This window comes from Rhyacophila brunnea, unplaced genomic scaffold, assembly GCF_057557595.1.
Source record: "Rhyacophila brunnea isolate RB1 unplaced genomic scaffold, BYU_Rbru_1.0 scaffold_5, whole genome shotgun sequence".
NCBI classification, from domain to species: Eukaryota; Metazoa; Arthropoda; class Insecta; order Trichoptera; family Rhyacophilidae; genus Rhyacophila; species Rhyacophila brunnea.
In genome coordinates this window covers 8,944,402-9,088,580 of record NW_028233170.1, presented here as the reverse complement: position 1 = coordinate 9,088,580, position 144,179 = coordinate 8,944,402, and the positions used below count along the sequence as shown (strand labels likewise).

Sequence of the window (144,179 nt, the reverse complement as noted above, 5' to 3'; positions counted from 1 at the left end):
CTTCGGCATCATCAGGCCGCGTGACCCCGGTGTAATTCGGTGCGGTCGCCTCGTCTTTCGCACGATCCAGCAGTAAACACTAAACGTCTCCCTTCTTTTGGAGTTGCCCGTACAAAAAAAAAAAAAAAACCTCCCCTTCTGGCCAACTCTTATTAAATACATTCGTCTCCGTAGCTCTCTGGCCAGTAGCGTTGACATAAATTGTGCAGGGGTTAAAATGCAGACGAGAACTGGGTGATATATTAACTTACATTAATATTTTTTTTTATAAATTGAATTCAATAAAATACTACCGTCGCCAAATTGGTGGTCCGCGAGAAAATTTCTTTGGTCCCCAAAAAAATGTGGATATTATTAATCCACAGCACACCAATCTCGAAAAATAAGTAACTTGCACGAACGAATAATGCAAAATTAATGAAATTATCTTAATCTTGTAAGACGTGTAGCTAGAAATGTATAATGCTAAAAGTTTAATATAATTAAACCAGTTTTTAATTGTTTTACTTTAACAATTTTTGTTTTATTAATAAAGCTTTTATAATTCGGTTACAAGTAATAGTTTTATTTTATTAACTAGGTGCATTTTCTTTCTGGGCTAGGTATTTGAACACTTTTTTTAATTATATTTAACACTTTTCAAAATCCCATGAGTGGTCCGCGGGATTTAAAATTATCAATTTAGTGGTCCGTGAGGTCCTAAAGTTTGGCGACCGCTGCAGTCTTGAGAATTTCATCTGTATAGTGTTGGTTTCCTATGAAGCATATGAGGCAGCCGCTTTTCATTTTGACGCACCATTATGGCGCCTGTACACGCGCATGGATTTACTGGCACCATGACTCCTAGGTCAGGATCTTTGGCGGGGCTCCCTACATATCGCTAAGGTTAAAGACAGTCTGTCGCTGTACAGTGTTCGAGGTCAAATAAAATTTAGTGTATTTTTAGCGATTTTTTAACATATCTAATTAATGAGTTATCGAATATCAACACACAATAACAAAAAATTGCATCGCACAACCATATATTTTAAAATTGTAATAACCCCCGAAGTAAAATAGCGCCGCAGGTGACTTTTTTACTATTAGGACAAATTTTGGTAAGATGTGGGTTTATCTCATTTATCTGGTCAACCCACCACGCCCCCCCCCCCTGAGCCAGGGCCCCTAGGCTAGAGCCCTGTCAGCTCCCCCCCCCCCCCCCTCCCCCATGACTGGCACCAATAGTATATAAATTCAACTATATATAATTTCTCTATATATCTATAAACTGTTTACACGTAAAAATTTGGGATCACAGAGATTATCAATATATTTTTTTATCGTGAATATTTTACAAAAATTATCTCGTAATAAATTATACTAATGGTTTTATAAATGCGTTTAAAAATTAATAAACGTAAAAAATCTTAACACCACTGCACAGTTATGTACCGAAATATGACTATATTCTAAAACATTAGAGCGAGAGGTTTAAAAGAATACTATTTTATGTAACAAAAATACTTTATGCAGTCATCAAATGTTTAAAATAACTATAAAGGATAATAAGGCTTATATGAATAGATTATCTACAACGTTTAAGAAGAGTCCAGGATCATGGTTTGAAAATACAATAAAAACTCAATTTTGACCTTCGACGAGCATGTCCCCCCTTAACGGTACTACTTGACAGGCCGTGAAAATCGGTTAACCTCAAAACGTAAAATCGTAAATCCATGCAATAATTATACAGGCGCTATTATATTGGTGTGACAATACGTTTTCGCGTTTACGGTAAACTTTACTTTACTTGTACGTCTCTCTCGCTCAGTTGTGAGCCGATTAATTATATATTATTACTACTTAATTATAGCAATAATCCACGAAAATAATTTACACCTATTCAATTGAATAACAATAAAGGCTTGGGTAATCTCTACTGTCTGTATCCTCTCGGCCCTGCCTCTGAGTACAACACTGCCTCTACGCATCACAATTTCCGTAGCGGGTCTACGCCGGTCGTGATCTAAGCATTTCGAAGGCGTAGGTGCGAAGGCGCGGATCGTAGGCCCATCGTCACGCGCCCAAAGTGGCCGTAAAATGCCGAGCAGGGTGCAGGATTCCATGGACAGAATATATTCCATAGTCCGAATATATATCACGTTAAATAACACATTGTACATTACGGGGATGTAATATATTATTATAGTAATAGTCCGAGAAAAGGCAATCTTTGAAAGATGTATTTTAATAGTGTTAATTTTAATTAATTTTTGTCGAATAGACATTTTTTTTAATTACAATAAAAAACAATATATATTACAAATTAAACATATTTAAAAAAAAAACATCATAACATATTTCATTCGATTAACAAGTTATTCTCATTAATCTCTAAAATACATTCTTACGTCCAGTTTAAAGAATATAACAATTATTTAATAAACTATTTTCTTAAGGGGGGACATGCTCAGCGTAGCAATAAAATGCCGAATTCTTATCAAATTTGGGATCACAGAGATTATCAATATAATTTTTTATCGTAAATATTTCACTATAATAATGTCGACATAAATTATACTGATGGTTTTATAAATGCGTTTCAAAATTAATAAATGTAAAAAATCCTAACCGCACTGCACATGTATGCACTGTAATATGACTATATTCTAAAACATTAGATGGAGAGGTTTAAAAGAATACTATGTTATGTAATAAAAATACTTTATGCAGTCATCAAATGTTTAAAATAAATATAAAGGATAATAAGGCTTCAAAATTATACACATAGATTATCTACAACGTTTAAGGAATGTCCATGATCATGCTTTGAAAATAGAAAAAAAGCTCCATTTTGACCCACGCTGAGCACGTCCGCCCTTAACTAATGTAAAATTCTTTACATTATTTAACATACACAATTTGGAAACGACTCAGAAACATATATATTAGAAACAATTATTCACTCTCTACTTGACAATGTCCCTCTGAAGCGGATGAAACCGGTCCAAAATATTTAAAAAGTGGAATAAGTAGTATAATATTGTGTTTTATTTTAGTTACGATAGTGCATTATTTCTACTATGAATAAAATTTACAGTTAATACCATAAAACATATTTATGAAAATCTAAAAAAAGTCTTTGTTCAAAAATAATTCAATTAAATTTACTTATATATAGGTATATTATTATACCTAAGCTTAAAATAGTACATATTTAACGTATGAAGAGGTTCTATTTAGAGCATGGTGGTTATTCTTTATTAATACTTTTATTGACATGAATTTATTAATAAATTTTATTTTTGCACTTATCAAACACCGAAATAAGTTTAATGGTGTTTGCACAATTTTAATGACAATACAGAATTATATACCTGTGGGTCTATTCTATACTTATCGAACACTAAAGTGATAAATAGTATCAAACTTAGGGTAGGTTTGTATCAAAATATTAGCACTTATTGTAACAATTACACGAAGCTGGTTTTTATTGTTGCAATAAGTGCTATATTTTAACAGCACCTGTCTTGCTGCTGTTAAAATATCGCACTTATTGCAACAATAAAAACCAGCTTCGTGTAATTGTTACAATAAGTGCTAATATTTTGATACAAACCTACCCTAAGTTTGATAATATTTATCACTTTATCACTTTAGCGGTCGATAAGTATAGAATAGACCCACTGGTGATGTTACATGTAAATTGTTCATTTTATTAAAATTCACCGTAGCGCAGTTCATCGTAAGAAAGAGTTGACCGTATAGCATAAATGACGCGTTATTTTTGGAGTATTGCAGACAGTAATATTCTAATTTGTTAGATTCAATAAGAACATTAATTTCATATTGATTGATATGAAATATCTAATATTAACTCTTTCATTATTATCAGAAATTTGATAGGTAGATACCTACTACTTGATGCTTACGCTCACCTACCAGAATTTCTTATAAATATATTATACTATTATGATATGACTAATTTACTTACCTGCTTATTTCGTTATATATTTCCCTTGTAGTATTTTATTATGTATATTTAATTGTATTATTTAGACATAAATTACTGTATATCAACACTTACGATCATGGCCCCCGCAAGGGGTACTGACAGGGCTCTAGCCTAGTGTCTAGGCTCAGAGGGGGTGGCGTGGCGGGTCGACCAGATAAATGAGATAAAGACACATCTTAAATTTTCTCTAATAGTGAAAAAAGTCGCCAGCTGTGCTACGTTACTTTGGGGTTATTACCATTTTTAAATATATGGTTGTGCGATGCAATTTTTGGCAGTCTTGTGTTGATACTCGACAACTCCATAATTCCATGTGTTAAAAAATCGCTAAAAATACATTGAATTTTATTTGGCCTCGAACATCACTTAGAAAACGCCACTGTAAAGCGTCAGACTGCATTTAACCTTAGCAATTTAGGGGTCCTCCAAAGATCCTGGCTTTAAGACCCGCTTCAGGATATGGGGGCCATGCTCAAGATGATATTATGGCCAACTGTATAGGTACAAATTTGCTACAAATGACATATAAAGTATATTTCTTTCTATATAATCTCGTTGATGATTCCATATACATTGTTATACGTGTATATTATCAATTAGGTGCTCATCCAAAATCAAATGGATAACACCTTCATTTCGATTCATAAGTAATGTAGGCTTACCTAGTTATGAAGTCATTTGAAATCTCTAACCATACAGTAATAAATTAGACGGGTACTCTCGTACTCAGATTCCTACATCAAAACGACGCTCAACGATAAGAATAGTCTCATTAAACGACCATATTTTTTGTACATATTATATATATTTTTTTGTGATTTTACCGAGGCTTTGCCTGCGACTCGCTGTCATATCGCCTCTTCTCATCTAGGAGAGGATCCACCGATCAGGTCCTCACTACAATTATGTTAAAAAACTTTACAATTTTGCACTGCTATATGTGCAATGTCCTCTACAACAGTGCTCCGCAACCTTTTCTCACCCATGGTACACTAAAGGTCTTCCCAGAATTCCGCGGCACACCACACGTAAAACAATTTATACACCAAAATATGGACCCCAGGCCAGAATCTTCGGCGTCCCTCTACCTATCGCAAATGTTAAAGAGAGTATGATACACTAAAAAATAGCGTTTTCCTAAAGGTGTTCGAGGTAAAATTAATCGTATTGGTTCTATGTTTAGTGATTTTTTGTATGTATTAATACATCCACTTGAATTATGGTTAATTGTCGGGTTAACATTAATTATTTGTTGAGTATTGACACAATAATAATAAATTGTATCCCACAATCGTATGTGTACTTTTTTTGCTATTAGAGCAAATTTGTAATTTCTGTTTATCTCGCTTATCTGCTTGATATACTTCTTCTGCTTCTTTTATTCTGCTTGGTATGAAAGTAATGATGAAATTTCTTTTGAAGCAAAGTTAAATGTTTTTGAGACGGATCTAAAATTAATTGCGTGTTTTCATTGGTGGTCTGGTAGGTCCTTTGGTACATTTGTAGAGACTAATTTATTAGATCACGACAATATATTTTCATTCTGACCTTCCATTGTTTTATTAAGTTCATAGTGGTGCTCAAATGTATTACCAAACATGTACGCAAATTTCGCTATTAAGTAAGTATTGTAAAATATTATATAAAATTATTTGTGTTTTTTTTTTTTGAAGCAATGCACCGCGGCACACCTAGCATCGTCTCGGCACGCGGCACACCGGTTGCGGAGCACTGCTCTACAACATCACATTCATCGCAGAGCTGCGAGCCGCTTCTTCCCATGAGGACATCAAATCTTTTACCCATTGTGTGCCCTGTTCTTAGCCTCAGTATTAGCTTAAGCTCGTTCCTCTTCAAAGGAGACTCTACAAACCAGGACACCAACCGTGGTGATAGTATAATAGACTTACTCCATTTCCGTTTTTCTAATGATGCCTTTTTGTACATATTTATAGCATCTGCATTTTAACCCATTATCTTTTTCTTATTTCCACGGTGTAGTGTCAGAGTGCTTGTAGCTGATGCCGTGGATATAATATTATGTAATATCTCGCCTGGAAAATACATGTTTTTAATGTGCTTAACCCATAACAGGAACTCAATGAATTGGGTACAGAGGACACTTCATGTCATTAAAGATAAATGACGGCAAAGCAAGTCAAGATTCTTTTTATTTTATAAAATTCTTTCTTTAAGCACTAAGGCGCATGGTTGCTACATCAGTCCCGTACAGCATCGTTTCGGGACAATGAAGTGTGGCACTAAATTCTTTTCATTCTGACACGTTTATAGCGTCATGGAAGGCGGCCGTGCACAAACCACCGCTGCACAAACCGCGGCTGCATATACATGGCGGGTGGAGATGGGGAAACTCAAATCATGATCGAATAGCTATACACATTATAATGTCAAATAACACGCACTAATATTTAAAAAAAAAAAAAAAAAATGTTAATATTTCATATTTTAATATTTATCGTTTGTACAGTTATTGTTTCATAAGTATAAATAGATATTTCGTTCAGTGATGCAACGAACACCACCTGATCCTGGGCCAAGCACTAGTTCGGCTCGAAAGGTGGTTGGGAGTATGGAGAGCGTACCTTCAGAACTTCCCAAAAAGAAGATTCTACGTCCCAGGAAACCTGGGACTGATGAAGAGACTCCAGCAGACTCTGATGTTCTAGTCCCATCAACACGAAGCGCTTCAACCACTATCCTAGATTGCATCACCCCCCTACCAGGTCAGACAGGCGAAAATAATTCCGCATTAACCCATTTAAAGGCCATTCAAGAGGCGCTCAAATTAAAGGCTGCTCCTAAATTAATGTACGAGCAAGTATACCAAGCAACACTAGCCTTGGCACTGGCTCTTGGAGACATGAATATGAGCCTTTTAAAAGCAGAACACTTAGCAGCCTCCCGAGAAATGGAACTAGAAAACCTGAGCCTTCGGATGGCATTAATGCAGGATTTGCTCACAGAAAAATCCAAAACAATTACAGCCTCGCGTGCGGAGATCGAAGTCCTCAAGACTTCAAATCTTCACACAAAGCACCAGTTGACGCCTGAAATAACCATCCCGACATGGTCAACGGTAGTCAGCCGACGTTCAATGCCTCCTTTAGCTCCACCACCACCTAGCCAACACCAAGCGCGTCCGGGTGTCCTATTCTTCCCTACGACGGAGGGCAATAAAACTTCAATATAGACTAAGACCATTCTAAAATCTACTGTTGCCCCCTTAGCTCTAGGCGTTCAAATCACAGGGATCCGTAAAATTCGAAATGGAGGAATTATTGTCCATCCCCGGACAGAAGATGAGGCAAAACGCCTACTCACTGCCCCTGGTATTGCCGAGGCTGGCCTGCGCGCTGAAATCGCCGGACGCAAGAAACCCCGAGTAATTATATTCAACTTGCCGGCGACAACAACCGAAAAAGAGCTCCAGGAAGCGATTTTCAAGTCCACAAAGGACAAATCGGGCCTTCCTGAAGCAGACTGCGTTGAGGCAATCAGCCTCAGCCATAAGGCAGGTCCAAAGGGCACGGCACCATTTTATTGCATTTGTCCCACCCATTGTAAGGCATGCCTTGATTGCTGATGATCGTCTCTTCATGGGATGGGAATCTTACCCAGTCCAAGATTTTCTGGGGGTTATAAAATGTTCTAATTGCCACTTGTACGGACATATGGCAAAATTGTGCTCCGCCAAGGTTCCAACGTGTTCTCACTGTACTAAGGTAGGTCACGATCGCGCAGACTGTCCCGGAAAGGAGATCGCTCCAAAATGTGTTGCCTGCCACCGCCATAAACGTCAAAATGATCATCCGACTCACAGTACTTCTTGCCCAGCCCGTCTGTATGCGGAGGAACGAGAACGGGCTATGACAGACTATGAATTAAAATGATTTTCTTTGCTCAACTAAACGTGGGCAAGGGAAAGGTCAGTACACTGGAGTTGGAGACCTTGATGCTCAAGAAGGGCATGGATGTAGCGCTTGTGCAAGAACCATATCGCTGGTGCTCTAAAATGGGGTTTAGTTCCGGTCGTGTCGTCAGTGCCTCCCCTTCGTCCAAAGCCTGTATATTTGTTGCTGACCCTCAGTTAGGGGTACTCTACCTCTCTCACCTTTCAAATGAATATATTGCGTGTGCTGAAATCACCACCCCTGGAGGGAGTGCAGTTATAGCAATCTCAATGTATTTCAACTAAATGAGTCCGACGGAAGAAATGGCCATGCTGCTAGATGCAATACTCCGCGATATCAGCGACAGAGACGTCGTCATTGGAACCGACGCTAACTCGCAGTCTCCACCTTGGGTACCTGTTGACCATCCCACGGGTGGCGGCGAATATATTGAAAAACTGATAGCAAAGCGCGATCTCTCGATCATCAACAACGCTAACAGCCCGCCTACTTTCGTAACGAGGCGAGGGAGTTCTCATATTGACATTACGCTGGTGTCTGGCCGAACCCTCAGTCGAGTTAGTGACTGGCGGGTGGAAGAAGACTCCTCCATTAGCGATCACAGATTGTTAACATTTACGCTTGCTATGTCCTCCACACCACTTGGTGTATCTGTCGTCTTGCTTATGTGGCGAATTGCAGGATGCCGATCACATCCTCTGGGAGTGTCCCCATATGACGGTTGAAAGGGAAGAGCTTCTCAAGTCGGTCCGACCCTCAGTTGGACTGGTCGGCCATTGCGACTTGGTATCTACGAGGGAAAATTTCTCAGCTTTTAAAAAGTTTGCGGCATTATACGGCGAGCGAGAAGGTCTTTTCTCATCGAGAATTTACCGTAATACATTATATGGAAGTAGGGATCACGCACACTCTAGTGCACGCCAACCAAGGTCTTGGGAAGTTGCTCCTGGGATACTTTCGGCACAAATTTGAACAGCGCCTATCGTTCGTTACGCCACGGTATACGCCTGCATAACGGGTGTGGAGACGTGGCGGGTGGTGGAGGGAAAAGCAAGCTATACACATATCAGTCATCACATTATCGTGAAACTCGATATGTTTGCTGTAAGTGCAGTCGAGCAATATCAATAACATTAATCATATTTACCTGCCTAATTACTGCGCACTAGTCGAAATCGTATCTGCGCATTTTCAAGGTTAAATTGTTTCACTATAACAACCATTTTTTTCTAAAAATGTATTAATCTAGAATACACTCACCTCTAAAAATTGTAACGCAGGGTTTTCACTTAAACGTTCCATACAAAATTTTAGTCAACATCTTTACAGAATATATAAAAAATGGTCTGATCGCGTGGTCGAAACAGTGCTCACAGAACGCTTGTCTCACTGGGGTAGCGCTAACTTTGGCCACTGGTGTAATTAGATACCGCGGAAAAAAATATTTGCACTAACACGGACGTAAACCAAAATATCTATAATAATAAAATTAAACACGCATTTTACTTATGATATTTTCGTGAAACTATAGTTTTATGTAAAGCAGACTTGTTTGATCTCAGCACTACATCCCTGCTCAGAGAAGCAACATAAAACAAGTGAAGCTGATGATCATGGCCGTGAACATTTTTTCAAATAACACATGGCAAAATAGCATTGAGACTGAATGACACGTTCTTTATCCATAATTTCACCGAACGTAATTTGTAGTTTTAATTTTAAATTATTAAAAACTAATAAACACATGTTATATAAATATCGGAAGAATTCTGAATGTTTCAAGAGTAGGTGAATAAGTACGTATGTTTTTGCAAGTACCTGAATTATCAAAATTATATTTGAAACGAATCAATTTCAAATGGTTTACTCCAATCTAATTGGAACATTACTGTCTACAAATAAGCGTCGCATCTCAAACGGCCAGAATATCAGTTCTATGCGACATTTCTTTTACCACAGGAAAAACTCGGCTATAAATCACAGTTCTCAGTTCCCAATGAATACGACGAAAATATTCATCAGAATCACCACCGCCTTGCGCTACAAAGAATTTTCCAGTGTTTTTGCAAGGTGGTTTCATAATAGGCTCTGACCGAATTCAAATTACCAATACCCGATGCGAGTAGACGAGTGGTCTTCAATAAGGCATATTTCTCAGCCGGCACAAGTTTCATTTGACTAGCATCAAGTAGAGTAGTTTGCTTGCCGAATTCCTTAAAGAAACCTCGATAGTAAATGCAAGGTATCCATAAAGGCATCTAGAACAAAAAAATCTCAAACGGCAGATGGTGAAAAGGTCACCTAGTCTAAAACTTTTGTTTTGTCTTTTACTTATCATTTATTTGTCGATCCCTGCGCAATATGCCCAACATACATCCTTCAAAACCACGTTAGATAGTCATACATACATACGTTACTAATTAAAAAATCTTTGACCACGTAATTTCGTATTTTGTACATTCGTGCGGCGTTGGATTTCTAGTCTCAAAACTGAGATCGCCCGCCAAGTCGAAATAGGAGACATCTCTCAGCGCCGTGGCAAAACTTTAGCATTGTTGTGTGAAATATTTCATGAAAAGGGAGCAAAATTGCGTTATGCAATTAAAGGCCTTTGTTCCACATAATAACTGGTGTTTAATTCAGTCCGCAGCATGGGCTCCATTGTGGAAGTAATAACCGCGTCACGTCCACATTATTCCGCTCGATTGTGGAACTCTTGTGCTCCGTGGAAGCTTGCTACGGCGACAAAAATACACCTACCACCGCTGTAACTTGCCAAGGGTACTAATGAATTGAATATTACATTAATCAATTTCGATATCGACGTCGACGTAGGCAGATTGAACGTCGCTTAGGAGCGGCAGTTACTCGAAGGGCGGCAAATCGAAGAGAATCATTTGGATCATAGAGAAATAGTAATAACGAAAATATCTTTCGATTAAAAAATTCAACTCAATAGTTGGAAATAAAATGACGTATTAATTAACATAAAAGGTTTAACAAGACTGCATTTTTTGTCGGGTTCGCGACGTCTAGTTTACATCCGTCGCCTTTCGACGTCCATTGTGAACATAAACGACACGAATGATAAAAAACATTCGGCATTTTATCTAGGGACGCCACTGATAATAGGTAGGTAGGTGGTACTAGAAACACCTAGTAACAGAATTACGATACATGCATTTAAAAATGTTTTAGTTAATTAATCAATCATATTATTATATAATATGGGGATAAACAACTCAATCCGCATCAGCATATTGATCGGCAATATTAAATATCTGACCGAATTTATAAATTCTTTAATATCCATTTCCCGTAGTGTCCAATTATGATAAATAGCGTACTGCAATTATAATTTTCGCAATATCCATTTTTCCACATAGTCAGCCATATCCAATGACGTAAACTCTATATAGAGCTGACTCAATTATAATAATTATTTCCTAAATATTATTTTCAAGATATTATTTTGATTGTGAATACGTTAATAAATAGCGGATCATAATTCATTGAAGATGTCACTCGAATATAAGTTCCCGGTCTGTTAGTATCTCAGTCTCCGTATCGCTCCGCACATCTAATTCTACCGAGTCTCGGAGCTCGGAACAGTATTGTAAGTATTATAACATAACTACTGTAACATACTCTTGTACCGACTGTTTAGGCTGAAAATAAAACTCGCTCCTCCGTACATCGGAGCAATCACCAAATCCCGACTTCCTCGTCCACAACACCATGACAACCCACATATGAAAACAATAATAATCATTGCTTTACCTAAAAGATAAACTCGTTTATAATAAATATTAGAGAGTATTATAAAAATACAAAATGAACTTTCGTTTAGTTAACGGTCTAGATTTTAATACAGGAACCTCGTTCATCGCGATCCCGAGGAGTGTGAATTCGTTATTTTGAATAATATTTTCTTGCCCTGCACTTATTTTGACATGTGCCACGTGCTATAAATCGTCATAACGACTGAAAATACGCTAATATGACAGATCGGCAATGTTTATGTAATAACTCAAGACAGGTCATGCAGAGTAAACTAACTAGATTCTTTTTTGAAACGTGGAAAAAAATAATGTCTTTTTTTCAATTTATTGTAAAATTAATAGAGGCATTAGTTTTATTTTATGTCTAACGTAAATTTTGTTATTTCATATTTTTTTCTTAGTTTTAATTAATATAAGTAAGTAAAGTTTTTCATATTTTAAATTGTTTTGCTTTTCAAATCCCTCGTCGATCCTATTCTTAGTTTGTCTTTAACAAATCAAAACTTCAGAAAAACTTTTTGAATTACATACTTTAAAAAATATATATTATATCGATTTCAAACACTAACCACAAACAGCAACATATTATTGTAAGTCATAAAACTAAAAATATATTTTCATGTTTATATCGAATGATAATAAATGACAAGTACTAAATTAAAAGTCCTACATTTTTTATTTATTTATTTGATCCCCACAAGTTACCATGCCTTCAGCATCTGAAAAAATAATATAACGATGAAAAAATATTTTTTATGTGGAATGAAAGTGTTAATATTTAAATATTTTTTTGTGTTACAGTTGTTTAGTACTGTTATTGAAATCGTGAATGGATTTTCGAGGCTGTTGCATTATTGATATATTGCATTCTGCCAATTGAGAAAATCAATAGCAGTCAGTTTTTAAAAACAAAAACTATATATATTCTGTCAAATAAACAATGATAATATTATTGTCTTCCTTAATCCATATTACAGTCAAAGCTAAACCTATTATTAAGCGCCTTCTCTTTGAGAAAAAGAACGAAAGGGATGTTTTATTTATTGAATGCTCGCCCAGAAAGGCCGTTTAAACACACGCGATCTTCTCTAAGACTAAATAAACCTCTGTTGTTTTCATAAAGCTGACCCATATATTGATATACCCGTGCCTAGTTAGCCTCCATCGACTTATCAAAATTGTCTATTGTTTTCTCGGGTTTGGCAATTCTCCAAAAGAAGTGGCGTTCTTTTTTAGCGACTATCTACGTAGTAACGTCTCACCAATCCCGAATTCCCAACGGATGTGGTCATCCTATAGTCGGCCATAACTGTTTCTGACCGCATGAATGATTTGGTTAATTAACAAGATAACGATTTACGAGTTTTTGCGTCGCGATACAAAAACCATTAAAAGAAATAATGGCTAAATAATCATAGTTTAATCTTATCTATGGATTCAGCGATTGTTTTTCGGTAATACATTTTTTTCTCCTCAACGCTACGCCTCAGGATGGAATTTGACCTTTCCTATTGTTCAAGGACTCCTGCTCTTCTCAAGCAGTGGCGGTTCTTCGTGAAGTAAATGAACCAACTGCTTCATCAGAAAGTATAAAAATCATTTTGAAAATGCATATTTTTCTCTGTATAAAACTCAATCAAAACAGAACAATCAAAATTTAAATAAATTCTAGCATTGCTGGAATTGCTGACAATTTTTTTTTATTTGAAAGAATGAATCAAACCCTGTAAGTGCCTCCAGTATCCACTAACATAAACCTGCAACTACTTGAAAGCATTGTATAATTCCCCGGCCATTCGATATTATTATATAATATAATAATATAGTCGTTCTGAGAGTCTTGATCTAATAATTAGCCATGATAAAAACAAATTAAAATATATTCTCAATATTTTGAAGAAAAAAACAAATGGCTATATACATAGGTATTACATCTTTTGGATGTACTCGTAGGTAAACGATGTTTAGAGTGATTATTGTTCAACTATATAGCTGCAGTGGATAGTAATGTATTCAATAATATACAGCAGTGTTGCCAACCTATTACTGTAATTATGGTATAAAACTATTTTTTTCTTTTATTGTGTTATCTGTCAATTCATGGTGAAATTGCTTGTATTATTTATTTAATTTAATAAAACATAAAAAATAGTACTTATTCCACTTTTAACAGTTGAGGTGAACGATACCACGGTACTAAAAAAATGTGTTTTATTAAATAAATCAATGATAGTATAATACTATAATTATTTTGATTTCACGAAAAAGTTAAAATAGGTAGTAAGTAATACCATAATTTTGAAGGATTCGATATGAAAGAATCATTTTTTTGAAATTCCTAATATATTATTTTTCACACTTTTGCAGTATAATCAACATATTAGGTATATAAAGATGACAAACCTGATAATATATATTATCTAATATGAAAATTTCAGAATAAATTGAATATTCTCAGTTTGTTTTAAATATATTTTTGTATAAACACTTCTGAATCTTTTGACCATGTTCGATCCTAAGAAGATCATGTGGGCCTCCACAAGGTGGAGGTTTGAATTACAGATGTTTGTTTTTTTTACGAGAAATGAATGTTAGCCACTTGCTCAACCTACTCTTAGTACATACTCTGACTCCAAACACACATTGAAAAACAATATGTGTATTTTCCAGACCCAGGATTCGAACCCGACGACATTCTAAGTGGGCGCACAAATTATAACAGCTACAATATTGATACTTATTCATTTTCAGATACGATATAATATCACACTTACAAATCCAGATTAGCAGTTAAGCACTTCATTTTAATTAGATTCGGTCTATATTGTGAACAAAGCAACACACGTGTGAGGGTTTTTTTTATGACGGGGCAAGAGATGACATCTGGCTCTTGGGGTAAATTAAAAATAATTGCTTACATGCCGGAGTCGTAAAGAAAATTGTTGTGCAACATTAGGAAATTTCGGCATGGCTATGATATTTTCATTGCTTTTTCGAAAGGAAATCTTTATAAACCGTAGTAATATTTTCCATCATTCGTCATACGAGATTTATACAATAATTACACATAAAATGAATGTGAGTGGAAAACACACTCGACATAAGAGATTTTTTTATATTTTGCCCTTCATTCACGTACACAATAGATTATTACTACCATCCATAGAAAATCGCGTATATTTTTTCTACTAGTTTCATACAATTTTGTTCGAAAATATTATTATTTAAAATTGAAATATCTACTGCGACATAATATTAAACTTTCAAACAAATATAATAACAATTTTATATTGCCATCTGTTAAATAAACCAAAAACTAATACTTTTAAAATTCGATAATTTATTTGTCGAGTCTTAAAAATAATAGACCATTTTTATCGTAGACCGCAACCAATAAATTTAATAATTATCACAATATGGCGCAAATTATTTTCATTATTGGCATGAAAATCTTGTACATCGGACACATTTATAAAAGTCTGGACTTACAAAAAGTAGTAGTAGTAGTTTCTCAAACTTTTTCATACTACGGCCCCCGAAATCATAAAATAGTCTTTAGTGACCAACAGTACTTTATCTACCATTAATTATTATTATAGGTACATCTTTATTAAAAAATAATAGAACATTTAATTTACTTACTTGTAAAGCAAATTTAAAAAAATAACAAACAAAAATTTAGTTCAAATTTATTACAGCTACAGCCTACATAAACAATTTAATTGAGAGGGGTGTGATTTCATTTTTTTTACATAATAAATCAATATCCAGTACAATGTTTGAAATGCTAATTTGCAGGGTTTGCTCCAAAATATCTGTTGAAAGACACGACATTGTGTTTATTTTTTATTACCAATAATGATGACAATACTGTTTCGCATAGAATGTCGTAAAAGGAATTATGACTAACAATGCGGCTTTTGCGATTGGGTGATTATTCGACCCAAAAAAAAGTATTATTAAAAAAATATATATATAAACCGTGATATATGTTTTATATTGATTTATTTTGAGTTCCCGGTATGCTTTAATTTATAAATAAGGTAAATACAATGTTATGTTGACGTCAACAGAACTATAATTTGAAGCATCTAATTACAAAAAGCGACAAGTCCACTATTCAATATTTTCGGGAAACAACGTTTTTATGTTTCAAGCTTCAATTATTTGTTTTAATGTGAGATTATTTTTTCCGTTGTATTCTATGTCTAAATTAGAACCAAATGGCAATTTTTTTCAGCCAATAAACTCTTAAATGTAATAAATATAGGCAAAATAAAATTGTAGCGCTACTTGTACCTCACTTTTTAATTTATTCCGCATAAGGCACATATTATTTCCGTGGCACTGTCATGATTTTACCAGATGCTACAATATAGGAGACACCCTTTTCAATATTGAACGTTCCCTTATTGGTTGACTTAAGCACGCGCGAAATCAACCAAGCTTCAAATAATATGAAACACGGACTTGGCGCTTTTTGTAATAAACCGAGACTTAAAATATTTTTTTCGTAGTGTTATTTCGCGTTTTGGAATTTATAGATCAATACATATTGTGTAAAATTATACAAAGAATACGTGCGTATTTTATTCTCGATTTTGACCAAATGTGGATTTTCGCTTTTTGGAATTGACGCCTCATTTGTAATATTCCCAATATCGTTAAAAGTGAAAATCCAATCTAAAAGATATCTAAAGCTATGAAAATTTTACTCTAATTATTCATTATAATTATTTAAGACGTATTCTTATAATAGTCTCACGTTTAATAAATCAATTAGATACGTATTTAAAAAGTCTACAACAGAATATAAACAAACTAGTCTGTAAGCTTCGAGAATTATATTTAAAGCAATAAATCTCTCTGGTTGATGTATTATTATTTATTATTATAATTCTAAAGAAAATACGCCGGCTAATTGATTATGAAAAATGATAACTTGACAAGACTTCAGTATTTAATCCCACATTATTCAATTCACGATAGAAGTAGAAGTGTCATTATGGAACCATTAATCATTGCTAGAATTACGTCCTTCGTCTAATATGGCTGGAGAAAAGGGATTTGGAATACGGTGATTATCGTAAAAAGACGAATTACTTCTAACTATTCTGACTACATAACATGTCATGAAAATTTGTATAGAACTAAATTTTTATTATTGGACTTAAAAATATTGTAATGTATTATCATGCTTGTATAATAGGAAATGTAACAAAGACGAAAGTCATGTTCAACTGCTTTGCAGGCCAAAAAGAGATCCTCATCAATGGCACTCAGCTCGAACAGGTGAAAAGCTACATCTATCTGGGACAACAAGTGTCTATAGATGGATGTATATTTGATGAAATTGTTCGCAGAGTAAAGCTAGGCTGGAGTGCTTTTGCCTAAAGCGCAAAGTGTTCAACCAGCGTGTGCTTCCCGTGATCACATATGCGTGTGAAACATGGACCCTAAGTAAAAGAGAGATCCAGAAACTTAGAGTAGCACAACGTGGTATGGAGTGAAATAGGAATGAATGGATAAGGAAGCAGACAAGGGTTTGCGATGTAATAGAGTTTATTAAAAGCCTTAAATGGAGATGGGCTGGACACATAGCTCGAAGAAGAGACAATCGTTGGACAAATCTAGTCATCCAGTGGTATCCAAGAAGTACAAAACGTCCGCAAGGTAGACCTAGAGGCCGCTGGATCGATGAAATGATAAAGTTCTGCGGAAGTACGTGGCAACGCAATTCACAGGACCGAGAGAAGTGGAAGCAGCTTGAAGAGGCCTTCATCCAGCAGTGGATAGATTCAGGCTGATGATGATGATAATAGGAAGATTACTAGCACACAGTGGTGAAGGGTGGAGGTTGGATGTTAAGATCCGCCATAAATAGTGCACACTAAGCTTTGTCAGTCGTACGTATTTTGTTTTCATTGAAATAAGACTACAATTTACAGACGGTGTTGGTTAGTTTTTAAAATTCAATTAAACCCTGCGAAAAACAAGCCATAATATATAATAGTAAAAAAAAGTCTCATCTATCCATGACATATCTAAAATTATGTAATTAAATCATACTTAACTATAACTAAAAATATTATTCTATAGATAGAATAATATTTTTTATCTATTATAGTTTGGCTTAGGCAGGGCTTAATGAATTAAAAAAAAATAACCCACAATGTAATAAATGTAATGTGTGTAATATGTGTTCTTAATCCAACTAAAACAAATAAGTATGAATGAAAAAATGTGCACAATTTTGTCTAATCACTCAAAGTACACCAAAACTATGATGGTTTGGTTTAGGCAGGGTTTATTTGATATTTAAAAACTAACTAACACCATAATATATGTAAATAATTGTAGCATTAGTTCAATAAAAACAAATACGTATGACCTACAAAGTTTAGTGTGCACTATTTATGGCGGATCTTAACAGCCTACCTCCACCCTTCACTACCGCTAGCACATACTAGCAGAGGAGGAATTCAAATGTGGTCAACTCAAAAGAATTCAAGATAAGTTTTTTTAATCTAAGATAAGTAAATTTTTGATTGAACATACATAACTTGATAACGCCTCATATACCTACCTACTAGAAAAAATCACATTTGAAAAAAATACGATGCTTGACGGAATTTGAGCCCGTATATTCACTGGTATCGCGCGAATATGCTTTAAGCTACGATCCTCCCACCTAATTGCGTATATGGAATGCGGTATATATCTTCAATTTGTGTATGTTCAATATATGGAATGTTACATTCTCAAATCTTGTGAATTATTCGTTGAATAAAATAAATGGTTTATTAAAAAATTTTGATTGTTGATAAATCCAGCAGACATATTTTCAAACAACGTCAAATCGATTTGAACCAACTACGCCATCACGCAAGACAAGCGTGAAATTGGTGAATACCATACATTATGAAGGTGATCAGATATTCACAACAAATTCACATCGACATATTCGACGTGTTGCAGTCGTGATGATTTTAGATGTGCGTCGTGGCTTACGGTCATCTGCTTCTCTAAGAGTATACCGAATAATAACGTCAGTGTGTATGATCCTTTACTTACTCACTCCAGCATTTTGACCATAATTCTCTGCTTCGCCTTTCCTGAAGTCACTAAGTCTACGATCCATAACAACCAAAATCTGTCAACACCACATTTCAAAGGCAACATTCAGACAATAACGGTTGTTTCTTGTAGTAGGTAAGTTTGCTAGTCATTTCGCTCACATTCTTATTTTGAATGGTATTTCAGGTAAAAGGGACTCCATAATATAAATGTACAAAATTAATACAGTAGAGTTTTGAATGCCTACTACCTTAAACAATTGCGTCTCAAGACAAATGTGTCAAAATTACCCGTAAACATAGTAATCTGACTAACTATAAATCTGCCAAGCACCCTCCGCAGTCGAGTGGCATAACGTCCGCCGTGCCACGGGTTTCAAACCCCTGTCTGGAAAATTTGCTTACTATTTTGCCAATGCGTGTTTGTCCAGAACATCGACCATAATATAAGCAAACTTTTTCTTTAAAAAAAACTGTTACGAAACCTTTTTGAGAGGTGGTCATTACACTGTACTTTTTTTTAAATCAGCAATTATATTTAGTTGTTATGATTCAACATAACCATTATTTTTTGGTCGACGAATATAAATTTGATAAAAATGTCGTTACGGTGAATTATATCGGACAATGTGATGTGAAATATTATTCAGTATGACTTATTGTGGTTTAATTTATTCGTTGCATTTTTATACGCCTCCTTGCACAATAGAGTTTTTTACTCATGCATTTACCTCGAAAAACCTGAATTATTCAGCATTGTTTGGCAGTATAAACATCAACCTAATTAACAAAAACTCCATCCGAATAAATTAATTCAAATAAAAATTCCAATATGCATTATAATTATTAGGGTTGTCAAATATGTTCAACCTACTCCGAGAATCAACAGTTTTTTTTTTTTTTTTTTTTAATTATATTTTTTGTGATGTTTCGTTTGTCGTGTATCAGATAATAATTGTTCCCTTGTCAATTTTACATCTTATTAATTTTCTTTAAATATACAATAAAGATATAATTATGTTTTTAAAGTTTCTATCGTTATATTGATATTGTTTTAACCCTTACAGACCCAAGCCTAAAATTGAATACTTTTAACGGTTTTCTCTTTAAAACATATCTAAAATGGGTTTGAAGAAATCAAAAATATTTTTTTTTTTTTTACTTTCTTCGTTATTTAGAAAAAGCGACCCTCACATTTGTGATGGTCGGGTCTCAAACACTACAATAATAGGAATGGAAAGTTGAAATGTAAAATGTAAAGAACTGTTTTTTACGATTTTGAGACATTTTTTTATTTTTAATATGGGGCACAATGAACAATTATAACAATATATATTAAATACAATATTAATTAGTTAGAAATTACTAATAAAATTGATGTACAAGAATAAAACCTATGGTTGTAGTGGATGATTGTGGTGCTACATCTGAGTTCGACAAATTACCATCGGTGTCAAAATTCGAATCTGATGAGTCATCTTTGTCGATAGTTGGCGGAATGTAATCAAAATCATTCTCATCATCGTCTTTTTACTCAACATCGGAATTATCTCCATTTCCTATTAAATTATTTATCAGCTTCAATATTTTCCATTTTGAAATCTAAAATAAATATAATAAATATAAACAACATGTATAACAACATAAATCAATATAATTAAGTTCTTTAATCTTCAAATAATATGAAATTCCTAATGAGTAAAAAGATGAAAATTGGTAATTTAGTGACTGTTGAGACCTGGCACTCACAAACGTGAGTCACAAGATTGAACATGTCAAAAACATAATAAATTAATAGTTATGACTTCAAAAACTAGTTAAATATGTTGCAGGATATGTTTATTACATTATTCATCCCAAAAATATCATTGGGAACAATTTTTTGGTAATAAAATCAATAAAGTACTCACACAGAATGCTCCTTACACAGTGCTGTCAAAATGTCACTTTGCAATGTTCCAGTGTCGCCAACCGACGCACATGTAGAATTAAGGATGACTGTTTTCACTCTGCCAACTACACTCACTTTCATGTGAGCCAGGGCCAAACCACATACACTACCAAAATAATTATTTATTCCATACTAAAGTGACCCTCACAAGAGTGAGTGCAGGGTCTGTAAGGGTTAAGTGTGTGATACATTTAATCAACATATTATAGAACAAGATTTTAGCTAAATTTCCATAGGTTTACGCGTACATATTGTACACAGTTTGTAAGGCAATCTGAGCCGTGCATTAGTCGACCTTTAAGCGATATGCAAGCTAACGATGTATCGGTTGATTAGAATAAAGCGGCTGTCGACCAACGAGATTTTATGTCACTATAATGACGATGAGCCCAAACTGAAAGTATACCCATTGGTTCACCAATGAGGCTTTGTTTTTTCGCTGCGCTCATGGAAACATTATTACGAACAAAAATCGTACATTACACACTTTCAGTTTAGGAAAATCAACATACTAATCAGACGATATTTCATTGGCTGCATGCCGTTTAATACCAATACGCCGACCAATGAATGGCTTCGTATTAGAATGTGTATGTATCAAATCGATGTGAATTTAGCTAAAGGCCTATCCTATATTATAGGAAATCAATGCTCCGAACGATTTTCGTTTTTTAGCGACGCTTCATGAGCGTTGCGAAAAAAACGTCAATGATATGGTACTATGGTCAGTGATGGGATCTTACTTTTAGTATAGCGATACGATCAATTTGCTACTCGAGATGTTTATAAACTCATATTAAATGCAAGGGCGAATCTGTCTCCAATTAGCTCAATTCACATGTAGCATGATCATAATAATATATGGTTATTATTTTTTAAATTATGTAGGAAGGATTGAAGACCAATACAAAGAGTATGATGATATTAGTCGGTGCATTTCTCTAGCATTCCAGGACACCGCATCGTAGATATTATGATTTAACCGCGATCATGGATCCATTTAGGGGTAGTCCCGACTGTTTTTATATAGTGGCAACCCTAATTACAATGCAAAATATCTTATTTAAAATGAAACCATACCAATGACTTCCGTTTCATCAAACCTTGCAGTGCAGTTATGTATTTTAATAAAATTACCTTGAAAATAGTAATTGTTTTACTTATGCAAGAGAAATACATAATTATATTATAGCGTCTCTGTCCTCTTTTGTCCTTGTCCGTTTTACAGTATGTATTATATTTGATTTTTAATGGCGGATACATTATGTAAACAATCATTGAGCATACTTGCAGAAACGCGCTAATTTTGTATCACAAGGTAATGGCGAAAACTCAGTACTAGTCAATTATTGTTTATATTATTTATAATAAAAATAATGTTATTAATAATAACAATATATTATAATATATTACATTAATATATATCAGTAACATACGTAATATAGTGTAATATTTATCGCAATATATACATATACATACTGATGCGCTACGGTCTATATTTTCCAATAATACTCGTGCGTTCAAAAGCAGTAATATTTTTTGTGTAGAATGTCGTGACATATACCGGAAAATTGCATTTAGTTTTAGGCCTTCAAGCAAACAAATAAACATTAGATAATTTCAAAAAAAATCTACCTCAATAAGTACTTACTTAAATCATATTTTATTTTAAACATTTTTAAAAATAAAATAGAAATTTTATCTGTTATTGTTTTTTGATTAGGATGTTTTAACACCATATATTTATTTTATATGCGATATTATGATACGTTGTCATTAATGTGTACCTACCTGTCCATCAGTAGCCTATCACGCCGTGGGTCCCAGGTTTGAATCCTGGGTCTGGCAAGTACACAAGGTGTTTTTCAATTTGTGTGAAGTCAGTGTATGGACCTAGCAAGTGGCTGACATCCATTTCTCATAAAAAACAAAAATCTGTTAATACAAACCTCTACTCTGTGAAGGCCCTTATGATCCTATTAAGATCGGACATGGTCGGAAAAAAATATCATAGTACCTATAGTAAGTATGACTGACAAGTGTGCACTATTTTTTCCAGATAATTATTATCTTTTTAAGTCACGTAAGTATGACTGACAAGTACCTACCTATACAGAATATATCGTCGGTGTTTTGTAAAAAGGGCGAATTAACCAAAATGCTACTTTACAAAAGGAGGATTTTTAACTTTTGACATTTTTTTGTTTTTTACCTGTAGGTGATTATAAATATCTAACAAGTTTATAATAAAGCTTAGAAAGAATACTGTCATTATAATAGGTACTATTATATAATATTTTAATAGGCCTAATATGTCACATTTGCTTTTTATTTCGTAATTTTAATTAATTTAGTTTTAGTCGATTATCGTTTTTAAGTACTTTCCTATGGAGATAAAAATTCGCCGTTTTTACACAACAAAGCTATTGGGGTACATATTGTATTTTCATTAAAATCTCGATTTCGCCAAAATGGTTGATTTGCCCTTTTTACAAAACACCGACGATATACTATGCCCTCCATAGCCTTCCTACTTCCAAAAGTCACTCTGCGCCACTGCTATAAATAAGGTAAACGGTTATTAATTCGCTGTGTACATAATATTAACATAATTGACTTTTTTAACTTTATGGCTCCCATAAAAATCACAACGAATCGATGAGTTAAGTATTGCAATTATTTTGAAAATTGATTTATATTAAGTAGATAGCCGGGCATCCGTCGAGCTGTTTTCCGGTTGATCTACCAAGAAGAAGTTTATTGCCGAAAATAAAGTATAAACAGAGAAATTTCATTGCAAATTATGAAAAGCATAATCGCGAAACGGCGTAGAAATTTAAAACCTTATCACAATTTATTAGGGGCATAAAGCCCGCGAAAGGGCCGATAAATCGTAAACAGCCGAGCACACTGTTGCCCGCGATAAAAGGGCCAATGAAAAAAATTACCCCCGTCACGTAAAGCAATTGGGCAATTTCCCGTACAAGTGCATTTGTTTACATTTTACAAGCATTCGCCCGCTCGCCTAGCCTATTTTATTTCGCTGCCCAGATTGTTAATTCTTCAATTTAGCAATGCAAAATTAGTATTTACGACAAAGCAACTAGTATAAAGGAAGCTTAATATTATTAATACATACAGAAAATACGAGTTAATAATCATTGTATATACAAAAAGAGGAATGAGTGGATAAAGAAGCAGACAAGGGTTTGCGATGTAATAGAGTTCATTAACAGCCTCAAATGGAGATTGGCTGGACACGTAGCTCGAAGACGAGACAATCGTTGGACAAATTTTGTCATCTAGTGGTATCCAACAGGTACAAAACGTCCGCAAGGTAGACCTAGACCGCTGGTTCGAAGAAATTATAAAGTTCTGCGGAAGTACGTGGCAACGCAACGCACAGGACCGAGAGAAGTGGAAGCAGCTTGAAGAGGCCTTCATCCAGCAGTGGATAGATTCCGGCTGATGATGATGATGATACGGTGACCATGTTTTCATAGAAAAAATAAATGACAATTTTTAATGTAAAATTTACTGAATATAATAGTAAACTTATAATGTTTTTAATTATAACGTGCAATTTCCACGATAAACATTTTGAATTATAAAAAATATATATTTAAAAGAATTTGAACCATTAAGGTTCGATTAATATATTATTATGATCACGTTATGTGCAGTCACGTGATCTCACAGTAAGCTGCCGCTACGGGAAAAAAGTGTTTCATGTAATTTTTCTTGGTGTTTAAAATTTTATCAGACTGATGCTCCCATCCCGTAGCACATGTTGAACCTTTAAACGATTATTTTCAGTTAGCAAAATCTGCCGAAATCGCCTGAACAATAATGAGGTCACCTCACGCGTACCGCACTGCATCGATACCCGCATGGCTCAATGAACGTTTTTTATCATTTTCTACATGTCTACACATTTTCTTTTGGCACTATGTATGTTCTATAAGAATGTTGTCTAGTATCTGCAGGTTCGGTTATGTTCAAAAATAATAAAAGAATAAAGATTCTAGATACCAATACATTAGAGTTGGCACTCTCCATCATTGAATTTATAGATATAGTAATCGTTCAAAATATTCTGCGGAATGACGAAGCCATAGACAAATTTGTCGCCGTGACAACATGACAATACGTGCACTATAATGTGTTTGAATCTTTAATTTCTTTTTGTATCACGAGAAACAAACTGAAGTGGTAAATGATATAAAACTAGCCATCAAATAATATCATTATTTCAATAGTTTTGATTGATCTATTGGAAGAGTTCAGTAAAGCAGCTGTATACATGCCTGCAACGGTCTTAAATCCAGGTCCCACACATCACCACAAGTCGCCACAACCACAACCACAAGTCGGACAATACTTAGGCAACCTGTCCAACTAAAATTTAGTTTAGTTGAAAAATAAGTCATACTGATTTATAGAACATAGGTAATATTAATGTAAAAACAAAAAAATAGCTGGGAAATTATGAAAGTCTTGTAATAAATATGTCTGTCAATTTTTCGTCAGCTGAATACAGAACTATTAATTCTAACTCACATTTGAAATATTTCAGAAGGGAGTTCTTTGAAACAACCTACTTCAATATTTTATTATGTTTATAGATAAGTGTATACATAATATTTTAGTAGGACTATTGATGAAAATAATGATGCATAAATGAGTCTATATAAATAATAAATGAATTAATAAATATTACGATGATTCAAAGAACACTGAGAAAGAAGCTGGGTGATAAATGGATTGTACTGCATATTTTATTAGGTATACCTACATAGTAGGGTTTGCAATTCCGAGATCCTACTAGGTTTGAATCCCGGGTTTTTTATTGGAAAAAAAACACCGTATTTTCATACACTAACAGCGTATTCGTCATATTGTAATATAATAGACTTTATGAGACATATTATGAATATGGTTACATGTATCTTTGTTTATTTTTCTTTGGCATGTTGTAAACATCTTGAATATAATATTTTCTTGAACACTTGTTTTATCCTTCTAAATAATAAATAAAACACTTTTAAGAATTACTATCCTTACAAAATTTTATTGCTTCATACTAATTCATTAATATAATAAAACATCGCATTTTAAATTACAATTTCACAGCGTTGAAACTAAATATCTATCTCATCTTGATAAAACGAATTCAGAATTGTGGATTTTCAAGTCGTAAGTTTATTATTTTAAATGCAATTACACTTATTGCTGAAACAGAGGCCATGTTCATATCCTCGGTCCTTGCAGTAATGGACGCATGCATCAGAAATATTTTCAACAGCTTCGGTGCAAAGACTCTTCGCCAGGAAAAATCCAGGAACTGCAAAAAAGGAGAAAACAATAATTTAAAAACAGGCGAAAATATGTCTTACTTTTTATCAGGAATTCGATGCATGTACATTCTGTTATTTTAAAGTAAACACTCAAAAAGTTAGAAATGGGCGACAAAATAAACAAATACATGGTTATAACCAAAGAACAGGGAAATCTACTACAGGTGGGATATTTAAAATACTAGTTATGGTCGCTAACTGTCATGGCGTGATGATGTGTGACATGGGATTGTCCCGTAATAGAAGTAATTGTCGTAATTGTCGTTAACGTAATTATTGAAGGATCCCGGTTGGAGCTAACCCGCAACGTACAATGTCCCGGAATTCCAGAAAAACAAAATTTTCCGAAATATCGAGAATTATATATCTAAAGAAAACATCATCGTCGAGAATTCGAGATATTGTTGCTAAGCAAAATAACAAAGGGAAGATGAACGGAAAAACAAAGTTGCCGGTTGCCGGTCACAACCGGAATTTTAATAATAATTACAAGATAAAAATAACTTTTTATATACTTACAACGGTTTTACAACAATTATTATGCTCAATATGCTCAAACTTCTACTTGATATGAAGTAAATAAAAAACAAACAAACAAATATAGAATACTGAAATGTCATTTTGATTTCCATAGTAACGCACGTATATATTAATAATTTAGTTGCTAGGACCACCCACTTAGCAACCAATAATAGTGGATTGGATTACGGATTTCTTCCGAAATAACTTTTCATACAAAACAGAATTAACTGAAAATGAATTCAATTCTACTTAAAGATCGCTAAAAGTATTAAAAAAATGCATTGGCACCGTGTTCCGATATATTCTAAAAGTTTCAAATGTCTAGCTAGTCGGGAAGTTAGTTCAAAATCGATTTCAAGATTTGTACTGGATAAACAACCACCGGATAAATAAGAATACGAGCTAATAAAAACGTTGTAAAAAAAATCGCCGACAGAACTAAAAAAAATCTTGATAAATCAACAAACCTATCTCGAATTCTCGAGAGAACAGATATTCTTGAATCTTGAGAAATAAAGCCGAGAAATCACAAACTCTACGACTGATGGGTTAGCATTTACTATGTGAGTTTATCACTGTACTTACCTAGTCACCACATTATGTGGCAATAAGTATCAACTAAATTTGTGGTTATAATAAAATGATAAGAACACGAACAATAATATGTGGTAAGTACATTTCAGATAACAACCTTATTTCGAAGTCATTTAAAAAGAAAATTTTAATTCGGTCTTAGTATATGATAGATTCAATGTTTTATTGTTTCGTTTATTGGCAATAACACCAATAAATCAAAATGTATAATAAATGTAATATATAATAATTAAAAGATAAAAAGAACTTTTTATATACAACGTTTTTAAATTCTGTTGAACCATATAAACTTGACTTGACTAGCTTAAACGATCAACAAAAAATTGTACTTGACATGTCATATTGATTTCCATAGTAACGCACGTATATATTAATAATTTAGTTGCTAGGAGCCCAGACCCCTAGCAACCAATAATGGTGTCGAAATAACTTTTCATACAAAACAGAATTAACTGAAAATGAATTCAATTCTACTTAAAGATGGCTAAAGGTATTTAAAAAAATGCATTGGCATCGTTCTCTGATATGTTCTAAAAGTTTCAAATGTCTAGCTAGTCGGGAAGTTAGTTAAAAATCAATTGCAAGATTTGTACCGAACAAATAACCACCGGACAAATAAGAATACGAGCTAAGAAAAACGTTGTAAAATATTCTATATTTAAATAATAGCATGCATCTCGACAAGTGTGTTTCTAGACTAATACCGCCTTAACACGTGCATGGATTTACTACTGACAGTACGTATTATCGCGACCATAACAAGAAAATGCACATGTAAACACGGTTTATCGTTGCAAGATTGCATGCATGGATCAAAAATAATTATCGGCTTCTGAATTTTTACTCGAGAGTTGCAACTTGCATGACGTATACGCAACCGCAGTAAAACTATAATGGCGAACCTACGGACTACACTGCGCAAAGCATTTTTATGATTACAAATTTTCACAACCAGCCAAATAGCACCATGAAATGACAACAACGCGTTTCGTTTACGCTTGAAGAATGAAATTGGCGAGACAGTCAGCACTTTTACGTGTAAACAGTTATTATCGCGATAATTGAATTTACACACTATCGTTGCCAGTAAATCCATGCACGTGTACTCCGGTACTATACGTTTTACGGTACAGTACTAAACAATTATTGATACTTCTAATGGATTCAAGCTCTGTACTATTCCATTTAAGTCGTTTTTTGCGACCCGGGTTTCGCCTTTCGGCATCTTTCGCCTGCAGATGCCGAAAGGCGAAACACGGGTCGCAAAAAACGACCTAAATGGAATAGTACAGAGCTTGAATCCATTAGAATTTAAATTCAAATTCCATCAAGTACCTTCGGTCGAAAGTATTAATATTAAAATTATTGATACTTTATAAAAAACAGTTTTTACCGACCTAAGTAGGTTTGGATATCTTTTTTTATTGTTGTTAACTATAAACTGCTGAATAAACTGTATCATTATAACCCAATTCGATTAATATTTCAAGTAACAACCACTAGTTAAAATCGTCGTAATTAAGTAGGATGCCCGTAGTTTAAATGGGAAAGCACACTGGCGGGAATCCGGCGGATACAGGTTCACCGTCGGATGTTGTATTTTTTTTCTACAAAAAGATTTTTTTTAGTGTGTACCTAATATGCATGAGTTGTTTTCAAATTATGTATGTTCAATTAAGTGTTTGGGTTCAGTTTATATTAAGCACACATAACTACTAATTTACTACGTGTTTCGGTCACATAGTCAGCTTTAGCAAATCTATAATATTATTATAATAATTACAGACATCAATTATTTTGATGTCGATGCTTTCGGGTGGGGTTAGAATAGCTGACAAAATTTTCAAGATAGAATTGGAAACGGAATTGGGGTGGAATTCTATAATGGGAAAATCGTGATGAGTAAGGTAAAATTTTATTTAAAACGTGTCATCAAAAAATAATCTTTATAATATGTGGTAGATAATAGATAACATTATTGTAAACTGTAAACTGATTTGTGTTATATTAAAGTTTTTTTAAATTAAATACTTTATATTATTAACATAACTCAAAACAGAGATATTAATATCTAAATTATAATTTAATTAATATACGTTGCGGTTATTAATTTTGCCACAATTGGCATGCATAATCCTTAGCTTAACTTCGATAAAATTTGCATACAATAGGTAGGTACGTTTCGCAATAATTGTATTATTATATACGTTCACATTCGTCATTATTATTTATAATGTATGTATTGCAATAGAATTAACGTGGATTAAAATATTGTTGTTCGCAATATATTAATTGGGATTCTGCGCATCTATTCTATACACAAGGCTGTTATCGGCGGATATCGATGGTAGTTTATCATATTTATGTATTGAGTTATTATAATTATTACGATAAGTTAGCAGTCTAAACGAAATGCTGAGGATGCTTCTACCAAAGGCAGGCACACATATTTTGTTCTTTCCGAATATAAAATGGCGATTGGAGATAACCAAATTGACTCCTAACACTACTCCAGTCAGTTTTTGACAGGCCATGGTGGATTCGCTGCGAAGCTCTACGAGCTTGGACTTGTTACGCGGCCAAGATGCCCATATGCCGTAGAACTACATTATGCAAACCACATCCTCTGGGAATGTCCGAAATTGTGCTCCGAGAGAGAAGAGATGCTTAAGTCAGTACAACCAGCTGTTCGGCCCATCGGGCCGTTTGACCTGGTCGCCACGAAGGCCAATTATATTGCATTAAAAAAAAAATGTGGCGTCTTATTACGGACGTGAAGATCTCTTCACATAGTTTTGTTTGTCCATATTGTTTTAGCTTTGTTTTTTGTATCTTATATAATTATATATCATTAAATTCATTTATTTCTATTAAGTTTCTCTCCCATGGTACTTTTCATTAAATTACGTCTTTCAGTAAACACAGTCAAAGCACATTCATGACTTGGGCAACTGCTCCTGAGACATTCCCAGGCGTAAACAACTCCTGATGCTTCACAATCAAACGTAGCGTCTCGTGATACGCTCGATTAAGACTGGGTGTGGTGCGGGGCGGGTTGGTTTGGAAGGGTTCATGTGTGTTTTGTCAAATCTGTGTAGCACGCATAATTAAAACGATACTTACTGATAATGTATGAAAAACAAAGAACACGCTTGAACCTTTTGACATTACAAAATCATTGTCAAATTTTAAACAAATCAAAGATGACCTAGGCGAATCCTGTATAAAACAAATTGTATAGAATCGTAAGTATTCTAACTTTGAAACATTCACAATGTAATTAATACAATATCTACCTATATACTATTTGACGGTATGACATAGGTGAGACGTATAGGAATGTAGAGGAATGTAACACGAATAAAATACTCGCGACTAATATATCGACCTGCGGAAACATTCGCGGGTTCGAACATGGACAGAATAAAATATCATTTGTCGCGGATATAACAATTCTTTGAACACTCACGTCAAGTTTTAATAAAACTGCTGGATGGTATAATAACAAACGATTTGGATACCGATAAAGATGTACAACGCAGAATTGAAATAGCTCGAGCTGTCTTTAATAAAATGAGACGTTTTTCTGAAGTGTTAATCGTACTCTCAAACCACGAGAAAGAACGGCCGAATCATATTATATCTGGTATTTTTAACTTCATGTCGTTTAAATATGGGCTTTAAAAGTAAATACAATGAACCAGTATGAGGCATACTGCTATAAATGTCCTGGACAGAGAGTGTCGCCAACCGTACAGTATGCAAAGAATTGCTCACGAACATCAAATTCGCCAAAACAAATACGAAATATTACAATTGAAGCAAGATTGACAGGCGCTAATATAAGGAAAAAGAAATATTGTCGCTAAAAAAACGTCAAACTTCATCATTTAACCGGAAGACCGGGAAGCTGGGGAGATATCTCAGACAGCCCAACACTAAGATGAGTTCTCAATATACGAAACATTAAAATGTATTCTTAAGAGAAGAAATTAATCTGGAACTTAGTAAAAGTATTAGACTAGCAAAAACTTTAAATAAAAGTAAATTAAGCTGAACAAAACCCGCATCAGACATTAGATGAAGCCGGATATAGTAATTGAAAGTGAGTTTATAAGAAGAAGAGGGTTCAACCACGAACTATACGTGATTTACAGTGAATGTAAAATGGGGACTATGGTGGTTGGATTATGTAGAAAACATTCGTAGGGCTAAAAGAGTGGAGGGAGTTTGCGGCAGACTGAGGGTAGTGAAGACGTTTCTAGAAATGTCTAAGACCTATATTGTATGGTCAGCACGATGATGAATGATAATAAGAATAAGAAATCATTCCGGTTTTCAGTGTTATTAATTCTTTCAACGACGCTCTTTAGTGAACCGTAATAATATAATATTTTCGAAAGGCAAAGATGGTAAGCGTAAATTTCGTGAGGGTGCGTACTTTGTAAGACTACTAAGCCGGCATACCGCATTTTAAACGCTAGATTTTCCCTTAAGACAGCGGCAATCTCAAAACTCACCCACCGGGAGATAATATTTACTTATTCACGTCACGAAAATCAGAAAACCCTTTCGGCGCCATTCAAAGACCTACCAAATAACAATAACCCTCGTGCGTATTTTTCAATGTAACCAGCCCACCTCCGGGGGGGGTTAGAGGTGCGCTTTATCAAAATTCACAACGTTTTCGGCTCGTAACTTATATTTATGTTTGCCATATGAAAGCCGCATCTTGGTTTTCTTTATCTGCGGCCTGGACCTCCTTATCCCGCAGTTATTTGGATAGCTTTAACGCCACTTTGGTTTCCCAACCGGATGCGTGTAATACTATATTCTGTACTCTCCACAAAACTCTTTGGTCCACACTTAACGAAATATTGCGTAAAATTCAACTTAACTATTCACTGTGCAAGGTGAATGTATTTCTTTTAGTCACTTTTCAAAACGGTGAGGTGTTACCATTTTTTACTGGCAATAATTGTTAATTATTTGCTTGCTTGGCTTATAAGTTTCATGACATGGCTCCAAACACCCACTGAAAACCTCCGGCTTCAAAGATGTCCGTGGCGAAGAGTGGAGGTAGGCTGTTAAGATCCTCCATAAATTAAACTTTGTCAGTCATACGTATTTGTTTTCATTGAAATAAGACAATTAACAGATGGTGTTGGTCAGTTTTTAAAATTCAATTGAAACCTACTACAATCAAGCCATTATAGTTTTGGTATATTTTGAGCGATACGACAAAATTGTGCACACTTTTTCATGCATACTTATTTGTTTTCGTTGAATTATAAATACATATTACACGTGTTGTTGGTTCATTTGTTGTTGAATTCGTATTGAATTGTATTGTTGTTGAATTCATTAAGCCCTAGGGGTGGCAGGTTATGTGAATGTATGGTGAAGCAGGCTGGTATGGTGAAAAAGTATGGTGAGGCGGGCTGGTAATAAAGTTGCGGCAAAATTTCCACGTTTACATTATATTATATGTGTACGTTATGATGACCAAAGCAAATCCTCCGTAATGCCCTGATTTTTTTTTATCGCGTCGCCATTTCTCGTAAGTTGTAGAATATCCAAAATAATGAGTTTTTTTTAATATTATTTATTATGGTTTGGTTTTCACATGGTTTAATTGAATTTTAAAAACTAACCAGCCTCGTCAGCTTTAAAATGTAGTCAGTTCAATGAAAATAAATACGTATGACTGACAAAGTTAAGTGTGCACTATTTATGGCGTATCTTAATAGCGTGCCTCCACTATTCGTCACTGTTATATCGAGTGGAAGTGTGGACACTCATGTAAACAACGCTCAGGAAACTTGAATCTTTCGAAATATGGGTGTATAAACGCATTTTCCGTATCAGTTGGAAAGTCAAATTTACGAATATTGAGGTGATATCAAGGATGAAAACGACCAAAGAAATATAAATAAGAAAGCATACTTTAGCAATATCATACGGCATCTCACGAGATATCAACTTGTGCATTTTATCATTTGAGAGAAGATTTCCAATAAGCGAGACCCTGGTAGAAGAAGAACTTCCTGGCTCAACAATCTCGGAGACTGGTTTGAGCTCAGCACTTCATCCCTATTGAGAGCAACTACAGGCAGGGAGAAAATGGCCAAACTCACCTAGTCCTATAACGGATATGTCACAAAAAGAAGAAGAAATTTTAAGATTTTGGCATCAAAGAATCTTCTTCAACAATTCTTCAGTCACATTGTTAGAAGACTTCCAACAAAGATGAAAGTAAAGTGAAAACGAAGGTGATTACTGGTGGCGTTGACGGAAGCAGTTCGCTAGGATGCCCTCATAGACAAGGATATAATGATTTGGATATTTTCTCAATTTATAAAAAATATTTTCCCAAGTAGACGCAAATTATTTTCTGTGAGATATTTGCCAAGCAAAAATCGCCGACGTTGTGTGCAAAGGTTTTTCGGAGGAAAAGCAGAAATGCATTGCGCTGTACAGAGCATTCCAGAAATAAAGAGCAGTAAAATATCATGCTACACGACATCTAATAGTCTTGCACACTATCTGGCGGGAATTTATACGCTTTTCGAAAGCACTTTGTTGCACTAGACCAGAAAAATAATACTGTTGACGTTACAATATGGCATACGCTTAAGACTAGGGATTCCAATCCCGGGATCCCGAGCTTATTTTCGATACCTATGAATCCCGGGATTGGTAAACATAATTCCAAAACTTTCGGGATTGATTTTTTTATCAATTTTTATGGAAATTAAAATAAAAACGAAAATATAACAGAAACAATACTTTTAATTAACAAACAACTACATTAGAAATAAACTGAGATACTGAAATAAAGTTTGATTTATTACCCATGTGTAAGTTGCCAAGTCATTTTATTTTTTCACGTAAATTAATAAAAATGAGGAAGATTGGAAATAAACAATGGTTCGCACTTTTAACAAGGTAATTCCACCATGATCTCATACGTTTTACGGCAGTTTCATATTTGGCTGACTAATTAGATTTATGAAGCGGAAAGGCCATACACCATGATTTACTTGACTATTTGAAATCTTGCTAACCCATTCATTAAGTCTTTACTGTCAGAAACAGCAATCTCATATAATATAATTATTATGTAAACACTAAACACAATATTGATTTAACGAAATTGTATAAATGAAAATAGTTTAACATAAATTAAAAATTCCACATAATATGTACGCTGCAGGTAACATCCGTAAAGTGAATTTGAGAGATATAATAAATAAATCAAGAAACATTTAGTTGGACGTTTCGGCCATTTACACCTAAGCTGTCTTCTTTTGTAGAAAATAAAGCTGGAGATTACTTCGGGCATATTATTCAGAATAATGTTTTAATTACTTAAATCTTTAATTTTTTTCAACACAATTGTATGTTATTTTTTATTTTAATTGGAATTGTATTTTATTTGCTATCTTTTCATAAATAAATAAAACTGTTTGACTTTCACATTATTATTTATATTACAATATTATTTACTCCATTAAACCTATGTATTTCCAAGATGGAACGTATAAAATATTAACAATAAATGTCTTAAATAGTTTAAATTACACTAGATTTATTTGTGTCCGGTGTTATCAATGTTATTTGTAAATATAAAAAATTTATATTAACTATGGAAAAAATGCCAATCCCGGGACCAGGGATTGTAATCCTGAAATCCCGGGATCAAAATTTTGGCTCGGGATTGGATTCCCTACTTAAGACGACATCCGAGTATAATATCTCATGGCGCGGATCATAGCGTGACCTCTGACCGTAATATAACGAAACATCGTTTGATTGATGCAATGTCATCGATCATTGACAACAAAATATGAAGAAAATATCAAACGATTCGTGTTGTTGCTATTTTAGATGGTTACTCGGGCGTGACGCGAATTTGTGAAGACCTGCACACGGGAGGCGAATTCGAGAGACGAACGTAACCGTTTCTCATTATATACAAATACGATATAACGTATTGGGCTTGGGTCGTCATATCGAAAGAATAAGTATCGATCAAAAAGTATCAATAACAAAATATCGAAGTATTGATTCTTCAAAGTATCGATTTATTTTGACGGCCGTAATTGAGCACAGCTTTGCCAACTAAGTTTTTTTAATGCCAGAGCATCTATTATATAAACAAGACTGCTATCAGCAGCTATGGAGGGTGGTTTTTAATATTTTTGTATTGAAGTATTAACACTTAGTGTAACAATTATAATAAGTTAGTTGTAATTGTTACGATAAGTGCTATATTTCAACGGCATCTCTCTTGGCTGTGATAAATTTTAAAATGAGATATACAGTTTTGACTGTTTTGGTGGCTAACTTATTGTAACAATTATAATACTTCAATACAAACATATAATAAACTACCCTCGTTAACAGCCGATAGTAGTCTTGTGTATAGAATAGGTTCGCAGATCTAGCAATATTTCATAGATAGCTAGCTTGCAAAATACGTATCTGGCATATAACGTAAAATTTAGCGTTTTTAGACACTGTAAACAGGTAACTTTAAATTTCTGGCAAAAAAAATCGAATATTATATGTTGCTTATCGTCAATCACTCGGTACAACATTCCTTGCGTCAAATTTTACGTTTTTTTGTGAAAGAGATTTTCATACATTTTTGTGATTTACCACTGATTTTTCACTAATACAGCAAAAAGGACTCGCACCTAAATGCTACAATCGGACTCTGAATTTGCTAGGACAAAAGGAATCAATCATGTTAGTATTCGATCATTTTTAAAAGCCATACTTTTATTTTGCTGAACTGTATTAACTCAGTCATTTTTGATAGCGTGTCAACATGATAAAAGTTGCTTCCTGCGATGTTTTTCTGGATTGACACAATATATTTAGGCATAAAAAATTTCTGGTAATTCCGTTGATTCAAACGCGCACATTGCTCAACGATGGCCTTATTATATCATTATATTAAATTTAGTAGTCATGTGCCCCATAAGGGCGGTTGTTTAATGATCGAGGAATTATCATGTTTTATTTAATATTATGTACTAAGCTAGTTCAGAAACTAACCACGACAGACTAAAAGGCCGGTTCCGATTAGTCGAGTGGCGAGTGATTTAGTTACCACTAAATGATTCAGTAACTGAAAAGTGTCCAAACACAATACATTAGTGAGTGACATGTCAAAATAAACAAAGCACAACGTAACAAAGCAAAAATAAATAATTAAGTATTTTTTTTATTCAACGAATGATTCACAAGAATTAAGAATGTGACATTCGTTTTATTGAACATACATAATTTAAAAAAATACTTCTGAAAAATATATAACCAATAGAAAAAAAAAATCTATTGGTTATATATTCCCCAGCATTCCCCTATACCCAGCAGGTTCGAACATGCATAATGAAACCATGATTCGAATTGTTTTCAACTAATGTATATTCAAAAAATATATAAGTCAAGAACTTCATTTATAATGCCTATATTAGAAGAATTGGAGGAAGAAATTCTACGACAACTAATGACTTGACTAAAGATAACGTATTCAGACTAACTCTTGGCCTGTTTAGTATTTAGTGAGAGGTGGTGGAAGTCGATACTCGACCAAAAAATAGAACAAAATGGATTGACTCGACTAAATGATTTTACTAAAGTACTCTACAAAATTTGTGTGTTCATACATGATTAGTTAGGTACTAAATTACTCGCCACTCGACTAAATTACTCGACTAATCCGAATCAGCCTTATTAATAATAAATTATAGGTAAGTAAATAAGAAGGTAGGTACCAACTGCCAGAAAGTACTCAAGTTAATTGATGATATTATTAGTTCATGTGTGTAAAATGTTTTAAGCACTGCTATAGTAGGTAATGCATGATTGCTTACATAATTTACATTTCAGACTCACCTGTATCAATATGATAAATAATTAACTAAGATGCATGATTGCAAGAATGTTCAATATTTTTTAAGTGTCTCCGATATCCCATGTTGTTAGTGATGGATATATCGATTGATTCAGTACATATGTACTTAATTAATAGTGTAGCACTGATAGTAAAGTTGATGACCAATGCGCCACATACAGTAGTATTAATTAGAAAACAGATAGTAGAAAAAATAATGGGTAACTATAAAACAATGTTCATTTACACCTATGTACGTGTAGGTATACGTACTTATGTACCTTTTGTCTACACATACGCATTGGTAATTATATAAAAGTTAATAGTATCCGTCTAGGAAACTCTTTGTGAATAAAATCAATTACACTGAACTCACTTTTTACACGGTTTATTTACACGATTTCGAAATAACACGGTGCAAAGCCATCAACTCTGAATGCATGTTGGAAACCAATTTGGCCAGAATGTGTTAAAACATAGTGAATAATTTTTGTTACCTTTAATTTTTAGTATTTTAGTGTATACTTTTTTACACGTTTTTTTTAACACGGTATCGCGTGGAACGTATCTACATGTAAATGGGGAGTTCAGTGTATATACTTACGTGGGTACCTACTATAATAATAGTATATTATTGTAATTGTACGTGACTGTTCCAATGTGCCAAGTTCATTGTATTTAATCTATATTAGGCGTGCAAAGCGGTTTGGAGTTAACTTGATTTGAATTACCCCATAATATACCCGCCATATATAATATTATTATGTAGCCGCGATTTGTGCACGGTTGCCTCACATGACGCTATAAACGTCGCAATGTAAAAAGATTTTAGTGCCACACCTCCTCGTCCTGAAACGACGCTGCACGGGACTGATGTAGCAATCATGTACCTTGGTGTATGGGTATTGAAAGGGTTAAAGAATGGGTATATAGAATAAAAAACAAATCTTGACTTGCTCTGCCGTCGTTCATCTTTAGTGACTTGAAGTGTCATCATCTGTACCCGTGTACTGAAACTCTGCAGAAGCAGGAGTCAGGAGTTGAAAGTGATGAATCTAACGAGGGATTGGAATTATTCCGTCCTCCATAATATGACACAGCAAACTATTCAAATGATAAATTGTAAATAAATCTCCAATCCTCTTGAATTTCAGCTAATATAATCATTAGATGAAAGCCAATAGGATTAATAGAAGAGGGATTCTTTGATTTAAAATATTTTTTTACATATTTAATAATATAAAGCGAGATTTATGAATTACATAATATTATAATATGACCAAGATGGCTGAACGACTTAAGGCCATGCATTAGTTGAGGCACGGTCTAAAAAGATCGTTGCTAGGCGATGCGCGGACTGCGGGTCGCGGGTGCAAATGACACCTGTCAAACGTAATATTATTTTTCATATAAATCAAACATACGTTCATTTTATGGTATATTTATTCATGGCAACTTCGCCGCCAGACTCCACGAGTTTGGCTTGATAGTAGATGGGCCGGGTTGTACCTGCGGGCATGACCACCAAGATGTTGAACACATCCTCTGGGATTGCCCGCTTATGGAATTCGAACGAGCGGAGCTGTTTGCCAGGGTCCGTCCTCACACGGGCCCAATTGGTCATGGAGATCTGGTAGCAACCGAGGCCAACTTTGCGGCATTTGAGAAATTTGCAGCGTCGTATGGGGAGCGGGATAGTCCCGACTCTTCTGTAGACTCATCCATTTCAATTCGTGACACTCAGTATGCGGGTACACAAAGCGCTTAACGTCAGCGGACAGCAGAGCCAGTCCAAAAACAAACATTTTCTTTCTTAACTTTCTTCTTTCAGCACTACGGTGCATGGTTGCAGCATCAGTCCCGTGCGGCTCCGTCTCGGGACGGAATGAGCACTTAAAATCACTTCTTTCAGACACGTTTAAAGCGTCATAGAAAGCGGCCGTGCATATCCACGGTTGTGCATATATGACGGGTGGTGGTGGGCACTTTAACGTATGTTCTATTAGTAACAATAATAATATATTCATTGACATGTTTTCTTTTTAAAGTAAATGGGTAACGTTTTTAGTCATCTTTACACGATTTTAGAATTAATTGACCCGTCGCCATCACGCAGCAAAGTGACGTGCTTCTGGCTCGAGATTCTCTCAGTGAATGGCAGCGAGTCCAAAATTTCGTCGCGCCTACAGTTGGAAATTATTTGGCGTTTCACTGATGCGTCACCTTAAGCGTAGGCCTATAATGTCGTGGGTCCCAGTTTCGAATACTGGGTCTGCAAATACACATATTGTTTTTCAATTTGCGTTTGGACTCAAACTAGGTATGGACCTTATAGGTTGAGCAAGTGTAAAAGTGTCTTGTAAAAAATAAATCTGTTAATACAACCTCCATTCTGTGGAGGTCCATATGATCTTCTAAGGATCGAACATGGTGAAGGACTAGTAGTAGTATAATACGAGTATGTTGAACAGAGAAATGAGAAGATAAAAATATTACCTATCCGAGAAGCGCATTTGGAGGTATTATTATAGTTTATAGTAACAGGTCAAAAGGCACAATGAAAATAGTGTATTTAGTAATAGAAGTGAAACAATCACAAACACCCAGGTTTTGAGAAAAATCACATAAATATATTGTGACTAGGGATTCCAATCCCGGGATCCCGGGATCCCGAGCTATTTTCGATACCTATGAATCCCGGGATTGATAAACATAATCCCGGGATTTCGGGATTGATTTTTTTTATCAATTTTTATGGAAAATAAAATAAAAGCATATATAACAGAAAAAATACTTTTAATAAAAAATAACTACATTAGAAATAAACTGAGTTTGAATGAAGTTTGATTTATACCCATGTGTAGGTAGCCGAATCATTTTATTTTTTCACATAAATTATTAAAAATGAGAAAGATTGTAAAAAACAATACTTCGCACTTTTAACAAAGTAATTCCACCATGATATCATACGTTTTACGGCAGTTTCATATTTGGCTGACTAATTAGATTTATGAAGCGGAAAGGCCATAAGTACTCCATGATTATTTGCTTTTCTATTTTAAATCTCGCTAATCCATTCATTATGTCTTTACTATCAGAAACAGCAATCTCATTAAATTTACATTATTATTTATATTACAATATTATTTACTCCATTAAACTTGTGTATTTCCAAGATTGAACGTATACAATATTAACAATAAATGTCTTAAATACGAGTAGTATAAATTATACTAGATTTATTTTTGACCGATTTTATCAATGTTATTTGTAAATATGAAAATTTTATATTAACAATGGAAAAAAATGCCAATCCCGGGACCAGTCCCGGGATCCCGGGATTGTCAAATTGTAATCCCGAAATCCCGGGATCAGAATTTTGGCTCGGGATTGGATTCCCTAAATGTGACCTCATCGGAACGAACCCGGAGCTCCCGGATGAAAGGCCAGCGCCTTACGCACTGCACCACGAGAGCCCCATATTATGCTGATGCACAGAAAACTGGAAAGTTGGCGGAGAGGTAGCAAAAGATACTAAATAAACAGATACGCGTTAGGTACCTACCTACAAATACACTTAAAAAAGAAGAAATTCTCTGCGATACCATGTCAGTCCTGCGAGGCGACTTGTCAATATACCAAAGTGAACGTGTCCTTTCGGCCTTTGCATTTTATTCGCCTTTTATTAGCGATCAGAGGCATCGTAAATTTTGATGGGTAATCTCGCAACAGGAACAATGTCTTTCTTGCAGCCTTGTTTATTAGCTATTCGAGAGCAGATGTGTTCTGTGTCCCTCGTCAAAACGCCACATATAACGTTGGAGATGAATCACTTTACCGGGGGGGGGACATTAAATGGAAGCCTCTACGAAGCAAATGAATTGTAATTGAAAACGTATATTGATTCCCTGCTGAATTACATATAATACGATACCCATTATTATATTATTACTATTATCACAACCTACGATAATAATCCTTTAATGTACGTGTATTGTAGATTTCAAGCTTCCGTGTTTCTGTGATTTCATCTTATATAGTTTCGGTCTTATGAGCGTTATAATTAATTCTTATTTATTAAAAATAAACATTGTGAACATAACAAATAAAAAATTTAGGATGTCCACAACATGAGACTTTGGTACATTAAAGCAAATAGGTATTACAGTGTACACAGAGAAAAAGAAAAAATGAAAAACAAACAATTTTATACAGTAAAATAAAATTTCAAAAACAAAATACATAGCACATCACTGAAAATGTATTTAGGGAGCGAAATGACTAGTCTTGCACCCCTCGCTAATGGTGCCTGATAGGCTTGATACGAGGAAACGGTTCCAACCCAGAATAAGTCATGGCTGCAACCAAGTAAATAATTGACAGGCGCATATAAATTCAAATTCTTTAGGACGCCAGGATTGGAAAATGTCTCAACAGTAGAAGTGACCTAAGAGATTCAAGAGAGTGAAAAGTAAACATGCCTTGTAAAAGGGTAGTCAAAAAATAATCGTTTGACGAATTTCACCATTGTGAAGAGAGTGACATTCGTGTTATGTGGCCCACGACCGGCAATTATTCGCTGTAATAAAAGTTGAGGCGATCACAGATACGAAAGATTGTGTGAATTGGTGAATTTTTGAATAATACAGTATTCATTTACAGGCTGTTCCTTTTTTGATTAGTTTGTTTTTTTTCCTAAATCGAAACAAAGAATCTCCTTTTTTAAAAGTCTATTTAAAAATTTGAAACACCCTATTTGTAAACAATGCGTCTGTGTGAGTATTCTGATCACCTCAACTCTGGTTGTGCTACCTATGCGTGTGTTCGTAATAACACGATAATTACTTTTAAATTTTGAATACTGAGTTGTATATTTAATATACCTATTACTATTATGGAGAATGATTACAATTTTTTAGGTTATATTTATTTAGCATGCATTAAGTTATGCATAAACACATAAAGTTATCCAATGTTTTATAGACGCAGCTGTATTGTATCTAATTTCCTATACACTAAAGCTCTGAAGCCATTATATGTTTCACCTCTGCCAACCACCCTTTCACATCGGGAAAATAGTGTAAAAGCAATACACTTCGTAACGATGTGCGTGGCTGAGAAACATATAAAAAAGATCGCGATATCTCCATCCTGCTCACGAAAATCATATATAATACTGTAAGAGAGAGACGGGTGTGGGAAAAGCATAGAGAACTGTTTTAAATCGCACGCGAAAGTGCCTAAGTACCCACTTCATCCGTTGGCGGCGCTACTGGTCTTTCTCAAGGGCAAACAACTTTCAGTGCTTATCTGTTCTCTGTGAAAATTGGAAATTTCTCGCTGAATATCATTACGATTTATGAAGTTTGTTTTTCTTGCGGCATCAAAGGTTTTTTCGTTATTAATATCCGTTGAAGAATATGATTTTTCTCGCGCGATCGTTCCACAGGTTTTTGCTGGTGTAAACATTTAAATAACGCCGTTCATTCGCATTCGAGAATCTTCTTAACAAAGTTGCACTCACTCGTGTGTTGAATATTTTCAATTTATTTTGCGAAAAAAACCTTTGCAAAATAAGTTAAAGCATTTTTTTCTCAACAAATTTTAACAAGATAAAGGATGTCTTTTAGGTCTGATACAGCGCTCGAATTGGAAAATTTCACGAACCGGAGCGCTCGATAATTTTACGAACATATTAACATAGTTATCAAATTGTAAGTGTATTTTATATAATTACAAGATAAAAAGTACTTTTTTATATACTACGTTTTTTAACTTTCTCTTGGATCATATAAACTTGACAATTCTATGTATTAATAAATACTTTTTTTGTACTTGATAGAAATACTGAATAAATATAGAATACTGAAATGTCATTTTGACATTTCATATTGATTTCTATAGTAACGCACGTATATATTAATAATTTAGTTGCTAGAACTGGACACACAAGAAAAGTTTATACTAGACAAACAAGAATACGAGCTAATAAAAACGTGGTAAAAAATAAGTGCGTTCGATTTTTATAATATAGCTCAGACGGTCAAATTAATAATATGTTCAAGAGATAAAGCGATAATCTTGAGGATTTTATGAACCGGAACGGATCTCCGGTGCGCTCCGTTCAGTTTCGAGCCCTGGTCTGATTGAACTTTAAATTGTAAAAATAACACAAAAAAATACGTTCGATCAAAAAAGAATATTCGAAAGAACATGACATAAACATTTGAAAATGATTTCGGACATAATTATTATGGCCACAGCCACTTTCTGACAAATCGCATTCTGGACGTCAAATTTTGAGCAATTTTGTCGAGCATTTTATAATAATACCTATATTGATATTTTACTGAAAAAATGCAGGTTTGATAAAAACACGATAAAGCATGGTTGGAAACATTTTTTTATTGAAGCTGAACGCAATTTTCGCATTGATGCTCAAAATTCGATACCTTTATACAAGCAGTGGATCTGATAAGGCCATATGGCGGATTACCCCAGTACAACGGGGCAGCGGGAGAAATTCCAAATGCGAATATTTTTGCTAAATATACTATTACATAATAACATATCATAAACAGCGCATTTTGTTGATTAAAGAGTTCATAATCTATTACAGAAATTTGAAACTGTTGAATGAGAGACAACACCTTGACGTGTTTGTATGTATTACATTTTAATTGTGATTGACAATGATTATGGTAGATCCTCATCTTGGAAAAACATCTCCATTACAGACCTACAAACTTATCTGTAGTATGGCCAAAAATGGAACTACCAACTACCATAAGACGCCATTTTGAAAATTTCATTCGAATGTCAGATTCTGTCCAGTTACGAGTCTTGATTGGGTGGTTTTCGACAATGGATCTCCCATCCCATTCTTCAGATAAGTTTATAGGTCTGTACTATGGTAACGTTTTTTTTTAACTGTATTTAGTGGCTTTCCACATCCAGTCGGTCGCATTTATTGTTAGCTGCCCACTATCTAACCATTGCGTAACATGAAGAAAACTCCACCAATGTCTACAACATCGTTAGTTAACTCATTCACTGCGGACCTGTTAATTACTATTTAATTAACATGCTAATAGTATCTAATTGCCAACTAATTGGCAACGAGTTATGAATTACGGAATGAGTTAATACGAAAAAATATATAAACTACGAAGCGCTGCCAAATCATATCCATTTTCCCATAAGCACCCAATATACTAAATTCAAACAGCTGTCAAAAGTGAACAATGATTCCAAATTTTGTCAGATGTTGCCAACAGCAATAAATAAGTTCAAGGTTCAAGTTACCAATAATAATTAAAAATTGGATTAAATATGATTAGTTGATCAGTATGACATAATACTGTTTGTAATGTTTTATATAGGTACCTACATATTGTAATAATGTAAGCATAGCATTATCTTCAGTTTTTAAGATTTGTGAATATGTATTTCATAGTCCTGCTACCCGAGAGTTTTTAAAATATTCTCCCACATTCAAATATACTGCTATACGTGCGTACTGAAAGACGCGTGAGCCCTTCCATACATCGCACGTGTGATAAACATAACACAATGCCCCGAACCGTCGCCCCTTTTGATTTCTCAAAAAAATGGGTAGAAATTTTTCTTCATTTAATTCGCGAGCAGCTATCACGTTACTTCGCCCAAACTTAATGCTACATAAATCTCGCGGGCGTTCGCTAAAATTATTCTCCATTATATTTGAATGTGCCCATTTTAGGCTTCGGAGCGTGGACATGAAAATTGCCTTTGAGAAGATGTTCCGCCCCTAACAACGGAATAATACGCGGGGAAACCAAGCCGAATTAACGACTAGAATTATAATACGACTTGCAACATTCGAATTAAATTATGATATAGTACCGATTCAAAATAATACTGGTAACACAGACTAGCTTCTTACTTCCTTTATTACGCCAAGCTTAGCGCAGGTGCTTGCTCAACGAAGGTAAACGACTCTTCATTGAAAATTACAGTAAGTAGGTAAACACTTAAAACACGTAAATATATATTATGGTAATATTGTAACAAACAAACTATATTTTTTACTTTCAAACATACAATGTTTTGGGTTCTGAATCTATTACATTACTGATATTCCTATAAAATCGGTGACTGTTTGAAAATATACATAAAACCAATGGCGGCTCGTCCATCTGCAGTGCGGTACTGCAACACCCCCAAGCAAATTGAGACAAATGTAATATTATATAAAAATATCAATATTACTAAGCGTGTAATCAGCTCGCCCGCGCATCGATACATCCAATGTCCAATAATATTAGCATACATTGCGGTAGGTACTTGATTTTGCACAGTATCGATTTCAATAGAATATTCTCGAATGGGCGAAGGAGGGCGCAGGCAGCGGTGCTCGCAAATGGAAGCCTAATCGGTACTACGGATCAGACAGTCCGATTTCAGTATTTCTCCGTTTAATATAGCTATAATGATTTATTAACATTGTTAAAATTTATTTCTGCAAGAAATTTATGCAAAGTTCTTTATTTTAATTATTAATATAATTAATTATTTATATTTAATTTTGATGTTAATAGTAAAATATAATCCAAATAAATATTTATTTTTATTTTTAATCAACCGCAGCACCCCCCAAATATCTTATCGACGAGCCGCCACTGCATAAAACTAAATTCAGCCAATTATTTCATAATATTATGGTTTAGGGTGCTAAAAAGTAGTAAAGACAATAATTGGAATGAGAATTTATGATCCAACTCAGGTCGACGGACTATGATGTATTAGTGCAATAACGATCATGACACGAATTAAAGTACCACACATCTTATCTCGATTGAATTACTTCGGTGGGCAGAACACGTACAGTAAAAACGAAACAATAATGCGGTCGGTCGATAGTGTGCGTGCGTATGGGGAGCCGTCATAAATGCCTGGCAGCCGATCACCGCGTATTCGTACGTATACGTACATATACAATCGACGAACCGCATCATTGTTTCGTTTTTACTGTACATCGCTCGTATAAGCGGGTGTTTTACGAAAGTCATGAAGACTAAAGATCTGTTGGACGTCACAGTGTGATTATATCATAATTTATAACATTGAAGACTTATAAAAACTCTCATTAGACGATGCAAAAAGAAACTCACAGTTATTAAAATCGTTAAAGGGTGATCCTATAATACAAAATTAAGAAGGGGCTTTTAATGAATATCCTTTTTTATGATTTTACCGAGGCTTTGACTGCGACTCGCTGTCATATCGCCTATTCTCATCTAGAGAGGATCACTCCAATTCTGTTAAAGAACTTTACAATTCTGCCAATCTCTTCCGTCCGACCCACCGCCAGGGCACCTTTCAATTCGGCGACATTCTCAGAGATATCCGCAATTCGCAGCTGTACTCTGTAACATTCATATTTAGGGGATTGTACTGCTTTATGTACAATGTCCTACAAAACATCACATTCATCGCAGAGCTGCGAATCGCTTCTTCCCATGGGGACATGACATCTTTTACCCATTGTATGTCCTGTTCTTAGCCTCAGCATCAGTTAAGCTCATTTCTCTTCAAAGGAGACTCTACAAACCAGGACACCGAACGTGGGAAGAATGGACTTACTCCATTTCCCCTTTTCTAGGAATTCCCTGTTGTGAAAATCTATCCACATGCTTTGGCAAATTTTTTTATGGCCTCATTCCAGTCCAGGTATTCTGGTACCTACTAATATGGCATCCTTGATTGGCCAGCTTTCTTTGCCAGATCATCCACCTAATGAATATGTTAGAAACATTGATTTCATTTCAATTATTCAAATGTTGTATATTAAATTTCCAAATAGCCATTATAATGTATTTTTCCCGGGAAATGGCCTAGGCTCAATGTAGAATTAAAAAGTTTAGTTTAGTTAACATTCGTTTATCGCAATTATTCTTCATAAAGTAATTGATAATGTTTTAAATAATTTCTGTTGATTGTAATTTAATATACTTTTTCAACAATATCAATTGTTTACTTATTCGTAATATTTCTATCTTGTTTTGTTTGCTTAAACAAGCCACAACAGATAAAAGACCTTCAACCTACACACACTTCTCTCTAAGTTACGCAAAACAAAAACTAAACGAAGACAAAATATAGCTATGGAACCACAGATACACAACATCCGCCACAGGATCAATAATGCAGAAATTTATTCCAAACATAAACTGTGCCATCACTCTTGCCTGGAACATAAAAATATCACACGGACTCACACAGATCCTAACAGGCCACGGAGCGGTGCGAACCTATCTAAAAAGATTTAAATTGAGGAATGATGACTGTTGTCCATGTGACGGCAACACATCTCTAACTGTGTGACATGTCATCAACGACTGCCCTATACTAGAAAGGGAGCGATGGACTCTCAGGACTCTGTGTAGACAGCATAATCATGATATTGACCTCCAAAAACAACACAAGAACACTACACAAAATATTTAATTCTGGCCATAAAGAAAATTAAAAATATAAATAATGGAGGAACATAATTAGCCACACACCAATGCAACTAACCCGCCCAACCACCTTGTACGAAAAAGCTAGGGTATGGTTATTTATATTTTTAAAAAAATCTATCTACTTGATAAATATCAAACGTTATCTGAATTATTGCAATTATGTGTGATGAATCAGCTTAGCCTTTCTTGGTTACTTAGAGTGTAACCCAAATCTACTGTTGCCTAATAGTCGTGATCTTCCGCTCCACGGAAAACTCGGCAGTTTGGAGTTCAGCAGGGAGTATGTCCACGAAATTTTATGATAAGAAGATTTGGTCTCGGGCACACAATAACGATGACCGTTTTTGTTTACGGCATTCTAACTGTTAATACGATCGTATAATTTTGCGATACGATATGCCTGAAGATTATCTCGACACCAGTGTTACTCACTATGCTTAGTATAATATTACTTTATTAGTAACGTTCTTAAAATTGAAGATCAAATTCTTTATTATTTTCGAAGTATTCTCATTTTTCGTCATTTACTGATAAATATGTGCACTTAGCTAAATGTCTTCATGTCAAATTCATTTCGAAGCGAACAGTAAGTAATACTAAAATATACCAATTGTATCCTTTTTTGCAGTGAATTTTGGAATAAAGTTTGTTAATAACTAGTTGACTGAAAAGTTTAAATATTTTTACCACTCCTTGAAGAATTTTAATAGTTCCATTTATATCGCAATAATTTGATCATGGTCTATTTTACATCCAAACTACTTAAAAATAGTACCCTACTTATATACTGTGAATATATTTTTATTTTGTTAAATAATGTGGCCCTCTTAATTTTATTGTTATACATAAGTTTATACACACGCTTTTGTCGTCAGTCAAAAATAATAAACTCATGTAGGTAGTTCGGGTGATTCTATTAATAAATCGTGTTACCAAGTCAATAAAATATTAATGAGATACCTACTCAATTAGCAAACGGATATTGGACAATTTCACTACTCTAAGGGCTTGCGCAGACAGAGAGCGGTCGGAGTTCTGCGTTCAACCGACCGTTGACCGCTAGCGTTCAGGGACAGCAGACAGGTGGCGGTCAACAATATGAGTTCCATTTGTATGCAAACGTTGTAGTGACACAGGCGTTGCATAATGCGAGACCGCTATATTCCGACTGCGAGTGGAAGTGAGAAAGCACCGCTGTTGCGTACTCACTCCCCCGTGTGGTTTCGCTCTATGTTGTTTGACTGCTCAAATTCCATTCAAATTTTTATTTACTTTCGCATGTCAATACAAAGCTTCGATGAATGGTATATAATTTGATTACATTTGACATTAACTTGAAAACTAAATATAATCTAGGTACTAAAATTACTGCTGTAATCAATGCATTTTATCAAACCGGATATTTAAAAATTTAATATCGATGATTTTAAACGAAGTGACATATAAACTTATTTGTTTGTGTACCTACCTCTATCTATAATATTTGACATTTCGATTCTAACCTTTTAATTTTACCCATAACCTCACATGTCAAATTTATTCTATTATTGAACTATGAAAACTATAAATCTCGCCAAATTATCAAGTATTTATGCACGTAAATCAATCAAGTGATGATTTAAAAACAATATGTTAGTATTAAAAACGATTTATATAATATGCGTCACTTAAATCAAGTATCAATCTTCTCTATATCGATTCATTTTTCTGATCCAGACATTACAACGGTTGAGAGGTACGGAGTTCTTTGTAATTGCGGGAATAGAACTCTAGAACGCTAGCGTTCCAATTGACCGGCGCGGTCTGACCGCCGGCTGTGTGCCCATACAGTATGAAGTCCGTACAGTACAAAGAACGCCGAACTCCGAACGCGGAACGCAGACCGCCTGACCGCTCTCTATCTGCGCAAGCCCTTGTATTAGATGCAATTATTTACGCATTTTATAATTGTATAATGACTAGCAATGCATTTTGTCGGTAATGTTGCATGCCCCAGTTCGGATCGTCTAAAAACATCAAATTTGAAGGGTTTGTGAGCTTATTAGTAACATTTATCATATTGCATTGTAATATTATATAATAATTGGTCGATATCAAACCTTTCAATCAAGGGTTGACCTATTAATCTCTCAATTGAATAGTCGTTACACGCCTACTGTGTTTGCCCGAAAATGACGTAAAACTATTAAATACTAAATGCATGTATATAACTAAATTAATATTATCTAAATAATACACCCTCAAAATATAATATAATATACAAGTGCATAATATCATGTAATATTAAAATATATATGAAACAATAAACAAACATTAAAATAGTTCTGCGTTTATTAATCAAATATATTGTATCTATATAAAATTAAACATAGTAGTTGGACATCATCACTATTATATAGTGTACCTACTTCATATTTTTAAACTGTATCAATACCTACATATGTTTTAAAAAGCCGAGAAAAAATTTTGTACTGAGTAGAAATTATACTCATTTTTCTAATATGTATATTTCTTCTGCTTTTATGAATTTTAAATAAAGAATACCATCACATATTATAGTCGTAAATGTCTTAAATATTCAGTCTTGGACGATATACATTATAGTACTTAATATATATTTTTGTTAAGATGATATTTGCAACAGTGGACGGTAATCTATAATAATGTAGCCATATTATAACTAAATAGTTTTATCTGAAGAATAAAATTATATTTACATTTTAAACGTTAACATAGTAACACTATACAATCACATTACTTTTTATTGTAGAAATATAAAAAGATTCCGAACAGTTGTAAATCCATTTCCTGCAACTGCCGATAGCGTGGAATAACCAATGAAATGATGAATCGTAAAAATTGTGCTGTCGGGAAATCAATTTTCTATCTGGCGACATTTTACGGCCAGTAAAAACTTTTTTTAAGATTTTGCGGTGCATCAATTTTTTTATGTCATTCCATTTCCTATTTCTTTCGCGCGCTACATATATTACATCTGTTGCAGTTAGAGAATAAATTTCTCCGATTCAAAATAGATTTAGTCTTAAAAATATATTAAACTGCATCAAAGAGGGTTAGACAGTGTCTTTAATTTGTTTATTCTGCAATCTTCATCCTACTATATTGTAGTTATATTTATATTAGGCATATAAAATACAAAGTTTGTGTGTTCAAATTACCTTTCTGCCAATTCCAATTTTAAATTTTCACGACAGATCAAGATACAGTTAGCATATTTTAGATTCGATTTTAATTTTATGTGTTTTATGTCAGAAATATTTTCATTTTAACATATTATTGTATACAGATACATGTATTTTTATATTGAAGAATGTAATTATTATTGTTTTGTTAAATAGGATAAAATGTATATCGATCAATAAAGCGACCTCGTTCGTAATCGGGTACTTCAGTTAGTATTCTATAAAATATAGGATAAACCTCAATTTAATAGAGATTCATCGGTAGTAAGTACTTCAAGAATTTCTAGAGTGACCACCTGAAGTGGACTTTTTCAACGCAATATGAATCTAAAAAATCATAGTGAAGATTCTAATAATCACTTTTGGAATTTAATGGATGAAGAAAAGCGTACCCGGACAATTTAACAAAATTCACAAGACGTCTGTTGAATTCAGTCAATATATTTTCCTTTTCTCAGCACATAACTTATAGACTTAATTTAATAGGCAATTAAGTTAACTTTTATATACCACGTTTTTAAATTTTCTGTTGAATCATATAAACTTGACAATTCTATGTATTAATAAACACTTTTTTTGTACTTACTAAATACTGAATAAATATAGAATACTGAAATGTCATTTTGACATTTTATATTGATTTCCATAGTAACGCACGTATATATTAATAATTTAGTTTCTAGGACCCCCTTAGCAACAATTAATAGTGAGTAGTAAATATTACTTTTAAGGATTTTTTTCCGAAACATACAAAACAGAATTAACTGAAAATGAATTCAATTCTGCTTAAAGATGGCCAAAAGTATTTAAAGAATGCATTGTCGTCGTGTTCTGATATATTCTAAAAGTTTCAAATGTCTAGCTAGTCGGGAAGTTAGTTAAAAATCTTCAATTGTCCAATACAAATCTTGGACAAACGAGAAAAAATCTGTACTGTACACACAAGGAAAAATCTGTACCGGACAAACAAGAATACGAGCTAATAAAAACGTGGTAAAATACTGATGTTTTGCATTTTTAAATCCGTTATTGCGGTATGAATAAATACCGGTATTGCAATCCTAGACTCCATACTAATGACAGTATTATATGGTACCTAAGAATTCATATTTTATCAAATATAAAATTCTTCCTTGATTGAAGAAAATTCAAACCCTTGAAATAAATGCCTAATACATTATTTTCTGTGTTTTTTTTTTTCAAAACTTGGGTAGCATCCAACGTGATATAATATATTACATGATCAGCGTGTTTTTATTAAGGTCAAAGTACAAGCGGTCACGGCTCTACAGCGATGTTAGGCAGTGTAAAAGTTTCTACAGTGAGGACTCCCTGATCCTCTCGGGATCATCACCGCTGCAGTTGGGCCAGACGAAAGTTGCCAAGTCGGCCCGATTGAGATTACGCCCTGTGGGACCATTCATCATAGATACAAACTGCCTACATCCTACTGCCTGGAAACTGGAAGATATATAAGATATCTATTATTATTATTATTACACTTGGTGGTAAACGATTCCATACCAAAGGAAACGAAAAAACATTATCATAACATACATTTTTAATTATTATGGATTAATTTCAAATGAAAAACGATTGTAGATTGATATTGTAATGCCATCTGGCATCTTGATTCGACAATGTTAGAATATCCACCATAGACAAAAAAAACGAATGCATTATAAATAATATGTTAAAACAACCGAACCGATTTTTTTTTAAACGGTACAGTTCAAACACGCGCGTTAACATAATTTTACTCCCTATTTCAATTTTAGTTTGTCAATTTATGGCTACGGCCGTATGTTGTAGCTTAACCACTGGGGAATGCCAAAAGAAATGGCGTATTTCAAAAAAACACTACCTTATTCTTAGGTAAATAATTATTATAAAGCAATCATTATTCGTAGGATGTTTATCACACTTGAATGGTCAAAGACATAGCTTATAATAAGTTTCTTTAGAATTATCTTCAAATGTGTTAATCTTGCCCATTTTTTGAATAATAAAATGCCCAATTCTTGTCAAATTTGGGATCACAGAGATTATCAATATAATTTTTTATCGTAAATATTTCACTATAATAATGACGATATAAATTATACTGATGGTTTTATAAATGCGTTTAAAAATTAATAAATGTAAAAAATCTTAACACCACTGCACATTTATGTACTGAAATATGACTATATTCTAAAACATTAAGAGCGAGAGGTTTAAAAGAATACTATTTTATGTAATAAAAATACTTTATGCAGTCATCACATGTTTAAAATAAATATAAAGGATAATAAGGCTTCAAAATTATATAAATAGATTATCTACAACGTTTAAGGTATATCCAGGATCATGCTTTGAAAATAGAACAAAAGCTCCATTTTGACCTACGCTGAGCATGTCCTCCCTTAATCGACCTACTACTACCTGCAAAGGATCCGCGATACTACATGCATTGGTACCAAATATGTATTAACTTATTTATTTAAGATAACAAAACATTGTGGACATAACAAATCAATATTCAGGACGTTCACAACATGAGATTTACATTATAACAAATATTACTCTCACGAGAGAGAAGAAGAAAATATTAATAATAAAGAACATAAACAATTGTACACAAAAAAATTAAGTTTCAAAAACAAAATGCGAAGTACATACATCATTGAAAATGTCTATGTCTTTAGGGAGCGTATTTACTAGTCTTGCACCCCTCGCTAATGGTGCCTGCACCGAACAGATAAGTTCTGAGTGCCTGATAGGCTTGACCCGAGGAAACAGCAATATATATTATGTTACAATATGAAAAACAAACGTTAAATTATGTTGTATATTTTAATATTGAAGAATATAATTATTTTTTAAGTACGATAATATATCGATCAATGAAGCCACATCGTCCGAAACCGGGTACTTCAACTAAATTTCTATAAGATTAAGAGTGTCAAAACACAATTTTTTTATTCGTTCATTACTATAAAATCATGTCATATTACTTACTATACAGCAGGGGTTCACAAAGTGTGTCCCGCGGGCCAATTATGTCCTGCGTGACTTTTTATGTGTCCTGCGAGATTTATGTAAAATCTGTTTATGTTTTATTCTTCATATCGGACATTAAACAATGACACTTTACGTTTACTTTACTCTAACGGAAAATTTTACAATTAAATATCTTCTGGCAAGAATGAATGGTCAGACACTTCACCGTAAAATGTTGTATCGTAAATATATGGCCGTATGTCATATAAGTATTTGGGTCATATAGTACTTACTGTCTACGGTTCTTGTCGGTTTACACTTTACAGGTAGCCGGCAGCAAACAAATTTGAAAATAGCCGATATACCTACTTGATTATTTGTTAGGTTAGGTTCGGTTAGGTTAGGTTAGGTTAAAATTGAATTAGAATTGGATTAAAATTAGAGACCGTATAGTACACGGTCATCTCTTTCCGATAGAAAGTTCACGGCGAACTGTGCCACGGTGAAATGTTTTACGTACAATGTACATGTAACCCATTTTCATACGTTTTCTCTCATACAGATAATTCAAGACTAAAACTTATCTTCAAATTTTATCAAGTGCCCACTGTCGATAGAATTATATTATAAATAAATACAAAGTACTATAACAATGAAGTACATTTTATTCAATGTGTAATTGTGAAATTTTCTTATCAATCGTAATAATATAAAATATAAGTATGCCCAATTGTAAATTTTGTGGATTACAAGCGTTTTAGTCACACATATTATTTGCTATAATAATCTTCTAATATGTTGTTCCACTTAAGTCTGAAATAAATGCTTATCGCAAAATTTACTACTTATTGGAAATATTTATAATAAAATAATACTAATATTATTATATCGATAACAAAATATAATAACAATAACTGACACTAAAAGCATGAATCTGATAACATAACTGGTAAGTTATGCTTTTATAATTATGAAGAAGGTAATTACAATAATATTTAACTTACAATCAAGGCCTAAACAAAAACCAAACAATAAATTCGAGTGAGTGAGCATTCGGAACGCTTATATTATATCCGCTATATGCATTAGAGTAAGATAGAATTTCTACGGCTGAATTAAATATTTTTTGTAAACATAGCCGGTAAAAATAGATTTGACTGATTACATTTATTTAAAAACTGCAAGCACGTGTTGCTGAAATTTATTGTTTTTGTGTTAAATATAAAGTTAATAGTAATTATTTTTAAATATTTTAGTAGAACATGTTAACTATATTGTGTTTAAATTCGGTAGCCGTACTGAGAAGCAGCATGATGGTATAAAGTAAAGTTGATAATAATAAAATCTAGGTTATACTGTGCAATATACGCAAGAAACACGGGTTCATTTTGCCGAAAAATAGGCTCTCTCTATATATCATTGCTCTGAGCTTACAATAGTGTAGTATGATATATATAATAGCTATGTCCAACATAATATCGGGTAGGCAACTTCATCGATAGACACACATTTTCAACATTAAAAGGTATTATGTGTCCGAATCATTCAACAAAAAGAAACAAGTGAATCTTGTATATCAATTAATGGGTTTCAATTTAAGAGTATTTTTTTCGGTTTCGTCTGAAAGGTAAGGATAATGGGATTGAAAGATATACTAAGGCAGGGTTAGCGAACCTTTTTACGTACGCGTGCCAAAATTTCCCAAATATTATTTTTGACTGTCTTGACGTGCCGACCAGTTTTTCATGGGGGAAAATAGTTTTTAAAAATCCCATTAGCACAGATATTATGGCTATCACTTTTTTAAATCACGCCATACATGTCGATCCAACAGTTTTGAAACTGTCTGCCAGATTTACTACTTAGCTAGTACTTATTTTATTTTTATAATTTTTGTTAATGTATTAATTAATTTGGTTCTTTAGGAACAAATTGACACCAGAATTGCTCCGATCGGGTGAGGCATTCTGTCGTTAAAGTGGTCTCAAGCATTGTAAATCGATCAAATTTAGAGGTTCGTGGCGCGGCGTCCCCCGCCGCCTGATGAGATGAGGTGAAGCTAGGTTAGGTTACATGTAACGCATAAAGCCTAAGGACCGACCTCTGCAATTATATATTTACATTAAACGTAATGCTTATTAAATGAGTAGGTATAATAAACTATTTCTTTTATTCAACGAATAATTCACGTTCAAGAACAATTCACGAACAAGATTTGAGACTATATTGAACATACTTATTACATACATTGTAACGCAATTTGATAACAATTTCATGCAATAATTATTACTAGTTAAATTCGTCATATTAGGTATTTCAAAACCGGTATTCTCGTATTTATCAATACCGAAATACCGGTTTTAAAAATCCAAAATACCGGAATTTTCGGTATTAAGAAAGCACACTCGTTTACGTTTTTGAAAATGAATAAGTTATTTGTTGCTAAAATTCAAATAATATATTGAGTGAATCCAACAGAGGTGAAAAAATAATAAAACAAATTTCATCAAATATATTTATATAAGTAGGTACTTAATTGTCGCCATGAATTATCATAATATATTATTTCGAAATAGAAAACATCCGTGATAAAAATGTTCAATTATTCTATAATTATTATTGATGACTGTATAAGCGTTGAATTTAAGAAATTTTCTGCATCCGGACTTATTTGCACTTGATGAACTTTTGAGGGCTTTAGATAAAATTATCAATATATTCAAATTATTTGTAAAAAAATCACTAGTTCTACAATTATTATGATCAATGCATATTTTTAAATGTCAGCATAATAAATGTAGGTATGTAGGGGGGTTCGGACCTAAAATCCCCCCCGCCCCCAGCGCGCCTGCTACTATCGGTGTGAAGATGATCAAACCAATCAGACAGTAAAATAATGAATTACGCTTAACTAGAAATATCGGACCCTTAGCAAAAATCGTGCAAAATCGTGTCTTTCCTTCCAATTTTATTTTCATTCGATAGAATTTCATTCTAAAAAAATTACCAGATTTCCGTGCAATTTATCAGCTCTGGTCTACATTTTTATATGACAGTATAATTTATTATAAAAAAACCATTACTGGGGAATGGGGATGGGGATTTAGAACACCTTGTCCTGACTGTGACCCAATGGTATGCATACTCTTGCGACGAGGTAGTTTATACATACGCCACTGACGTATTGATATAATTCAAAACAAAACAAAGCGAATAGGTATCTGCCTGTTTTTTGTCATAACAGGTAGAATCGAGTAGAATGTTTACCTCCGAATATTAATAAATTGCGAATGTTTGTTTACGTTCATCTAAAAACAAAAAGGTTAATCGCCGTATTGTAATATTAACCCAAAGCCTTGAATTTTCTTCAAAAGAATTCATTTTAAAGGATAAAAACATCAATGACTGACTTCTCTTTTTATTTTTTTTGAAAAGTAAATAATGTACATTTTTTTTATTCAAAAAGGCCTCGGGGATTATAAAATATGCTAAATTAGTCAACCTTAAAACAGTATCTATCTATCAAAGAATCTTCTAAGAACAAAACGGATTAAAAAATAATTAAGAAAGCGGAAAATTATTGGAGTTTTTTTGTTCAAAACTTTGAGCAAAGTTGTTATTAGCGTAATCCCTTCATACTTGGTTAGACTTTTGCCCTAAAAACAAATTAATCATTCACTCAAATACCTACGTAGGTACATTAAATATTATTTTTTGAATCCAAATTCAAATTATTATATTATTTACCAAAGACGTCTTAAGAACGAAACCGGATGAAATTTAAAAAAAAATGTTATTTGTCAATAATTACCATGGTCTTTCCATAAAGAAATAACCGTCAAAAATATTTAAATGATTCGAACTTTGATGTTGTGACTGTATCGAATTTCGATTCGATATGAATCAAAAGGATTTCAAGCTATATACACATTTTTCTAGATAAATCGTTGTTTTTATTTTATTTAAGCATTCGAAAGAACGTCTTGAATTACATTTTCGTGACAAAATAAGGATAAAGTAATATGTAATAATAAGATACATTTTTATTCTTCGAAACCTCATTTTATATTAGTATTTTTTTGTTTAATACTTGTAAGTAAGTTTATTTTTGAATTTAAAAAGTCTTTTTCATATTTTTAGATATATTACGATTAGATAATACCTAATTGATTATTTAAATTGAAAATTATTTCTTACTAAAATGTATTAAATTGCAATTTTTGATAGAGACATTACTTTCACCCTTAAAGTATATTACCGTGATCGTTCCTAAGCGGAAAATAGATTTTAAAAATATTTAATAAAAGATGCATGATTCCGAAACCAACTAGGAGCATGGCGGAGAACCATGAAGAGAAAGTAAAATTCTCCGAAGACTACAAAAGAAACGTCAAGATACTGAGTGTGACCGACTGGAGATAGAGCTCAGGATAGAGCCTGGAGGAATGTTGTGCAATCGATAATAGAACTAAATTGCCTGTAGCTTAAACTCACGTCAGTATAGTTAATTAAAACATCGCTCCGTTTACTTTAAGTTTCAAAATGTATGCCTTATGAGTTTCCTGTGAATATGTGATTAATAGCTAGGTACAGTAAAAACGAAACAATGATGCGGTTCGTCGATTGTATATGTACGTATACGTACGAATACGCTGTCATCGGCTGCCAGGCATTTATCACGGCTCCCCATACGCACGCACACTATCGACCGACCGCATTATTGTTTCGTTTTTACTGTACCTGCTTTATCATCATTTGCTACATGTATGTAACAGCTTTGTTTATGGCAATGAAATCAATAGCTGTTAATAACTATGTACATATTGAATATTATTCTGTAGTTAATATTGTGAATAGCGTGTTTACCTGTAGCAATAATTAAATTCAATGGAACTACGTGCATACGTGTCATTCATGGTGTAATGATGACTGTACCTACACAGTAATGCAATCAGATTTGAGATGACTCACAACTAAATTGTCACAATAAGTATTGTTAGTCATTGTGTTGTGTTGACTAAACGTAAAAAATATATTGTTTACACAAGCACACAATAAAAATTACGAGCGTTTCCGACGTGACTATGGTCTATGACAGTACGGTCAGATTTTACAGGTAGGACAATCTCAATATTAATATCTGCTAATGACTGTACTCAGTACCTAATGCATGAGTGTACACGTGTGAATATAAAAATTTGCACGTTTTCGAGACACTCGTTTTCATAACAAACAATAATAATAAATTGTATTATGATTTCTTCGAAAGATAGATATGTTTATCTGAATGTTAAGTAGGTATATGTTTATCTATCAAATTTTATAACCCAATGCACACATAACTTCAAAACTTTGCGGTGAAATATCAAAGAAATAATCGACTATAACTATATCGTAATAAAATCTATTTTATAATTAACTATTTTTTTATTCAAACGAATAATTCACAAGATTTAAGAATATATCATTCTGATTATTGAACATTATATAATTTAGAAAAACACTTTCTAAGAGAGTATCTTATAACCAATAGAAAAAATCTTTTTTGAAAAACGAAGAACGCTAATGAGTAGGTATTCAAGTGACCAATAGTTTAAATTTGTCGCTATTAGTATGTCACACCGTAGCATATTGGATAAAATGCGCCGGTTGGGGCGTTTACCCGTAGGAGATGCAGGATGCGATTCCCGGCCGGGTGGCTTACTTTTTTCAAAAAAGATTTTTTCTATTGGTTATAAGATACTCTCTCAGAAAGTGTTTTTCCAAATTATATAATGTTCAAAATCTATTTTGTTTTTCGATTAGATCGCTAAAACATAAATTATTGCATTATACCACTCGCGGGATAGTAATTTCACAACACCCAATTACTAAAATATTGCTTTAAGACTTTCCATGGAAAATAAATCATATCAATTTTTTAACATTTAGACCAAGCACGAAAATAATAATAGTAAAGTAAACCATAATACGTCTGTATTCAGCCAACAAAAAATCAAGATTTAAGAAATCATTAATATTGTGTATTTTTACATCTATTTGCATCGCCTGATCACTCTGTGGCTAATATACCTACAGCCTAATTAATTTGTTACGATACACTTTATGATACGAATAACTCTATGTAGTTACTTACTGAAAAATACACACAATTAATATTACATTAGAATAAAAAAATACTAATTATTTAGGTTGCGATGGTTTCCAATCGGTGTCCTAATGAATTTAAATTTACATGCGCCTGTCAATACCTACGTGGTCGCAGCCATGATTTATTTTGAATCGGAACCGTTTCCTCGTGTCAAGCCCATCAGGCACCATTAGCGGGTGTTGCAAGACTAGTCAATGCGCTCCCAAAGACATAGATATTTTCGGTGACGTGCTATGTATTTTGTATTCGAAATTTTATTTTTCTGTATAAAATTGTAATTAAGTATGTTTTGATTGTATTTTTTTTTTGTTGTTATTATTATTATTTTCTATATTCTCTCCTTCTCTCTTGTGAGGGTAATATTTGTTATAATGTAAATCTCATGTTGTGTACGTCTTGAATTTAGATTTGTTACGTCCACAATGTTTTGTTTTCTTAAATAAATAAATAAATAAAGAAGTAAAACGACGTCCTACTCATTATTATTATAACGTTTTATAACAAAATTATTTTTACATTTGTGGGTCATTGACAATATTTATATTAGGTATGTTATGCAGGGCTGCATTTACCATAAATTAAATTTAAATAAAATTGATTAGACCGCCGGTTTTTTTTCCGCGAACATTTCCAAGTGTTCAAATCGCTTAAGGCTTAAAGTAATGAGCGACGATTTTGACGGGGGAAAATGCGTAATGAACTAAAAAACAACAGCTCCTCGTCTTCAATTCTGGGCGGAAGAAAGGGTAAACAATTCCCACTCCCTCCATTCATTTTACACGGAAACTTTTTATATCTGGTAGAAAAGACAGCACTGAAAAAAATAGGCGCCGAGAACGAATTTTTACGAATAATTTGAAACGCTTGAAAACCACTGGGTTAATTAGAGAGTTTAATGTATTCCAATTGCATATGGCAAATGGTCATTTCCCATATTGTCAATTATCTAATTGATATTGGTTAATAATAATACGAATTTCTACAGGGTATTTATTAGCTAATAAATATATTATTATAATTATACTTTACGTTCCTAGTTCCTGCATGAAAATCATTCCATAATAATTACAAGATAAAAAGAACTTTTTATATACCTACCACGTTTTTAAATTTTCTGTTGAATCATATAAACTTTATTATAACAATGCTATGTATTAATAAAATATAGAATACTGAAATGACATTTTGACATTTCATATTGATTTCCATAGTAACGCACGTATATATTAATAATTTAGTTGCTAGGACCCACTTAGCAACCAATAATAGTGAGTAGTAAATATTACTTTTAACGATTTTTTTCCGAAACATACAAAACAGAATTAACTGAAAATGAATTCAATTCTGCTTAAATATGGCCAAAAGCATTAAAAGAATGCATTGTCGTGTTCTGATATATTCTAAAAGTTTCAAATCTCTAGCTAGTCGGGAAGTTAGTTAAAAATCTTGGACAAACAAGAAAAAAATTGTACTGTACGAGAAAAGATCTGTACCGGACAAACAAGAATACGAGCTAATAAAAACGTGGTAAAAATACGAATTTTCTACGTAATGCCGCATTCGAAATATAAAATGCAACGAACAGGAGCGTTCGATAATTTTCCAAGTATATTAAAGTGTGCTCCTTTTCTATTATAAAACCTACATTATCCTAGACGACGGACAAATAATAATGCATTAAAAGTCTTTAAGCATCTGATATGCATACCTACGGAAAATTTGGGCAGGTAAAGATAAGGGTTTTCAACGCCACAATAGAATATTGTCAAAAATTGTATTATCCTTTCTTTCATGATCTGCCGCGTATAAAATAGTGCATGGTTAATTTACGCGCACTCAGTGACGTCCCGTGGGGGTGGCAGATTGAGCGTCGCTTGGGGGCGGCAGTTACTCGAAGGGCGGCAAATCGAAAAGAATCATTAGTATAAATATATAGAAATAGGTACCTAAACTTATATCTTTCAATTAAAAAGTTCAGCTCACTGGTTGGAAACAAAATGTATATTAACATAAAAGGTTTAACAGGCTGTAATTTTTTTTGTTCGGGGTCGCGATATCTAGTTTACTTCCGTTGCCCTTCGACGTCATTGATGACCAGAAAGGACACGAGCACGGATGATAAAAATATTGTACCTATAAAAAATGGGGCGGCATTATGGCACTGCCCAGCGTCGGCATTTTTGTCTAGGGACGTCATTGTAACCAATGCATAATCAACGACGTCCCTAGACAAAATGCCGCCGCTAAGCAGCGCCAAATTTCCGCCCCATTTTTATACAGTAATTTTTATTAGCCTTTCATGACGCCAATATATAAAAAATACATACCCCAAAAATATACAATTAAATTTATCAATATTTTTTAAATGTGGGGATTTTTTTGACGTTGGTAATATAGTGGCTTCTTGCATGTAATTTTGGCGATACATTCATTTTCGATGGATTCATTTGTTCTGTTTTGAGTAATTAACTTCCATGCGCATTGGTTAATAAGTCACACTGTAATTATCGGACGTTGAAAGACAACGGAAGTAAACTAAACATCGCGAACCCGACAAAAAATTACAGTTCTGTTAAAATTCTTGTGTTAATTAATACATTTTGTCGTGAACTGAATTTTTTAATAGAAAGATATTTTCGTTGTCACCAAGATTAAGTAGCTATTTCTATATATACCAAATGATTCTCTTCGGTTTGCCGCCCTTCGAGTAACTGCCGCCTCCAAGCGACGCTCAATCTGCGTACCCCCACGGGACGTCACTGTGCATTATAATATTATTATACTAGGTCTCGCAAACATTAAATTTAAACTATAATATACCTACATAATATTATTATATTCACTGAAACTTGTAATGTCAGAATAATCGTCAATGATCTGATAAATTCATTTGCATTAATTATGATCGCTGTTTATTCGCCGTTCTTGAGACTTCCGACCACCCCACGCAATTCGCAAAACCCACTACTAATTATTGTGAAATGACAATCGCAATGTTCAACATAAGACAATTTAGAGAACAAACGGCAAATGACTATAATTAATGAGTCAACGTTATTTGACAGTATGCGAAAGTCACTAATTTATTTACCTGGCAACTGCTGTTTGCCTACACATTCACCATTTGTGTAAAATCGTCGAAATAATAATTATTTTAATCAGAATATTATTAGTTATGTATGGAAATTGGAAATCGACATTGAAATAATTGGTACCTGCTGACGCCTGAACGAAATATAATATACTTACTTTTAATAAATCCATGCAACACATAAGTCATAATTTAATATTTTTCACAACAAATAGATATATATATATATATATATCAGCTACAGATTAATGTATGCAATTAAAAATACGTCGTGGAAAAGGGTCTAGGACGATTCGGCGCCGGGACAACTGGGCGCCACGCAATCGAATAAAATTCGAAAATACATAGACGTTCGTGAATCATAGGTACTTTTAAATTATACATTTAATATTATCGATTATATTAAATTGAGTATATTAAAATTATTATTTAATACTCGGTGATAATGATTTAATAATTGTGCATTGAGATGAGAGTTCTTTTATTCTTATAATATAAAACCTCTATGATAATTCTCAATCCGCAATAAAAAAAATATGTCAGACATTATGTTAAGAGCAAAATAAATTAAAACTACTAAGGAATAGATAGAAATTGATTAAAAATTCCTCGTAGATATATTATGTATGATTCGACAGTGCGGCGCCCAATTGTCCGGGCGCCCAGTTGTGTATCTATACTGTGTATAGTTTCACTTTTTGGTTATAACGAGTATCCTACCATTTGAATAAAAATGAAACAGAAAGATCGTAGACATTGGAATGATGTGGGTATATTATAATAGTTTCTTTTATAACTGTTTTTTTACTCATTATTTACCCATATTTTTATACCACTTTACCCATATTTATAATAAATATATTTCAATTATTAATATAGTATTACAATATTGCTAAGCTATTCAGATATCAAAGAGTTGGTATCATGTTTGTTAATAAAAAAAAATGTCATTTACCTGGCGAAGGTGTTAATCTTTGAACAGCAACATTCTTCTCAAAAACTGTGTCTGGGACAGGGACTGATTGAACACACACAAAAACAGCAAACGCGACAACAAATAATTTCACAACAGACATTTTGTGTCTAAATAAAATACTTTCTTTGAGGTTAATGTTTTGTAAACTGACTGCTATCGTCAGAAACGGCCGCAGTTTTTCAAATAATAATAAATTGTTTGCGAGTTCAGTGTTTACTTCGTTGAATTCGACAGCATTGTTTCGTTTATAGCGAACCTGTCTATTATATACTGAAATACTATTCAAAACTCCTTTGCGTGAAAATGCTAGATGTCGGTAGCTATGAAATTCATAATAATGTAATACGCAGTAGGTACTTTAAAAAAATTAAATAAGCGCCAAAATATTATGATTACCATGAATAATTACATTAATAATTATTTAATACAGAATTTATTATTATGAATACCAAAAATTATTAAATGTATTATTATTTTTATTAATACAATCTTTAGTTAAATAATGTGTCATTTAATTATATATAATGTATATACCAAAGAGATTGTATATACCAAAGAGATTGGAAGACTATACATATTTTATAGCCTTAATATCTTTTTGAACTGCATACCTACCTAGGTACTATTATTTTTTTGATTAAATTATAGGTATTTCATGATATAAAGGTTTTTTATAATATTACTTTTCAAAATTATTATTGTATTCTGTATACAACATTTCCACCTTCTGTCTGTCAAAATAATTCCGGTTTCAAGTTCATATATTTCAAGTTCGAGTTTTCGTTTTAAATCGTTTATATTATTCTCCATCACAACGTTCGTATCATTGGCCGATCTTTTAATTAGCTTTTCGGTCCGAAATCATTTTATTGATAGAATCCGAACTGTTACGTTAATCCATCGTCATACTGAATCAAATGCGTAGTTCTTCCTGAGCCCTGACCGTCATTTTTCATTCAACCTAGTTGTCTTATTATTTGATTATTAAATCGATATAAAATGTTTCGTTGTGTTAAATTTATTGTGCCACGGATCAACCACAATTCTCTGGTTACCCCAGTACACAATGTGGAAAATTCTTCAAAACTGTTACTTTCAACGGGTAGACGATTCGCAAGTTCCGGTAAGCATTTCGTCTTTCAGGTTATGTTGTGATTAAGATTATTCGCTTCGTTATCATTGAACCACTTGTTTCATTTTCTTACTTATAGAAACTGTCAACAAATTCAATATACAATCGGAACTTGAAGGAAGGCCGCTTTATTTGGATGCGCAAGCCACCACACCGATGGTAAGTTATTTTTCTGCTGTCAACATCGTAATATATGTCTTTAACCAAATAGGTAATGTATGTTAAATATAAATGTAGAGGTCGTCCCTAGGGCCGGCTTTAACCAGTCAGAGACCTCACTCCAGCACCAATTTGGGTCCTCCATAAATAAATACATAATTTGGAAAACCTCAGAAACATGCCTAATAGGAAAGTCTAAGAAAAAATATTGACCCAGTGAGATTTAAACTGATCTAACTCAAGATTTACAAGACGAGTTGGCATATTAAAATCTCAGAATTGACAATTTTCTAGCTATCAACCTAAATCAATACAGCATAATAGCGGCTGTACACATGCATGGATTTTCTGGCAGCAATAGTGTGTATTTTAAACTGTCGTAACAATAACTGTTTACACGTAAAAGGGGTATAATATCCCGTTAATGATGCTTCTGAATTTTCATGCGACAGCTGGGATTTTTTTGATCTGCGCCTGCGCACTAGAACGATAGTGGCGAACCTGCCGGCAAAAAAATGAACTACTCTGCAGAGAGACTCGTTTGGAGGTTAACTGATTTATACGACCTGTCAAATAGTACCATAAAATGACAACTTCGCGTCTCGCTTACTCTTGAAGAATGAGATTGGAGAGACAGTCAGCACTTTTACGTGTAAACAGGTATTCTCACGATAGTTTAAAATACGCACTATTGCTGCCAGTAAATCCATGCACATGTACAGGCGCTATAATATGAACCATACAAACTGCAGTCAGACCTTAATGGCAAGCATAATTCATTCTGGATATATTATGTTAGAAATCCAAACAGTGGCGCACCCAGGATTTATTATTGGGGGGGGCCCAAAGAGGAGAATATAAATTAGTCCCATAGGCTCTTTTTCTTCTTCATATAAATATTTTTACATATTTTCACAATACACGGCGATATATTTGTACAGTTACTCCTAGTTTTTATTAAATTGGAGGCATAGTGGCGGTAACCGTTGAGCGTGTCATCAGCGACTGGCGGATTGGAAGTGAACAGCGACCATGCTGGACATGTGTACCTAGTATGCTAAAAGATTACTTAAATAATATCGGCTGTGCTACCCGCTTGGTCTAGAGCAGTGTTTCCCAAAGTGTGGTACGCGTACCCCCTGCGGTACGGGAAGAGTTTGGTGGGGGTATGCGCTGCACCGGGTTATGGCTACGCCTGGTGCAACAAGCATTAATACAATATCCATGCTAGAAGGTTTATCGCATGCGGAAGAAGAGCAATTGTTGGAATTATTAGCTTCAGACGGATTCTTGCAAAATAAATATAAGGAGTGTACTTAAACATCATTTAGGTTGCAAATGCAACATGTGTATCCAGTTTTAACAGAGACATTCCTGAAATACATCTTGCCTTTTCCAACTTCATATCTATGTGAAGTTGCTTTTTCAGCATTTGTAGACAATACGTAAAAAAAAGGCACAGCCTTTTGGGTGTGGAACTGCACCTCAGATTAAAATTAATAACCAATGAATGTTATTTTTTATAATATAACTTTTATTTATATTTTATTATGAATGAATTTTATTTTTCGTTTATTATTATTTTGTTTATGTACTACAAAAGGAATATATAAATATATTTTGATTGTTATTAAAGTACTTATATGCATTTTTCTTTGACGAGGAGTACTCAGTGTGACGAAAATTATAGAAAGGGTACACAGATGTCGAAAGTTTGGGGAACACTGGTCTAGAGAGCTACAATATTTATGCCGAATTCCACCGAAAAAAATGTTCTTTTGATTTACACCACCACCGTAGTGGGTGTATTCGTTCTTTTCGCCGAATGTTTATCGTAGATTTTTGGTTTTTCAATATTAAGGTTCCAACATATTAATCGAAAATGGACAAAAAAGTATTATTGCATTTAAATTATACACAACCTACTCAATACAACACAGCCTAATATCTCGTTTATCGGTCTTTTGTCTATTGCACTCGGTGTACCTACACCATGGCCCCCACATCCTGAAATGGGCCCTCAGGCTAGGGCAGTGGTCGGCAAACTGCGGCTCTTTGGCCCCTTGAGTGCGACTCTGCCACAGATGCTCTCTGCCATATTTGACATGGCTACAAAGAAGAAGCAAAGAAAATGCAAGAGGATAACCGCAAATGTAATGTTGAAAAGACCGAGACTTCGCGTTTATTCAAAACTTAAATGGCTTACCGACCTGTATTTATGTGTCGGGAAAAATTGGCGCATTGAAATTTAGAAAGATACAACTAAAAACTCGTAATTTTGCGCTAAATATTCTGTCGATGATGCAAGGAAGAAAGCAGCTGAGGAGAAGAGTCAATAAAAATAATGTCCTGTATTTAATTAGGTACTGAATAAAATCTGTCAACAATGTTAATATTGCAAGTTTTGTGGTTAGTAAAAAGATTTCCAAGAGAGGAAATCAAGAGTAAATTAAGAAATTGATTTATTGATGAGAACCTGGAATCGTGCTTAAAATTAAATCAACAACATACGAACCTGACTTACCCAAACTTTACAAGGAGATGCAAGGCCATTATTCACATTGAGTTTGTCAGTCATTGTCATGATTCAATTTTATGGATACCTAACATACAATTTAATTTTTATTAATAAATAAGATCATTATTACGTATGATATTCAGTTTTATTCAATTAATTATAATTTAATTAGGACTTAAAACTTTAACTAAAGTTTATTAAGTAAATTAGCAGTGTACCTACTTACTACCTACGTATATAATTTAAGTTTAAGAAATTTGGCTCTCAAAAGAAATCTCAATCGTTGTACTGTTGATATTTGGCTCTATTGACTAATGAGTTTGCCGACCACTGGGCTAGGGTATTTGACGGGCCCCCTATCCACCGCTTAGATTAAAGGCAGTGTGGAATACTACATTAACGTTTTTCAAATTGTGTTTTAGTTCAAATTGAGGGTACTTATACAGTGAATTATTGGCGATTTTCAATACATCTACTTTAATAATAAAGCTGTCGAGTATTGACACATAATAATCAGAAAATTTATTGGAAAATTATATAAATTAAAATGTTCATAGTCATGAAGTATAATAGCGCCGCAGGTGACTTTTTTTACTATTAAAGCTAATTTATGATGTGTGTTTATCTCACTTATCTGGTCAACCCGACACGCCAGACCCCCCACAGCCCGGGCCCCCAGGTTAGATCCCTGTCAACCCTCCCCAGCCATGACCTATACCACTCCGGAATTCGGGTGGACACCGAGAATTTCATTAGGGAACGGGTTTCTAAAAAAACCTGACATTAGTGTTTCGAAATTTTTGTGTTAGAAATTAAAATCTAAGAAATTTTACTAAAAAGTGTGCTGGAGAATTACAAATCATTTTTTGCCGTGTTGTTTGTCTAAGCCCAAGGTTTAGTTTATTGGCTTTCGATTTCAATGTGTAAAATCATTCTGATGATTTTCATATTTTGGGGGGGGCCAAGGCCCCCTGCCCCCCCCCCCTGGGTGCGCCACTGAATCCAAAGCATTCATATAGTATCAAAGTGAAAAAAAAGTATCAAAAATATTCAAATAAAAATGATTAATACAAAATACCTTTTTTATATTTTCATTATTTAAATTAAGTAAATATAAAATAAATGAATTTATTAATTTTGTATAGAACGACTTTCACTATCACTAACGAAATGACTGCTATCTGTTGGCTAACTAGAATCTTTTTCTTTTAATTCGGAATCTATCTAATGACACTTGCCTTTGCCTCTTTTTGAGGAGTGAGAAAAGAACCATCGGTCAGTTGTCATCACGTGATCCTCGGCAGACAAATCATAATATAATAAAATATGTACTACCCGTTTATCAAATTAAAATTTTTGCTCGTCTTGCAAAACTCTCGCAAAACTAGTTACTAGCAATCCAAGGTTTTACTGTACTCCTGTAAACAAAACCACGTATGAAACATACTGCGGAAGAACAATAATAATATTAGTATTACGTGAAAACAATCGTAAGTTTTTTTCCTGAATATTTTTGATAATGGTTCATCCGCGGTATTGCACCAATGATATTAATAGTCAAAATAAATTATTGTAGAAAGTCATCTAACCATTGCTTTTCTTGGTACCTTGTTCACATAATATTCCGTTCTTTTAGGATCCACGTGTACTAGATGCAATGCTCCCGTACATGACCAACTTTTACGGCAATCCACATTCCAGGACGCACGCATACGGATGGGAGAGCGAGGCTGCCGTGGAAAAAGCACGCGCTCAGATCGCTAGCTTAATCAAAGCGGAACCAAAAGAGATTATATTCACGTCTGGTGCTACAGAATCCAATAATATATCGGTGAAAGGTGTTGCCAGATTTTACGGAGAGAAAAGAAAGCATATCATTACAACACAAATCGTAAGATATTATATATTATTCTGTCATTAACCATCGTCAGAATGAATCTATTAACTTACTACATTACCAGTAATATTCAATAATTTGGACAAGAGACAAGAGTTAACGAAAGGGGCACCAAGGTGAGACAATATATGCAATCTAAACAGAATCAGCGATAGAAACTATAGGCAATAAACACAGTATCCCCAACGTTCCCTCTAATTTTTCTATTGTGTGTGCGGATCATCAACGCATCTGAGCAGTGGCGTAACTAGGGTTGGTGTTAACTGTCAGTGACGGACTGTCACCCGGTGCGGTAAATTTAAACCACCACCCCCCCCACAAACACTGAATTTATATAATAATAATAACACTATGTAACAATGATAATTTTTGAAGTAAATAAAAAAATGGAAATAAAGGGAAAAAAAGTATTCGTTCATGAAATATCGTCTCTGTTCTGGCAGAACACACTAACTGGAGAATACTAGTTTCGAGAAATTTAACTTTGAAGTTTTTATAATGTTTGAAATGGTCTATCATGTGAGTTTATTAAGTAATCGTAAAAATGATGACTTTAAAATAAAGACTGTTTATTTATTAAGGTTAAAGTAAAAAATAAAGTAAAATTTTCTTTTTTTATGTTTATTTTCGTATTTGTTTATAAAAAAACGAATTAGTGTTTTTTGCCAGAACACATTTTATCTTTTTCAGCGGTACTGATTACACTAATTGTTATTTAGTGTTTTCTGCCAGGAGAAAAATGCAGAATATTCTAAAGCCATTGTCATAGTTTTAGGGAAAAATTTTAGTATGTAAAATTATCTAGATATTTTTATTAAAAAAAAATGAGACAGATACGTACTGCAATAGTATATTCTTATAGAGCGTAGAGATTATAAGTAGGTACATGTGTAAATAATGACAAGTAGAAGACATATTGATAAAGGGAATTTCAGAGTAACTATCATTGGTGGAAAAGTAGCATCGTCAAGTAATCATCGTAAAGTTTGAAATAGGGAACATTTTGGTATAACTAACTCAATATGTCATTTTTTCAAATTAGTGTCTTCTGCCAGAACAGTGACGATATATTAAATACTAAACTTGCAGAATGCTTCAACATAGCTGCTACTCCATTCTTTTTTCCAAGCATTGCTGAAGCTACGTCTGATGTAAACATAACCATATTCTGTAAATTTATTTTATTGTCACTATAAAAGTTTTTTACGGCTGAAAAAATGCTATTGGTATTACAAGAACACAATTTTATTATTCCTCCAAAAATGAGTATGTAATTCATCCCATATCGATATTTGATGCATTTGAGACAATCATCTGTTTCCGAATAAACAAAATCTGGCAAAGGAAAGTCTCTTTTACAAACTGCGGGACTGTGCGGGGGATGAAAACATGTGTGCGGACACATTTTGGTACATTTTATTTTTACAGGGAACATTGATTAGCCCTACTTACTTTCTATGCAAGCAATCCCATTATAGATATAGTTAATCGTATAATATGTTAATCCATTGACAACAGATTCAATTGTGATCGTGATCCAGATGATTTGGTTATCGAATAGCATTCTCAATGGGTTGGCCTTTTCATCTCGACATTCTACGACACTCTAGGCCTGCGTCAGTGGAACACCCGTGGCACTCATATATTGGTGCAACCATCTGAAACATCCAATGTTAGCTTTAATATTCTAGTACGGTGTGTCTAAAAGACAAGCCACAAACGGACAGCAATGATCCTAAAAACTATGATTCTTAGGCCACGCGCATTTCACAACCACTTGTAGATGAGACAGGTTGCAATAACTGATAGTTACAACTGTAGTTCAAGTCTTCTTGACACATGGTAATTTATAGTTTACCATTTATTATGACCCATCACATCAGCACCCGTTGTATTCAATGGATCTTTAATCAATTCATTGTCTCATATTTTTTTCTTACAGGAGCACAAATGTGTGTTAGATTCATGCCGAGCTCTGGAAGGTGAGGGATTTAGAGTTACATATTTACCTGTCGGAGAAAATGGAATTATAAGAATGAACGAATTGGAAGCTGCCATGACACCTGATACGTCACTTGTGTCAATAATGACTGTGAATAACGAAATCGGTGAGAAATACTATTATTATTATGTTACTATGCAGCTCAACACTATGTAGGTATATAACATTAATGCTTTTAAAACTCGCCAATTATTTCAAAATCTATTAACTGTGATAAAACTTGATTTCAATTCATTCCAGGCATGTTTAGTTGTCCATCGCAACATATCGATTCTTTCGGCCACCTTTACATGCTCATAACGCAGTGTACGGGCTAATTATATTGTTATAAAATGTAATTCTACCAAATAAATCGCACAGAACAGTTTATTATTATTTTTTATTTGACCATGTCCGATCCTAATAAGATCATATGGGCTTTTATCAGATTTTGTTTTTACAAGAAATGGATGTCAGCCACTTGCTCAACCTTTTGGGTCTATACCCTGACTCAAACACAAATTGAAAAACAATATGAGTATTTGCCAGACCCAAAATTCAAACCTGGGACCCACGACGTTATAGGCTAACACTTAAGCCGCGCGGCCATCGACCAACGGATTAATAAGATAAAAATGTGAAAGCCAGTTGCCATGGACCATGACTTTGAAGCCAGTTTTAGTTTATGTCAGGCCATAAAATGCAAAAAATACAAAGTGCGCTGAATGTCCTCAAATATTACTGATATTTAATGTGCGTTTCATTTACATAACAAACTTTAATGCATAATTATATGCATTTATAGAAAAACACAAAGTGTGCTGAATGTCCTCAAATATTTCTTCTTCTTTTTCTTTCGACCATGTCCGATCCTAATAGGATCATATGGGCCTCCACAGAGTGGAGGTTTGTATTGACAGATTTTTGTTTTTACGAGAAATGGATGTCAGCCACTTGCTCAACCTATTAGGTCCATACTCTGACTCATACACAAATTGAAAAACAATATGTTTACTTGCCAGACCCAGGATTCGAACCTGGGACCCTCGACTCTATAGGCCGGCATTTAAGCCACTCGGCCAGCGTGGGTGTCTCAAATATTAGTGATATTTAATGTGCGTTTCATTTACATAATAATCTTTAACACGTATTTAAATTTATCCCACATTTCTACTTCTTCCAGCCACACCCAAAAGGTAGTCCACTTCCCATATTTTTGTTTTCCCTTTGATATCTCAATTGAGTGTAGCATTGAGCACTCTTTTAATTTATTTCAAAACCACGGGTTCTGCGTTAGCTTAGTAACATTAATTGAAATGGCATTTAAGTACTTGGTGGAATTCCATTTTACATTTAATTAATAATGGTGTGATAACCGAAATAGCTATCAACTATAAAAACTATTTTGTGAAATTGAATAATAATTAATATATTATATTGTTATAACTTGGTTATAATTACTTGCGGTTCCTTTAATTGATTTTTAAATAGCTTTGTTTTTTACCAGTCGTCTTGTATCAAGGCTTTGAAGCCAGATATAGTTTATTACTTTATGACTGTCAAGTTGTAAATCTCAAGAAATACATAACCCACCTGAATCTTCTCAAATATCACCAATATTGAATACGCATTTTGTTTATGTGACAAACTTTAATGCATGCTATGATACAGATGAAAATAACATATTCTTTAACACATGTCTTAAGTTTATCCCATATTTCTTAACACTCAAAAATTATACCATGTCACGGCCTCACCCAGAAAGCAACCCACTTCCCAATTTTTTTGTGTTCTCTGATTGCGACTTATGTTTCATCATCATAGCAGTTATCATCAATTATGATACCTACCTACTTAATGAAATAATTTCAAATCTGGTATGAACATTCATTTTTCAGGTGTGTTGCAACCTATTGCCGAAATCGGTGCTCTATGCAAATCAAAGAAAATATTCTTCCATACGGATGCAGCTCAGGCAGTTGGTAAAATACCGATGGATGTTAACAAGATGAACATTGATTTGATGTCAATATCTGGGCACAAATTATATGGACCGAAAGGAGTCGGTGCTCTCTACATTAGGAGGCGACCCCGTGTTCGAGTGGAGGCTCTTCAGAGTGGCGGAGGACAGGAAAGAGGGATGCGTAGTGGAACTGTGCCCACCCCCCTAACAGTTGGAATGGGTATGTTGATGATTCATCAATATTTTTCTTCAATAAAAAACCTTCTTTGTTCTGTTTACATGTTCCTCACCGTTCCTTGCGGACTCATTTTTAAATATCTCCAGCGATTGCTGCATTCTGTTGTCCACGTAGCTGAAGGTATTGAACGACACGTAGCATTATTCACTTTGTTAGACCATCAAGTGCGATCAGACCGCGAGAAAATCTCAATAATTTCCCTGGGGATATATTTTAGAGAGACAGTCTCAGTTTTAACTCTCTCTTCCACAGCGGACATTCAATGAATTCACTGATGGTATCTATCCCCTGTGCTAAAAGTTATGCGATGAACTACAATTTGTTCTTAAAGATATAGCAGTAGTTATGTTACCAGGATCTTATTTATTCTTTCATTAATTTTTTCCACTCAACATGCACATAAAGCACAAAGAAATTAGCACCATGCCTGATTTTAGAGGGCATGTCAAACTTTCAAATTGCAATCACTGCACAACATGATTTCGAGACTTACCAAATTTTGGCAGTAACCCCACGAATTTTCGATTCGATTAGTGATTGTATGCCTAATCTTTATTTCACTTTTTAATTTAGTCCTGTTCGTAAGCTTGAAAGTTTTCCGTTGAATATCAAATGTACTACTTACTACCTTCTGCTTTTGACAAATAAATACAGTCAAAGATATCACATTCTATAATTCAAATTCAATGTTCTACCTGCATGTTAAAAAATACAATGTGGAGTTTGACGAAAATGCTTCCTGGTTTCCATTCGTTTTGATGTAGATAGAACAAATTGTAATAATAATTCATGATTATTCTTCTTTCTTTCTTTTCTTCTTTTTTTCTTTCTTTCTTCTATAAAATCTTTTTTTATAAAAACTCTTGAACCAATATCTTTTTGCAGGCGCTGCTTGTGAGATCTGCGAACACGAAATGGCCTATGACCATGCGTGGATGGAGAAACTGTCAAAGCGATTGATGGAGAGAATATATTCAAAACTATCAAAAGTCATACGAAACGGAGATCCGGTGGCAACGTATCCTGGCTGCATTAACTTGTCATTTGCGTATGTTGAAGGTATACGATATACTCAATTCCGTATTCTTTTCTATGAAGATGACACAGGAAGATTTACTTCGATGTAGGTCATGGCCCCCACAAGGGGGGGCTGACAGGGCTCTAGTCTAGGGACCCGGCAAGGCGAGTCGGCCAGATAAGTGAGATAAACACATCACAAGTTTGCTTTAATAGAAAAGCTTTTTTTGCTTCACTTTTATATTATATTTATCTATATGGAAGATTTTCTTCAAAGTCTTTTGTTAATATTTTTAACTTAAAACTGTCATTTATTGACATTTGCCTGAATGGTGTCAATATCATGAAAATTATATTATTGTAAATAACAACTCCATACTGTATATTGAAATCTTAAATATACTGAAATTATTGAAGAAAATCTTCAAGAGACCGACAACTATAACTTGAGGTGAGGTGGTTCGAAGAAGTAATTACACACATACACTGACAATACTCTTATTGTGACACTAGCGTAACGTGTCAAGTTATAGTTATTGGTCAATATAAGGTTATCTGTAGTTCAATCCAATTGTAATTTTTTATTTAATCCTGCCGTTCGATTTACCAGGTGAATCTTTACTCATGGCTTTAAAGGACGTAGCTTTATCAAGCGGGTCTGCTTGTACATCAGCTTCTCTTGAGCCGTCTTATGTGTTGAGAGCCATCGGTGCTGATGAAGACCTAGCGCACAGCTCCATCAGGTAATTATTGACAACTTTTGACTTAATTTACGATACATATTATAGAATTAGATTGGCAATATCGACGAGGTAAGGTTTTCATGTTGCGTCCCTTTAAATGGCGGATCAAATTCATTAATTGTATATTCAATCAATATCTGTATGTCGATCCAAAACTACACGGAGATCTATATTGTCGCCCGGAAAGCAAAAGGGCACTTGTGCAAAAATATAGTCTTGAGAAAAACGCGTTTAAAACTTTTTTTGTGTGAAAAAAAATAATATTCTTATATATTGAAATTAAATTCAAAGCACAGGTAACTTATTACTCAAAGATTGAAATGTAATTTTTTTTTTCATATATTGTAAAGATTCTTGTCATAAGGGCCCTTCTTTGTACAAAGCCTTTACACATTTTAAAATAATTGCACATAGTATGTACCTTTTTATTATATTATTTTTGTAACCACTGCACATAGACTGGCAAAATCGTGTACATATTACGTGTTTGTTATACGTTAATTGAAGATTAGTTTACAAATACACAAGTGACCTTTATTTTCTTTCGTAGATTGTTATTTCATGGATTTAGCTCCACAAATGCCATTTTGCCTATAATTTAGAGAAAAACATTACGAACAAAACTACATTCATAACTCAAAACCGTCAAAATGTCACAAGTGCCCTTTTGCTTTTGGGGCAACGAATGTTCCGTCTTAGAATGATAATATTGATATTTACCTTTCTTTTTTCCACCCTTCTCTTTCTGTTCGAATACATAATAAATTTAATAGTTAACATTGCAAATTACAAGTTTAAGGCGTTCACAAAAAGACATGAAAAATATTAAGTGAAAAAAGCATGTATGTAATATAGCAGTGAGCAGGCGCGCACACAAAGGGGGGTTTTTCGATCCGGACCCCCCTGAGGAGTGAATAAAATACAAATTCTTTAGGTGAATGTAATATTACTTCTAATTCTTCGTCAGGACCTCATGACTGAGGATCTTGACCCGGATGATTTGGTTGTTAAACAGTCTTCTCAACGGGTTGGCCCCACTCCCCCTGTCATTCTACAACACGCAAGACCTATTGCCACTGAAATACATGTGACAATCATAAATTGGTGCAACTATCTGTGGCATCCAATGTTTGCTTCAATATTCAGATACGGCATATCTAAAAAACTAGATAGCTCGGACGACACAAATGAACACTAAAGGCCAAATAATTATGACTGTTCAGCCACGCGTATTCAATAACCACTTGTGGATGGAACAGTTCGCAATAACTCATAGGCGAACACCCTTAGTTATACCTGCAGGCCAAGTGTTTTATCGCTAGACTCAAAGTGTAGTGTGTTTGGGTATAAGAAATGTACCTGGAAAAGTGTGATCAGTGGCACTTGCTAGATTTTGTTAACCCTGCTCCCTCCCGCCGTCTTCAAAATTTATAAGAAAATATGGATACCTTTTCGAAATGGACTCCTCTCCCAAGCCATTTTTTTGTGTACACACGTAGCGGTGAGACAATAAATAGTAAATTCCCTGTCACTTCTTAATGGTTGTAAACAATACAAAATCGATGATTTTTTTACCTTTATTTTTAATTGTTATACAGTAAACTCCTGATTATCCGTGTGTGGATTATCCGTGCATGAATTTAATTTTAAAAAAATCGCTCGATTTCATAAACATGAACCTCGCTTAGGAAAATTTTAACTGATATTAAAATCCTGCAAACAAACCAAAATCACAGATTTTCTTAATAAATAATGAGTATTAAACATGTTAAAATAATTGTCTGCTTAAGGTTATACCTCAGTTGAGGCACGGTCTGAAAAGATCGTAGCTAGGCGATGCGCGGATTGCGGGTCACGGGTGCAAATGACGCATGTCAAACGAAATATAATTTGTTATATAAATCCAACATGTGTCCATTTAATATTCTTTTTATTGTTCTATCAGTAACAATAATAATATATTCATTGACTTGTTTTCTTTTTAAAGTAAATGGGTAACGTTTTTAGTCATCTTTATACGATTTAAGAATTAAACACCCGTCGCCATCACGAAAGAAATTGACATGCTTCCAACTCGACGTTCTCTCTCCGAATGGCAGTGAGTCCAAAATTTCTTCGCGCCTATAGTTGAAAATTACTTGCCGTTTCACTGATGTATCACCTTAAGAAAAAACCATAGTTCGGATTATCCGTGTCTTTCGTTTATCCGTCCCGTCTCTCCCCACCATTAGCCCGGATAATCGGAAGTCTACTGGACATCTGTATATTTTGGATATTTTTTAATTCTATATCAAATACTTTTTTTTTTATTAGATTCGGGATTGGCCGATTTACGACTATGGAAGAAGTGGATTATACAGCTGATAAATGCATAAAACATGTTGAACGTTTAAGGGAAATGAGTCCATTATGGGAAATGGTACAAGAAGGAGTGGACATTAAATCAATCCAATGGTCACAACATTAAAGATCTGTTCCTATTACATGTTATATTACAATAGTCATAAGTCTAAATATCCAGATTATAATGTATATTTGTTAGGTAATAAGATAAGAACTATCATTTTAATGAAATTATTCCAATCATTTGATGTCATCATCGAATAGAACATTCTCTGTCACCTATTCCTAAATTGTATTTGATCAAATTTACAATTTTTATGTTCATATTGTACATAATAATATTATGAAAATGATTTTATTTATTTTTTCTCAATGTTGTTTTATTTATTATACTTTATCCTGTGTCTGGAAACTTGTACGTATGCTCGCCGTTTCACCATGAAATGTTGTATCGGAAATATATGGCCGTATATTAAAGACCGTCCAACTTTGATTCGTATAGTACTGACATAAAATTCATGTGTAAATAAAACACAATTCTCGTCAGTTTACACTTTACAGGAAGCCAGCAGCACACAAATTTGGAAATAGCCGATATACTAGATTATTTATTAGGTTAGTGACGCGAACACAATTCGCAGGCCTTGAGTAGGTGCCCCCCTGGTAGAGTAGTTGGAGACCCAACCATTTTGGTCTGACCTCCATAGCCAAATCGACCACTGGATATACGATAGACGCCCCTCGATAAAGCCAAACATGGCCGAAACATGAAATGAGTCCCACAGTTTAACTTGTCAGGTCCCACCACCTCTCAAGGTGAGCTGTGGAGGAGATAAGTCGGTCACAGACCATGTACATATAGGTAATATGGTAAAAGGGATAAATTTTAATTAAATATATGTTTAGGTAAAGGGTTAATTAAGGTAGAATAAATGTAAAATATGATTTGGCTTGTAAGGTAATTGGTAATATAAAATTGTAATATAATGGTTAATGTAATGGAATATGCAATGGGTTAGTTAAATAATAAAGCAAGACGTATGGACGGGCGTTAATAGTATATGGTAATTAAGGTAATATTAATATTAATCATATTATGTACATCGATAACACTATATGTTTGGTTGATAGACTGACATCCGTCAACCTTATATAAACGTGTAGCATATGGCGGTATCGGTGTGAATAGGTATAAGGGTAGAAAAGATCGAGCGTCGGAAAAAGAAATGCGACCACTCTTAACTGAATAAAAAGGCAAGATTCTAAAATCCGATATCAGTCTTCTTGTGGATTCAGGGGGTCGCCTCTGCGACACTTTGTTGTCCCGGGACTCGCGTGATCTCTACATAATCAAATAATAATAAACAGTTTAATTATAAATAATTAGTTAATACTAACTGAATTAATTTTAAAATAATTAATTAATAATACTCGGATTAATTTTTAATTAATTAGTAATAAATGTGGTTATTTTTGTGGACTTCGAGATATAAATAAATCAGACGTTTTCAAATGTTTTTTTTGAATTTCGAGATTTAAATAAATGACTTTTCATAATTTACTTGTGAATTTCGGATGCGAACAATTCAGACCTTTTCCTTTAGGATAATTGTGGCTTGTAGACGTTAAATAATTTTGACATTCGACTTATTGTGATTGTTTAATGAGAATCTAGTTACATATATACATTATTTCATTGACATTTGATTATAAACTTTTGAATAAAGGGTGACCATAAGTTAAATTGTGTAACAACATTGATAATATACCAGTTATGAAGTTTAACCAGTGTTTTCTTGAGTTATCGACTTTCTTTCTCTACCGTAACTTTTTGGTTACTCCACGTCTATGAGATTCCTGCCTGTTCCTCCACATTAATGAACCTCCACTTCCAAGTGCCTGAGCTAGTCAGGAAGTCTGAGGCGTTCATTAGCTTAGGTTTGGTTTTCATTCTTGAATTCATGAATTTTGCCAAAATCAGCTATGAAAATTGAATGTCCAATTTCCGATAAGAAAACTCACGGTGAAACGTTTTACGTACAATTTACAAATGACCACTTTATCCAACACATATATTTACAATAAATTGTTGATTAGCTTACAACTGCTTTTTATATAAGCATGATGTGTATTGGTTGCATTTAACGAAACTCAACATGACTTTATAGATAAGAAATTGAGTTCCCCTAAATGTTATTCAGCCTATAAATTTTTAATTGTTTTGAAACGAAAGTTTTTCAAAATTTGCCATGTAAATATTATGATGGTACCTACAGAGTACTATTGTCATACAAAGTATAATTTATTGAATTTTAATAAAATAACATCTGATCGAAAGTGCCCATGCGACAACGAAAGCGACCTGATTATCCTAGATTGTCCAATTTTTACCAAGGAGCGGCACAACCTGAACTTTTTATTACAGATGGACATTCGGGTGACGATGGCAAATGAGGCCGGAAGAAATGCACTTTTTAATTTCTGTATTGATTGTTAAAAGGAATCAAAATAATAAATGGTGACACGTAATTAGATTTATGCCTTTCAGATCCAGTGATTGTAGTCAAAAAAGATATATGCTCAGAATATCAGTCCTATGCAACATTTCTTTTACCACGCGAAAAACTCGGCTATAAACTCAGTTCCCAATGAATATGGCAAAATATTCATCAGAATCACCACCGCCTTGCAAGGTGGTTTCATAGGCCCTGGCCCGATTCAAATTAGCAATACCTGATGAGGGTAGGTAGACGAATGGTTTTCAATAAGGCATATTTCTCAGCCGGCACAATTTTCATTGGACTAGCATCAAGTAGAGTAGTTTGCGTGTCAAAGTTCTTAAAGAAACCTCGATAGTAAATGCGAGGTACCTATCTAAAAAGAAAAAAAAATATGAATTACCTACATATAATTTGTTTATAGCTCTTGATTAAATTTTTCTATTAAATGAAATTGATACCATAGACAATAACACAATACTCAAAAGTCTGTAAAATATAATTGTCTATGGCTGTATGTCTAGAGCTGTAAGAAAAAGTTTCGATACTAATATTGTATAAAAAGAAAACATATCGAAGTATTGGTCAAAAAATATTGATACTTGCAAGTATCGCTATCAAAATGATGCTTGTCGGGAGGGGCTTATTACCACGTTTTTATAAGCTCGTTTTCTTGTTTGTCCAGTACAAATCTTGCAATCGATTTTTAACTAACTTCCCGACTAGCTAGACATTTGAAACTTTTAGAATATATCAGAACACTGTGACAATGTATTCTTTTAATACTTTTAGCCATATAGCGGAATTGAATTCATTTTCAGTTAATTCCGTTTTGTATAGAAAGTTAGTTCGGAAAAAAACCCGCAAGGTGGTGCTTTGATCGAATTCAATGCTTGCACTTTTGTGTAACGGCGTTCGACGATTTCGAAAAAAGAATTAACTCGCTTTCTTGTTTTTTGTTTGTTTTTTACTTCATATCTAGTTTTAAAAATCTCATAAATATGTTATTCAATTAATAAATGTTTGAATATTACGCATTTGATCATTTTCTTTTCAGTTGATGGGATACCTAATTATTCATTAAAAAAAATAAAAAAAGTATTTAATACATAGAATTGTCAAGTTTATGATTCAACAGAATTTAAAAACGTGGTATATAAAAAGTTCTTTTTATCTTGTAATTGTTTTTAAAAATATCTCAAAAGAAGTATCGGCATCGAAAGAAAGTATTGCTATCGAAAAAAAATATCAATACTTAAGGCCTACCAGCTACATCGTATTTACATTTTTTAAATTTGTGACGTTGTAGCGCTTCTTTTGAAAGTGACAGATGATTATGACAGCTTTACGAAAACTAGACGCTATAGAAGAAAAAACTAATCGAATGAAACATTTTTAACAAGATATGTGCTCTGTAGTCCATTTGAATCACCTTAAATGTTAGTTGGATTCAGAAATGTAATTTGGAATATTCGTCTGAAGGGCTGGGATTATGTAAAGAAATATGCTGGTATCGTAGCCGCCGCCGGAGTGATGTAAGTTTATTTAACGTCTCAGTAGTTAATATGATATTTATTTACTAGTGGCACAATTATTTCCAGTAATTGTTTATTTTAATGATGCATGTTTACGACAGCGAGACTCAACCTCAAAATATTATGCATTACACATTGGCATTGAGTCATGGCCAAAATTTTGTCGTGTCGTTAGATCACTGAACGATAATGATAAACATTCATTACTAAAATAAACATAACTTTCAACTAGGCAATCTGGTATAGATAATCGATTAAATAACATAATATATCTAAAAATATCACAGTTCAAAGATACAAGACCTCGGTCTGTCACTGCCAATGCAATATGAATAGAATAAGTCATACAATAGATGTAGGTACTCTATTTCAACAGCATATATTGCTGTATTTACCGCTGACAATTTTTTAAGTGTCACATCGTTGACTATGATTCCAAGCACTATGATCAAAGATAATTTACCAACATATGAAACAGCTATGCGTTCAATCAACAGTTCCTATTTCCAAACACCCATCAACATAGATATAATCCCACAACCAACAGAGCAACAAGCAACACTTCACCTCTTCTCCAAAATGTGTGCAGGAAGTTTATTAAATTGTGTATTTATTACTAGTCGGCCTCTTAAGTTGAGATTGTATTGAGATACACGTCACCTACTATCACGTGATGTCACAGTAAGCTGCTTCTACAGGGAAATAGAGTGTAATGTCGTTTTTCTTGGTGTTTAAAATGTTCATTCAAATCTGACTGATGCTCCCATTCCGTAGCACATTTTGAACGTTGTCAGTTAGCAAAATCTGCCAAAATCACCAGAACAACAATAAAGTCACCTCACGCGTACCGCACTGCACTGACACCTGCATGACTCAATGAACTTTTTTTATCACTTTTTACATGCCTACACATTTTCGAATCGTGTAAAAATCGCGTGTTTTTGTTTTTTGCGGTTGGCACTATGTATTTTCTATAAAAATGTTGTCTATTATCTATGGTCTGCGGGTTGGGTTCTGTTCAAAATAATATTAAATTTACATAGACTCGTTACTAGGTTACTCCATCATTAAATTTACAGAGATCGTGTTTGTTGAAAATATTCTGCAAAATGACAAAACCGTAGACTAAATTTGTCGCCGTGACAGTACGCGACATGCATCTCAATACAATCACAACTTAAGGATCAAAGGAGCGTATCTCATTTTTCTCTACTTTACAGGACACCCAAACACTTCACACTGACATTAACAAAAAAGTGTTTTCAGGTTAGTTAGTACAGTAGGTGCTCGGTAATCCGGCACCCATATTTTTACACCTATGTCAGATTGTCGGAAATGCCGGATTATTGGATTTCTATAGGAAATAATACTATCACAGATCTGCACAGTAAAAATCGGGCAACGAACTGCCAGGCGAACGGCTCTCCGCTCTGTAATCCGGCAGTTTAATGTGAAACCTGCCAGATTATAGAGCAGGAGTGCTGAGTTGCAAAGTGCCGGACTATTGGACGTGCCGGATTGGTGAACGCCGGATTACCGAGTGCCTACTGTATGTCCATTGACCCTGAGGGGCTGAATTTTGAATTCAAATTTTACCAATTAAATACTAACTCAATCACTTAGTTAATGCAATGTTTATATTTGTTAGAAACACCTGTAGAGTTATTCTATCCACAAGGCGGCTATCGACGGTTATTTATCATATTTATGTATTGAGAAATTAATTGTTACAATAAGTTAACCATCTAAACTGTCAAAAAGTGCTGTTTTAACAGCCTCTTTCTTGGCTGTGTTAACTTTGAGGAGTGAGGTAGACAGTTTTGACGGCTAACTTATCGTAACAATTATTATAATACCTCAGTACATAAATATGATAAAGTGATAATATTTATCACTTTAGCCGTCGATAGCCTCCGTGTGTATAGAATAGACCCACTGCTGTGTTAAGTGACATATTATCCGTTTCTGAAGACGTGGGTTGTGGGTTTATCCCGCTTCTAGTAATTTCAATCAGTGTTTTCATCCAGAGAATGTAACTAATAGGTGGAGCAAATGGATAACAACAATTTCTCATACAAATAAAAGAAATATGCATGGCTCAACAAAAGTGAAACTTTTATACTAAGAGTACCTACCAAGTATAGCAATCGGTTCGAAGGAATTTTACAATAACAGAGACATTTTTGCCTGCTCTCAGGAGGGATGATTTCCAATCCTGACGTACTGAATAATTTGAATGTATACACACCTGTCAATTAGCTACGTGGTCGCAGCACAGTTATGACCTATTTTATATAACTGTTTCCTCGTGGCAAGCTCATCAGGAACCATTAGCATAGGGTGAAAGACAATCGTCAGTGTACTCCCCAAAGACAGACATTTTCAGTGATGTACGTACTGTGTATTTTGTTTTTGAAATTTTATTGTATTGAATAACATAGTTTATGTTTGAAATTATTTTGTTTCTTCTCTCTTGTGAAGGTAATTTTTGCTATAATTATATTAGGCAAGTATGTATTTTTATGTATCTGATTACAACCAACTTTTTTTTCAATTTCAATCCGTGTCAACGTCCTAAATTTTGATTTATTATGTCCTCAATGTTTATTTTTTTTTAATTAAATAAAATTATTCATGATGACGTTTTGGTTCCACGTTTCTTTCCTTCAGACGAATTTACGCCACAGTGACTAATGAAATTTCACTTCTGAAGGTGGACAAAATCCGTACCGGTTTGTAGAACGAATTTTTAAAAAATGGTCTTTTACAGAGCAGGAGGAGCTGGCTATGGGCTTCAGCAAACAAGGCATGCGCTCGGCGCGGTGGTAGCAGCTAAAGCTCTAGACAGAGAACGATCTGGCGCCCCTGAGTACCTTTACTTCAGTGACCCCGCCCATGAGCAGCGTATTCGTGATCACATCAACAAAGAAGGGTGGTCCATTGTAAGTTGTAGTCAATTTTCAAAAACAAGAAACTTGTAAATTGTTATAAACTTTCTCCATTAATTCAAGTGATTCATAAATAATGTCATTATCATAAATTAGGTAGGATGCTGTATGTCAACTTCAAATTCCTTTTCTATACCTCTCTATCCTTTCACTTTCATTGTTAAATATTTTGTGTTTGGAAATGCAAAACAAATGTTTGCATGAATATTTTTTTTTACTATGTCCGATCCTAATAAGATTATATGGGCCTCCACAGAGTGGAGGTTTTGTATTAACAGATTTTGTTTTTACGAGAATAGATGTTAGCCACTTGTTCAACCTATTAGGTCCATATTCTGACTCATACACAAATTGTGTACTTGCCAGACCCAGAATTCGAACCTGGGTCCCACGACGTTATAGGGATCCGAGGAATCAGAGCCATGTGCCATTTTTGTGTAAATTGCGAGAGGTGAGTTCCGAAAATCAATAAATAAATGTATTTGGCAAAATTTGTTTGTTCAAATAGACATGAGACCCCAACAATCACTGACGATTTTATCTTAGTCAACAATGAAGATTTCATACATTGCTCTGAAAATAACCCTATTGCTTTATATTAAAAGTCTTTTTTCATTCACGCAACACAATAATATATTATATTGAAGCAAAAACTTACATATTTATACAAAGACTTTTAAATCTTCAATGAAACTTTAAAAAAATTTGGCGATATGCCGTAACCCCACTTATTTTCCGAAAAAAACAATGAATGTACATAATATTATGAAGAGACTTTAACAGTCTTGTCTATTACGCAGTGGCCTTATGTTGGACGATGGATGCGGCGATGGAGACGAGCGACATGGCGACGTTTCCTGCACGTGTGCCACAAAGGAAGTCCATCGGATCGATTCCGCGTCGCCAATTACTTAGCGTCCCTCCATCATCTCAAAGGTAGCACAAATCTTATATTACATTTCACTTTACCAGAACTACCATATTATCCTAAATATAACACATCTATATTTATATTTATGATAAGTGCAAAACTGATATTTGAGTCGTATGGAATCATATGTAGCACTCTGCATTATTCATCGTTTTGAGAAAATGATGAAAAACGTTTTGTTGGGTTTTTGAGTTTTATAATAGCATGAAATATTTTTCTACTTTTAGAAATTAGAAATTTGACGTATGTCAGAATTTTGATTGCTGTAAATAATTAAATATACATGTTTTTAAAGTGAAGAGTACTACATTTGATACTCACAAGTAGATAGTTCTGTCTTTGTTACCAAGGTTGTGCAACGTTCAGTATTTAATCCCAAACAATTGTGGATGATGTCACTAAGAAGTAGTTAAAATTTACCAATACAGTACATCATTAAAATAAAAATACACAATAACCACAAGTACTTTTTTATGTAATTATTTATTGATTTTTATTTTAATAGGTAAATAGAATTTATAATAATTCTTTAATTTCGGTTTGATTAAACATTGTGGGTATTAAAAAAATAATATGAAACTATAAACATACAGGTAGACAGAGATATTTTGCAGTAATGACATTTATAATAAAAATAAATAGGACATATTTTACCAATGTATTAGTTATTACACCCTATTCACACCCACGGTGGCTGCGCGGCTTAAGCGTTGGACTATCACGCCGTGGGTCTTAGGTTCGAATCCTGGGTCTGGCAAGTACATATCGTCACCGTTCAGGCAAAAGTCACCAACCCTGAAAATGGCAGTTTTGAGTTGAGTATGTCACCCGAAGTGTAAAATTATGTTCTTTAAGATGCAAAACTCACCTCGTTACATTAGTTAGTAAAATTTTGCTTAAATCCGAATTATTTGTTTTTCACTAAATGACTTTCGATAAAATCTTAACAAGCAAAAGTCATTATAGGTGAATAGACATTATTGACTCTATAAAAAAAAAATCATTCGTTATAAATATACAAGCAAAAGTCACTATACTATGGATGGTGAGTTTTACTGATCCTTCTTTTGGCTAACATTGTTCAGATTATTAAAAAGCAAAAGTCACCAAACCATAATTTGAGCTACCTTGCCTCCTTCAAAACCTTCCAGATGTTTTAATTAGAATCAAAAAGTAAAAATACCTTAAAGAAATTATTAAGAAGACATGAGAAAATAATTTAATGTAGATAAAACCTTAAAAACATTAAAATCTGATTTTTCCTGCATTTTCAAACTTTCAAATTGCGATATCTCAAAACTATGTTTTTAGGTTTGGTGACTTTTGCCTGAACGGTGACGATATATTGTTTTTCAATTTTGTGTGTGAGTCAGGGTATGGACCTAATAGGTTGAGCAAGTGGCTGACATCCATTTCTCGTAAAAAAACAAAAATCTGTTAATACAAACCTCTACTCTGTAGAGGCCCATATGATCCTATTAGGATCGGACATGGTTGAATAGCTAATAAGAAAAATAATGGAATAAAATCTATACTGTAAGTTCATCTGGAATGTCATCTTGTATTTCACATAAGTTCACGTCCTCCGAATCTCGTAAAGTATTCCGGGAATCATGTTCATCCAATGTTTTTTTATAGAATTGGAGAGTAGGTAAAGTTTGCCATTGTGGCCCATAATACATAGTTAATAGTTTATTTACATCAATTCCTGTTAAAACTAATAACTATACTTAAAACTGTTTACCAATCATGAAACTAGCAACTTTGCACATATCATAAGACGTTGCGTTTTATCCCCGTTTCAGAATTTCATTTTTATGACCCGATAAATGACACATTGTAACAAAGAATCAATGTTTTTGTATCATGTGAAGCTTGTTGCACTAATAATACTTCTTTTGCAGAATGGGAGTGGATATGGCTGTCCCAACGTCTGGAAGGAAGAACGGCCGTATTGGTGGCGAGGGGGAAAGGGGCGAAGGAACTTCTCTATGCTCCTCCCCTGCCTGTCACCGCGCGCATTATGTCCCCGACTGTCCCTCTCTCCGCACTCGCTAAGGCTTGCCCCAAACACAGGTGCCTTGCAGTCTTCTTGCAGCAGCATGCCGATAGTCAAGAGGTTGTCTTTATTCTTCATTTACATTTCACTTATTTAAATGGGGTCATGGGCACGATTTGGCTATTCATTAATCTTTACCGGCACTAAGATGGCAATTATCCATATTATGAAATAGGAGGCGCCAAATAATCTCATTTTCTTTATTGTTAGCTGCTTCATTTACATCACATGAAACTCAAAATTTTCAAGATATTATAAATATCAAAAAGCTAAATTGGTTGCACCCAATACAGTTTTGAAACAAATAGTTTTCTATATATATTATCACATCTATTCTATACACAAGGCTGATATCGGCGGCTATCGAGGGTAGTTTATCATATTTATGTGTTGAGATATTATAATTGTTATAATTAAGATAGTTGTAATTGTTACAATAAGTGCTATGTTGTAACAGCACCTCTCTTGTCTGTGTTAACTTTTAGAGCGAGATAAGGCAGTTTTGACAGTTTAGAAGGCTAACTTATTGTAACAATTATAATACATCAATACAAAAATATGATAAACTACCCTCGATAGCCGCCGATAGCAACCTTGTGTATAGAATAGATGCATATGTCTTACCAACATATTATAAATGTAACGTTCAATTGTTTGGATAAGGAACAACAAATATTGGGAAGGACGCTGAGTGAGACAAAGCGATACAACAGGCATGATCTAAACACTGTCGGCGATTCATTCCGTTTCGAATATCTCTTCTTTGGCATGTTGAGGCACTCAAACACCGGGTTAATTGATTTTTTTTCTCGTGACTAAACTCTACTTGTTTTCATAATTTGATCTTGCTTAATATCTTTAATATCTCTAATAATCTTGCTTCTATGTTATTTTACTTTTTCTTTTATTTCTATTTCAAATTTAATGATAAATTGTCTCTGACTAATATAGGTTCATGCACCGTTTATAAATATGTAAATAAATAGATAGCAACCATAGACAACAACAAACACATTATATGGTGGTTATATTGTTTTAGGATGCGCAAAGACTCATGGAACAAGATGGAAGCTCAGGTGATGTAGGTGAAACTGATGAAGCCGGTGAAGAAATGTTACTCGCAAGTCTAAAAGCAGTCATCCATCATCTTGATATGACACCAGATGTAACGTAAGTATTGTTTAAATTAATTTAAGGCCCACTATAATGTGAATACGTGTATTAAATAAGGCTCTAAGTACCAAAAACTAGTATTGCCTGTAGTTACAAAATAGCGAGTCATTGCAGTAAAATTTCATGAAGCAGACCTTTTGAAAAATGTAGTTTTACAGTGTGAAGCAATCACGGCAGCTTCTATAATTTTAGGTATTAAGAACTCGCAAGTGTCAACACACCATCGTCAGCTATTTTATATTGAATGCCGTTGACCACTGCAGTGCTACTTACACCATTATAAATAAAACACGCCGACGGAGTTATAACGTCGACAGGTTTAATTATTTTGCTGTATTTTTTTGACTTGCTTGAGGCACTTAGACTATAGTTGAAGTTATTGGCGTTGGTATGTAGAACATTATTCTATAAAAATGTCAGTTTTTATTATTTTGGTACTTAGCGCCTTAATTAATACACGTATTCATGTTATGAAATTCAGTCTATGTCAAAGATTAATAAAAATCTCTCTGTAATAGTGGAAAATTATGTGAGTATGTGTAACTGAAATATGTATATAGTTTTTTTTTATGTAAAATATAAAGTTACTGGTCAATATTTTTAGTTAATTTAGTAGAAAAATGGTTAACTCTGTTTAAATTTGGTAGCAATATTAATACGCAAGATTATGGTATAACTTTTCATAGGTAAGTTATTAATAATAAAATTGAGATTTTACTGTGCGTCATATGCAAAGAAAGCAGCTTCATATAGCCGGACAATACCATATCTCTTTAGTATTATTGCTCTGAGATACTTTCTAAAATGTGCAAAAATTATACGAAAAAAATGTTTAAAATCCTATTGATTTATATCATCATTCATCATCATTTATTGCACTACATACCTTAGTGGGTCTTGGCCGCCTTCAAAAACTTCCTCCATCTTGGACGATTCAGCGCCGACACTCTCCAGTTGCTTTGACTGAGCATTTTTAAGTCTCCCGTGGCACTGTCCAGCCATCTCCATTTCGGCCGTCCAGGTCTTTTCTTGTCATCCGAGGTTGCGTACATAGCCCGCCTCGCCGGTATATCCTCCGGCATTTTATGTATTTTCATATGCCACGTGATCTTTTCGTCTCCATAAAGTGTGTACAGCTCCTCATATACCTTGACCTCCAAAGATTCTTTTCAAAACTCTCATCTCAAAGATATCCATACTTCTCTCATCTTGTCTGCTGAGTGCCCACCATTCTGATCTATATGTTAATACTGGGCACAGGAGAGTTTTATATAAGGTTGTTTTGGTTTTCTTTGAGAGTGCTTTGTTCTTTAGAAACTTATGGAGACCAAATTGATTTACAGAAACCAAAAATATTCAATTATATTTTTCATATACTTGTTGCAAAAAGGGGTTTATCACCTAATAGAAATGGGCGTATTGTAATGATTTGAAAATAAAATATGACAGAAAAATGAAACTGACATTACAACCAACCACTTTCGATAGTCACACAAAAACGTAATTTATGTATCTACCACTAATATTGAATTTTTGACATATCGATTTTCTAATTTGACATCTCATTTTATCCCTGCTCACCGAAGAGTTTGGACAACCCTTTTGTAATATAAAGTTTATACTCATTTCCGGAATTTTCCCTGTCTTGGCAACACTGAAAACATTGTATATATAAAAACTTTTTGCAGTATTGTGATTTGTAGTAGTAATGCAAGGTATTTTTATCTTCTTCTATCTTAGCCTCCTTCTAGAACTGCTTCCATCTCCCCCTAACTTGTCCCGTTGTCCTTCAGATGTCTGCGCCGGCTGCTCTAATATCTCCGTTTACTCCGTCCAACCACCAGAGTCTGGTCTGGTGTCCCTTGGGCAATTAAATACTATCCATTCTTGCCACATGGCCCTCCCATCAGAGCCTGCCAAGTTTAACGAATGCCTACCAACATAATTCCAAGAACAATTAGCATGAAGTTTGCTACAAACAAATATTCGATGTATATTTTGTTCATCAGTATGTTTTAAACCCAATAGTGTATCGATTTGTATTTGATTGTCTATTTTTAATCAGTGGAGAGCAGTCTGCAGCGGAAATATTTGCTATGGCTGGCGGTTTGGTTCTCATTCAGCGAGCAGCATACTCCTCAGACAGAGACTTGCAATTGACTGCAGCTCGTACTCTATTACGAATCGCACCGCACCAACAGCTGGTTCCTCTACTTCATAGAACAGGTATGAATATAACTTAGTCCTTGCCCAATGCAGTAATGCTCTCTAACCCAATGTTTCAATAAAATCATCAAGAAAAAGACGCAGGGTCAGGAACGAAAAGTTTTGACTTATAAATAGGGAGCCTGGTTGCTATAGTTATGAATTAAGTTAGTGGACTGTATTAGCAGGGGGTTAGGTTATAAGGATTAACAAGTTTGTGTCACTGATGTTGAAGTTGTCTTAATGCTCGGTCGACAGGAATGCTTGATATGCGCTGGAATATATTATTTTAACATGAAACACTGGAACGGCGGTGCGATCAGTTTTTTAAATATGTTTATATATATATATATATTTTTAAATACTTAGTAATCCGATGTTGCTTCATTAGCATTTTGTTTGACTTGGACAAACTACACAGCATTAACTCCAGTGTACAATAAGTTATTGATGCTTTGAGGCTGGAGTTAGGAGAGCTATTAGGATACAATGGCTTAAGCAAACTTTTTGTATTACAACAGTTGATAGCGATTCCACTTCGTTTTTGGTAGAGTTGAATTTGCTAACTACAGATAAGTTAATATTATATATCGACGTTGACAGTACTGAATACATTGTTTGTGAATATTAAAAGAAAATAGAGGCCTGCTGCTGATATCTTGCTTAATTTGTATGCATTCGTATTATTATTTGCGTTTTTATTAATCATTGTATACTTATGCTGCCTAAATACCATGAATTTCTCTTACAGGATTGATAAAAATTTTGGCGCAATGGTTAAATGGAAAGGATACAGAGTTATGTTGCATGGCTGCGGGAACTCTTTCCGGATTGGAAGAGGCTCCGACTCGAGAATATTACACCCCTGCCGTTGCCTTGTTGCATCCTACACATCGACCTGTCGTGTCTCCCAAACTTGATGTAGTCACAGTGCATGGCCTTCTAGGTATTTCTATATTCTTTCTCTTACGATTTTCAAAATTCAAGTTAATTATTCTATCAATTCAGATAATATTGACATGGCAGTATTTAATTTTACAACGATATAATATTAATTGTTATAACAGTGTCAAGAAAGAAAAATATTATCAATAATATTAAATTCCACTAATAAAGTTTTTTAAACGATAGATAAGACTACAATATTCTTAAAACAGTGTTATCTGGCGTAAAATAAATACTGCTCTCCAACATAAAGGACGGATGATCACTTTACTTATATGTTTGGAGGTAGATGATGTGGAGGTGATAGAAGGTCGTTGCTTGGTTGTTGAGATGAGAGCTTATTGGTTGATACAAGAATACACTGAATACAATAACAAGGATGATAACGTGAGATTATAATCCCGGATAATGATGTACATACTGGTAAGATTGATGTGATCAAGAGATTACTATGTCAAGTGAAGGACTCGTGACAATAGTAGTATGTTTTGTGACGGACTTGATGAGTTGAGTGAGGATTTATAAATAGTCCTTTTTATTTATATTAATACAGTACATCTATTACAATAGATATCATCATAATTACCAATCAAAACAAACACTTCTGATCTAGTTATGATTGAAGATTATTACAATAATTATCATTGCTCTAATGTTTTGTTTTAACAACAAAACCTACATATTATTAAAGTGTGTCATTCATTTAATGCTGAGTAGTATGATTGCTACATATGTATACATTCTTTTATAACCATGCATATGTTTATCCGATCCCGTAATCTCATATTATCCCACTGATTCTCTTTTTATTTTAACGAGAGCTTGTCTTTTTTATCAAAGTACAAAATTTGAATCTCGAAATCCCAGAATTCCAATAGTTTCAATCTCGATATTCAAAATCCCACAATTACAAACGCTATTTCCTATTTTTCATTTGATTGTAATATTAGGTGAACCTTTTGTGACATGGCGGCAAAGAGATCGAGATGACAATGAGTTTACCACCGTTGTTATACCAGAATGCAAAGAAGATGGACATCAAAGTGATGGTATGGACATAATACTTACTATAATTGCATTTAGGAGAATTAACTTGTTTAAAAATTTCTTATCAAAATATGGAAATATGATTCAATTCAATGAATAAACTTCTGATGTAATGTTTGGTATTATTTATTTCAGATGACTTTGAATTGATTTTAAGGGATCTTCCTGAATCTTCTCTTAGAGATGATGATCACACCAGATTGTATCGTAGGTATGGCTCCAAGTTTATTCTGTCAAAGCCCTTAAGGGGAAAACTGAGTACATATATTTATGTCTGTGCATCGTTGTAGTCTTTTAATTTTTCTCTTCTTGGTCATGCACTCATGGCTGAGGTTCGTGACCCACATTTGAATTTCACCATCTTTTGAGCTACCAATTTTTACTTGTTGTGAGATGACTATAAATTGTTTTGTTTATTGTTTTCAGAAGTTCACATGAACTCTGTATGTCGGAGAGAGACGAACTGCGAGAAAAATCCAAATGTTGGCCACGAGACTGGCTACCTAAAGACTGTCCTAACATTCGGTATTTAATTGTTTTTATTAGAACACCTTATATTAAGGGCTGATGTGCCGTATTTGTAGTACCTATCTTTATTTATGAAAAAAAATACAGTTATGTGTCTGCAACTTAAAATTTCAAAGATTGCCATCCATTTTTGAATGTGCTAAAAGAAATTTAATTTTAATTGAATTTTGAATAAATATGTACCTATTTCAGATATAAACTACGGCAAATAAAACGTACAACTGAAACTGTGTAACAAAATACGAGAAAATGTGAAATTTGGGCAGAATCCTAGAAATCAACATTTCATATATCTTATCAAATATATAAATATGTAACATAAAACGGTAATGTAGAACATAAAATGTTGCAATTTCTTCAAAATTACAAGTCATTTGCAATGTCGAATGGAAAAATTGCCATATATAATGACATATATACATCTTTTTTTACAAAGTCTACAGATTGTCCAGCTCTTAAAGATAACGCAAATTCTTAAATGACATCTTTACTTGGCATGTCGGCCCTTAAGTGATTGAAAAAATCTTTTTAAAGTCTGAACTTGTTTATAATGCTAACTTATTCTCCAATTATCGTGTTCCAATTTATTTTTTTGGAAAATATGATCTCGATATATCAGAAAGGTTTTTTGAGATTGGTTTATTAATCCATAATAATATGATAATAAATCAAACCTCTTGATAAGGTGTATGATTGCATTTCTTTACTATTTCTTACTCATGCAAACTAACCTCATAATGTGTTTTTATATTGTGGATTAGTGTACTGGGAGTTAGCTACTCAACTGTGATGACGGAATGGAGTGTGGCGTGCGGCTCTGAGGAAACGGGATCAGGCCTGGAGGCTCGAGCGAGGTGGCTGTCCACCGCTCTGCAAAAGGCGGGGGTCGGCAATCGACCGACCGTGTTTGTTGCTCATTCCATGGGGGGACTTCTGGTCAAACAGATCCTTGTTAATTGTAAGTTCGAAATATTTAAGTAACCTCTAATACACACTAACTTAATTAAAGGATTGCATGTACAATATTTCATTTCAAATTACTAATACTTAAATGTATTGTTTATTTTTACTTTAGCAAATTCAGAAGACTTGGTCCCTACCTTACTTATCCTACAATACTTCCATGCCTCCATTTTGTCATCCAAGTGCGATTGTCCCTACCGTTCAAGTATACCTAATATTTATAATTCTATATTTTTTTAATAAACATAAGCAATATCAGGAACAGGCAATGAAATTATTTTATTACATAATAGTGAAAATTAAAAATATATAAAGTCAATAGAATAAAATAACTTCACAGAGATCTTTAGCAGTTGTTTGTAATTATTATAAATGTATTATATTATGTAATAGACATATTTAAATTTACATAATAATTAGGATAGATGTCGTTTGGTTAGGTCTTGAAATGTCCCAGAGAATAAAATCAGGGCTTCGAACCGGAACTTAACTGAAAGCCGGAAATACCGTTATTTTTGTCGGAACAAAAACTGGAACCGAATCGAAAAAAAAATATCGACTCTTTCGGTTCCGTAGGTACATGTTCAAACACGCGCATTAACGTGATTTTATTCACTTTCAGTTATTGACGTTAATCATTGACGGAAACACCAATTCAACCAGCATAATACATTTGTATATGAAATAAATATGCTGTTTTTCATTTGAAATATATGTGTCAAATTCAAGGCGTAAAGAAATCATTCACAATCTTGTAACGCATCTCAATAATTCTCATAATTTATGTTATTTTAAAAATTTATGGCTATGGCCATGCGATGCAGCATAACCATTGGTTTGGCGCCGGGCTATTATACAAGTACCATAAAATGTTCTAAATTATGGTAAAAATAAATTTTTAATACACATAAAAGTATTTAAAAATTAATCACTCGGACCAAAACCGTAATTTTTAAATCGTAACCGAAAATCGGAACCAAACCGGTATATATTTTTTTAATTGCACCGGAACGAAAAGACAACGGTTTGAAGCCCTGAATAAAACAGTATGTCTGTAATAATAAGATAATATATAAATTTATGTTGGATTGAAATTTCTCTGCTTGTCAGAAATTGGATCTGAGACTGGATTGTTCGACATTTTCATATTATATCATTATAATATTTAAGATGAAACTTATTAAATAGAATAGTTTACTGTTATACAACAACATTTACATAATACATATTATTACAGAAGTACCTACAATCCAAACAATATTTATTTTATTTAATTTGTGATTAACTTCAACACAATATTTTTAATGTTCACGTTAATATATCACAAATTAATAACGTTGGTTTGCTTAGCTTTGGAGTCGAATGATGAAAAGGAAAAGGCTCTAGCTCGCAACACTTGGGGGATAATATTTTATTCAACTCCACACCACGGCACACGGGCGGCGCATGCACTCTGGTGGCCGTCGCGAGAAGTACAAGATCTTCGAGAAGGTAGTAATTCACAACTTTTTCCAATACCTCTTCAATGACTGAAGCATCGTGAACATATTTAATAAAATCTGAACCGAAACTATGCCTGTGTTAAAATTTCAGACTGCGCTGTGTTGGGTCGTTTGCACAAACGGTGGCTGTCGGGATATTGGCGATGTGTCTGTTTTGGTGAGGGTAAGGCAACGGCTCTCATCTCTTTGGGAGGACTTAATCCAGCGATGCATCTTGTACCGCCTGCCTCTGCAGACGCCGGACGGGGGCCCTTTTACACGCTGCCTCTTAACCATCTCGACATCTGCAAGCCTGCTACAAGGTTATTACTTATATATAACAGCACTACCTATACATGTTATATTTCATGTTGGCTATAAGTAAAAGGGTATCGCGCAAAGATGTTGAAAAAAATCTTCTATAGAAATTAGAGCAAAAAAGAAACCTCTGGTTTCTAATTAAGTTAGCTACAAGTGACTTTGCGTTGTAGGTTCACTGTGATTTCAGATTCACTTGGTTAGTTTAATAGTGCATAATAAAATTCAACGTGAATTTGACATTTCTCGCATCTCACATATTGTCATATCATAGTAGAAATATCATATAAAACTTAGTTATGTCGAAAGGAATTCCTTCGTCAATTTTATTTAGGCAACCAAAAGCAATACATTGACCATTATTAAGATGAATCGTGTAAAACACTGAACGCATACATAGTTTATATAGCGCCTGTACACGTGCATGGATTTACTGACACCAATAGTGTGTAAAATAAAGTATCACGATAATAACTGTTTACATGTAAAAGTGCTGACTGTCTAACTGGCTAGACTGGCAAAAGTAACAATGAGGTAGCTTAGAATACTACTTCTTTGTTGGGTTTGTTTTTTCAAGGACGAACACTTAGAACCTTGTAGTATTAGGCTCACGTCTAGCCAATCTCATTCTTCAAGCGTGAGCGAGACACGTTGTTATTGTATGGGGCTATTTGACAGGTTGTGAAAATTGATAAATCTCAAAAATGTTCTGCGCGGTATAGTTCGTATTTTCTCCGGCAGGTTCGCCACTATCGTTCTACTTACTGCGCAGACGGAAATACTGCCCAAGTTCCAACTATTGTGTGAAAATTCAGAAGCTGCTGAACTTTTTTGTTCCATGCATGCAATTTTGCAACTTGTACGATATTACGTGTGTGTACCCTTTTCCACAATTTCCAGTTTTAAAAAAAGATCGCGATATAACGAATTCGCACTTGCCGGAGTCGCGATTAACAGGGGGTTACCTGTATTTTAAACTATCGCGATAATAACTGTTTACACGTAAAAGTGCTGACTGTCTCGCCAATCTCATTCTTCAAGAGTAAGCTAGATGCGATGTTGTCATTTTATAGTATTATTTGACAGGTCGTGAAAATCGGTTGACCTCAAAATGAGTCTGAGCGGTGCAGTTCGTTTTTTACAGGCACGTTCGCTATCGTTCTACTGCGCAGGCGCAGATATAGAACAAATCCCAACCCAACCCAATTCAGAAGCTTCCGAAATTGTTTGATTCATGCATGATAATACATGTTTAGACGTGCATTTTCTTGTTATGGATGGTAATACATACCGTCAGCAGTAAATCAATGCACGTGTAAACAGGGTTTTATATAAACAAAGCAACAGATTTGAAAAAAGAATACGAGTGGCCATTTTGTTTTCGGCTCTGCCAATAGAAGAAAATAACGAACTTGTTACCAATACAATACATACACATACAATCGTCACATTCTAAAATCAAACTCTCTTCAAAATTCCTATAACAGAATGACCAATCTTCTAGAATTTTTTTGGTATTGTGCTATTTCTATTATTATTTGGACCCTTTTCATTTCAGACATTCATTTATCTACCGGGTAGTAGTGGAGATGGTCCAGCATGCCAAGGGAGAAAAGTGCTGTCCGGAAGGATGTCAGGAGTGCAATGAGAGAGAAAGAAAAGAGACAGAAAACAACAGATGGGGCGCAACAGTTGGAAACGTCATTCAGTCGGTTTCTAAACTTCTACCTTTCATTCAACCGCAGGCAGAGGAACCCTCTATCGCTCAAAAGCAACAAACATGACTACGCTAAAAAGTAATTACTTCCCTAAAATTATTATAATTATATTAAGCCTGTCCTGTCCTTTATTGACCAATAAAAAATACTTAATCTTAGAGTAAAGGTGTTTTCTAAGTGTATAATTTTTAAGTGGAATTATGGCAGCACTTAATAATATAGAGACAACCATCGCATGTGGCTCCTACCCCAAGAATTAGCATTAATGTAAATAACCAGCCATATGAGGCACACTTCACTATGAAAATATTGATGCAATGTCAATCTTTAAATTTAATTATCTTATTTAATCAAATATAATGCAACATTGTTTATTAAACATACATAGTTTGTAAAATCTTCATAAGGAATTTAAAAGCGTAAATAATTATTTCCCTATCACTTGAGTCGCTTTGCTCTTGAACACCAAATACGTTTTAAAAAAATCTTTTGTCTGATATACATACCATTTTAGAAATAATATCAAAATACTTCGTAACCAACTCAAAATAATTCATGAGAATATTTCAATCATTGAAAAGTATTACTCAGTAAATATTCATTTAATATGATTTTCTGCGTTGATATTTAGGGAATATTTTATATGCATTGGGGCTAATCGGCAGTAGAATTAAATATATACAATACATAGTAGACATTTTTATATTCCGTTTATGAAATAATTTATTTGTTCGTCCTTGTCTAAAATGGTTTTGATAACTTTTAAAATGTATACCATTTTTTTTACTATTTCAGATTGGGCGTCGAAAGGCAAATGACAATCCATTATCATCATGTAAGACGGTGATGTATACGTGTGAAGTAAAAACCCAAAGTATTGTTTTATGAAACGTGTAAAAAGTATTTATTCCACTACATTCTTATTCTCTTTAGTAAAAGACATTTTTATTAATTCGTAAGACTGTTTTTGCTTATTCTACTCAGCGTTGCCATGTCTACTGAAATTTCAGTAGATCTACTGATATTTTTGGCAATATACTGAATCTACTGATATTTTCTGAAATCTACTGATATTTCTCCATTTCACAAAATTCCCACCAGCCGGGAAAAAAATTAGCCATCTTTGAAAACTTGGGAACATCGAAATTTTTCTCCTAAAAAAACGAGCCGACCATGAAAAATAGGGAACCTGCGGCCCGCGGCGAAATATTTTTCCTAAAAAAAACAAGCCAACTATGTAATTTTCCTAAAAAAAACAAGCCGACTATGAAAATCTGGGAACCTGCGGCCCGCGACGAAATATTTTTCCTAAAAAAAACAAGCCGACGATGAAAATCAGGGAACCTGCGGCCCGCGACGAAATATTTTTCCTAAAAAAAACAAGCCGACTATGAAAATCTGGGAACCTGCGGCCCGTGGCAAAATATTTCTTCTAAAAAAAACAAGCCGACTATGAAAAATTGGGAACCTGCGGCCCGCGGCGAAATTTTTTTCCTAAAACAGAAATCTACTGATATTTTGTCGAATCTACTGAATTTTTTTTACACATTCTACTGAAATTAAAAATTTTGACTTGGCAACACTGATTCTACTGCAAAAATGCTGACCAAAAAATTTTTTGAACAAAAAATGCAATTTTCCGTTTTTAAGTTCTCTTGTGACTTATTTATTGTTAGTCTTAGTTTTTATAAGTATTCAAATACGTGTTGTGTCGTTTTGTTCTGTTAATTCTTCCTTTATAAACATAATATTATATTATAATAAAAAATAAAACTCATTGGAAAACAAATATTGTTGTTTATTTATTCATCCACCTTCAATAAAAAAATACACGATAAATAGCTAATCTTTCCTACAACACCTCAAAGCCTACATTGGTTTTATGTACTTGTAGTGAAACATTTTCTGACCCATAATAAATGTTGCAAACACACATAAATTTTCATAAACAGACAGTTTAAATATATATTATATTATTATAAACATACATACTATTATGTATGAGCTATTATTCCCAGATATCAGTGGCGAAGGGTGGAGGTAGGCTGTTAGGCTTCAACATAAATAGTGCACACTAAACTTTGTCAGTCATACATTTTTGTTTTTATTGAACTATGACTACAATTTGGTTAGTTTTTAAAAATCAATTAAACCCTGCTTAACGATAATAGTTTTGGTACGCTATGGGCGATCTGACAAAATAGTGCACACTTTTTCATTCATAATGATTTCTTTTCGTTGAATTAAGAATACATATTACACATGATGTTAGTTGGTATTTTTAAATTAATTAAGCCCTGCACTAACTAAACTATAATAGATGAGATATATTATTCTATCTATAAAATATCCAAAATTTTACCATTAAATCATACATAATTTTGAATATTTTATATATAAGACGAGTATTTTTTAGTATTATCTTTAAGGCTTGGTTTCGCAGGGTTTTGAATTTTAAAAACTAACCACCACCATCTGTAAATTGTAGTCTTAGTTCAATGAAAAGAAATACGTATGACTGGTAAAGTTTAGTGTGTACTATTTATGTAGGATCTTAATAGCCTACCTTTGCCACTGCTAGAAATTATGATAAATTGCTTGTTTACAACAAAGAAGTGTCCATGAATCATTTCTGATAACTTGTTAATAACATATTGTTGTAAATGATCCTTAAATTTTGTATCAAGAAATGTTCCACTAGCTGCCTTCCAATTACAAGAGAAATTTAATACATAATCGACATGCCATATTGTTTTACATTTTTGGTGAAATTTCATATATGTTAGTATTGTGTGATTGCTATAAATAATACACCCAGACTACATATTCTGTATCATCAGCTACATCTGGTATTTTCAACATTCTCTCGTCGTTATTCATCGAGTTTTAATACAAAAAATAGTAGAATCAAAATAATAAATATTGCAAGATAAAAACACATAAGACTTAATTATTTTACAATACATGGGTTTTTATAAATATATCTCTTTTTACGATAAATATAAATGAAACATCACAATAACAATAGCTTCAAAATAATATAACACGAATCAAAAGTAAAACTCATTAAATCCAATAGTTTATCATTGTACTTAACAAGTTTTACCTGTGATACGATGATATATACTATTTTAATCTATATTTTCAATAACATGAAATAAGATTCATAATTGCATCACACTATGCATTTACAGATCAAACAAGTTTTTTATAATTGACTAGTTTTTTCTAATGTATGTATGTAATGGTACTATAACTTTTTCAAAGAAACATACATACATAGATCCAAAGAAGTTATGTTGCAGAATACTTATTATGAAATTGAAAAAAGGTCCAATTTCATCCGCATCTGTAAAAACTGTCGGCATTTCAAGAAAATTTTAGATTCACACAAACGGTCAATTCTATAAATTATCATGTTGATGAAGTTGCTGAATCCGTGTAGTTTTAACTTTAAATTACATAAATGTAATATGACAATTAATACACAGTGAGTGTACACAGAAAATGCAAGACAAGTTATCCTGAAATGATCAGTAAGAAATGAATAATAAATAGATTCTCAATATGGAATTCAATCGTAATTATTCGCGGACTCAGTAAAACATGTGCAGATATTTTGACATTTAGATGAACAATAATCACAAATATAGCTATAAACAAGCTGTCATGTTGTAATTTCAATCCACCAATTTACAGAATATGAATTATGCTCTGGCTACCAATTCATCCATGTTAAAAACGTTCCAGAAATGCCGTCAACGGTTTAATTCCCAATATTTCACAGAGGCTCCCTTCCTATTGTTATAATCAAATTTGATCTAGAAATGCATAATGCAACCCAATTAAAGGAATACTATAATTAAACTTTTATTAAACACCTTTCGTTTTACATTGCAAAGCTATTTTTTTTTTAAATATATAATTGAATTTACTCACAATGCCAAACTTTAACATTTTTTTTGGTTTATAGAAATATCGTTGATTTATCTCGGAAAACTCGTAAATCCTATTTTAGTAATTTTTGTGGTTTTGTAATAATGTAGTTCTAAAAAGCAAACGCCATTTCAATTAACAATGTAATATTTTTGAATACGCTGATATTATCAAATATCTATCTCTGTAACATTCTTACACTCAAAACAGGTCTAACCATTTTAAAAATAAATCCACACAAACCTAATAAATCCTATCCATACAATAAAAAATATTGCAAACCTCCCAAGTACCAGATATTGCTTGTTCTTTTTTCATTTTCAAGTTCCGAAATTCCATTTAAAACTAATATGACAGTTCTTACTGTGTTGAAATGGATTTGCAAGGTTTAAAGATAAAACAACAATATGACATAATATGCATTTTAAATATTAATAATGTTAGTCACAGGAATATAATACTATTGCGTTATAAAATATTTCGACTAGAATTAATTTCGTCTAAAGCGAGAGCATGAAATTTAAAATTGGTTATGTCGTCATTAAGTTTACTCTTGTAATTGGAACTCCATGGCCATGATGGAATCGCTGTCCATGGAGTTGTACGACCTCGTGAGGAGGCCAGAATTCCCCATCAACGCGAAGTCCACATCCTCAAGGTCTCTGCTGAACCTGCAAAATAACAATTATCCACGATGTAACTGCAATCCTACACCTGAGACATAAAATATAGATTCTACAATTTATAAGTCAAGAGGATGATGAAAAGAAATAGTGCAAGGATGCAACCCTGTTTGATCCCGGACCATTCTGTCATTGTCCAATTCTAATACAGCATTCGCTACTTTCATAACACAAATTTGATTATGATAATGATATATTGGGAGATTCCGTATGCATCTACATAGTTTCAAACAGAAAGAAGGCCTGTGTAAACTGTCAAAGGCCTTTTGCTAATCCACGAAGCACCAGGGCAATGAACTGATTTGAGTTACTCCATCATGTATATGTAACTGCAATTTGTGCAGTTTCCTTCCACGACGCAATAAACGTGTCTAAATGGAGCATAAAGAAAGAGTTTAGAAAAGACAATGTACTATTAACCTTGTGGCTCTCCTTGAAAAGGCATTAGAAATCAGCCACAGTAAATGAACAATATTAAAGCAATCATATTAGTATATTCCACAAATTGGCTTAAAGTCGATAGTTATTTTGGTTGTCACACCCATTATCAAGACAACAAACTAGTAATCTTTGTACCTATTTAAAATTTTTAACAAAAATTCAAACATCGTGAAATATGCTGTTCCTGACTGCTTGCTGGTGGATAGATTGTGGATTGTATTATAATCAGGAGCATGAAACCTGAGGTAGGTCCTGTCTCTATCCAATATATCTCTCCATTTGTCCCTATCCAAGGTAGCTGTTCTCCGATTCAGTATCCAAAGCATAACGCAATCATCGATAACTTCATCTAATCAATGTATGGTCTGACTTTTCGCCGGCTATGGGTTCGTATTATGATTATTATTTTATATTATTGGCCAAGTTGTAATTCACCTGTTATGAGGAGTTATTGAATCCCCTGCTTCACCTTCTCCGGCTAAGCTGTCGGACTCATCTGTGGCGTTTAGGGACATCTGGGAACCTACAAAAAATAACATAATTGTTTTAATCAGTTGATAGTTTATAACTTGACTTGACTTTTTGAAAGAAACATAATAACATTATCCTAATCACACGATATTGTAATAATAATGAAAAATAGAAACTGACTACATAAGCCGAGGCATTTTTGGTGGCTAAAAATGTCATATGTAATAGACACGTCATGCTAAAAATATTTACATGGCAAGCGATTTTTATTGAACTATCTTAATTCATCCATGGTATCCTAATTGGTAGGGCGTCCGTATCTAAAGCCGTGGGACGTGGATTCAATCTCGTAGCTAGCAAAAAATACCTATTAATGTGTACTTGATCCAGTACGAGACCTAATGGGTTAGGCAATGGCTAACTAGCATTCCTCATAAAAAGTCTGCTATAAAATCTCCACTCAGTGGAGGCTTATACCAATGGATTTGTAGACAAATGTCCAGTTTACAAAACATCCGTCTGCATCACAACTTTATGCTGTAAAAATATTCCAAATAGGGTATTTAACCCATTCGCTGTGTCCAACGCAACGGGTGCGTTGTCTATCAGGTGGCCATTAGATATAATTAGCATGTTATTTAAATGTGGTAATTAAATATTAATTAAAATGTCCACAGCGAATGGGTTAAGAAAGTTGTAATTTCAACACTTAAAGAATTTTTAATGTTTATTTAAGAATACTCCATAATATATTAATAAAGGAAGTATGGTAAAAATATTTTGGAAAATCAACACAATAACGTCTAATATCAGGACTCAGTTTATAGACTTTAATTGGATAAACCGTCTCAACGTTTTAATCAATGTGCATTTCCCGTTATTAACTTAATTATTGTAAGCCAAAAGCTTATATGAAAAAAAGACACACTGGGGAAAAAACGTGAAGGGACTCAAGTTTAAAAATGCCACACACGAAAATTCCAAATATGTAAAATGCATTATGGTGAATACTACCACGGCACACATCTAATAATGGACAATGAAATATTATTTGACTCGGACAATAGACAAACACAAGGACCCTGTCTAACTGGCCTTATTCGATGCAAAAGAAAGTAGTAATAAAAACCATAATTCGGTGGGTTAGTGCACATATATTGATGTCAAGTTTTTATCAAAATTGAGATATTATACACAAACACCTTTCGGCATCATACCTTGATCCTGTACATAGGATATTTAAGAAAATGTTGTTTCATTCGAATACATAATAATAATATCCCCATTAAGGGGGGACATGCTCGTCGAAGGTCAAAATTGAGTTTTTATTGTATTTTCAAACCATGATCCTGGACACTCCTTAAACGTTGTAGATAATCTATTTATATAATTTTGAAGCCTTATTATCCTTTATAGTTATTTTAAACATTTGATGACTGCATGAAGTATTTTTGTTACATAAAATAGTATTCTTTTAAACCTCTCGCTCTAATGTTTTAGAATATAGTCATATTTCGGTACAGAACTGTGCAGTGGTGTTAAAATTTTTTACATTTATTAATTTTTAAACGCATTTATAAAACCATTAGTATAATTTATTACGAGATAATTTTTGTAAAATATTCACGATAAAAAATTATTTTGATAATCTCTGTGATCCCAAATTTGACAAGAATTAGGCATTTTATTATTCAAAAAATCAGCAAGATTAACACATTTGAAGATGATTCTAAAGATACTTATTATAAGCTATGTCTTTGACCATTCAAGTGTGATAAACATCTTATGAATAATGATTGCTTTATAATAATTATTGACCTAAGAATAAGGTAGTGTTTTTTTGAAATACGCCATTTTTTTTGTCATTCCCTAGTGGTTAAGCTACAACATACGGCCGTAGCCATAAAATGACAAACTATAATTAAAGTAGGGAGTAAAATTATGTTAACGCGCGTATTTGAACATGTACCTAACCGAATTTTTTTAATTTTTTTTTTTAAACGGTACATGTTCAAACACGCGCGTTAATATCATTTTACTCCCTACTTCAATTATAGTTTGTTAATTTATGGCTACGGCCGTATGTTGTAGCTTAACCACTAGAGAATGACAAAAGAAATGGCGTATTTCAAAAAAACACTACCTTATTCTTAGGTCAATAATTATTATAAAGCAATCATTATTCATAAGATGTTTATCACACTTGAATGTTCAAAGACATAGCTTATAATAAATATCTTTAGAATCATCTTAAAATGTGTTATTCTTGCCGATTTTTTGAATAATAAAATGCCTAATTCTTGTCAAATTTGGGATCACAGAGATTATCAATATAATTTTTTATCGTGAATATTTTACAAAAATTATCTCGTAATAAATTATGCTAATGGTTTTATAAATACGTTTAAAAATTAATACATGTAGAAAATCTTAACACCACTGCACAGTTATGTACCGAAATATGACTATATTCTAAAACATTAGAGCAAGAGGTTTAAAAGAATACTATTTTATGTAACAAAAATACTTCATGCAGTCATCAAATGTTTAAAATAACTATAAAGGATAATAAGGCTTCAAAATTATATAAATAGATCATCTACAACGTTTAAGGAGTGTCCAGGATCATGGTTTGAATTTACAATAAAAACTCAATTTTGACCTTCGACGAGCATGTCCCCCCTTAATATAATATGATTGAATCTTTCAAATTTGATTTTTTCAAAACATACAACATCTGTGCACTAATATATCGATATATTATTATTATCATAATTATTTTTTCGTCAGATTGAATAAATATCGTATAAAGTCGAATATTTTATTAAGTTATAATTATATTTAAATTATAAGAAGCTTTGAAACAGTACCGTTAATATCAAAACATTGTATATATTTTTAAGGCAAATCTTGTTTTGTTTCTTTTATGTTTTTTCATTTTCTTACACCGGCTGGACCCTGTACGGACAAATGAGATAAGTTAAAATGTGCTGGTTAGAGAAAAGAAAGCAGGTTGCAAGATGGATGGAAAAGAATGAACATGCGGCAACACGGTGGTCCTTTTGGTGCACGTTTCTTTTACCTGCGGTTATTTATAATTAGTGTGGAAGTTCTTCCATCAACCTGAATCCCTTCTCGATCATTTGGCCTTTATTGTCTTTATATCTAACTGTTTGCCATGTTTATTAGATACTGCAAAAAGGAAATGTGACAAAGAAGACTTTTTTAAATTTATTGTGGCCAAAATAGGATAAGTCTAAATACCGTATTTCATCGATAATAAGGGAGAAAGCCCACATGTGACGGCATGGCGAGGTATAGCATTTGTGAGGGGTTTACGAGGCTTTGCGAATCGCACACAAAAAGCGTACGCTTGTTAGTACATAGCAAAGTAGTGAAATATTTTCCTTTCATTAATTATCTCAAAAAGTAAATCGACAAATTTATCTTTTTATCTAGTAAAAAATTGATTGATGAAATAACACACAATGACACATTGCCGTTCAACCAAGCCTCAAGCGGCATAAACTGAGTGACCCTTCTGCCCACATATTGAGTTTGTATAAAATCTGTGTTCCTAGTTGGCGTTTAAAATTTCCTGAAAAACATTACACTATGATGCTGCATTGAAACGAAAACTCATTGTGTATACAGAAGAACATAGAAACAAAGCCGCAGGATGTAACTTTGACAACAGTGTAATAAATATTAAATTTGTCATTGAAGAAATGATCGTAATTATATATTTACATGCAAAGCAACGATTTTCACCACTGTTTATTATAATTTTATAATTTTGTTTTTATATCATTATTGGTTAAAAATAATGGTGTACCCTTTAACTGATGGCGTCTTATAATTGATGAAATACAGTAATATCAGTAATAGATGTTAAAGTGCACCAGCCCTTGAAAAAAAGATAATACAGTAGGATATTTGTCATAGCTATTAATAAATGAAATAGACCAAATAAAAATAAATCAATGCATTTAGAGTCCCGGAGACCTATTCCAGCAGTTGTGTTTACTGTTAAAGCACGGAATTTAGCACCACGTTGACAACTAATAAAGTCTACACTGATTCTTAGCACACGTGCAGGTGGTACTTTTAGCTATAACATTAGATACGCCTGCTAGAATAAGCCTAATACATCAACTTGATAAAAATAGTCCCGAATAAGAAAGGAAAACTCCTTCTTAATACTTTGAGTTTCGAACGGTGTTAGAATTATTTCAATAAGTCGCCTATCAGTACAGTCAGAAAGAATTAAATCCTATAGTATATGCAGTCAGTTATCGAAAGCGTAAAACACAAAAATAAAACGGATGAATTATATTTGGGAAGATCTTACCTGATGGAAAAAGGTTATGCGAAATATTTGAAAGATAATCTGTGGAGAGGTACGGAGGGAGATCGCGGTCCGACAGGTCGCCGTTGCCCTCGCCGGCGCCCCCAGACCCCGACAGGCCCTCCACCACGCTTAGCCACTGAGCGTTGTGGCATCGGAAACGTTCCACCTGTCAAAATCACGAAAATATATTATGCCAATTTCAATCAATAAACCGCATCACTCGTGGTACCCGGGATAGCCACTTGCCTCCTCTAGTCGTCGTCTCCATTCCAGTCTACAATTTGAGTCTTGTAACACTCCACATCCCCTCAATGATATGAACTATTCTGTTATTTGGGTATGTGACATAGAAGCATAGACACACAGATCATAACTGACAGCGTAGAAGGTAAACGAGGAAGAGTAATAATTCACTCAGCTGAATTTATGGGCAACTTGAGAAGAATCATGAGTAGAATAGAAACTGTTCATGAAGACCACAATCCTCTGTAATGAGGGAACGGCGACGTCGAATGAGACAGTTAACAATATTACACACCTTTATCCTAACAGCCCAGTCATTATTAGTCTGGGTGATGACATCGAGACAAGACTCGCACAGCTTTCGGATCTCAACATTTTTGTCCAGCATCAGGTCAATCAAATAAGCCGGAGCCTCTGAAAATGAAGAAAAGATATTTATGACTCGATCATTAATTGGCAGATAACACACATTATTTAACAAAAGAACACTGTTTAAAATTTTGATTATAATTATTATGAATAAGAGATTAGTGTTACTTTGGAGAACTGTCAATGACATTGAGATGAAATGGAAAAAAAAAATATAACTAGGGCTTATTTGAGGTTTATGTTTTATTAAAAGGTTTTTTATATTATTGGAAATGTTGGATAGGTAGCCATGTAAAATACAGTGTCCTCTCGATTATCCAGGATATTGATAAGAGATAAGGGGCACATGAATTTTGAATGAATGAAGAGCTATCACATATATTGTTATACTCGAATCCCCATTGGTTAATGTACTCCAATAAAAAATCAGCAGAAGTCAGTGTCGTGCCGTGACACTAATGCATTGATAATTTCTTCTTCATTTCACTGAATATTATTGATATCTCATTCATTTCATATACAAACAATCCACAAACCAAGAGTTTTCCGTACGAGTCAAACAAAAAAACATTAAAAGATTAGTTAGACGGAAATACTGTACAGAGTTTTGTAAAGGTGGAGAAGTGTAAAAGTTCGTCACACTAAATTCAGTATACCTGTGTTGTTAATAAGATAGGCAGCGGAAGATGGATATCTCAACAGCTGTCGAAAAGCGAAAACGACTTGCAAGACAAGGTCATCATCTTCTTGTCTCTGTCGAAGAAGTTCGACTAAGAGGGGGGGTGCAGCTCCGGCGCACAAAGCGGCGCCCCCTGCTTCTTCTCCCGCCACTGCCCCTGCCAGCACAACACCTCCCAACACAACTTCTTCACTTGCTGAACTCTCTGGAACAACATCATACAGATAATAAAATTAGCTCCACGTCAATTAATTAAATTAATGAATCCATTGCATTCAATTGCAGTTTTTGATATCAAGATCAAGTGTTTGAGAATTACTATAAATTTTCTGTAACTGTCACTAACCTGGATCCAAAATATTCATCAAGAATTCGATGAGATTGTACTGCCTGACGATGGCGAGGATATCTAAGTCAGGCTGAAGAATGTTTCCTAATATTCCAAGACACTCCACGACGAATGGCTCGTCCACCCAATTTGGTGCCGTCACAACGCTGGCTATGTCTCCCACAAATTCCTAAATTTTATAAATAGCAAATAAGCTAACCACTTTTATTTACACAACTTGTACAAAGGAATCACAATAAATTTTATTTTATTTTAATTATATCACACAATGCAATAATTCAGTTAAGAAATCTTATGTAGGACTCACAATAAAAAGATGGCGTATGTCGGCGTGGTGCGATAGATTTCGCACCAGTTTTATAAGCATAAGGTCGGTGGATCGGAAAGCTCGAGCGGCGAGGGCTGCCAACCTTCCAGCGCCAGCCATCAGCTGGGCACAGCGAGCGTGCAGAGCCAAGTTGACTGCCAGCGCCACCATGGCAGCGCTTTCATCACCGCGACTCACCAGAACCATATCTGTTACCTGTCACAATAATTCACTAATTAACTGAACTGACACTGGTTGAATGACATCGAAAGATGAATATTTATTTCAATCGGTATTCAAAATAAGACAAGGATTCACCACATTTAGGTCCACAATTAATGAAACTAAAGTAAAGTTGTTGATTTATAAAATGAATTAATCACTTGGTTCATTAACAACATTCGACAGCCTTGTTACTCCTAACACATCATGACTTTTCCATTAAAAATTCCCAACCAATTATATCTTGAAATTCTCCTTTTCTACCCTCACCGAACAGTACCACTGACAATAATAATTGTAACATTACATAAACTCAAACATAAATTTTTATAAGTACTCATATTTGATAAAAAGCTCGCTATGTGAGCGAAACACGTGTCATGAATCAATCTATACATAAGGTGAACACCAAGATAAAAACACATTTTATAAATTGTCATGAACCACCACCAAGTGAACACGGAATCTCTTGAAAAATATAATTGATAACAATCTGGATAATATCTTGAAGACCCAGGTCCTTATCATGTGTATCTTTTATATTGAAAATATTATTTATCAATTCACAAATTTAAATTAGGTAGGTTTTTAACTCGATTGAACTATGCGCACAAATCAATTCTCATGTGCACTGTTAAAACTACAAGCCCACAGCATAGAAGAACACCATCCCAGATAAATGAGTTTCTATAATATACCAGACTTACCAATGTGACACAGTCCGTGTGCGCAAACATTGCTTTCACCCTGTCGTCCATGCTCAAGTGGTACAGTACTTTTGTCACAATGGCTGTATGCTTGTCGTCACCTAGAATTATCATCAAATATAGGAAAATGATTTTTGAAACAATCAATAATTGCTATATTTTGTCATAAAACGCATGCGAGAAAATGTGAGGAATAAAATTATACACGGAATATAAAAATTGAATCAATAAGTATTTACTTATGTATGATATGAGTTTCGGTAGGAGTCCTATCTTCACCATGCGGCTTCTAAGCTTTGTGTCGAACGTCAAATTGAAAAGCAGACGTAGAGTGACATTGAGAAGATCGGGACTGCGCGCTGCCGAATCTAATAATCCTGGCAATCTCTCCAAGAGTCCCAAGCTGACCATAGCATCTTTGTTCTCTTTGTAAACAGACAACTTCAGAAGAAAAGATATTATCAAAATGGACAGGTCCGTGTTTGAATGACGTTGCAAAGCACCCACCAGAAGCCCGACAATGTCTTTCTTGTGCATTTTTTCTTCCACTTTAACATTATCGGCGATATTGAGGAGAAGATAAAACGCTACTCTGAGCAATTGCTCTTGTCTCTTTGTCAAGGCTTTCAGTTTTCTTTTGAGCTGTTCCTCGTCAGTTTTGGACGGGTCTGCCGCGCTGCAAAGATCTTCATGATAGCTGCTGTTCAGAGATCGCGAGTTTCTGTTACCGGCATTCACATCACTGACGGCCCATGTGCCGGACTTTGGTCTTCTTTTTGGTTCAGGGATTCTACTCTTCGGTAACTCGTTCTGAAAAAAATAATTATGTATAAGTAAATTTTCAATTGAACCCACAGCAGCATAGTCCATAGAGTGTCTGTTTGTGAAGCTACGATTTCAATCAAATATATGCTGTTTTTTCCCGAACAAAGACCCAATGAGTCGGGCGTATCAACAACCACTCTTGTTACAATGATCTTATAATATTATAACCTCTACTCTGTGGAGGCCCGTATTATGCTTAGCACAGAAACCATGGTAATCTACTAAAAAAACAATTTTCAATTATTCCATCACTCGATATTTGATCACAATATTTGAACAGTTTCAAAAATAATCAAGATTCCTATAAACTGTAAAGATAAACTACCATGGCATTATTAAATGTAGCCAAAACATAAATTTACAGACTTTGATTTAATATTATTATATAAACGAAAAATAGATGTAATTTCTTCTCCTGCACAAAAAAAACCATAGGTTATGGGGTATCACAAAGTTTTTATATTGCTCCGGTTATATCTGGTTGTTTCACTCAGCTCCCCTGCCTCATGCTTTCCTGTTACAAGCCGAAACTATTACTTATTTATTATTAGATGATTATAGAAGCAGAAAAAAGATGGAAATGCTCACTTTTTCTGGTGTATTTAAGGCTTTTCCTTTGCCGTCCAGATTATCCTTCCACTGGTCGAATCTTTTCAGCTCAAAGTCTATGACGTCCATGCATAACGAACCAATCTTATATTGCAGAATTACTTGATGGAATTCATTATATGTGGAGAAAGAGAAGAATGTGAAGACAATGTTTGTGCTGAGCTCAATGCTCCTCTTCCATTCTTCCCTCAAAACCCTCGATAGAGCGCTCAGTAACGCCTCTGTAATATTCAAATGAAAAACTTAGATTCTCCTATACTGAATTTTATGGTAAACAACAATTTTGTGTATCAAGGGTAACTAAATATAATATAACCATTAGAAAGAAAAAAAAAAAAAAAATTGACACCCCGCAGGATTCCACATGCACCCCCTGGGATTCACATTCATGTGTCTGACTAAGCTGTGTGACCTGTCTAATTGCGACAAAGTTATCTAACGGTTTTTACAATTCTCATAGAAGCGCTTTCTAAATTTCGTTATTGTTTTGTGCAGTCCACTTTTGTATTTTAAATCAAAGTATTAATAATTATTACCTTAATTACTAACCGGTGTCAGGATTTCTACAAATTTTTGTTATAATGTACTTGCACTTGCTAATTAACTTAGTAAACCATTTCTTTTATTCAACAAATAATTCACTTATTACATTATTTTAAATAATCGGATTCTATTAGCCTGTAGTGCCAGTTTAGGTAAGTAAGTAAGAATAACGCACTCACCATTCTTTGAGAGCTCAACTAAGTTATCTGGATTTCTAGCAAGTTGAAGTATTAAGGCCGATCCTTTGATTTTATCCTGAATATCTTCGTAGAGCAACTCCACATATTGGTCTACACACGATATTGTCGCCGTACCCCCATCAGCGGGACTCATCCTGCCGACCTTACACCCACTATTTGGGCTAGCACTCTTTATCTGTGTACCTGAAATAAATGTAATTGTTAAAACAAAGAAACTCTTCCACAATGAAATTATTGCTTGATAACTTAAATTTGAGAGAAGAGTAATATAAAAAATGGCGATAAGTAAAATAATCACTCATTTAATTGCACTAACCAATTGTTCACGTTCTCTCTTCGATTTATTCACATCTGCGATACTTGTGAACAGATTACCAAATCTTTTTAAAGAAATAAACATTTTAAAAATTGCTATATCTACGCAACTACATAATATATACTTTTCCATGATGACATTTTAATATTCTGTCAAAAATTCATATTGTTTAAGAAACTTACAACCTTTTGATACTTGATAATTTTAAAGCCTTCGAATAAAAACTGTAAGCCTGCATAAATTCACCGAAGGGAAAAATATTTTAATTTATTACAAATGATGAAATAATTATTATTAAAAATACAGTAATTATTATAATTAGCCACTTCATCAGTAAAATTATCTAAATAATGAAGCCCTCAAAACAGCCTTCAACTGTTTATTGATTTCATTGATACAGATAATTAGTACTTACTCTAATTTTTAAATCTGGCGATCAATTTAACAAAATCAAATCGATGTAATAGCACCTGTACACATGCATGTAATTACTGTCGGAAATTGTGCTTATTTTAAACTGTCATGACAATAACTGTTTACATGTAAAAGTGCTGACTGTCTCTCCAATCTCATTCTTCAAGAGTAAGCGAGACGCGATTTTATACTACTATCTGACAGGCTGTATTGAAAATCGGACCTCAAAATGAGTAGTTCATTTTTTTACCGGCATGTTCACCCCTATTGCTCTACTGCACAGGTGCAGATCGAAAGTAATCTTACTTGCGCGCAATAAATCATCACAATTTGGAATCTTCCAATCTTGTTTGACTTATGCACGCAATTTTGCCAACTGCAGGATAATACATGTTTCACCATACATTTTCTTACTGTGCACAGTACATCCATGCACGTGTAAACAGGGTATAATAGCGCCTGCACACGTGCATGGAATTACTGTCGGAAATTGTGCTTATTTTAAACTGTCATGACAATAACTGTTTACATGTAAAAGTGCTGACTGTCTCTCCAATCTCATTCTTCAAGAGTAAGCGAGACGCGAGGTTGTCATTTTATACTACTATCTGACAGGTTGTATTGAAAATCGGACCTCAAAATGAGTAGTTCATTTTTTTACCGGCATGTTCGCCCCTATTGCTCTACTGCACAGGTGCAGATCGAAAATAATCTTACTTGCGCGCAATAAATCATCACAATTTGGAATCTTCCAATCTTGTTTGATTTATGCACGCAATCTTGCCAACTGCAGGATAATACTTGTTTCCCCATACATTTTCTTACTGTACACAGTACATCCATGCACGTCTAAACGGGGTATGTTTTCTATTTAATGTCATGGGGAAAATAACATACAAGCGCCTTTATTTCATCATACCCACCACGAGTGGAGTGTATCACAATGAGATTATTGAGTTATACAATATTACCTTGGTTAGACAATGCAAGTGAGGTAATAACAATTCAATAATCATGTCATGATACATTCCACTTGCGGTATAGATAATGGAATAAAGGTGCAAATATGTTTGGTTATATTATTGATTGATGTGAATTAGAGATTCATTCTTAATCAAGCATTATGTGAGTTCTCCTCATGGTCTATGGTCTGATTTTATATTTATATTGCTTTTTTCTGTATAAATAAAATCGTGTGTTTAAAAGCATAATGTGTAAATCTATGTCAATAAATCTGTGAATGTAAAATGAATACTAATTCTAGGTTCTGCTAGTTCATAATATTATTAACTTGTATATTTACCTAAATTGTTACCTTCTTTCCTATTCTTCAAATAAAATATCAGCTGCTCTACTTCTGAAAGCTGGCTGGCATGAATCAAAGTGCACTTGTCGACCACCTCCTTTGCGAGGGCAGCACAATCTGTCTTAGGGTTTAGGCTACTCAGTCGAATTGTTTTTTGGAATGTCTAAAATTATTTCAAATTAGCATTAGGATTATTAACGGAAGCAATTATCAATAAATTATCTGCGAATGTGTTAAATTAAAAATAAATTTCACTAAAACTATGAATTATTTAAAAATCTTTATATGAACTTCGAAAGAACTAATTAAACTACATTTAATGGTAAAAATAACCATAAAATATGATATAATAGATAATTAAAATTAAATTATTATTCTCATTTAATAATGTAGTTTTTTAGTATTAGAAGTTTATCTTTGAATTTAAAATTTAATAATTTCGGATTTTAATGATTTTAGATACGCATTGATTAATTAAAACACTTTAATTGTATTAAATTACATATAAATGTCACTAGACACGGCTAGTAGTATTACAAAAGATCTCACTGAATGTAGTATTAGGCAATTTTCAGAAATACTTACTACACTTAACATTAAACTATTAGAGTGAGTATTTTGACAGAAAATACAACATACTCCGAGCTATGATAGCCAATTGAGGCTTGACATGGTGGAAGTGCTAGTCGAGAACAGTAACTGTAACCATAATCCTATTTGCCTTGCCTAATTGCTGCAAACTAGAAGAAATCGTGTAAAAAGTGTGTATGTTCAAAGTTAAATTGTCCCACTAATAGTTGAAATTCACCTGCTTATGAAGTTATTTTTTACACCTCTGGTAACATTTAAGTAATGAATTTTAAAATAGTATTAGAAACGAAATACAATTGGATAAACCGGCCTCAACAATCTTGCTATGCTGGCCATTTGTGCATAAAGAAGCATCAGAAATTTCATGATTTAGATAAACATGGAAGCGACGATATTACAAATGTATGATGGGAAAAACATTATAAGGTATTTAGAAACATATATTTAGAAATACAAGCCTGCTGGTGTGATTTTCGCAGAGATCAATCAAATGTCTAGCTATGCCAGTGGATATTAATTAGTAAGTATGCTTATTAGGTATAATATAAGAATCATCATTGCGTGAAGTAAAATGGAATTTAAACAATGGTTAAAATGATGAGAATATAAAAAAACGAAATGACAAACATTTACATCCCTTTACAAATCAACTCTACTATCATGGAAGCATAAATAGTAATACTTTAATCAATTTTTTAATTATATTATATTTCGTACCTGTATTGTATGATCGATAGGCAAAATTGAAGTAGTTATAATACAGGGACAAACTGTCACAGTAAATTTATTCATGTATAAATGACACTCACTTTTTTATCTCCGTGCATACGATCACCGAATTGTCCTAAAATGAGAGCCTCTAACTCGTAATTCACTATTAATGCCTTTTGAGTGGGATGTACGTCTATTGAACCAGATTTCACTTTCCTAAAGGAATTTCAGAAAAATCAATAACCATGAACAACTGGCATATTTGATTGCACAAAAATACATTGAAATAACTTTTATTTACCGCTTCAAATATTTTGCATCTTCAGACTGCATAGCATTCATATATAGACAAATTAAAATGTTGTATAAATGATGAAGTATAAACAAAATTACTATTATAAAAAATAATAAAGTGAGCCAAACAGCTATCATGCAAGAGGCTCCGCTGACCTCCGAGTGCTCCTATTGTTTTTGTCTCTGGTCAAGAAATGTCAATAATGACATTCGCGCTGTCAAACTTTTTTTATATCAGTGACAGAAAATGTCGTCAATTAATTTTTCCTCGTAAACGGCTGAATCACCTGAAATATTTTGAGGATTATCAATTATATGTTTATTTACTTATTGTGAAGATAATTTTTCATTTTGTTGTGTAGGTATTTACAAGTTTCTAGGTATAAATGTAGGTACCTAGGTACATAAATTAGTATAGATTAACTGTTTTAATAAAAACTTTAAATATCAATTTTATTGATACTTCATATTCTATTTCTTTATTTTTTAGAAAACAGGATGTTCCGATTATGTTAAAATCAAGTTAAAATTAATAAAATAGCGCTGTTCAAGTAATACACACACTTATTCGTATGGGTTAGTAGCCATAAAAATTGACAAATCCAGATAAAATTATTTTATTGCGTATTTAATAAACACGGCGTCAATACAGCTGTCAAGACTGTAAAAGTTTTAAAATATTGTATAATCTTCACCAATGAGTGTCAATAATTTCAGTGATATTCTTCGATTCGTTTTTGGACCAACGCTATATGATAATAGGTAAATGGAGCATTTTTATACTGCCCTTCACAATAAATCTTTCCGCCAGGAATGTCCTCTAGAATCTTCCGGGATGTCATAACACAGCATCATCTTTATTGAATGTACGCGTTTCATTTCCATGCAGTAGTATATTATATACGCTTTACATAATATAAGTTTTACACAAATGCGTTGTCATTATTTTTGGTGATTTTATAGTACTCGAGGATGCCAAAGCTTTAATTTTTAGCTTGGGAACTGATTTTTATTTCGTCAGATTTGTTTGTTTAGTGGCAACTGATACTTCGCACATTATTAAGAATAAAATATTCTTAGTTTTCGCCCTAAATAATATTTCAAATCGTATAACAATGAACAGGTAACAAAACGACAACCTTACATAAATATTTACCAAACATTGAATTGGAATCTTCTATACTTAATAAGTGTTTTTTTCTCTAGTGGTCCATCTAGCGGTTTTCAAAATGATTTCCGAAACCCAATTTGGAATGTAGATGAAGATGATGACACAGATGATGAGCTTTATCAGTAGGTATTGCATTTAATTTGTCATTCATCCCATTATATTAATAGTCCGAAATAATTGTAATAAAAATACTTTTGTTTGAATGTTCGCATCTCATTCACGAAGCAGGTTTTTCGGATAATCTGCTGGTGCTTTTTACTGGTTCTCCGTCGTCTTTATCTGTCAGTCGCCATTTTGGAATTCAGCTATCTTTTTGTCATCAAATTATAGTATGCGGTCCAAGACATAGTATTTCGGCAAAAATTATAGGACGTGTTGAAAATGTAAGTTTTTTGTTTGTCACATAAACATAACGGAGAATTCGAGAAATTCCGATGGCCTGCTTTATTAAAACACCTCTTGCAACCGAAAAATGCTAACACCGGCCGCCGTCATTAACTGTCACGTTAGTTTTTTAGAGTATACAACGCAAGACTACGTCCATAGACTAATATCGCACACTGAGATTTTATATTATCTATATTATATAGATTATACTTCCCTCGCTTTACGTTATTACTATTTGCTGTGATTGAAGTATGAACATTTTACGGAACTTTAAACATCGACAATATAGACAACTTTTAAACGCAATGAAATAAGCAATGGGGAATATTCGCACAACCGGCGAATTCAATTAATTCCATTTTTCAAAATTGTGGTATTTTTGACGTACTATACTTTTTCAATAGTACACGGACAAAAATGTTACTTTTTCAATAGTACGCAAACCAAAATGTACTATAATTATAGTTTGGTTGGCAACACTGCGCTCACTGACAGATGACAGCGAGTGGTGGCGGAGAACCAGTAAAAAGTCCCAATCTGTTTTCTATCTTTATTATTATTTCAAATCAACTTGACTCTTCTCTGTAAAAAGTTTACCAATCAAGGTGGAAACTAGCCTTGACATCAAATTATGTGGATTAAATAATTGTTGTTTTAACTAATACAATACATATACCTATCCACCAAGAATTAACAGTTAATGGGTTCCCAAACGCCCTCTTTTTGAGGTCAATGTCTCGTGTCCGGTATCTTTTTTCATTTTTATCGAATAAACCGTAATATGTCCTCCTCTGAACATTTTATGCTCCTATTTTGTAAAATCGATTGACAAAATAATTTTTTCATTCATTACTTGAAAGAATTGTCGTACCTTACTATATTTCTTAATCGTAATATTTTTTTGATACTAATTCTTGTTTGGTAATAAATATGATTATGAGAATATATGATTGTGAAATTATTACATTTCGGGATGAATTATCGATATCTAGCAATCATTGGCACACCACAGGTTCAATTGCAGTGGCAAAATCAAAGAGATTAAGTCCAATCTCTTTGGGCAAAATACATCACAGAAACACTCAGAATTGAGGAAATTGCATGTATCTATTGTGAGATCACCGGGAATCGAACCAGGAGACCCCGTACGGCATTGGACTATGGGGCGGCTGCTGATTATGAAATACATCCTCTTTTTGTCATTGTCAAATATGGGAACCCAAGTTAACAGGAACAATGGGAACACAGTTAAATTGTCGGTGATACCTAAATATCACAACTCCAGTGAAGTGTTGGACCAGTATACTTAATACACCACTGTCAATTTTCATCAGTCAGATCATGAAAGTGTAATTTTCATTGATACTTCATTTGGTGTATTGTGCATGCTTATGATTCTGTAGACAATTTTCCATCTACGTAATATAATATTGCTTAATGTTCCAGCGAAAGCCGGGCAGACGGCCATCCGGAAGGATTCCAGATGTACAGCGATCCAAATGAGATGCACCGATTCTTTGAACAGCAAATGAACGATGTTTTCAAATCATTTGGAAGTATAATGGGAATATTTGGTGGGCTGCATCCTCCGGGACACGGCAATGCGTTCTCTTTGCCGCAATTAGACACGCCGGCCTCGGGGGGAAGTATACGAGATGAATATCTCAAACCGGGATATCGATCTCCAAGTTCCAGCGACCCACAAAATAATGCTGACTCTGATCTGGATGGAAAGTAAGAACAAACATTAAATATATTCCATCATAAATAATCATCAGTCTTCATATCAAGGTCGTGCGCACACTATAACCACTTGTGGGTGCGACAGATTGTAACGACTCAGAGTTGAGCATTCATCCCATCAGCGGTTTTAGCTGCAGGCCTGCCATGTGGTAAAGATTCATAGGTCCATTAGGTAAGCGGAAGTCAGTTGAACAGTTAACTGTGGGCACTTTAATCCCCGCAAATAGTTACATCCGGTCAACGTACACTATACTATGTGTGAAGACGTCACACACAACAGCATAAGAAATGCAGGCCACGGCGTGAGGCGTGGATTGTCGTCGTAATACAAATTTATATGGCTTAACTATTAATGAATAGATATTATAAGACTTGATTATTTGCATTATGCCTATGTTTTTAAGCATTTCCTATTAAAGTTGAAGTTAGGTACCTATAAAAACCTACAAAAAACTGATTTACATTGGAATTTCAATTATCCAGATTTTTGTTTATCTAATCGTCAGCTTTGTATTATTATAAGAATATGAAGTGTATTCTAGAAGTAAAATAGATTTTTATAATTTTTTCAAAAATTTTAATTTATCATTATCTGAGCTATACTTAGTTTGTATAATCGAGGTTGTGCTGTATGCTGTTCATTTCATCAACTTCACACACTGGATCAATAGTAAACATTGTCATAAAATAGTGTGTGAAAAAAAAGGACTAAGTCAGTTCATTTTTATACATTGGCTGGTAATAATATCTTGTCTTACGAGACGTGATATTCACATGGTGATCGCAAATAAAATTTCTATTTTTAACCTACCACATAAAATTAATATAAAAATAGTATATATAGATTTCTCAAAATAATATTTTATCTGATATTTTTGCAGAATAGTGTCTGAAGATTTGAATAAATTACTCGATCAAGGCGTAGCTAAAATACCAAATACTGAGCAGCCATCTAATTCAATTCAAACGTGGACCAATTCACCGAAAGGCAGCCCATCTTTTTACAGCAGAAGCATTATTACTCGGAGCATTGTTAAACCGGACGGCGTAAGTTATATTCTTCGTAATTTACGTTCTATGCCTAGTATTTTTATTTATTTAACATTTGTTTCAATATTTATAGAAAAACATGATAAACCAATGAGTGCTTGAACAAATATTAATGAAAACAACTGCACACATATTATTGCAAGTATTCCGAGCTATTGTTTTTTTTTATGTATACATAATATGTAATAACTAAATTGGAATACCTCATGTGAATAAAACATTCATAAGTAATTCTTTATCAGAATGAATTTATTTGTAGCAATTAACCCACTTAAACATTGTTAAACATACATGTACTCGGCATAAATATGTATCACATGTAAATCATTTTCATTATTTTTTTTTGTGAAACGTGTTGATGCATAATAAGTGAAATGAGATTGTATGGGCATCCACAGAATGGAGGTTACAATAACAGATTTTTTTGTTCAAATGGTCCACTCCAAATCCCCAGTCAAAGTAAAAGCCTTTCAGTTTATACTTAGTACTTGATTTATTTATTATTATTGTTTTTAGACGACTGAAACTCAGCGCACAGTACGAGATAGTCGAGGTCTGGAAGAAACCACAGTGACCACGACGCAAAAAGATGATGGTGCAGGGAATAGCACCGTGAATACATATTCTGGAAACCAATCTCAAAATAGTCAAAAAGATTCCTCTTTGTGGGAAAAATTGTTTGGTAAATTTTAAATTCCCTTAGCTGTTCAGGGTAGTCATTTGTTGTGTAGAAATAAAGACAATGAGGCACGGGTTTTAATTTTCACATTAAATTTGTTTATTTCTATACATTTTGTTTATATACACACATTGTTTTTCATTACATAATATTTACAGTTTGCCTGCCTGGTCCCTATTCCAAAAATATAAAATATGCAGTTTTTAATATTCATAAAAAAAGAAACGTAAATAAAAATCTTTACAGGGGATTACGAATACACACATCAGGATAATAATTATTATAAAGTATAGGTTCATATTGTATCTATTTAAAAATATATATCGAAATAAAGAATGTATTTTAAAGCATTAATTTACTATTAATAAGTCCGATTATTGAGTTCTAATTATTTATGTCCTCTACCCTACGATCTTTTGAGAATCAGATTCGATCTTATTCTTAATAGGCTTCATCCCCGAACGGTGAAAAAAAGTGCCAAAGCTGTCATTGGATAAATAAATTAAGTTGCATTTTGTGGAGGACCATACCCGATTTACACATGCATACATTTGTTCTGTTGAATTCTCAGTACTGTAAAAAATAAAATTCGTACCTAAATAAACACTTCTGTCGTGACAATTTTAATATTACATATGCATAGAGTAAAAAATATTAAAGTCTTCTAACTTTTATAATCATGCATGTTCAATGTATATACATAAGTAATCGATAGTACAATTTGATGATGATAAATCTATGCATGTGTAAAGGCACCATTAAGCCGGTAAATTATATTGACAGAAATGGCCAAAAATAAATATCTGTAAATTCGGCCATTTTAAGGGGTAAGGCATTCAGTTATAGATCTTTTATCATAATATACATTGCATAGATACTGACTATATTATAATATACACTACTGAAATCATTATTTAAAAAAAACTTACGCACAACTTAGGAAACAATATTAATTGTTGATATATTTCAGCAGAACAATATTAAATTCCACAAAATTAATTTATTATATTGACAGTGAAAAATAAAATAACTACAACATTTTAAGCCGCCATATAAAATTATTATTCTTTCGAAATAAACAGATATACAGAAAGTTACATAAAAATGAACCTTATCTTCATGCATTGTCAATCTCCAAACTGCTGTTTGTATACAGGATATTTTGAAAGATAACGTTAATAAATGCATATTGTATGTACTTAAAACTGATCTCTACCTACATTGCAATAAGGGTAATTTTTATAGATGTCAATAACCTTTCCTGGAAAAGGTACTCATTTTACTGTTCAGTAATGAAACAGAATATGAAGAGATTTTAGTCTTGATAATGGTGTTACAATCAAAATAGCTATCGACTTAATGGAGTAATTTTGTGGAATCAATTTTTATTAATATAATGGAATTCTACCAAGTAAATCCTATCTCAGTTAATATATTGCTCGCATCGTGGGGCACGATAAAAAAACTTTCAAAACATTAATACAATTACGAAATAAATTGTCATTGTTATAAAAAGAAATCGTTTTAAAATATCACTTTAATTATAAACGGGGAATAAGTAAACTAAAATAGAATACTGGATGTAGAAAATATTTTTAAGTCATTACATTGACCCTTACACGCAGGCGGGTGTACTTAGCACAAAGGTTTTGTTTATTACTTGGTGGTACGAGCCTTATCATTGATTTGGTGTTCATAAATAAACAACACTCTCTAGTGTTTGAATAACTTCTTAACATTCACTAATACTAAAATTTTGTGATTTTTAACATTAAGTGGGGTTGCATTATAAACCTAGTTTTTTTTTTTTTTAAACAGGTCATAGCTTTTCGGAGATCCGTACGAACTCTTTATTCATTAATAAATAAACTTATACCTCTCGCTATTACGGCCTTTTTTTTGCAGCCCCATTTTTTTTATACACTTAAGGCAGAAAACAATACTTTTCGATAGGTTTTAAACATCGGGAAAAAATATTGTGCAAAAATAAATTGGCGATTCCAAATACTTCGGACCGGATACATCATAACATTTGACACTTGACAAGAACTACTGGGCGGACGGTCTCAAAGTTGTCAAAAGCTCTTTTGCATTTCGAACAAGGAATTCTACTTTAAATTGATCCCAATAAAAATGCATTAATTTTGATAATGGAAATGTGATTTTGAAATAAGTATATTTTTTTTCTGAAATTGGAACTGATCATATGGAACGTAACGAAATGAAGTGCCACATATTATTTATGTAGCATTTTGTTTTACGCTATGTTTCCAGAAACATGTATCTTGGCCGTAAAGCAAGGTATTAGTGTAAAACACAGTGGATTACATAATATATCGATATATTAAAAAAATTGCAAAATTTTACAATAATATGTTTGATTTTCTCAGTCAATAATCATCAATCCTACTTTTGCGTGCCTATTTATTACAAGACGATGTTATAATCTTATCATTGATTTAAAGACATATTAAATAAAACTAATTTAAGCACCAAAGACATTAATATACTAAAAGCATTGCTACCATTTTCCTTGTTTTTTGCAATAATAAATATTAAATAATTTCAATCTAGTTTTCCTCGCCAAGTGAAGCGCAAAACTCAGGACGCTGAAGTAAACCATTACAGAGATTAGGCACTGTTTTGCCTACAAATAGCTTTCTTTAAATTCTAATTTACATGTACCAGTCTACCTTCTTCGATACTCACAGTAACACAATTGAGGTGCTGAGGATTATAGGAGTACAACTGACATAAGAAAAAAATAAGTTAGAGTTTTCACATCACAATCATACACATCGAAGGTTAATAAACGAGACCTCGTAGGTGACATTTTGTTCAAAACATGTTTTTCGCATTATTGAATATATTAGAAGTATTAGCTATTCAACTAATGATAATTCATAAATGAAAGTAAGTAGTGTAAGTAATCCTCATACTACATACATACACTATAGATGACAAAAACACTAATTTGTAATATCAAACACATAAGTGTGTAGGTGAGTTATTTCCCTCTCCTGTAAAGTTGTTATTTTGTCACTTACGGGGTCTCATTTCTTAACCCTTTACTGCATGATTTTTTTTTTTTGAAAAATTTTATTTTTTCTTGGTGTCAAAATGCCTTGTGAATGAAGGAAAAATAATAAAAAAAATATTTTTTTAAAATTTCATTAAATTTTGTATGTTACTGCGTGGTGTCGCAGATTTACGACATTTTGAAAACTTACATTTTAGTATGACAAAATACAAAACCAAATGAAAACAATTATAAAAAACTAATGTACACACCTTATTTGATGTGTAGATATTTTTATTCAACCAATTTCGATCTTCCGTATATTTTTTTTTATTTATTTACAAATGCGGATTTTCGCGTACATACGAATTCGTCAACTGTCAAAGCAGAAATGCAGAGACTATAATGCAGAAATGCTTTATTTCTTGAAATGTCCAAACAAAATCGGTAAAGTAGTATGTTTATGGTAAAACAGTTTTCTAGGCATCGAAAAAGGATATTATTTGATAATTTACACAGATGGCATTGGCTATATCAAAATAGTTTGAAATGTCGCAAATTTGCGACACTATGCAGTAAAGGGTTAACCCTCGATATTATTATTCATGTATGAAAAAGGATTCAAACATACATGTAACCACTTTGTATAAAAAAATATTTACACAATATATTCCTTAAATTGGACTACCTGGACTCCTGTGCATAAAAAAAATATTATTTTCACGACCGTATCTAATTCAAATATTTTTGTTTGACTGAAAATAAAGAAAATATTAATATTTTTTCTTGAAATAGTAATAATGGATCATTTGAAAACAAGACCTCATTTACAGAATGTTTAAAAAAGTTATAATATGCAAGTCATAAAATATACAATCGCATATTTAACTTTGAAGTCGATTTACTAAAATGAGTACATACCTGTGCACTCGGGTCGTTTTAATCCTCAGTTCCTCATTTAAGCTGAAAGTTTCTCAAGTTAGATCAGAATCTGACTTGAATATGCATTTTCTTAATTATTATTAATAACGTCTACTTTATTCAAAATTGAAATTTAATGAATGGAATTAAAATGAACAAACAGTAAGTATTTTGAGCACAAGGTGACCTCTTTTACGTAGGCGAACCTCGGATATGAATATGTAATATTGATTTTCCTAAAACATAATTAAAATAATTCCTAAAGATAAGCGAACGCTAAATGAAAATATTTTAAAGTTACAAACGATTGATAATTTTCTTTGGCTATATAAAAAATATGATCTCTACATCATAAAAGTAAGTAGTGCGAGAGCCTTAATTGGGGAATTGTTTAAAATAGTGATTTACATTTTTTATTCACATAGTTAACATCATGAAAAATATTTTTTGCAAGGCATTTTCATAGTATGTAAAAAAAGCAATGACTGTTTTTCACCCAATTCGCAGCAACGATGCATTATTCAAAGAAGAATACTAATTGATTGCATGACTTACAAAAAAAGTTGTTTTTTGAAATAAATTAGTGATTATGGTCATTATAAGATAATGCAAAAATTCATATATCGTGGGCGTACAGGCAGAAGTCACTAACTCTAAATACACAGTTCTGAGATAATCAATGTTTTGTGTTTTTGGTATTCTTAAAATGGTTGTAAAATCTATGTTCAATAATCTTAAATCGTGACTTCTGCCAGTCAAGCAGCATTATTTTTTCTATATAATGACATTAAATTTCGTCAAAATTGGAGTTAGTGACTTCTGCCTGTACGTACGCCCACGAATTATTATCTTATATTCACTGTAACATTTTTATATACTTACCATAGCCGACTATATTTAGGCCATGACGCTATGAATTGTGAATTACGATGGTAGTGATAGTTATTGTTTATCTTCGAATACAATGCGTTAACCTGTTCGCAATAAATGAAGATTTTCGACTGCATATTTTGTTCAAATTATTACTATTTACTTCAATATGAAACAATCATTATTTTCTACAAACAATTTACCATATCGATGATCATACATTGACACCTCGTATCTGACATTCAATATTTTTGACGGAGGAGAGTAAAAAAGTTATACAAAAACCATTTAATTTGATTACCTGTTTAATTCCCCCTATTGAAAATATTGAATGTCAGATACCAGGTGTCAATGGATGATAATCGATATTCCATTCAAAGTATGAATAATATCTAGCACCACCATCGAAGTTTACAGTTTCGTGTCACGGCCTGACTATTACAGTGGGCCTTGATAAATATGTACCATGTATTGTAATTATATGAAAATAATTGCTAATAACTGTCAGGAGACAAGAAGGGAAAGGCACAGCTTAATTACGCCATGTAAACATGTCATATTATCAAATATATACAGAAAAATAAAGCTGAAGCCTTGCAGAAAGGTGTGTAAAACAGTCACCACTTCTTACAGCCTTATAATAATATATGCTATAACTCTAACCTAGAATGTCCACAACAATATAATATAGTTGATGAAATTCACTCTTTTTACACAATAATTGTCCGTGTTCACCGGAGCTTATTCTTGACCAAATCCTTCAGTCTCTTCAATGGCGTAGTTCAACTTCTCAACCATTTGATCGTAACTTTTGTAGGGAGGTAAATCTAATCTGTTGAAACAGGTGTGAGACCGCGGCAGCCATGTGTCTTTCCCCACCTATTCATAAAATGTTTTGATTAATTAAACATAGCTACAGCACCAATCTTCACATTTGACATAGTGAGTCGTTGGACCAAGGAGTGGCTTGACTTTGTGCTTACCCTGTGCTAAGGCTGGAGCATAATAAAATGCGGCAAATAAGTACATAAATATTAACTAACATATTGTGTAATGCGATAAATAAAATTCATTTTATTTACAATTTGTTTTGGCTACCATGAATATGGCCCCGTATACTGGTGGTGTAGGGGTTGACTTCAACCTTATTCAATATTATTACAATTAACATACATATTAAATGGAAAAACCAAATGAAACATTTACAATATCCATGAAAATACACAGAATTAAGGTATCACTAGACACTTTCTAAATGCTTTTATCATTGCCTATAATTTTACAAATAAGTTTTATCTTGAAAAAAATAATTAATTTTTCAATTCACAAATCTAATTTAAACTTTTCAACTCGATTGAGCAAAGTGAGACAATCAATTTCTCACATGCGCTGCTGCCCATCGTTGATGCTGATATGTCATGATGAAATCTAGACAATCTGAATAAACAAACAAAAAAAAAAAACCTTTTCTATGCAGAATCTCTGAGGTCCATTGGAGCCCATGAGTTCGGCGAATCCCCCAACGGGAACGTGACATGTCCCCGTCACGAATTGCAGAAGTCGGGCTCGTTTCTCATTATCTGTCGTCCGGACAAACTAAAAACAACACAAGACATCAATTTCATTCACAAAAACAAGAAAGTGGAAAGTGTAATAATTCTATGTCAATTCTGCTATGTGTTAAACAAATCAAGTGTTGTATAAGATCAATTCGAGAATGCTTTCAATGAGGTTGAATACGTAGCTATAATCTATGGCTCGGCAGCATTGAAACATCGTCGCAACCTTTTTACACTTGCGGACCGGGAAAAATAAGAAATATTTCGGGACCGCTAACGCAGAAATGGTTTCAGTATTGTTTCAGAGAAATGAAGCGCTGTATTGACATCCATACAGTTTGTTTCATTTTAATTACGTACTGACATGGCCGAAAAAGTCTTCTCTCATGAATAGGTAGTCGAAAATGTAGATGATAATTTAATGGCTTTGTAAAGAACAATATTCATAGCATCAAAAGACATCACGATTAGGTTTCCTCATTCTCGAGTATTAATTATTGCGCATGGATGGATGTCTTCCATGAAGAGATTACTTTTTTTGATTGACGATTTGCTTGAAATTTCTGACATATGCATTTAAAAATAGAGAACAATAGGCCGTCAATGGAAATAGGCCCAAACGAACCGTTTATAATCGTCTTACCTCACGCCGGAACCGTTTATTACCATAATAAAACTAGTCGAGCGTTCATGCAATTGCGTTCGAGTTTATATATTCGGGTGCAGTCGTGTTCCATAATGCTCCATTCGAATAACGGTGTTCAGACATGCTCGAATATTTGGAACAATGTTTGTTTGAATGTTTGTTTGAATGTTTTTCTCTATGGTCACTTTTTGATGTCAATGGGCGCTTAACTGTCAAATAAAAACGATAAATTTTCGCATTTTGCTGCTAAATATCCCTAGTGGTATAATGCCAATGAAAGATGTTAAACTCGCTATTACATAGATGCTTACATATTTCTTTTATTTTTCGATTTATATTAGATAATCCGAATGCCAAATAAACGTTAAGTATTGAATGAATATAATCATTACAATATTTATTTATAGGAAATATCTTAACGTGGAAGGTAAACAAATAAAAGTAAATGGTTATCGTGATGGTATACCATACAATTATTATGCATACATCGATTCCAGCACAATCATGTGAATTGAGTTCTTAACAATATAATATTATATTAATTAGATTTTCATGAATATGAGTCTGATGTATATTTACTAACGAGACTCTTGAATTCGAAAGCGTTGTAGCTTTTACAAAATTTGCGGCATTGCAGATTAGCTTCATCTACGAAAGCAAAGTTTAGTATAAATAAAGCAGTCATGATTGAATAAAATGAAGCACCAATTATAGGATCAATATTGTAAAATAGATAATACCATTAGACAATAATCAAAATAATTCGCTGAATCATAATGAAACACGGGAAAAAACAAGTACGTATGACAATATCAACAAACGCATTCTGTCAGTTGCAATCTGTCAAACACAGACTCTGCCAAATTTGGCAATCGGTTTGTTCGACTTATTGTAGAGCGGCATTCGGTGTTTGGATTCGGCCAGATGCTTATATAAAAAATTTGGATGAACGCAAATCATACGTTTCGCACGCCATCTGGCGTAAAATCGCATTCGAAAACAGTCGATGAAATGTATTTGCGAACTGGCAGTAGGGAAACACTAGCATATACAAACGGCGGCCTATTTTTGTGTTTTGTCTTACTGTATGAATAATGTACTGTTTATTTATCTAAATAAGAATGGACAACTATACAAAAAAAACTTGTTATACACTTTAACGTTGATTAATTTATTAATGCAACCTCATTTTTTCTCAATGCAGTGCAGTCCTGGAAAATAAATATCAACAGTACAAAAGTGAACTATATATAAATTCGCAATGCAAACCACACGCCGCTAATTTAATCATCAGCCTTAGTGACCGAAAAGTAGCAGTTTTACACTCATCCTGTTCTGTTCGCTCATCCAGGATATGTTTATAGAAGTAAGTTTAATCACGTACCTGCCAAAACCAGGCGACTTGCTTGCTGGTGCGCGTGTAGTGCCGGTAGATGGTGTTCCTCTGCCAATCATCCACGTCGATCTCCTGCATACCGCAGAGCATGAGCTCGAGTTCCCTCTCATCAAAGTACTTGAGCCATTCGAGCGGTACCACCTCGTTGAAACCATCTAAGAAGGCCTTAGTTTGCTCCTCAATGCCCCGGGACATACGCCATGCTGTCACAAGCGCCAGATACTCTTCCTTGTTGGATTGGGAAACTCTCTCGCGGTCTCCGTTCACCTTCAGCTCATGGTGCACCACCTGCCCCAGAACCTCAAAGTCAACGCTAAACCACATCTCCAGGGCGCACTCGTCTATGTCGTTGTCTCGGATCCACACTAACGAATTATAAAACTCCGGGTCGATGGATTCAATGTCTTTCATTGTCAACTTTTTGTTAAGCATTCTCTTGTAGAAGGGCATGGTGAAGCCAGAGTAGATGAAGCGGCCATGATAGAGAGCCATCGCTATGAACCTTCCGATGAATTTGAAGTACAGCAGATGATCCGGGTTCACATAACTGGCGGGATTGATCTGCAGACTGTAATTGTTCTTGTTGGCGTACTCGAAGAGGCAGTACATGGGATTGAGCACCTCGTGAGATAGGAGGAAAAACCACTCGCGGGACACGCCTCCGTAGTCTAATCCTTCCTCTCCTCGGAAGATGACATATAGACGCCGACGCAGCTCGTAAGCGGGCAGCCTCATCAGCTGATGGTAGGAGTCTTCGAATAATGTCTGCCGCGTCAGAGTTATCTTGATGTGGCTGGGCAATGCATTGCTCTGGCAGAGGTACCTGAACTGGCTGAGCTTCCAGCGGAAAGAGCGCTCATAGGCCCGGGGGACGCCGTACATTCCCTTGGGTCCCTGGGGCGCCCCCGGTCTGGGGTCCTGGAAGGTGGTGGTCCGAGTGTTGTGGTCCACAAAGTAAATGTTCCCGTCCTCCGTATGGCGGATCTCCCATCCTGGCGGCAGGGCCACGTCCTCTGCTGTCGTGCTCGCCTCTTGACCCTGGAACACATTTAAATTGAGTGAATCCATTTATTTATTACAACCAAAGAGAATACAAGACTGTAACATTTCATGCCTAAAGCGTCAATTACATTGAGCTTTTTTACGAGCTGCTTATTGGCGAATTTAAAAGCGGGCGGTTCAGCTACTGCGATTTCATGATTACACACAAAACTTTCTATTCGCTGATAAGCCACAAGCCAGCGAGCGATTTTGACGGAACGTAGTTCGTTTTTTTACCGGGAGGTCGCTACGCTCCATAACAATGTTTCCATTAAACGTCAAAAATGTAAATTTCAAAATGAGTAGTTCGTTTTTCCACCACCATCGCTCTACTGCGCAGACGCAGTAAGCCCACACGCCGGCGTGTAGTGTGAAAAGTTGACCGGCTTTCAACTTTTCTAGGTGGAGTGTTTACAACCTGCTTATTAGCTTATTCGATGATTACACTGGGCGAATTTACATGCAGATTATAAATTTGCCAATAATCAGCTCATAAAAAAGCTCAATGTAATTGACGCTTTAGAAAATTTTTGTATTAAAACATTCAATGGCATTTTCTAGAACGTTTTTAGTATGGTTGAGTTGATAGCTTGTACAAAATTTATATTTTGGAAGTTGACAAATTGCAGGATTGCTTGTCAACACCCACCATCATTGTTTTGACTTTTCGATATGAATGGCATAGACGTTTAACATATTTGTGATCGTTCACTTGATAGAACAGATTTAGCGAGTCAATTACTGCAAAGAGTAACACTTCGTGTCTAGTCACTTGAAAAGTTTAACGAGATTTAAAACACATGACTGACCTGAGTCCTGGGATCTTCCCATTGCGTGGTTCTATTCTTGTGATTGACGAAATAAACCCGCCTCCCCTCGGGCTGAATGCGCCGTTCCCATCCGGAGGGCAGCGCTCCTAGGGCCTCTTCTTCCGTGTCCTCGGTGCCAGTACCGGCAGGCGGGGGAGCCGCTGGTGGAGCGCCGCTACCCACCACCACTGCCACGCTGGCCGCCTCTTCGGCTCCTGTGGCCGTCCCATTTGCAGCTCCTGGACCTCCAGGCTACAATTTAAAGTTCGTTTATTAGTATTATAGGTATATAGGTACCGACTCTGACTGGAGTTAAACACTTTATGGGTATACCTTCAGGTATTTCAGGGAAATACATATATGTATGGCAATGGTGAATTCTTTTAGTATTTTCTAAGTGTTGTGATCATGGCCCCCACATACTAAAGCGGGCCCCCAGGCCAGGATCTATGGCGGGCCCCAATACCTATCGCTAAGGTTAAGGGCAGTGTGATTTTTTACAGTAGTGTTCCCCAAGTAGTTTCCACGGAACCCCAGAGTTAAGGGTATTCCGTATATTTTTACCAATTTTTAAATAAATCCAGTTGATTTATTGAGTTGTCGGCACTCAGCATATTTTTTTTTTTTTTTTAGAATTATTAATAACCATGTCCTTGCTTTTTCGTACAAGGTGGTTGTTAGTAATTTTGAACAATCACAAACACCCAGGCTTTGAGAAAAACACATAATTGTTTTTGTCATGACCGGGAATCGAACCCAGAACTCACGGGTGGAAGGCCAGCGCCTTACCCACTGCACCACGAGAGCCGCCGCACTCAGCATATTATGAAGCACTGATCGCGACATCATTTTGTGGTGGGTACCCAAGTAACATGGAACCCTTCGCCATAAATTCGCCTAAGTCAGGAAGAAACACACATAAAATAATTATAAAACAAAATTATACGCGTGAATTATCATTTAACTATATCAATCATCATATCACATCAAATTACATCGCACCACATAATTTTAAATCTTAATAATCACTAAGGAAAATGCGACTTTTTTTACTATTAGAGCAAATTTGTGGTGTATGTTTTTCTAATTGAACTGGTCGGCTTGCCACGCCGGGCCCCTTCTAAGCCCGGGCCCCCAGGCTAGAGCCCTGTCAGCCCCCCCCCTTGCAGGGGCCATGGATGTGATACACATTGTATCCAATGGATAATTTGAGACACAAATAAAAATACCTAGAAAAAATCTTGAACCGAGTGGGATTCAAGCACATGTTATTCCCAATTCGAGAAAAGACCTTGACCACTAAGCTACTGATCCAAGTAATTTTCTTTTAGATATTTTCAAGAAAGGATTACACTAAGCAATTATAGTAAAAAATTAATCACAGAAATTTGTAGGTACAATCAGAATGATTTTGACAAAGAGAATGAAGACAGCGGAAAACCATATCATTACTTTTCCGAGTGTACAAACGTTTCCGTGGGTTTAGTTTTAGCTTGTCCCCAAGGCTTCACATTAACATCTTTTGTGTAACTATATACGATTTTCACGTAACATATCAATAAAATGATTTAAACGCAAAAACCATTATATATATAAACAGTTTACCAACTGCTCAGGCTAATTTGGTCAGGGAAACTTTACAAAATATTAAATACGCAATGTGAAGTCGGTTAACCTGATTGTAGAGGAATCTCTGATTGCCCTGTGTGACGACGTGCCGTCGCTCTCCTTGCCAATGCTGGAAGTGCTGCAGCCTCTCGGGGGAGGGACGCTGCCACGTGGTGGTGCGGGTGTTGTGGTCCACATAGTACACCCGCCCGCGGTCATCCCGTCTCAACTCCCAGCCCACCGGTAAAGCCATAGGACGCTCCCATGAAGTGGACCGGGTATTATGATCAACATAGTACCTATAACAGAACAAAATCATTATATTTGTCTTTTGTGTCCCTGTGTCTAGAGAAATCGGAAGAATTATGCACACTTATTTGGATATCAGTATATTCCACTCGTGTGAGGTGAGTAGACGTCTAACAAACTTTTCAAAAGCAACGGCTATGATGGATCGACAACGTGACATGTATGTATGAATGAACAAACATTAACAAAATTCTTCATATTTAATAGTCCAGAATGAAAAGAGAGTACGGGAAAACCATGACTTTGGTGGCTTGATGGTCCATAAAGAGAGAGATATGATAGACTGGAGAAGGACAAACGAGGACAGTGGAGAGTGGCTCACTCATACATAAAACTACCAATCCAAAACATTTATTACCTTCGCCCGTAGACGTCATATCGCATTTCCCATCCAGTGGGAAGCGGTTCCTCGGGGCCGAGTGCAGCGGCAGGCGTGGCGGGAGAAGGCGATCCAGGATTGGTATTGGGGTTCGAATTGGCCACGATGGAATTATTTGAAGAGCCCGCGTTGCCGTTCGCAACGGGTGGCGCGGGCGAGTGAGAAGGCAATCCACCAACTGTCCCGTTACACACTGGCGGAGGACCCGGCGGGGGGGCATTGCTTGCGTTCTGAAATATTTAAAAATATTAAGTCTTTGATTACTGTAACTAATAGTATTAAGGGTGCCCTAAGTGAAATTTCAAAGCAATGAGTCAACAAATACAAAAAAAGTATGCACATTTCCATAGAAAATCACAGCGAACAGCTTATAAAAATAATGAATGTTATAATGAGGATAGCCATAATGAACCATGTCCATGGATTAACAAGTAAAGTAAATAACTACTTTCAATATTCTATAAATGAAGCCGATGTGGCCTCGCATATACAATCTCGAGCGACTGCAGTTCGATGACTGTCAGAATTGTCAAATTTGCAGTGAGTAGTGTATCGCTTTTGACTGTAGTTCAGGCATTAGCTTCCACCATACTGGCCTGTCAAACCGCACGTGCAATTTAATGCCAATGGCCAGCGAGCACACCATCTTTTTCATGCAAGAAGTTGAGAGATATCCTTACAACAATTGAGGCAATACATCAGTATATTTTTAATTAATGGATGCATCCAATATTTCCGCTCTATTCCTTATATTTCATATGCACCAATACAAAATCACTGCCTCTTACTTTTGTTCAATGACTGGTGAACTGGTGAATTCAAATGGGTAAAAGAAAATTCCAAACGGTCAATACACTTTAGGTATTACAAAAAATGACAAATTAATTTTATGAATAAAAACACTAATATTATTTAAATCACTTTTAAAATAAGTTGCTTAGTCGCTAAACCCGCTCTGGAGGTTTTCTTCTGGAAGAGAATAAATCACGAAAAACTGTTTTGTGCATTTATGATGTTGATGCCAGTAGTACTGACATTTGTATAGCAATTTAAACGTATGCTAAAAATCATGGTTTGAATCGTGAAATCAGATTGGTCGGCTATGTAGAGCGGATTTACTAACCTGTTATTTATCCTAGAGCGGATTTGACGACTCAAGTCAATATTTATTTTGATTTTTTGACGAAACAGGGCGGAATTTAAAACTCACACCTTGATAGGCTGGTAGACCTATCGATATAGCACATACGTACATTCAAAACTAATTTATTGAAAAATCGCCCAGAGCGGGTTTGGCGACCAAGTGACTCAAATCACATGAACAGTGATATAACATTCACACTGCATGTTAGTCAATTTATTAGTAGACCACCTATGTAATAAGGTTTATCATTCCAAAGTAATAATCCTAAATTACCAATAATTTAGGCTTCTTAACTTTAATAATATAAATTTTGTTTATAATTGGGACCATATATTTCATGTTTCATAAAATTAATTAAGTACATGGAAACAATAACACTTCTTATCTGTGAAAATATGTAACAGTTTACATAATCTTGTGGAGTAATTTGAGTGAAGGGTGATTATTGTTTCTTAACCTTTTAACAGCCCAGCTGAAAGTACTAGGTATACTCCCCAGGGCCCAGGAATTAATTATATTATAAAAAAATTAAAATAATAGTGAAAAGTCCAATATAATGCACTTACATATATGAGACCTCAATTGAAGTTCGGCGAAAAAGTTTTTCATACACAATTTCGTGAAAATGTCTGAAAATTTTCAGGTATGGTAGGGTTGTCACAACACTGCACTTACAAGAATTAGTTGATTTTTTTTTTTTTTTTAATATAAGTATTTTGAAAAATAAATTTTATAGTATTTTTGTAAAATGTCACCATAAATACTTATAGCACTAAGAAGTATACTAAACACATTAAAATCACTAAAAACTTTCTTGTGTATGGAAAATTTCGAAGCACGGTTCAAAACACAGAGCAATGTCGCACTGCTTGCACAAATACCTAGTTTCTTTCCGTCTTTTCTGATTTTTTGTATTGGCACATACATAACATCTTCTTGCCGCATTAATTTTATTGTTAGTAGGTGGTATTTTACCCAAAAAATGTCTTTCTGTTAGCCTAGAGGGTAAGGGTGCTTTTCGCTTCAAAAGAGTTTTTGGTTCTAACTTATGTTTTTCGATCAGTTGTCCGATGACTTTCAATTGAAATTCACCCAGCGGTTGTTTTTTTCCAGTTTTTTGTTGGAACAATACATGGGCATTCAGCAGAGATAAATCTATCAAATGGAAAAAAAGTTTTTTGTACCATTTGACAGTTTTTCTTGTCGAATTTACAGAAGAAATTATCATATCACTACGATCCACAGCACCCATGTTTTTATTGTAATCAACAATGCATTCCGGCTTGGAAATCGGAATTTTAGTCTTATAGTCTACTTTTCCAGTAGGTTTGAAAGTATTGTTGTGAATTGTGGACAACATTGTAACATCCTTTTTATCCTTCCACGCCAAAGCCATAATTTCGTCAGTATGGAATGTATCGGTTTCCCCTTTTTTCAATTTCTTAGTAAATTTGGGCATCCCAATTCTGTTTCTCCTTACGGTTCCACAGGCATTCGTCCGGTGATCATAAAGATACTTGAATAACGTTGGGCTGCTGTACCAGTTGTCAATGTACAATGTATGCCCTAGTTCCAAGTATGGTCCAAGCATCGTTACCACCACGTTGCCCGATATACCGATGTAATTATTTTTCTCAATTTCAGTTTGTTTTCCGGTATAAATGATTACATCTAAGACAAAACCAGTTTTGCAATCAGCCATTACAAAAATTTTTATTCCGAAACGACTAGCCTTCGTCCTGATGAATTGGCGGAATAAAAGTCTGCCTTTGAAAAGGAGAAGACTCTCATCAATACATATGTTCTGATATGGACACATGTACTGCTTGAAAGAAATTTTCAGTTCCTTCAGGACCTGTCTAATTTTATATAGTCGATCTCCGGGAACCTGCGTTTCATTGTCACAAAAATGCAACATTCGATGCATCAGTTCGAAACGATTCCTGGACATGGTTTCGGAATAACATGGTGAAAATAACAATCTGTGGATAGACCAGTGTTCAGATATTTTATTCCGTGAATTCCTTGACATTAGCATACACAGCCCCAAAAATGTGTACATATCATCAATTGTGCAGTCTACCCATCGCCGTAGACGATCACTCAAAACTGTGATATTTTTTGTGGCAAATACAAATTGTCTGTTGGTCTCTCGGACTAACATTTCAACAAAAGAAATATCGATGAAACATTTGAAATAGTCCATTTCGAGTGCATCCGAAGTCAAATTATCAGCTTTGCATCCCGAAACGTTAGCATCGAAGGAAAATGCGCGTGGCTCAAACATATCCGATTTCCACTCAAATGTCGGTCTTTCAGTGGATTCCGGTGTGATAATTTCACTTTCATCGACTTCCAAAGTTTCCTCAAGTTCGACATCCGAATCATCACTTCCATCGTCTTCAGATTCAACTGTTTCGATAAGGTTATCGATTTCACCAACTTCGTCGATCTCATCCATTTTGAATAATAAAATTTGTAAAACTAAACTCGTAAATAAAACACTTTGTATACGCAAATCGAATCCGAAATACAAATGAAAAATAGTCACAACACTTAGTTCTTTGTCAATTTCTATCTAAAAACATCGAAAATCTTTCTTTTCATTCAAGTTTAGTAGGTAAAATCTAAAACAAAACTCGTAAATATAACACTTTTTTATACGCAAATTGTATATGAAATATAAATAAAAACACTTGGTCACTCAATAGAAATTAAATTTCAATGTAAAAACATTGAAAACATTCCAATTATAACGCAAATCTGAATAAGAAAGCATTCCGAATTAGCATCCCGACTAAATGATATTCCGGCGACAACTGACTCATCACTATCGAATCATACCAACTGCCTATTGTACAAGATATCCCAGTGTGCAGGGGAATTTTGAGCTAACCCTGATTTGGCCTCTCGGGAAATTCCCTTATTCTCGCGATGTATGCGCCGTACAAATGTTTTTTGCTTGCAAGGTCTGATCAGAAATGTAGTTACACGTTTTAAAATTAAATAAATAAATATTTGACTCATACAAGCGCGTAGAACGGCTCGGCGTATATCGTACGGTACGGGCGCCTGAATCGCCGCTGTGCATGACGTAAACGTTACGTTACGGGCAGCTATCAGGTTAAACAAAATAATATTGTAAGGAAACATACTTGTAGATAAGAAATTATCTGAAATTAATGACTACAAATGCATAAATCACGAAGACTGGAAATCAAGAGGCGGTTGGTGCAAAGAGACATATTCAAGAGGCCTATGGCCGTCCGTGTACGTTTCGCACATTGCACATAAGGACGAAGCGTCCCCGCATAACACAGAGATATCAATTGATCCGAATGACTGCACGACGAGTACCTGATGTCGAGATGCGGCCCGCACCCTCCCTCTGACGCCTCCGTTGAGCACACTACTCCGTGTGGCGGCGGAGGGAGCGCTTCCCGTCTCAGCCGACAAATCAATGCGGAGTCCGCCCAGCACCACTACCAACTCTCCGCTCTTGTTGTCCTCGGGAGGGCTCTGCCCCTGTGCAGGCTGACGGGTAGCTATTAGATCTGATAATAAAATGAAGATTCTTATTAACAAATTAACGATTTTGACAAATTACCTGCTACACTCCAATTACACCAAAACGACCAGCAAAATGTGGAGGTATAGTATCTTTTAAATTATTAATGCTTTGTCACACCGTTTTTATTTTATAGGTAATTTTATTGTTTATTTTGTATATTTTCGAGTATACAACAGTCAATCCATTACTATCGGTGACCCCAAAAGTATACAGACTGATGAAGAAAGAAGAGATTTAAGTGAGCTGATAAAACATCTATATGCCATAAACTTTAAAATTGATATTTAGAAATTGGCCACACTGAATTTCATGAAACTGTTGCAAGTCTCAAGTGGTCCAGTTTTCAATTCTGCTTTATAGTTTTTCAACCTTTGACTTACTACATATTTCCGTATCCATTTAATTCACTTATCTAAACGGTGTAAGATTTATTGGCAGAATAAACATAAAAATAAAGACTACGTGTTTCGATCCGATAACTCCATCTCTCGTAATATCATAGCCTGCAGTCTAGCTGACTTTCTTACCTAACTAGCAACAGAGCCTGAGAAAACGAATAAGCCCAGTCGCACATTGAAAATCGTCCCGACTGGGATAATAGTCATAAATCAAAACTGAGCGCAACATGCATCTTTCTTATGTGCGTATAGGCATGGCCGTACGAAGACTGTGACGCCACACAGCAAGCCAGAATGAATGCCAGTTCGGGACTATACCCTGCGCTGCATATTGGGTGAAAATAGTTGCATGTGCCTCCAGATGTTTCTTTCAACCTAAAATGTTTTATTTCAGCAGCGTGTGTTTCAATAACATGTGTTTTGTTAATAACGATGACGTCACATCTACGTATTCGACACGTTGCAGACGAGACAAGTTTACATGTGAGAGCTGGCTAAAAATGCATGAAAAAAATCTCTTTATTTGAGACCGTTATTATGTCGCTGGGAGAGTGGATAATCACTGGATATTTCGACAGATACTGTATGTCCAGTTTAAACCTGCATTGAAGTATTTATTATACACAAAACATCAGTCTATATTATACTTTTATAAAGATCAAAATATATCTGAGGAGATATTATCTAATTCTAATTCAAATACTTACATAATCATATAAATTTATTTCTCTTTCGATTTTCAATCGGTTTCAATTTTCTCAAGACATACAATAACACATGTGGACTAGGATCGATATGCCATCATTTGGTGTACCGAAGACGCACTAAACAGCCAAGGACCAATAGAGGTATGAGAGGCCTCATTCATAGATAATAATAAAAATACCTTTTAATATTTCAAAAAAATTAGTATTTTACAGATTATATTTGCACTTACCTAAGGTCAATTCCAAATTTTCACACTTCCCATTATAATGCAACAGAACTTGATACAGATTCAAAAGCTTCTCGCCTATGACATTGTCTTTCCTAAAGTTGTGATGGTCCACGACGCGGAACAGAATCTTGGACTGGGGGGTGACCAGAAGTGTGATCTCTTCCTTCCATTTGGGATGGGTGGTGCCTTTGGTGAAGTCTGTTTTCCTAAGATTCGTGTCGTCCACCAAAACCTCAACATAAGGGCTCGGTTTGAACAGCCCGGTATGTCGAAGTGTCGCTGATTCAACTGAAATGATAGCGTACATGTTATAAATATTATATAATATCATAACACAATATGATTACTGTTTACATTTTTAGGGGTTCAATGTTATAAGTATTTAAATGGCTTCTTTTATAATATGTTAGTGATAAACATGCTCTGTTTATATCAAATGTGTTGAATCTTCTTTCAGATAGAACCTCCTATAGTTTCTATACAAAAATCACTAAAGCATGTTCCGGTTTGACATTAATGCATTTTATTATGAAAAAAAATATAAGTAGTAGGTCCTTCTTCATTTCATACTTTGTATAAAAATAACTGGCCCTAGAGTTTCTACATGTGCCTATATTTTAGGGTTCATCTCTATAGAAATTTTTCTTCTACACTGGTTTATACTGAGTTATAGTTAATTAAGAACCTCCGTGATCGGTACGAATGCAACTCCACCGAACTGTTCCGGGTAGCAAATGATAAAGCAAAGATTGCTCTAATGTTGGCCGACCTTCATTAGGGGATGGCACAATAAGAAGAAGAATTAAATACAAACTGGTATAAAACAAAGAGTTCGACTTTAACATGCCTTCTGAAATTTTAGTATTAAAAGACGTGATGGCATTTCTGGAACAATTCAGTGTAGTAGATTTGACAGCCAGATCAAAAATCAAATTTTGTTCATTGGCAAATTCGGATGAAAGCATGGCAGCTTGTAATAGTCACCATCTTTGTTGCTTTTCGATACGAATGACATAATATGCATTTGACATTTTTGTGATTGTTCATCTAAATATGGTCTGCTGATTCCGAGAATGTGCCTAACACGTGAATAATTCTATTATATATTGAGTAGCCATTTGACGATTCATCTTTAACCCAATCATTTCAAAATAGCCTTTATATAATTTTCACTAATACACAATATGTTTAAATAGTAAAGTTTGTTAAAAATGTATTCGCAATGCCAATTGAATTACTGTAAGTATAATCAGTCGACCAGGAGTCCTTTGGCAGCTTCACTTTCATATATATTTTAGACTCTATCTAGTAGAGAAATTTAGGTATAAGTCGGTTATGGGGAAGCCAGCGGCAAACACATTTTGAAAATAGCCGATATACTGGATTATTTGTTAGGTTAGGTTAGTTTAGGTTAGGTTAGGTTTTCATTCTTGAACTCATGAATTTTGCCTAAAATCGGCAATGACAATTTTCGCGGTTCCCGCCTGGCTTCCCCATAACCAAATTCTATCGAAATTTGTATTCAATGTTTTTGGTATGAAATCATAGTTAGATTCTCATGTTGTCAGTACTTACCCAACACGCTTAGCTGGTGAAAACCGGAGAGCGGTGCCGAAGTACTAGGAGCAGCCATTTCAATGCATTTATTAGATGATTCAGATGACAAGTACATAAACCCTATCTGCTGTCAGTCGACCATTTTGTGGTGATCTAAAAATTATCAACATATTGTCATTAATCCACCAATATTTTTATATCAAACCAAATGAACATGCGTGGTGTAACACCAAATACTTATTTTTGTAGAAGGGTAAATAATAATAAATAAATAGAAACCTATTTTACAATCTTATACCCTATCCATCCAAACTTTTCTGTATATAATTGCGTTCATGGAGATTTTGTATATAAGCATCTCGCCGAATCCGAGCACAGAATGCCCCTCTACCATAAGTTTAGCGAACCGATTACAAAATTTGCCATCCAAATTTTTTTATATAAGCATCTGGCCGAATCCAAACACCGAATGCCGCTCTACAATAAGTTGAACAAACCGATTGCCAAATTTGGCAAAGTCTATGTTTGACAGATTGCAACTGACAGCCCGCGTTTGTTGATAATTGTCATAGGTACTTGTTTTCTTCCGTATTTCATTATGATTCAGTGAATTATTTTGATTATTGTCTAATGGTATTATCTATTTTACAATTGATCCTATAATTGGTGCTTCATTTTATTCAATTATGACTGCTTTATTTATACTAAACTTTGCTTTCGTAGATGAAGCTAATCTACAATGCCACAAATTTCATAAAAGCGGCGACGCTTTCGAATTCAAGAATTTCGTTAGTAAATACACATCAGACGCAGATTCATGAAAATCTAATAAATATAATATTTTTAACAACTCAATTCACATGATTGTGCTGGAATCGATTTATGCGAAATAATATATTTATGCATAATAATATGATAGGTAGGTAGGTACCTATACTATCACGATAACCATTTACTTTTATTTGTTTACCCTCCACGTTAAGAGATTTCCTATAAATAAATATTGTAATGATTATATATTTATGCAGCGTGCGTGTTGTTGGTTTTTGTACAAAACAGCTGATGGTCCAGTTTGACAGTTTGAGGTTATGTGATTATTATTTCAAGTGGTTTCAGTAGTGCCATGTGCGAATCATCACATTGGTCAGTTTATGAGTACCATCACCAACCAGTTCCACCAGATTTCAGTTGCGCCGTGGGAGGAGGGCCTTAGTAAATGGTTGTAAACGGAAACAGCGTAAGTTTGGAGGGTAATAAACGATTCGGTTTAGCTTATTTCGATGGATACCCTATTAGAATAAGATGACCTAACCTAACTCTCGGGTAACGAAAATTTTCGTACATGTAAATAGATACTCCATATTTTGACATGTACGGTCTGATTCGTTATCACGTCAACTGCGTAAGTTTCGTATTGAAAAAGTCTATAAATCGAATTTTTATTTCGAAATTGTAGAATGATTTTACAATCTCGTTATATTAAGTGGAATACATTATTAAGTCAATTTAGCATAAAACATGATGAAAAATTAAATCTAGTTCTGGATGGTATTCGAAATTCCCCACTAATATTGTCTAGTTACCTACACCTACAATGCCTACTCCAGTGTTTCAAACCATGGTGTACACCAGTGGTGAAAGGTTTAGGTAGGCTGTTAAAATCCGACATAAACAGTGCACACTAAACTTTGTCAGTCAAACGCATGTTTTCATTGAACTAAGACTACACATGCCGTGGGTCCCAGGTTCGAATCCTGGGTCTGGCAAGTACACATATTGTTTTTTAATGTGTGTGAGTCAGGGTATGGACCTAATAGGTTGAGCAAGTGGCTGACATCCATTTCTCGTAAAAACAAAAATCTGTCAATACAAACCTCTACTCTGTGGAGGCCCATATGATCCTATTAGGATCGGACATGGTCGAGAAGAAGAAGACTATAACGTGTAGTTTGTTAGCTTTTAGAATTCAATTAAACCCTGCTTAATCCAAGCCATCGTAGATAATAGTCAAAAAATATTCGTTATATTTAGATATTTTATAGATAAAAGAATATT

General features: G+C 34.0%; 5 protein-coding genes and 1 long non-coding RNA gene across 11 annotated transcripts in view; 3 read left to right on the top strand and 3 right to left on the bottom strand.

Moving 5' to 3' along the window:
* Positions 1-25,786: 25,786 nt before the first annotated feature.
* LOC147066008 (uncharacterized) lies at positions 25,787-64,261 on the bottom strand. The gene is made up of 2 exons (XR_015071668.1): positions 64,003-64,261; positions 25,787-26,079 (listed from the first exon to the last, which is right to left on the bottom strand). It is a non-coding gene; the product is annotated as an uncharacterized LOC147066008 (long non-coding RNA).
* A 491-nt stretch (positions 64,262-64,752) lies between these two features.
* Nfs1 (Nfs1 cysteine desulfurase) lies at positions 64,753-78,387 on the top strand. Its single transcript, XM_085956169.1, has 8 exons — positions 64,753-65,146; positions 65,235-65,314; positions 69,469-69,723; positions 71,672-71,837; positions 73,609-73,893; positions 74,797-74,970; positions 75,539-75,671; positions 77,985-78,387. Exons 1-8 carry the CDS (start codon positions 65,023-65,025, stop codon positions 78,136-78,138), a joined length of 1,371 nt encoding a protein of 456 aa, XP_085812295.1. The 5' UTR covers positions 64,753-65,022; the 3' UTR covers positions 78,139-78,387.
* Positions 78,388-81,788: 3,401 nt separating this feature from the next.
* LOC147066006 (protein SERAC1) lies at positions 81,789-99,298 on the top strand. Its single transcript, XM_085955326.1, has 15 exons — positions 81,789-82,047; positions 84,818-84,989; positions 85,796-85,931; positions 87,831-88,045; positions 89,025-89,155; positions 91,224-91,384; positions 92,115-92,309; positions 93,259-93,357; positions 93,491-93,566; positions 93,782-93,880; positions 94,645-94,841; positions 96,197-96,337; positions 96,440-96,650; positions 98,204-98,441; positions 99,159-99,298. The coding sequence occupies exons 1-14, from the start codon at positions 81,950-81,952 to the stop codon at positions 98,427-98,429; spliced, it is 2,157 nt and encodes a 718-aa protein (XP_085811452.1). The 5' UTR covers positions 81,789-81,949; the 3' UTR covers positions 98,430-98,441; positions 99,159-99,298.
* Positions 99,299-100,142: 844 nt separating this feature from the next.
* On the bottom strand, positions 100,143-117,100 carry Kap3 (kinesin associated protein 3). 2 transcript variants are annotated; one of them, XM_085956166.1, is made up of 14 exons: positions 116,938-117,100; positions 116,735-116,852; positions 115,332-115,497; positions 113,278-113,481; positions 112,535-112,776; positions 111,361-111,931; positions 111,122-111,222; positions 110,193-110,408; positions 109,883-110,054; positions 109,514-109,741; positions 108,784-108,902; positions 108,246-108,411; positions 103,859-103,946; positions 100,143-102,970 (listed from the first exon to the last, which is right to left on the bottom strand). In XM_085956166.1, exons 1-14 carry the CDS (start codon positions 117,066-117,068, stop codon positions 102,847-102,849), a joined length of 2,646 nt encoding a protein of 881 aa, XP_085812292.1. In that variant the 5' UTR covers positions 117,069-117,100; the 3' UTR covers positions 100,143-102,846. The 2 variants fall into 2 exon arrangements, with proteins under 2 accessions (XP_085812292.1, XP_085812293.1); XM_085956167.1 differs by having other exon boundaries at positions 115,344-115,497.
* A 460-nt stretch (positions 117,101-117,560) lies between these two features.
* On the top strand, positions 117,561-122,334 carry LOC147066004 (uncharacterized). Of its 4 annotated transcripts, none has more exons than XM_085956170.1 (5): positions 117,561-117,692; positions 118,137-118,223; positions 119,935-120,222; positions 121,113-121,278; positions 121,798-122,334. In XM_085956170.1, exons 1-5 carry the CDS (start codon positions 117,628-117,630, stop codon positions 121,972-121,974), a joined length of 783 nt encoding a protein of 260 aa, XP_085812296.1. In that variant the 5' UTR covers positions 117,561-117,627; the 3' UTR covers positions 121,975-122,334. The 4 variants fall into 4 exon arrangements, with proteins under 4 accessions (XP_085812296.1, XP_085812298.1, XP_085812297.1 ...); XM_085956172.1 differs by having other exon boundaries at positions 118,137-118,227; XM_085956171.1 differs by lacking the exon at positions 117,561-117,692 and adding an exon at positions 117,717-118,053.
* A 4,286-nt stretch (positions 122,335-126,620) lies between these two features.
* The window catches only part of Su(dx) (WW domain containing E3 ubiquitin protein ligase suppressor of deltex), a 19,118-nt gene continuing 1,559 nt past the window's right edge, over positions 126,621-144,179 (bottom strand). Inside the window, exons 2-11 of one of the 2 annotated variants that reach the window (XR_015071666.1) lie at positions 142,143-142,277; positions 140,568-140,855; positions 139,019-139,215; positions 134,497-134,747; positions 133,897-134,128; positions 132,222-132,473; positions 130,360-131,409; positions 128,235-128,366; positions 127,213-127,649; positions 126,621-126,719 (exon numbers count right to left, since the gene is read on the bottom strand). Coding sequence is in view for 1 of the 2 variants with exons in the window: in XM_085956168.1 (XP_085812294.1) it covers positions 127,512-127,649; positions 128,235-128,366; positions 130,360-131,409; positions 132,222-132,473; positions 133,897-134,128; positions 134,497-134,747; positions 139,019-139,215; positions 140,568-140,855; positions 142,143-142,239 (2,637 nt within the window). In the remaining variant the exon portion in view is untranslated. Of the gene's footprint in view, positions 127,650-128,234; positions 128,367-130,359; positions 131,410-132,221; positions 132,474-133,896; positions 134,129-134,496; positions 134,748-139,018; positions 139,216-140,567; positions 140,856-142,142; positions 142,278-144,179 lie in introns of both variants that reach the window. The other variant, XM_085956168.1, reaches the window with a different exon arrangement.

Bases quoted from the DNA above. Each gene is read 5' to 3' on its own strand.
- LOC147066004 (XM_085956170.1), top strand. From the start codon at position 117,628: ATGAGTGTCAATAATTTCAGTGATATTCTTCGATTCGTTTTTGGACCA. The intron at 118,224-119,934 runs GTAGGTATTGCA...TTAATGTTCCAG, and splicing joins ACAGATGATGAGCTTTATCA to CGAAAGCCGGGCAGACGGCC. The intron at 120,223-121,112 runs GTAAGAACAAAC...ATATTTTTGCAG, and splicing joins GACTCTGATCTGGATGGAAA to AATAGTGTCTGAAGATTTGA.
- Nfs1 (XM_085956169.1), top strand. From the start codon at position 65,023: ATGTTTCGTTGTGTTAAATTTATTGTGCCACGGATCAACCACAATTCT. The intron at 65,147-65,234 runs GTAAGCATTTCG...TCTTACTTATAG, and splicing joins TAGACGATTCGCAAGTTCCG to AAACTGTCAACAAATTCAAT. The intron at 75,672-77,984 runs GTAATTATTGAC...TTTTTTTATTAG, and splicing joins CTAGCGCACAGCTCCATCAG to ATTCGGGATTGGCCGATTTA.
- Kap3 (XM_085956166.1), bottom strand. From the start codon at position 117,068: ATGATAGCTGTTTGGCTCACTTTATTATTTTTTATAATAGTAATTTTG. The intron at 116,853-116,937 runs GTAAATAAAAGT...AAATTCCTTTAG, and splicing joins GATGCAAAATATTTGAAGCG to GAAAGTGAAATCTGGTTCAA. The intron at 103,947-108,245 runs GTAAGATCTTCC...TATTTTTTGTAG, and splicing joins GCATAACCTTTTTCCATCAG to GTTCCCAGATGTCCCTAAAC.
- LOC147066006 (XM_085955326.1), top strand. From the start codon at position 81,950: ATGTTAGTTGGATTCAGAAATGTAATTTGGAATATTCGTCTGAAGGGC. The intron at 93,881-94,644 runs GTATTTAATTGT...ATTGTGGATTAG, and splicing joins AAAGACTGTCCTAACATTCG to TGTACTGGGAGTTAGCTACT. The intron at 96,651-98,203 runs GTTATTACTTAT...TTTTCATTTCAG, and splicing joins ATCTGCAAGCCTGCTACAAG to ACATTCATTTATCTACCGGG.